This window comes from Drosophila suzukii, chromosome 3, assembly GCF_043229965.1.
Source record: "Drosophila suzukii chromosome 3, CBGP_Dsuzu_IsoJpt1.0, whole genome shotgun sequence".
Lineage (NCBI taxonomy): Eukaryota > Metazoa > Arthropoda > Insecta > Diptera > Drosophilidae > Drosophila > Drosophila suzukii.
The window spans coordinates 25830102-25969817 of NC_092082.1; the positions used below are offsets into that span (position 1 = coordinate 25830102).

Here is a 139716-nt window from a genome sequence, read left to right on the forward strand (position 1 = left end):
TTTTAGTGATTTTATTTAGTTCAATATTTTACCAGCATTTTTTTGTCACAAAAGTGGATGTCAGAACTTTGTGAAGCCCTTACCTTTTTAAGAAGTGTTTTTACATGACACAATGACCACCACTGAAATTCATCGTTATTTTAACGTCGACTGCGACGCCGATCTTTCCTTTTGATATAAACTATCATTCGTTACAAGGAATCTAACAGTTTCCGTGAAAAAAATATCTACAAGAACCGTTTCTAATAAATCTTTGTCGATAAGAGGCCTCGTAAGCTACAGAGTGATGAAACTGCACTACATAAATTCACAATTTTCACATAGGGACTTTCACTATAAATATACGTATTAACTTGTCGCGCTATGACAAATGTAAAAGTAAATAAAAAAAAATAAACATGCACAGTGGTTGTTAAGTTACACTGCTGTCGAGTGAGAAATAATTTTATTCCTGCAGACCTATGCGTTGGAGTTTCTATAATACCTGGTCACAGTCTCAAACCTCTCTTCTGATTTGGAACATTATTCGTTATTTAAGCTGAAGCTCTGTTTAGAAGAAAGAGAACAATTTTCTTTTATAAGTCCAGGTAAGAGCTATCTGTTGTGCATACACATTTACCATGAGTATAATCCCAAATGAAAACGGTCGACACAACAACCAGTCTTTTAAAACGCATATGCTACTGAATAAATGTATTGATCTATTTATTACTATACCGCGGATTATAAGCGAACCAATTGAAAACATTGTATGTATCTTTAGCAACGCGTAATTGAAACCCAATTGTGTGCAGAGATCGCTAGAAAGCGAATGCTTAGAAAAGGATTTTACATATAATTCGACGTCAATTAATAACATTTTCCATTCAGTTAAATGCAGTTGTTATTCAATTCATTTTACATTTAAAGAAATTTGAAATTTGATATACACATCATTTCAACTTGTGCTTTCAAAACTCCTTTACTCCGGAATGCTGTGCAGTTCTAGTTTATTTATTTTACACTGTCTTACTTAATTCCATGATAAACGAAAATCAAATTGAAAATGCGCCTGTTGAAATACAAATTTTAGATCGGCAAAATGCTATAGCTTGTATGCTTAATAGATGTAAACAAAGGAAAACAATATAATCCAAAAAACATGGCGCGAACATGCTCCGCACAGAATCCACACGATTACATCCTTAATCTGAACAGTATATTTATATATATTTAAAAGACACTACGCTTATTGTACAGCTGGCTACACTGCTTGGTTTTTGTTTCGGATTCTTCGGTTATTTTTATACAAGAACGATACGAGGCATGCGAAAAGATTGATCCTCTGATACTAGACTAAGTGGCTATCTGCTTGGAATTCTGTATTACTTTCTGCATACTCGCAAATCGGTTGGTGTGTGACTAATATATAAAAACATTAAAATTAGACTCTCCTCCGCCACCACTGCTGCTGCTGCTTATTCGTGGGTTACTGCTATGGGTGTTTCGCTGATATCAGTAGCCGTACTTGTCTTGCCAGGAGGTCATCACATCATTGGCTAGATTGCTTAGCCGGCCGGCCACTTTGTGTACGCCCTGACGTACGCTCTCTTTTACGCTCTCCACATCCAGGTCGGGTGCACTAAAGTTGACCGACGATGCTGCAAATATTTTAATCCATGACTCACAATCTGTTTTCCAGAGGACAATGCGCTATTTGACTCACCCCGGTTGCCTGCACTGCCGCCAGGAGTGCCGTCGCCGAAGTAGTCCGACGAAGATATGGCTCGCGATCCCTGGAATCGGTTCAAGCTCGCGCTGACATCAGCCGAAGACTGTTCGCTGGCGAAGTACTGGTCGGAGCCAAAGCCCTTGGAGTTCCCAAACTTCTGCTGAGCGATCACAGGATCGTTGCTAGCTGGCCCTTTGCTGTGACTGGAAGTGGACGAGGCGGCTCCACTACTCTTCTTCGCAGGCGCCAACGTCTTGGGTTTGTCATAGTCATTGCTACCGGCAAACATGGAAGTAATGTTGCTGTGGGAGCCACCAATAGGCTCAATTGTCTCGTAGCCCAGCGCATCCAATTCGAACTTATCCAGCTTGCTGGTTCCTCCAGCCGAGCTTTCCCGCTTTTCGCTAGAGCTCCCTCCACCGCTGCTGCTGTTGCCGTACAGGGAATAGTCGGTGAAGAAGCTTTCGCCCTCTAACGAAGAGAGTTTTGCCTTAGGGGCGGCCGATTGCTGGATAGTCTCCATGTCGCCGAGAGCAGAGTGAGCCATGTCGGATCCACGCAGACTAAAGCCCATTCCAAGGCGCTCCATCTGTTTGGCCTTGGCAGGGTCCATGGTCTTGAGCTTGGCCTCCTCGCGGGTCTTCTGTATGGAGAGCTCTTGGTACGCCAGCCGCATGCTGGCTACCGTCTCCAATTCCTCTTCGGCCGTCTGCGGCTTGTCAACAGGTGCTGTAGCGACGGATGTCTTCATTTCATTGGCCGCGTTGGCACGCGCCTCGATGTCAGCGAAGTTAGTCTTCACCTTGGTGGCTCCCAGGCCGCCCACCTTGCGGGCACCCAGCTAGAAGAGAGACAAATCGATTAGGCAATGCCCAATATTGCTGGTCGTCACACCTACTCCACTCTTCTTCGGCTGCACCTTCCGCGCTCCTATGGAGGAGGGCACTGCTGCCGGCACCACCGAGTTGAGCAGGTCTACGCTGGGGGCCCCACCCAGTTGCGGCTCAAGACTGATGACCTGAGCAGCGGCTGTTGGCTTAAGATCCTGCTAGAAGTAAGTCAGTCATCAGTAGAGTAAATATATTATTAGCTAAAAACTCAAAGAAATCTAACAGCGCGTGCGTGTCTCCTGTGTGTGTCTCCATACCTTGCTGACGTTGTTGTTCTGCACATTAAAGTCCGCCTCGTTGTCACACTGGGCGAAGAAGTCCTCCTCCTTGGCGGCTTCGTTGCCCTCGCTCTTATCCGTCTGCTCCAGATGCAGCTGATGAATGTGGTGTGTGGTTCGTGGGGAAGGAGGAGGAGGAATGGAGTCGGGGTGGGGAGCAGGCACAGCAGTGAAGCAAAGCAAATGTCAGTTAGTAGGTTTAGTGTAAGAAAACTGCAGGCAGTAACAAACAAGCCAGGTGCTCGGGACTCACCTTCGTGCCATGCACCTTCATGGCCTGCTGGGCCTGGGCGCTTAGCTTGTCGCGGTAGAGCTGCGCCGCCCGCGAGTTGTACTTGACCTGGGCGTCGGTGCTGCTGCAGTTGTGGGCTCGGAAGAACTGGGCCGCGTTCGCATTGCCGCCCAGCTGCATCTGGCGCAGCTGCAGCCAGGTCCAGTTGGTGTCCAGGTTGGTGCTGCGCACGAAGGTCAGGTGCACGCCCAGGTTGCGGTGCACGGCGGAGCAGTCGATGCAAATGAAGATGCCGTAGGTGACGGAGGACCAAGTGGGCGCCTTGGCCGCGCAGTCGAAGCAGGACTGCGGAGGACGAGGAGGAAGGTGAGCGGGGTGCCTCATTAGTCGGAGCCTCAAGGGCGGGCTGGCGAAAGTAGGGCACTCACTTTGTTCGCTGGTTGGGCGCGCAGGCGACTGAAGACCGACTCGATCTCCTGCTTGGAGGGTCCTGCAGCTGGGTTGGCCATGGCTAAAGGCTCAGACTGGAATTTCTAACTCGGAACACGAAAAATTGTCGACGTTGCTCGACGCTACACCACGCGGCGCTTTCCTGGCACTCGTTGCGTTGCCTCGCTGCGAATTCGATTTACGGTGACCGAGGGAAGCCCTAGATAAAACAAAACCTTTGCCAATTCCTCGACTTTTCAGAACGTACGTGGACGTGTTGCAATTTTAAGCGGATTCTAAAAATATACTAAACCCCCATGAGTGTGAACAGGCTGTAACACTTAACTGGACTGCTGTTGGGGCTCTGTTTGCTATACGGTCTCTCATAGCTGAGACGCCAACCGGGGGTGTCAAAAATCCAGACACTTTCGTGGCTCTTACGTTTCCTGACACTACGTTTGCACTTCATTGCTGTTAGTCCGCTCTGTGCTCTTACCGCACCAGTGTTGGAAAGCGAGCTGCCACGTTTTGACCGAGCCGCCAACCTGCTAGATTTGAAATCATCAAATTAAACGCTTTGTAAGACCTCTGGTAGTTATCCAAATTTTTTGGTTTTGGTGAAATACAACAAATTTGTTGCAGTCTAGATGAAAAATTTCTAGGGCTATGAAGTTGTGGGGACTTTATTCCACCTTTTAAAGAGTCATTAGGACTTCCTTAAGGTAGCTCTCTGGCCATTTTCATATATGACGCATGCACTATGTCGCCTTTTTCTTTTTACATATAGTTTTTTTTATATAATTTTTGTATTCAATTTACCTTAATACATTTGGTTTTATTTTCGCAGTGCCCCTGTCATGACATATTATGATTGTGCGCATGTGCCGAGCCCGATCAGCTGGTTTGGCAAAATTACCGAAAAATACCATACACCCGACAAAGAACCTACATTTGCCCTACTCTAGTTAACTATGCAAAACATATTTAAAAAACATTGGAAAGCCAATAACCCTATAACCCCATAACACCACCCTAGTATAAACAGGCGTTTAGGTTCGTTCAGTCAGTTGCTGAAATTTTTTTTATAAACTTTAAGCCTAGTACTCAGATCGGCTAAGAGTTTCACTAGTCGAAAAATCCTATTCTTTGTAGTGTGGCCGAAGTTTTCAAAGTTCACCCGCAGTGCATATGGCATGGTCTTACTGTTTGTTGCCAAACAGAAAAGAAATCAATTGGAGCAATTTAAAAAAGAAGAGTCTGCTGGTGCACAAAGAAATTAAAATAAAAATAAATAAAATGTTCAACGAATGTTTTTATTTATGTAAATTATAAGTTTAAGGCTTTCTTCTCGTCCCACGGATGCTTCGACATCTTTCCCGCGCCATCTGTAGTCCAGCTCCAAGTCCCAATAGGCTGGCCAATAATGGCTGGTGATGGCTCCTCCAGCTGTCCCTTAGCGGGCGACCTTGTTTTTTCCTCCCTATAGAAGCCGGCGCCTCCTCCATCTTTGCTTTGGCTGCCAAGTAGCTGGTGGAGGTGGAGTCCTCAATGGAGACCTCCCATTGGGATTCTCTAGTGGATCTCCTCCAGCCTTCAACTATTCTGCGGATTTGCCCCGTTGTGGTATTTCTTCCTGTCGGTCAAGTCCCACAATAATGGGCAACACCTTGGATTAGGCGTCCTTTTTCACCTGTTCTGACCTCCTTTAGCCGTTTTTGGTGTTTTGCTTCCATTTTTATACCCGTTACTCGTAGAGTAAAAGGGTATACTAGATTCGTCGGAAAGTATGTAACAGGCAGAAGGAAGCGTTTCCGACCCCATAAAGTATATATATTCTTGATCAGGATCACTAGCCGAGTCGATCTAGCCATGTCCGTCTGTCCGTCTGTCCGTCTGTCCGGATGAACGCTGAGATCTCGGAAACTATGGGAGCTAGGCTATTGAGATTTGGCGTGCAGATTCCTGAGCTTCCTACGCAGCGCAAGTTTGTTTCAGTAGACTGCCACGCCCACTCTAACGCCCACAAACCGCCCAAGACTGTGGCTCCTACAGTTTTGATGCTAGATAGAAAATTTTAACTGAAATGTAATGTTCTCATCAATACCTATCGATTGACCCGAAAAAAAGTTTGCCACGCCCACTTTAACGCCCACAAACCGCAAAACCCTGTGACGCCCACAATTTTCATGCTAGATAAAAAATTTTAACTGAAATGTATTGGTCTCGTCAATACCTATCGATTGATCCAAAAAAAAGTTTGCCACGCCCACTTTAACGCCCACAAACCGCAAAACCCTGTGACGCCCACAATTTTCATGCTAGATCCTTAAGGTAGCTCTCTGGCCATTTTCATATATGACGCATGCACTATGTCGCCTTTTTCTTTTTACATATAGTTTTTTTTTATATAATTTTTGTATTCAATTTACCTTAATACATTTGGTTTTATTTTCGCAGTGCCCCTGTCATGACATATTATGATTGTGCGCATGTGCCGAGCCCGATCAGCTGGTTTGGCAAAATTACCGAAAAATACCATACACCCGACAAAGAACCTACATTTGCCCTACTCTAGTTAACTATGCAAAACATATTTAAAAAACATTGGAAAGCCAATAACCCTATAACCCCATAACACCACCCTAGTATAAACAGGCGTTTAGGTTCGTTCAGTCAGTTGCTGAAATTTTTTTTATAAACTTTAAGCCTAGTACTCAGATCGGCTAAGAGTTTCACTAGTCGAAAAATCCTATTCTTTGTAGTGTGGCCGAAGTTTTCAAAGTTCACCCGCAGTGCATATGGCATGGTCTTACTGTTTGTTGCCAAACAGAAAAGAAATCAATTGGAGCAATTTAAAAAAGAAGAGTCTGCTGGTGCACAAAGAAATTAAAATAAAAATAAATAAAATGTTCAACGAATGTTTTTATTTATGTAAATTATAAGTTTAAGGCTTTCTTCTCGTCCCACGGATGCTTCGACATCTTTCCCGCGCCATCTGTAGTCCAGCTCCAAGTCCCAATAGGCTGGCCAATAATGGCTGGTGATGGCTCCTCCAGCTGTCCCTTAGCGGGCGACCTTGTTTTCTCCTCCCTATAGAAGCCGGCGCCTCCTCCATCTTTGCTTTGGCTGCCAAGTAGCTGGTGGAGGTGGAGTCCTCAATGGAGACCTCCCATTGGGATTCTCTAGTGGATCTCCTCCAGCCTTCAACTATTCTGCGGATTTGCCCCGTTGTGGTATTGCTTCCTGTCGGTCAAGTCCCACAATAATGGGCAACACCTTGGATTAGGCGTCCTTTTTCACCTGTTCTGACCTCCTTTAGCCGTTTTTGGTGTTTTGCTTCCATTTTTATACCCGTTACTCGTAGAGTAAAAGGGTATACTAGATTCGTCGGAAAGTATGTAACAGGCAGAAGGAAGCGTTTCCGACCCCATAAAGTATATATATTCTTGATCAGGATCACTAGCCGAGTCGATCTAGCCATGTCCGTCTGTCCGTCTGTCCGTCTGTCCGTCTGTCCGGATGAACGCTGAGATCTCGGAAACTATGGGAGCTAGGCTATTGAGATTTGGCGTGCAGATTCCTGAGCTTCCTACGCAGCGCAAGTTTGTTTCAGTAGACTGCCACGCCCACTCTAACGCCCACAAACCGCCCAAGACTGTGGCTCCTACAGTTTTGATGCTAGATAGAAAATTTTAACTGAAATGTAATGTTCTCATCAATACCTATCGATTGACCCGAAAAAAAGTTTGCCACGCCCACTTTAACGCCCACAAACCGCAAAACCCTGTGACGCCCACAATTTTCATGCTAGATAAAAAATTTTAACTGAAATGTATTGGTCTCGTCAATACCTATCGATTGATCCAAAAAAAAGTTTGCCACGCCCACTTTAACGCCCACAAACCGCAAAACCCTGTGACGCCCACAATTTTCATGCTAGATAAAAAATTTTAACTGAAATGTATTGGTCTCGTCAATACCTATCGATTGATCCAAAAAAAAATTTGCCACGCCCACTCTAACGCCCATAACGCTTAAATCTGTATACCGCCGGTAGGTGGCGCATTTTAATCTCGCTTTGCTGCTTGCATATCTCCATATAGCTGAGTAACGGGTATCTGATAGTCGAGGTACTCGACTATAGCGTTCTCCCTTGTTAATTTTTAAATTTCCTATCGCTTCTGCACGAACACCGCCAAAGATTAAATTTCTTATTCTTTGGGCCAAACACCGTTGTTCATCGAAAATTCACTCTCGAAATCTGGTATTTTTTTTGGTATTTCCTTAGCTCATCTGAGTACCGCGCTGAAAAACAGAGCGGATAGCTTTAGCCGCCTGTTTGCCTCTCGCTCACTCCTATGGTTAGCTCGCAGTTTTCGTCGATGTGAACTAGGCTTTAAAAAATGTTGCATTAAAATATTAAAATAATATTATTTGCTTAAACTACCTTGTTAGTCAATGCAACAATTTATCTGGAATTACTTATTTCAATAGAATTAAGCTCTTTTAGATATTTTTTCGCCATCTACACCGGCCGTGACCTAAATGTAAGAATATGTTTCTATGGAATTCGGTTATAAGAGACCACTAGAATACCGCCAATAGATTCGATAATTATGTAACTCAATCGAGTATCTGCAGCTATCGAATTCACTAACGCCAATGCACAAACACATTATTTCAAACCGATTTCAAAACAATGAAAACAAGAAGTGGCAAGGCATTTATCTCTTCTGGTCGGGTTTCGGACTCCGGGCTCCGGAATGCGGGCAAGCCTTCGTGCAAGGTGAGTATTTCAAAAGGCATCGGCTTGTTGCTTTCCTCCAGTGAAGTTCACAGTTTTCCAACGAAATCTTTATCCCTATGTGTAGCCACCGCCCCCCGAAAAGAGGAGGCGCATGGAGCCCTGCCAGGATCACGCGGAAACCACGAATCAATGTGTCCAGGGTCTCAGGCCTTTAGAAGGTCACTTTGAAACCGCCGAAACGAGTGAGCAGAATGCGCTTCTGGAGGAAATTCATATCAAGAGCGAGCCTATCTGCGAAGATCTATGGGATGTTCTAGACGAGCTTGGGGACATACTAGATGAGGCTGAGGAGCAGGCCGACATAATGGCCAAGGGGAAGGAGGCCGATTTGTTGGAGGAGGAGCAGGCCGAATCGGATAAAGATGGGGATCCAGTAACCACGCCACCGCCGCCCTCCATCTCATTGACCGATGACTTCTCCTTGTTCACCAGAAGGTCACGGCCCTACAACGATATTTCCCCCGTCAGCTTTATTGAATCCTTGCAGGAGTCTGGAGAAATATCCTCCAGTGATCAAAGCGTATTTCAGGAGAAGCAACCTGCCATAATTATTAACTCGCCTGAAATTCCCCTGGTGGAGTTCAGAATTAGTCCAGAAGAGAATCCCGAACGCTGCAGAAGTAGGGCTGCTGTCAAAGGAAGGTTATCCTTGGAAACATCTCTTTCAAAGGTCAAGCAAATCAGTTCAGGTCAGAAACGTCTCCGCAGCAAATCCAAAGAACGGAAGCGTGCTCGAAAAAAGAGTCCCTCAGTTCAAAAACTAATTGTTAGTCGCAGCCCCAGCCCTCATTTCAGAGGGAGGAGGAGGAGCCCTGCCTTGGAACCCAAAAGAAGGTCAAGCCCGGCCAAACACAGAAGGCGCAGGAGTCAGTCAAGAGACCACAAACACAGGCGGAGGAGGAGCTCCTCAAGGGACCGGAAAGCGCGCTGCCGTAGATCACCTTCCCCAAGGCGAAGATTCAGATCCAGGTCTCGAAGTCCGAATCGTACCAGACGTTCCCGTTCCATACGAAATTGCACTCCAAAAAGAAGATCTCGAGATGCCTCTCCCAGCATTAGGCACCGGCACAGTCCCTCCCGTGGTCGACCTAGATCGCCCGGATTTAAGTCAAGGAATGTCCGAAGATACTCTCCAATACGCCGTCCTCGACATCGTTCAAGAAGCACATCTAGGCCAGCCAAAAGCTTGGTACGACAGCGACTTGGAAGCAAAGTTCCGTTGCGGGATCGTTCAAGGAGTATACCCCGGCTAGCAGGAAACCCCTTCCCAGAGCAGCAGATCCAAATCAGCAAAGATTACGCAGCGAGTGTTTTCAAGGACCGCGTCGAGGTCGCGCTCGAGAAGTAAAAACAGGCCACTAAAGATCGTGGGGCGCCAGCTCTCCTGCAGCAGGTCCAACGACCCAGAGAGTCCCATTCAGGGAAGGGAACGTTCAAGGAGTAGATCTCTGCCTCCCCAGAAACCTACCGTGAAACCACTTGTAGAGAAGTGCTGGTCGGGCGACCGAGGGGCTAATATTGTTGAGGTCAAGCTGCCAGTAGACCGCTTAAAGCCACTTCCGGACAGCGCCTCCACTACGTCCACTATCTCACCGCGGCCTATCTCCCCGATGGTTACGCTCCACGACAATCGAATCAGCCGCCCAAAGGCGCTGCGCCAATATTTGCTGCCCACTCCACCTGCGCCACAAATTTTCTATTCGCAGACGCACTACACCCACTTAGAGTATAGTCCGCATCAATTTCCAGGTCACCTGCCCGGGCCATTCGATCGTTCTCCACAGACGCTCGGTCCCATCGGTCGTCCTCCACCGACGCTCGGTCCCTTCGACTTGCGCCGCCGTTTGGCCACGACGCGCTCCCTGTATTACCTGGGGCCCAGCGATCTGCGCCACCGGATCCAGGACATCTACGCGTCACCACCCGCCTTTAATGCCTACGCCGAGTGGCCCACGGGTTACCCTGAACAGCATCCCCCTAGCGGTTACTACTAAGAACCCACATTTAAACATTTTATGTTTTGTCCAAGTAAAAGGCCTTTATTTGTATTGCCAAAGATACAAGTCATATTTTATTCTAAGCTAGGGTGCGTTCTGGTTACGTCCTTGCACTAGACATCGTCGGCGACGGGTGAATCCTGGTTTGGGATTTCGGCTCGGCTGGAGTGAGAATATCGAACGCGTGAAGTTGCGCCCGCAACACTGCATCCAAGGGTGGGCGTCCTGATCCTTAAGCGCTGCATGCGGTATCTCTACTGCATCGGAGGTTGGAGGCGGGTTAGTGTTAGTTTCTGGACGTAAGAACGCCAGACGGGCGCTTTTCATACTAAAGTAGGTGTCACCCAGCTCTTTTTTGTCTTCGGTCCTGCCCAGATCTATGACGTAGCGGTCGATTAGCATGGACTCTGGCTTTGGCTGCTCCTCACTTTCGTGGTTTGTGGCCATCGTTCTTAGATTTAAATACAATCACCAAGTCTGATTTCAAAAGAATTTGGACGAAGCCATTGTCGTGCTGTGTGCAGACTAAGTGGGTGGATAGGTGGGATTTCCAACAAATAAACTCCGTATTCTTGCTTCGTAAATGGAATTCTACAACCGATCCCGCAATTCGTAGATGATGCAGTGTTGGCTAAGATTTGTTTAATTCTGTACCTACTTGCACAGCTTAACTAAAGATGAACTTTTTATTTTATATTTTGGAAACTTTATGCACTCACTACATATATAAAAAGATAAAAATCATAATGTAATTTATTAAGTATATTGTTGTAAATTAATACGCTAAAAAAATTGTACATAGGATTACGAAGTCGTTGGAGCAGAGAAAATATTATTTCGGCAATCACGTTTTACAAAACGTCGTAAATCCTACAGCTTCGAAAAATGTTCCGATTAAATGAAAAGTTTTTTAATTTGTTAATTCTTAGTTTTTATTTTACTTATTTACATGGAAGTTATTTGTCGACATACAACACAATTAGTTAAACTAACACTACTGCTTTCCTGGGTCTTGAACAAGAGCCGTAATCATTGAAGTCCGATCTATTAGGGTACTAAAGAATGATTTTTGTTTAAAAAAATTAACAGACTTAAAATAATAAATATGTAATATACAATTTAGAACAGTATTTTCGAAACAACGAAATATATAAAGTAAATAAATAGTTTGGTACGATTTTAATTGTGCTGTTACTATCTTCCGTCTCAAAAAAAGAAAGCAAAAAAATATATAAAAAAATAGTTGTGTTACGAATTTAATTGAAAGAACTAAACTACAAAATGTTTGATAATAAAAAACAAAGCCAGGGGTACTAAAACATAAATTTTTCCCTTCGTTCTTCATCGATTGCGGTTTTTATTAACTTTATATCTGAAAATATTAAATTTAACAATCATAGTTAATAAAATAATTTAAACATGCTTTGATGAAAGAAAATAATTAAAGTAAACAATATAAAATATTTTCTGACTCGATGGAAATATTTTTAAATTAAATCAAGCAGTTTGATATGACTCTGATTGAAAATTAAGTTTTTGTGTTCAATTCAAATGTAAAACGAATCTTAGAATACAATATCCAGATTTGCTTTCATTCTTCGCCGTTCTTTCATAGTACCGATATAGTTGAATTGCGTTTTTAAAAAAGATCTATTGAACATTAGTGATATTTTCGCTTCAATATTTAGGGTATTCCCTTAACCTTGATGTAAACTGAAGTTTACACCTTATTGCATTAAAAAGCCATATCTTCGTAACATTCTGGATAACGAGTAATTCAGAAAGTATATTTTAAGCTTTTCTTACCTTGTTAATAATTTTAGGCGTTGTAAAAGTTCTGTTTTTAATAGCATTTACGTTTAATATTTTTGCGGAATCGATTTTTTTAGGTACTTCTCTAGTGTTGCGTAACGGTGGAGGTCATTGTACTGTACCCACTTTACTGTTTCTCTTTCGAGCAGGAATCATATTACAGCAACCGCACACTTAAAGCGTCAGCAAAATAGAAGGCCTCACAACGCAATACAGCTGCCCATGAACTCCTGATTTGTTTAGACTGTGTGTTATTTACCCACCGACCACATTCCGGATATTTATTATTTGAAAAGAAGCCTCGCTTTGTGCCACAGAGCCAGAGTAAACACGCGCAGCACTGCGAGGAACCCATTTCTGCATTGCCATTCATTGGTTGTCTGCCTGCCGCTGTCTCGCTCGCACGCACACGTGCTCGACGGTGTCCGCACATCCCTGCAACTTGCCACGCCCAGCAAAGATGGCTCCTAAGAAGCATAGTGGGTTTATGATGTTCGTAACCGAGTGGCGGAACCGCAACGCCGAGGGCCGCCGAATGACCATCCCGCAGGCTGTTGCGCACTGCGGCGGCATTTGGGAGGTAGGTTTGGTGCCGCCTGATTTCCAGCCTGGTCTAAGTGCAACCAACCCTCGTCCTTCTAGAAAATGACTACCCAGCAGCGGGGCCCTTACAACTCGGGCGCCAAGAACGCCGACGTGTTGGACCGCGCCAAGAGGGAACGCCTCAACTGCCACGGTCAGGGAATCGCCCAGGTGGACCAGGCCCAACAAGAGACCGCCGAGGGTGTTATGCACATGAAACGCACAACCGAGCGCATCATCAGGGAAGCCAAGAAGGCCCACGGTAAGGCACACCAAGAGACTTACAATTCCAACTTACTAATCGCTTTTGGTACAGATCTGGAGAACGCCAAGTTCGTTTTCGCAGCCTTTAACTTCTTCACCAAGGCCCTCACCTCTGACGTCTATGTACCTGCCGAGTTCGCTGCCTGCGAGTACTCGCTAAAGGAGGGAATCCGGTCCATCTACAGCACCATGATCGATCCTGGTCAGATCATCTTCGGGCAGAGCAGCGATGCTCAACACCACTCGGCAACGACACATAGTCTGCCGCTGCCGCCCAATGCCTTGGGCGAACGAAACATGGCTAAGCTGCACCGGAATATCGTTGACTATCTTAAAAAGTGTCAGGGAGACAAGCCGCTAATCGTTTTCACACCCGTCGATGATATTCCCATGGTGAAGTCGTGCTTCCGGTACTTGGCTTGTGAGGACGAGGATGATACTGAAATCGGACGCCAGAAGATTGAGGTGTTCGATATTTTGTACTTGATGTTCATACTGAAGAAGGAGGTCATGGATGTCGCCGATTTGCATGACGAGAATGTTACTCAATATGTGACTGACTCATTTTTCAATAGAGAATTCTTTGAATTTACACCTCAGATCGCTTGTCAGGTAATAATGCGTCGAAAAACACTACCAATGTTATACTAAGCCCACTGTTTGTAGTACCACGAGGAGAACGACCGCAGCAAGTACTGTACCCAGAGTATGGTGACTAGATGGGCCTATACCTTTAGCGATTTGATGTGCGGAGACCTGGCCATCACCGTGCAACCTGGGAAGCACATACCCCCCAAAACAAATCCCAACTACCGCGTCATACACTCGGACGCCTCCTCGCTCGCCCAGGAGTCCTCTTTCGACTCATTTTACTCACTCCCAGGGTCGCGGGTCAAGAAAGAGAACCAATCTCAAGACTCGACCAATTTCTCGATCTCTAGCAGCCGAGCTTCCATCGCATCAAGCTCCTATGTGCCTACTGACCACACCGCTTTTACCGCCGATTTAAATGAAGCAGAAGCATTTCCCAGCCTCGGCCGGCGAAATCCCAGTGGACGGCGCCCTCCCGCAAACAATGCTCCTACCCAACGCGAAAGGAACGGGGCTTGGGATTTACCGACAAACTCGCGCCCTATAAAGAAGTTTACCGACAGCGATTTCAGCATAACCGGCGCTGTTAAGAAGAATAAAAAGTAGGTCATTTCTATATCTAAAAGGAAATTTGTTACAAATAAAAACTAAAATAAAAATAAAATATATCCAAATTAATGTAAAATAAAATGTATTCATTTTAATGGAATTCCGAATTAATTCGGAAACGGGTATGAAAACCCATATTTTGACAGCAGTTCTGGGCGCAAATGTATTCATGTCAAGTATGGTCGATTTCGGTGCCTAAAATTCGTAGGAGGATTAAAGGATTGTAAGCCTTTTTTCGAACAAACGAAAGGTTTAAGACAGTGGTCGGCACACACATACCATCACAAGTTTGCCTTGCATTAGTGTGAGTGTAACAAACACGAAGTTTACGCGCGGCGTGCCGTAGCGAGACGTTTCTCTGCTTTGCACTGAGATCCTCTGCCACAGCAACAAAAAAGCGCGCCGAAGTTGAGAAAAAATGACCCGAAGACCCATGCCGAAGTCACACGAACATGTACGTTATACGTGAGCGAGCAGAGGATGGGCAGAACACTTCCCTGTGCTCACTAGATAGGCCGCTGCCGACCACTGGTTTAAGACCATAAGTTTGTTCAGCAATATTCCTTAAAATCCTTTAAAGATTACGTTCCCCCCATACGATTTTTCACTTTTTTCGGACCCATACAAATCGAACTGGACAGCCTTAAAGAGAGAATGAAAATGAGATTTGTTTAAAATTTCTCCTAACATGTTCCCAAAATCAATTAATAAACAATCTTAAACAACTTTAATCAACCAAGTTCGCCAGTCAGAAAGGTGTATACAACTGGGCGTAGGCTTTCATGTTTTTGGAAATTCTTTATATTTAAAATTGTTTGTTATTGGAGTAATGTATTAATAACTAAAACAAAGTTTCTTATATATACAAAATAGTGAAAAATTGATGCTTGTGTAATAGGGTTTATAAGTTCTTGATAGGCAAGGAGCGCTGCAGTCTTATATTTTTTCTGATTGTGTAACCAATAAAGTACGAAGAAAAAAAATAAAAATTAGATTTGTTAAAACCTCCACAACCGTTACAAATAAATAATTTAAGCAAGTTAAACAATACCTTTAAAAAGCTTAGAACATAAAAATATTAATTGTCGGAATAAGTAAACTAGAACTATTTTTTTTTTTTATTTCAGTCACTATAAAGGAAATGTATTCTTGATTAGAAGATGAATTGATCAAGGCATGTCAGTAATTCGTTTCATAAGTGTGTACACAAAAGTCCATCTCTTTTAAAGGAATCGAGGTGAAACATTCCCGAAAGTTGTTTATCTTTTGCAGGTATAATATAAATCGAAACAGGCAGAAAACAATATCCTATAGCTTCCACAGGAATGATCTAAAAACTAAAGAAACAAGTTATATTTTCGAAGCTTTTGGAGATATTTTTTTTTACCAGAGTTCGTAAAAAAACATGTTTATTGTAAAGAAATTACATAAAAAATGTTTGACATGTGTGTCAAACACAATAATGTTTAAATGTAAAATATAATCGTTTCCACACAACCCACTTGTGCTTTTAACACGAAGTTCTGTTATAAACAACTCCTTTGTTAAAAACAGCTGTGTGGCTAACAATTACTTTTTACATTTTAACACTTTTAAATTTGACACGTCAACAATATTCTGATCACTCTCCGTAATAAAAACAAATTATTTAATAATTTAGAATTACATTTTATAGAAATCGGACGACTGAATCAATAGCTGCTTAGAAACAATCGGAAATGTAACGGAACTGTACTAGGGAAAAAACAAGAAACGCTTAAGATAAGTGCCTTGACTATCATATACCCTTTACAAAGATCAATATTAAATACCAGGGCCACCCAGCGAAGATTTAAGGACGTGGTACTCAGCTAAGTCTTTTAGTCTGATTTGCGATTTTATAAAACGAGTACAACAGTTCAACTTAAAGACAATCCCTAATAGTTATTGCGACGCACTAGCTCCGCAAGCTGTCTCGCTCGAAGCGGAGCTTTTTGCGTTCCGAGTCACCCGAGCGATGCTCTGCGCATCCTGCAAGAGAACGAGGCGAGTAAAGGCCAAGCTAAGTAAAAAGGCCTGGCCCAGAAGCTCGCGCTGGTAGCGCTCCTGCTGCGCGAAAATGAGGCGGAGGTCAGCTGGAAAGTGCACTTGTTGGCGCAGACTCAGCGGAGACTCTGTTCCGGGGAGCTGATGTTCCACGTTGCAATGACTCCGCATCATGGCCAATATTGTGTCTTCAGAAGACACGCGCTCCGTGCCCACCAGGTGATTGAAGAGACGAGCTGAGAGGAACCGGCGCATATAGTAGAGGTTGTTGGCCTTATTTTCATCGGCATCCGACCGGGCCATCAGCGAGTAGCTCATGATGGCGGCAACTTGGGCCTTCTGGATGTTCACGTTCTGTTGATCGGTGCTTCCCGGATTGCTGCTGGCCTGTGCCATCTGCGGACTCTCTAGTACGTAGCAGTCGGCCTGCGGTATCTGGTGGGAGACATAAAGGCAGCGGCGGCAAAGCTCTGACAGGTGCAGCTTCTTGTCGTTGAGCTCATGGTGGTGCCAATGGGTGAGAAGGCAGGGGGCATCGCTGCTGGCGATCTCTAAGCGCGCCCAGCTTACACTGGTCACCCCGATGCGCACGCCCACGGCAGAAGCTATTCGTTGGCGCTGCGCCTCATCCATGGATGGTGTAATGAACGGTGCCACTCGCGCTGCCTTTGACTTCTTTTCCGGTACAATGATCCCACTGTCCACAGGCGCGAGCACGCTCTTAAAGAACTTGGTGGCCGCCTTCAGGCCGAAGCCTTCCACGTACAGGATGTCACTGAGCTCCTGCAGCGGACCGTGGCGGATCTTCCAGTTGTGCAGTTTGGTGGCCCTCGCCTTGGTAATGTCGTAGCTGGAAAGAAAAATGAGCTGAGTCCCATGGAGTACCATGTGTAGTGTCCACCCACCTGATCATCTCATTCGTGCCAGTTTCGTTCATAGTCAGCAGGATCTTCCGACGCTCATTTTCCGAGTAGGCGGGCAAGAGGTTGGTGTCCTGGTCATTTCCCGGCTGTCCAGTTTTGTGCTGCTGCGTGGACGATAGGCGAAGGCATCTGGAGGTCAGGGCTAACGATGAGCGCGTGCACAACATATTTAAACATATTTTAACTCGTAGTTACTCAATACCAATCAGCTGAACGAATAGTGTGACCAATCTTTTGCATTGCAGTACTGCTCGAATTAAAATCATTTAGTTGATTTATTTAAAAAATATGAGTCTTATACACACCAGGGTAGAAAAATCAAATTTTTAAAATTATTTTTAAATCTTTAAAAAGTTGTATGAATGATATTAACATTTTTTCAATTTACACGATCCACGTCGAACCATCGAGCGTAATTTTATCATCAATTTTGGGATTCAGGGATCTAAATACTGATCTACTGAAACCTGCACTAATAAAAGTGAGATAATTTAATTAATTTGTCCCAATTTGTTGCTTCTTTTGCACAGTCTTGCCATAGCCAGGGGCGGCTACATATCCTAACAATTGCCAGCCCTGACTGAAAAATAGCTGAACCTGCAACACCGCTGCTGGCTCTCCCCTGCGCTCTCTATCTCTCTCTCCCGCTGCGTTGCGGGAACTCGGAGTTCCAATTGTCCAATTCCAATCGGAACGTCGGCTGGCAGACGTGCGTCGTTTGCTGAGCGGGTGGTGTATATTAATGTATATAAACAATAAAAGCGTAATTTCAATTGAATCAAGACAATAACAACGGTTTCTGGGACTCGGTTGCCTTGCCATATGTGACACTCAGCACACACATGCGCCCGTAAATTCCGAAAGTTCGACATCTGTTTCGGCGCGGATGCGGTTGCTGGTGCACGAAAGTGAAATTTCGCAGCGGAAAGTGCAAGAGAAAACGGAGAAAGGTGCCTCCAGAGCTAACCGTTAGTCCTGGTCATGTCGTCGCTGGAACTCGAGATCAGCAGCGGCCGCACCAGCAACAATAATAATTCGTATGGATATGCGACCAACAACAACAACAGCATCATGCAGAAGCCAGTACCCGCCCCCTCGACCCCCGCCTGCGCTCAGCTGATCCATGGCAAGGAGGGGGACCCACTGGAGGGCAGTGCAGCAAACACCTCCGACCCCTCCTCGGTCGCCCTGCTCGTCCTGGAGTCCTCGGAGGACAGCGAGTGTGACCCCTTCCTCGCCAGCAGCGCTCCCAGTCGAAGAGGGCCCCGCCCCCCCTCCTCCTCCTCCGTCCTCCGCAGCCGCAAGCGCAGCTCTTGGTGGGGACGGGCCCACGGCTACCTCACCCGCAACTGGTACCTGGGATGCCTGCTGCCCGCCTGCCTCCTGGGCGCACTCGTCTTCATCGGCTGGGCGACGCGGGACTACGCCCGCCAGCTGCTCTTCTGGATTGAGATGCAGAACGCCTGGATAACCTTCGCCGTGTACATGGCGCTCTTCGCCCTGGTCAGCTTCCCCGTGGTGGTGGGCTACTTCGTCCTGCTCATCACCGCCGGCTACCTGTTTGGCTGCCTGCGCGGCTGGCTCACCGTGATCCTGGGCGCCAACCTCGGCATCGCCGTGGCGCATGCCACCATTCGCAGCTGCCGGCACCGCATTCCCGTGCAAAGGTGAGTTGCTAGGCAAAACACTGAGCTACACATCTTAGCTAAAGCTTGATTTGTAGTGGAAATTATAACATCAAGCTTAGAGGAGGTCCTTGCCCTTTTCAAATTGACCAAAGCGGACTGGTTTCAAAACGTTACAATATGCAGAAACATATATTTTAAACAGACTTTAACATACTCCCTATTACTCGATTTTTTCGAAAGAGTGGTGATTAGGGCATTATTGTATGTGTACATTTTTGATTTGTAGTCTTAGTTCTATGAATGAATTCGATTCATTGGTTACGGATAAACATATTTTTACGTTACGCCGATTCGTCAATAATCTTATTTTACAAAACTTGCACAAACTTTCATTTATTAGGCGATATTTCAATATCATTAGTTGCAATAGTAACAGTATATAAGGTCAATACATGAAACAGAAACCCAACCGAACGTAAGTAAGGCAACAGTTATGCGTTTGTTTGTCAGGAGGTGCTAAATACAGGGCACACAGAAACGATTTTACAAGCGGAATATTAAGCAAATTAGGTATGGATTTCTTAAAGCTATGCATGTGCACTCGTAAAAAATGCAAATTAGGTATTTTCCATTTCTAAGCAGAGTATCTATCAGACGACTAAACAGGGAACAACGCTGTGTTCGATTCCCTCGTCTATCATATTCCCTTACTCAGCTAAAGAGAGTGCTTATATCTGGAGATATGCCAGCAGCAAAGCGGCTTTTTCGGATTTTAGGGGGCCACATGCGTTTACAATGTTTGACAAAAGGTTCTTTATGAACTTGAACAATTTGTACTGGGGCTGATAGGTATTTTTTGTGGACATTAGAGTGAGCGTGGCAGAGTTTTGGGCGTAATGGTGGACTTGGCAGGAACCGCGAGAATCCGACTGCTTAATTCCAACTTTGTAGCTTTTGTGGTTTCGGAACACGAAATCGGAATCTATAGGAAAAATCTTTCAGATTTTGTAACGTGTACTCTTGGGCCAAGAAAAAGTCCTGATTTTGGCTTTGGTTTCGAATTGCAAAACTAAAGTTCTTTCGAAGTCAGATTCAATAATTTTGTTTCATAAAAAATTTAACTTTATTATAAATCAACTTGGAAATTATTTCCTTCTGATTTTCCGACAAAACAAGAAACGTGAATCCTTAAAATTATTTTTCAATTTGCTTTGGTGTTCGACTCTTTGACTCGACAAAAATGAGTCAGACCTGTTCATATCAATTCAACCTCACTACTTGAAAATATTTAAGTGAACTTTTTACTTGATGTCATTCCCGTTAGAATAAAGCGAAAAGTATGCAGAATGTAGGAAGAGTTTCTGACCTTATAAAGAAAATCTTTTCTTGATCAGGATTACTAGCCGATCTAGGCATGTCCGTCTGTCCAAATGAACGTCGATATCACGGAAACTACAACAGCCAGAGCGTTCAGATGCTGGATCCAGAGCGGCACAGCGAAAGTAATTCCTATCTGGTGCCTCATTTTTATACCCTTGCAGAGGGTATATTGATTTCAGTCAGAAGTTTGCAACGCAGTGAAGGAGACGTTTCCGACCCCATAAAGTATATATATTCTTGATTAGCATGACTAGACGAGTCGATCTAGCCATGTCCGTCTGTCCGTCCATTTCTACGTAACTTTCCCAAAAGTCTTATATCTTTTGCAGGTAGTATATAAGTCGGAACCAGCCGGATCGGACAACTATATCTTATAGCTCCCATAGGAATAATCGGAAAAAAAAATTATATCTTTGGTGTTTTTTAGCATATAACCTCCTAAGCTTGGAAATAACATTTTTTAATTAGTTTTGAATTTTGAAGTAAATTTTATCGAAATCGGACGACTATATCATATAGCTGCCATAGGAACGATCGGAAAATTGGTGGAAAAATAATATGAAACAAATTTTAGCTTCGGTGTTTTTCAACATATAACCTCCAACGCTTGGAAATAACATTTTTTAATTAGTTCTGAATTTCGAATTTAATTTTATCAAAATCGGACGACTATATTATATAGCTGCCATAGGAACGATCGGAAAATTGGTAGGAAAATAACATGAAACAAATTATAGCTTCGGTGTTTTTTAACATATAACCTCCTACGCTTGGAAATAACATTTTTTAATTAGTTCTGAATTTCGAATTAAATTTTATCAAAATCGGACGACTATATCATATAGCTGCCATAGGATCGGTCGGAAAATTGGTAGGAAAATAATATGAAACAAATTATAGCTTCGGTGTTTTTTGACATATTATCTTATACTATTGGGAATATCATTTTTTGTGTTTTTAAATTTAATAATTATAGCTGCAAGGGTATATAAGCTTCGGCTTGCCGAAGCTAACTTTTTTTCTTGTTTCTTTTTAAATGTGTATAAAAAACCCAAAATGTAACACTTGTTTATAAAAGTGATCTCATTCTAAAAAATTTTAAAACTCCTTAAGAATATGGTGATGAAAGTTAAATCGAGGGCTATGATCTCGGAAACTATAAGAGCTCCAATGTTTGAATTAAGCATGCAGATTCAAGAGCTTCTTGCTCAGCGAAAGTTTATTTCAGTAAAGTGCCACGCTCACTCTACGCCTACAAACCCCCAAGACTGTGGCGCCCACAGTTTTGATGCTAGAATAAAAATTTTAACAGAAATATTGGATTGTTCATTAAACAGCTATAACCCAGTATAGTGTTCTTCCTTGTTAATATTGGGAAATGTTGTAAGTTGTTTTATACACCCTTGCAGAGGGTCAGAAGTTTGTAATGCAGTGAAGGAGACGTTTTCGATTATTATAATATTTATTACTTTATTATTATTTATTATCATCGAATCCCCCGATATGGCCATGCCCGTCTGTTTCTATACCATTTGCGAGCTCAGCTTAAAACCTAGAGATCTGAAATTTTCACGGTCGCCCTAAAATATGTTACGCCCCGATCTTACTGGCAAAAATTAAATACATTTGGCGCAGTGCAAAACCTGTTGACATGAATCCTTTCAAATCCTTTTTTTAATCGTACCTGCATCAGGGTAAAAGCGAGTGCCGATCGGACGCGGTTCCCTTAGGAATATTCAGAAACAATTCCAAAGTTATTTGTAAAGATATTTCACGTAATGTAAAAGCTATTGACATGGCATTCTTCTCGCTACTTTGGGCATCCAATTTCGGTAAAGTCTGCAAGGGTTTTAAAATTTCCGTTTGCCGAAGATAGCTTTTGTTCTCGATTTTGTTTGCAAATTTTACGCATTACGAACTTTCGTTCTTGGTTATATTGACAAGTGTCACAACCCGGCTTACCATTTTAGCGACCTTTCGAATCTTCGGTCCACTGTAGTGATGGAAATCAGGGCACCCTTTTGTCCAACTGTCTTCCATTAAGCCAACATAGTTTTTTGTCTGCCTCTGTCCTGTGTGCTTCCTTTGATTCTCAAATGCTGCGATCCCTTAAAAATTTGAAGTTTTCTGCCTGGCGTGACGTGCGTCGTGGATGCTCTGTAGTGGTCACATCGGATCGAAGTGATGTCCATCTGGTGCTGCCAACAGTCATTTCATCCGAATTCGCCAAGAGAATTCGGCCGCTCTCAGTGCCTGACCTTATCGATAAGTTCTCCCGCGATGCCCCAGGGGGCCAGTTCGCCACAATGGCCGAGTATCTGCACAGCGATCCGAGGCCCGAAGCAGTCCTGGTGCCCGAGGAGATCGATCTCCATCGAATAATGGCATTGGATGATCTTAATGCCTATATGCACGCGAAGGACGCGTTCAAGGAACCACAGAGAAAGAACCGGGTATTTGCGCATGTCCTCGTGGTGGCCGGTGCCGACTCAATCCGGAGATGCCCCTTTCGGCAAAGATCTGAATTTCTCTACCTCTGCGATTGCTTGAGGCCAGGAGCGGCCTTGGTACTCCATCGCAACCGAAAGCGAAAGGCTGGTGCGTTGCTCTTCCTTCCCGAAGAGGTGGACTCGCAGCTTTGCTCGATTTATAGTTATATGCATCACGTGGAAGACGTTCTGCCCCTAGCCATGTTAAAGAAAAGTTTGCTCTGGCTGCTAAGGGATCAGTCTCCTGAGCTATGGCACTCCTTCCAGACCTCGAGTCCAGTCAGCCGGATAGTGCAAGAGGCGGCCGACGAGGCGAAGACGCCTCTGTGTAACCCCCGGTACATCCTCCAGTACACACGCACCGTTAAGACGTCCAGGGAGCTGTGTGCTCTGCGTCGGGCCAACGCTATTGCCGCCGGCTCCATGGCGGAGGTGATCGCGCAGCACCAGAGCAATCCTCAGGAGTTGGCCACATCCTTTGACTACAAGTGCCGTTTGAGTCACGCCCAACCGGACGCATGCAAAGTATCATGTGGTCTAGATGGCAATGGGCTGTGGCAGATGGATGCTGGCTGCCAGTACGGAGGCTACGAGGGTGGATTGGCCAGGTGCTGGCCCAGCTCCGGCCGGTTTACGCCGCCCCAGAAAATGCTTTACGGTGCTCTTTTGGACATACATCGCGATCTGTGCTCGTTAATACAGTCGGCTGGAAGTGAAGGAGCTGTACGCACCCCCCTGGAACTGCATGCCGCTTACCTAATCCTTCTGGCCCGGCACTTGAAAGAGCTCCGGGTGTTACCCAAGGTTGACATGAGTCCAGCTGAGACTGTCGAGGTGGCCCGCAAGTACAACTGCTCTCCAGTCGTCATCTCCCACGTGGGCCTTGGTAAACGAGACACCAGTCGAAGACTCCTTGACTACCCCTTCGCACCCGGGAACGTCGTTTCGCTGCGCCTGTCCATCTCTATTCCCGATGACTGCTGCCAGGCCTACCCTGAGTTCCGAGGCATTATCTGCCAGCTCGGCGACACCCTGCACATCCGAAACGACTATTCCGTCGAGGTACTCACTGCAGTCTGTCCCAGCGAGCCCCAGGAGATCGAGGTATGCTTACCTGCCGTCCGAGCCAGATCCCCACGATTGTGGGCTGACAGGGACCAGGTGCTAGGCGCCACCAGCATGACCTCACTGGCGGCGACTAAGGAAAGCACAGAAAATTGCTGAAGATATGGGCAGTAATTCCGCGGATTTAAATTCGTGTTTCCACAATCACCGCCATTTATTCAGGTGTTTTATAGGTATATATTAAAGCCCGATTTTTCATACTACTTTGTTTGGTTTCTGTAAGCACGTCACACAGCTGAATACCTTCTTAGGAAGTTGCTCGGCTGGTTTGCAGTTCCTTATCAGGCATTTATAAATATATGTGGCTCGCCTGTGAGAAGTAATTGCAAAGGCAAAAGCTGATAACAGCAGGTTTTTACATTTCCGCCAATTACCGTCAAAACGTATCTAATTTTCAATTATAGCTGCAAATCAAATTTCCTCAAAGAAAAGTATATTTTCTTACATAATATTTACCAAGCGTCGTAAAGGCCAACATAATGTATTAACTGTAATTATATGATAACATGAAATCCTCGCCCACCATTCTTTATGGGGCTAACTGCCGAACGGTGGAACTCGCTTATGGCCCCCATAACCATTTCCTGATTGTGGGTTAGATAAACGCAAGTGTAAAGTTAGGTTAGTGAATAAAAGCATATATTTTATCTCTGATAAGTATTGTTCGATCGATTCTATTTGCAGGTTGATCAAGAACGATACGGGACGAGCTATTCTTCGCGTGATATCTGGACCAAAGGCATTTCGGGTGGTGCTCTTTACGCGACTTACCCCCATTCCCTTCGGAGTTCAGAATGTGATATTCGGAGTAAGTGGCCCAGAGGCAGGTCTGACCAGATTGCAATTGCTAAAGGTTTTAATGGAGGTGATACTGTATTTGACCACCTCCCTTATAAGTTTAAACATAGGAATAAGATATCACAGCATGTCACTCAAATTTTTTTCAAATGCAAAAATACCCTGAGTGAATGTAATTACACGGGTGATTTAATCATTTTTAAATAGAGGGGAGAAACCCTCGTTAAAGCAAACAACATTTTTACTTGAAATGAAAACCGGTTTACTCTAAATGTTTTCTCACTGATACCCCTTTTTGCCTATAACTTAGTTCAAGTAAGGCATGACACGCTGTTTCAGACCGAGTTTTATATCAGATTATTATTTACGCAGATCAGTTCCATCAATACGAGAGACTACCATGTGGCCACAATGATTGGGCTGCTGCCAGCCCAAACTATCAATGTTTACTTGGGCTCAACGCTAAGATCGATGCACGAAGTTCTTAATGATAATGATACCAAGCTGACAGGCTACATTAGCTTCGTATTTGAGGTGAGTTCGCTCCGGGTCGTATTGACTCCTTAATGTTAGTACCTATTGTGACTTGACTTAGTATTATTATTTGTTACGTATTACCAATACAAACAACTTTTGTATAATATTATTAAATTATCGGAAAAGTTTGCTTAAATCAATTTAACTAAAACAATTATTATAATATAGGTATTCAAGAACAGTATTTGAAATTATTAATATAGTCTTCATTGGTTCCACAAATTTACAAAATAAAATCCGAAAAATGCTCTTGTTCGCTTGGATGTCAACTTCAAGTTTCAGCTACCTTACAGTCTACTAATTTTAATATTTCTCGAGCTCGTGCCGTGAGTACGTACATATGCATGCAAACCATTTTCAAATGGTAGGCATAATGGCTGTTTTAATGTAAAGCTATTAATGCCTTTGGGTGTCCGTTTTTATATCCCTTCAGAGGGTATTACGATTTCAGTCAGAACTTTGCAACGCAGTGAAAAAGACCTCTCGAATTATCTACGCATATTCTTGATCAGCATCAATAGATTATGCGATCTAAATATGTCTATCTGTCCGCTTCAATGCAAATTAGTCTGCTAGATTTTAAGTTATCTGGGTGAAAATTTTCAAGAAGTCTTCGTTCTATTGCAGGTAGTATGTAAGTCGAACCAACCGGATCGGACAACTATATCCCTTAGCTCCCATCCATTTTTCTATAAAATTAAATTAGCTTGCTGTGTTTTTTTTCAAATGAAATATGATTTTAGAAAAGTGTCTAATTTAATTTTAAAGAAAAATAGTTGGTTAGCTTGCTGTTTGAATATTATATAACATTTCATATTTGTGTCTCATGATGAAGTACCGTAATTTTTCGTTCACTTTTCGATTTTTTAATGACAGGGTGTTTTGGCTTTTTAGTTCCTTATTTTTTATATCTACATAATCGTCTTAAAAGATATGGCGATTATAAATAAAATTGGTGTTTAAAACTTTAACTCGCTATAATAGGTGAGCGCGAGCTAAGCCAGAGAAATTTAATTCGGTTTTAGCTAGTTTCGATTAGTACATTCCGCACGTGAAGTCCACATTGCGTTTAGACTCTCATAATAAGATTCTCAGCAATTAGATGGGAATTGATCAAATAAAAACACCTCTCCCCGAGTAGAAACAATAAGAGCTGGAGAGCTTGGATTTCAGATATAGATTCATTAGCTTCGTAAGCAGCGCAAGTGATACTTCCACTCCAACGCCCGCAAAACGCCCAAAAATTGTGGCGTCTATGCTAGAATACAAACTTTAGCTGATAGTTATGTATTTATAGGATGGAAAAGACTTTAAAAAACTCGATCTGGTTATGTCCGTTTGTCTGTCAGTCTGTCCGTCCGTTTGTCTGTCCGTCCGTATGAATGCTGAGATCTCGGAAACTACAAATGCTAGAAAGTTGAGACTTGGTATGTAGCCTCTTAAGCTTCTTCCGGAAGTTTATTTCAGGATGGTTCCAAGAATTTTCTAACGCCCACAAACGCATATAACGCTATAACCTGTCTAGCGACTACATTTTTAAAGATTTTGTAAAAAAGTAAATTAAATTTTAAATCGGACCATTTATTAAAAAGTTATGACCAATTAAAGTGTGCAATCTTGGTTACAGTCTCTTTGCTGTTTGCGTATCTCCGTCTCCCGCGCACTGCCCTTAGCTGAGTAACGGATATTTAATAGTCGATGGTATCGACTACAACGTTCTCTTTTGTTTCATGTGGGCAGTTGACAAAATCTTACCCAATGATTTTATGCATTTATCTAGCAAGAACATCGCCAATGACGTCACAGCCAGTAGATACAAAGTTAGAATGTAAAGTATATAAAGATTAAGTAGCGTATTTATTTTTATTTATTATTATTATTTTCTTGTTTAAAACGTTATTTTTATTCAGTTTTGGACTATAACCATAAGTTATTCAATCAATTGAAGCTTTTAATGTTCACTTACCAAGTAATTTTAAACTAAGAAGTGACAATAGTAGTGCTTCTATTGTAATTTTCGTGATCAAGACTATTTCTTATCCATTTTGTTTATTTAAAGGTAATTTGTGGAGTGGCTCTGATGTTCTGGGTTCTGCAGAAGGCGAGGAAAGAGCTGTCAGAGACGCTCCTCATTGCTGATTACAATAACGAGGGCAAACACTCTGACATCCAAGTCTAGCAGAAGCCACGTGGGGAGCAGATTTCCCACAGGAGACCCACCCCAAGAGAACCTCCTGGAATACTGGACAAGACTGCATTTTTGCATTAACTAGATTAAGCGAAGGTGATTTTTGAGTTATATTATTTATTTATGCTCAAAGCAATGCCATGAATACCAAACATTATGCTAGTTAACCATATATTCGTCAATGGATTCAAATCCCACGAATCCCATAAGAAAACGCTCTACATCACAATCTATTTCTTAAAAATAAGAATGTTTACAATTAAGTCAAAGCCTCGCTCAGAAAATGCTAATCTTAGGATTCGACTAAAACATTGTTCAATTACTAGTTTGTAAGTGAAGCGAATAAATGTGCTCTATAGTTCAATCAGCTTTTTAAGTTCTTTGGCTGTTTCTCCAGCTCCGAGGGCTTTTGCTCATATGGAACTTGAAGGCTGCCTCTAATGTCTCCAGGGTGAATTCCACATCCTCGGTGCATAGGCACAGGGGAGGTCTCAAACTCAGCACCTGAAGAAGGAAGGAAGAACAATATAGGACCTTTTAAGGCGACGAGTATTTTTTACTTGACTAACAAAATTTTTGGTGGTTTCTTACATGCAAAGTAGTAGTGCTACATATATAACTTATTGACAGTAAAAGCAGAATACAAATAAAATATGAAGAAAACCTGTCTACCTACGCCTACTTTTTACGATTTAAAAAATAAATATTCCTTTAATACAAAAAAAATTTACCCAATTTTAAAATTTATTTTTTGTATTAGTATTATAACTACAGATGTGATTGTTTTTATGAATAAAGGATACTTACTTATAAAGCAGTCCTAGAATTGAAAATGAGTACTTTTTATACCCTTACATTTTCATTTGTAACCCTAAAAAGTGTGTATGTTTTTGATTAGCAACAGTAGATTCTGAGCGAACTAAGTTCAAAATTAGATTTAATCTTAAACCGATTATATTTAATTGGAAAATTAATTTTATCTCACCAAAGTTCTAACAGCAAAAATACTTTTTTACATTTAATCCGATAGGACAACTATATCCTATAGCTCCTATGGGAAGGATATAAAAAGACTGGAAACTATTTCAGTTTCATTGTTTTTGATCATATTTTTGTTTACCATAGGGTGTACCTTAATATTTCAGGATAACAAATTAAAATGTTTTTAAATCGGACGAATATTTTCTCATTTGGGATGTATAATTTTTAAGCCCGTTACTCGGCAGCGTGCCACGTCCACTCTAACGCCCACAAGCGCCCATAACGCCAAAAACGTATAGTACCCACATTTCTTATATTCGGTAGAAAATGTGAATAAGGTTTGGTTTTGACTATCAATATCGCTCTACAGGACAAAAAGTGTTCAGATCAGGCCATTCATTAAAAAGGAAGAGCCCAGAAAGTGTGTATAAATCCATCTCCCTCGCACTCCACTTATCTGAGTAACGGGTATCTGATAGTCGATAGCATTGACTATAGCGTTCTTCTTTTGTTTTTAATAGCTAATTCTATGGGGACGACTTTAGACCATGGAATTTCTTTTTTTAATTCTTCGGACTGCTTCAGCAAATTGGTTAGCTACTTGCCTACGCAGCATGGCAAAGTCTAAAAAATATTCGTCACAAAAGTTGATATTAAAAATGTATGTTAATGGTGCGAACGTTACTAGTTAAAAGGTTTGTTTGTTTGATTACTTTTTACCGTACTAAAAAACATAAGGAACAAGACTTCAAGTTGTCTTGCGTTAAGGACTTCCTGTGTCTTTGTGTCTCCCTTGGCACAATTTGAAAATCAAATGTACCTGATTAACATACGATTCACTATAAGGTTTCGTAAAACATTTAATGTACCTATTAAAATAAATTTTTAAAATATTAAACAACCGAAAGCTCAGGGACTTAAAATTGTCCAGAGGTTCCAATTAGTTAAATAGATTAATAAATGCAACTGAGACCACCCTGCAACCGCTCTACTGGGTATGAATGTATCTTATCGTCGTCTTCACTCGAATCTTTGTTAATTATGCTCGGATCGGGACTCCGTGATAGCCCGGGCCAGCACGTCCAAAGCGAACTTAGCGTCAGCCCTAGTGATGCACATGGGAGGCTTGATTCGCAGAACCTGTAAAAATGAACGAAAGGATGTACAGATAGAGACAGGAGGAGTGATAATGCACCCGAAGAAGAACCCCCTAAGAGTCCACCTCGCCTGGGGAATCTTCAACGGAGGCCAATTTCTTGTTAGTTTGACGTGCAACGAGGACGGAGGAGCCCAGATGAGGATGCACCTAGCTTAAGGAGGAGCTCCTACTTACGTTTCCATGGAGACCACCCCGTCCAAAGAGCACGCCTAGGTCCTTGCACTTCTCCCAGATGTCAAGGACGTGCGGCGTGGCTAGAGGAGTACGCTTTTCGCGATTGCCCACCAGTTCCACCCCGATCATCAGACCTTTGCCCCGCACATCGCCAACAATGTCGAAGCACTGCTGCAGTTCGGCCAGACCTTTAAGAAGATAGGTGCCCACGTCCAGCGAGTTGCGCTGCAGCTGCTCCTCCTCGATCACGTCCAAGACGGCAATGCCCACGGCACTGGCCATGGGATTGCCCCCGTAGGTGTTGAAGTGCAGGGCTTGCCCCAGTGAGGCGGCGATCTCCGGCGTAGTGACCACGGCGGCCAGCGGAAAGCCGTTGCCAATGCCCTTGGCCATAGTGACTATGTCGGGCACGTAGTCGTGGCCTTCGAAGCCCCAGAAGTGCTCTCCGGTGCGCCCAAAGCCAGTCTGCACCTCGTCGGCCACAAAGAGTCCTCCGTTAGCCCTTACCAGGGCGGCCGCCCGCTTTAGATAGCCTTTGGGGAACTGCACCGTGCCACCGACCCCCTGGATGGACTCTGCGAACATGGCCGCCACCTTGCCGCGCGGCAGGGAATACTTGAAGGTCTCCTCCAGCTCTTTGTAGTAGGCGTCACCGGCTTGACAGCCCTCCCGACACTGGCATTCGCGCGTCGTCTGCACAGGCGAGTCCCTGCAGTTTGAGCCGCCCCAAATGCCCTGGTAGGGATCGGGGTTCATCACGTGCACCAGTCCGTTGTTCACGCCCGGCAGCGGGAAGCGCCAGGTGGAGTGAGCGGTCAGACCCATGGTGTAAGGCGACATTCCGTGGTAGCAGTTGCGCAGGGAGAGGATGTCCTGGTTTCCCGTGTGCATGCGCGCCATCAGCATGGCGAGATCGTTGGCCTCAGAGCCTGAATTAACAAAGCAAACGCTTTTTAGGTTCCCTGGGAACTTGGCCACCATACGCTCGGCATATTCATGGATTTTGGGGTGCATGTAGATGTTCGTCGTGTGCCATAGCTTGGCGGTCTGTTCGCTTAGTGCCTGGTTCACCTTCCTATTGGTAAATGCAAATGATTTTATCATCTTTAGAGCTAGATTTTGCCGAAAGTTATGAAATATTCAGTATGATAGGCTAATAGGCCAAAAGGCACGTGTAATTTTTTTGGGCGGTAAGAAAATATGTTGTTAAAAAAAAATATGTTGTTGCTTGGCTATTGGGATTTGGCACGCAGATTCTTGGGCTTCCTGCGCAGCGCAAGTTTGTTTCAGCAGGGTACCACGCCCACGAACCGCCCAAAACTGTGGCTTCTACAGAGGCTAGAATAAAAATTTTAACTGAAATGTATTGTTCTCATCAATACCTATCTATTGACCCAACAAAAGCTTGCCACGCCCACTCTAACGCCCATAACTATGTATAGGATCGCGGGTAGGTGGTGCATTTCAATCTCGCTTTGCTGCTTTCATATCTCCGTTTCCCATTGGACCTTTAGATGAGTAACGGGTATCTGATAGTCGAGGTACTCGGCTATAACGTTCTTTCTTGTTTTTAAGTTTGTTAGCTGAGTAACGGGTATCTGATAGTCGCGGCAATCGACTATAGCGTTCTATTTTGTTATACCTTTTATTTCTGGAATCTTAAAAAGACAAAGAAGAACACTATAGTCGACGGCCAGTTACAGCTAATGGTAGTGAGATGGAGATATACATGCAGCAAATCGGCTGTTTCCGAGATGGCACACTTTGTTTGCTTATAACTTGTTAATGATAGTCTGTTAAACAATTGTTGGGAATAGTTTGCAAACAAACGGACAGGTGGACATAGATTTATATGAATGCTCTCTGCAAGCTTATAAAATGCCCTCGCTTACGGGTGACAGTGCCCGACGGAGACAGTAACGATTCCGCCAAACATGTCCAGGTAGCGCCGTCCCTCGTGATCATAGAGCCACTGCATGTGGCCGGTGTGGATGACGAGAGGCTTTTTGAAGTGCGCCTGGAGGTTGGGAGTCAGGTGATTGCGCCGCGTCTTGAGGATCTGTTCGTAACTGGAGCCTTCGTAGGCCACCGGGCGATGGTTGCACTCTGGCATCTCACTTAACAATTCGTTTATCACGGCGGGCCCTACCTTTGAATGCACCTTGCGCACCGTCGACTTCGTTAGAACCCGACTAGTCTGAGCTGGAAAATTTAAAGTACATGAAGGTTAGTCAACTAATACAAAAAAGATAAATATTCGTAATTTGTATACCCTTGCAGAGGGTATATTGATTTCAGTCAGAAGTTTGTAACGTAGTGAAGGAGACGTTTCCGACCCCATAAAGTATATATATTCTTGATCAGCATGACTAGACGAGTCGATAAGCCATGTCCGTCTGTCTGTCTGTCCGTCCGTTTCTACGCAAACTAGTCTCTCAGTTTTAAAGCAATCGTGCTGAAACTTTCCCAAAAGTCTTATATCTTTTGCAGGTAGTATATAAGTCGGAACCAGACGGATCGGACAACTATATCTTATAGCTCCCATACGAATAATCGGAAAAAAACATTTTTTTTAAATTATATATTTGGTGTTTTTTAACATATAACTTAAAAATAACATTTTTTAATTAGTTCTGAATTTCGAATTTAATTTTATCAAAATCGGACGACTATATCATATAGCTGCCATAGGAACGATCGGATAATTGGTGGGAAAATAAAATGAAACAATTTATAGCTTCGGTGTTTTCTGACATATGTATATACTATTGGGAATACCATTTTTTGTATTTTTAAATTTAATAAATATAACTTCAAGGGTATACAAGCTTCGGCTTGCCGAACTTCCTTTCCTGTTTTTTATTTATTCGATTTGTTGCAGTACATTTTGTTTTCCAAAGTTATTGTAATTAAAAAAAGCGTCGGGATTAGACTAAAAGACCAAAAAGCTCACTCACAGAAAAATACGTTCTCAATATCAGTATTTTCAATCTTTAAAGTGAGCCAAGATCGACTCATACAAAAATTCTCGAAATCGAGATCGAAGTCTTCGTGTGCTCTCGATATGGAGATAAAGTCTTCTTGGTTTCAACATCCAGTCAATCTAGAGCTCGAGATGAATAGTTCTCGAATTCAAGCATAAGTTATTTCTATATTGCGATTACACTCTTCTCGATTTCGAGCATACATAAATCGAACTCGCTTCCAGGTTCCATTGTTAAATAAAAATGTTACATTTTTTACAGCTAAGGGAGTGTAGGGTAAGGCGGCGAACTCGCCAAATCTCATATGTGACGTCACGTCAAAAATAGGAAGTGACTGTAGTCAATTTACTAATCGTGCCGACAATGTATTACATTATTTAGAGCTCGCGTAATTTGTTCGTGAGATAATTTTGACTTCAAAGGTTGAGCAAAAATTTAAAATCCTATTCAATTTATATGTGTTTCAGCAGTGCGAGAGCAAATATTTGTGGAAAAGTCAGATAAATATTTATGTACAAGTATGAATAAAATCTTTAGCAACTGTTCTCGGTACTTTGTGTTTTTTGTGCGCATTATGTAAGTGACACCATCACATTTCAAATAGTACCTTTTAGGGTATCGTCACAAACATTAGGGTATAAAGATTTCATTTGTTTTGTATTTCTTGACATTATATAATTATTTTTTTCGTTTCTACAGCCAATAACTAAAAAAACAATTATTTTGTGTTGGTTTTTAGGAACTAGAAAATAAACAACTTAATTTGTTCATTTTTAACCCAGAACTGAGGTACATGTTCAACTTTTCTTGAAGAAAAAATAAATAATTTTTACATCTGCATATGTAGATGTCTTTTACCATCGATCTTTTACGAGAACATGCTTAATAGATGTCAGCAACTTTCTGCTCTTAAACTTTTAAAAAATATTAATATTTGTCACTTTACCTTACCCTATATATATTTTCTCATCTAACGGCTTTCATTTTAATATAGGGTGTAAAGTGTTATAAATTTGGATAACTTAATAATGAAGTTTCTTGATGAGTCCCAATCACTGGAATAGCCTCTTTTATATCGTCATCCCTTATGTACCTAAGGCACTCGTAAGAAACTCTGGCTCCTACCTCTACTGGAAGATAGAAACACGATAGAACACATTTCACAAAAACCAAATATACATCTATCGCGAAGAAGTCTCATCTAAACTATAAAAAACATTTTATAAAAACAAAATTTTTGCGAATATATGTCATTCAAATGACTTCTAGAAGTTGAAGAGATGATAGAAAAGAAAACAAACAAACAACGCGCCAACAAAAGGAAGAAACGAAGGCGATTATTCGCCGTTACCCCTTTATTTTAGACAATTCCTCGGGTCACCGATTTGATCCATGCTATTATTTTTCGACCAAGCCTTTTTTTGTTTCGCGGTTTGTCTGTTGTTAGTGCGGTTTTGTGTTTGTCCTGTTTTTTATATCGTGTTCTGATTAACCGGTCATCAAAAAGAATATTTATATAAACATATATATAAATAAGAACCTTCAACTTTTCAATTTGTATGGAACAAGGATTAATTTGTTGATATATGTAAAATTCTTTGGTTCGATTTTATGGGCCATAAAATTAATTCAACAGGTAGAAGGAGGGCGTATCTGGATCAGGATCACTAGCCAAGTCGATATACTCACCTGCGTCTGAACCTATGATGAATTTTGGCTATTTCACTGAGTTCGCCGTATCTCTACAATTTCCCTCGATTTGAAAACGTATGGGCTTAACTTCTTTGGGACAAAATGTATATGTATTTTTATGTATATGTTTTCATTTGTATTTTTTAAACAACCAAAATAATACGACTTTTTGTACTTTCAGCGGATATATCTACATTAATTTCGGTCCGATCACAATTCGCCATATGTATTCTGAAAGGTTAATCTATTTCCTTTCGGAAAATGTCATTTGCAAATTTGGTGGACTAACAATTTTCGAGATTTTTTATTTTGAGTAAGAAAACAACTAGACTAATAAACTTGAGAATTTATCCCCAACGGCCCCGAGATATCACCGCTCATTCACACAAGCCATTTGATATTCTTTTAGCGTTACCTTCGATTGGTTGCGATCGTACCATCACAGTAGATTTTAATTTTTTCGTGTATATATAGTAGTCGCCTTCGCACACTCCCGATGACGTTCCTATGGCAAATGTATGGTACAATCGTCCGATTTTATAAAAATTTAATCACAAATTCATGAAACATTAAAAAAATAAAAGAGTAGAAGATAATAAGTCAAAAAACACCGAAGCTATAATTAAAAGAACATTTTTTTTTGTTAATATGCCTATGGAAGCTATAGGATATTGTTGTCCGATCTGTCTACCTGCAACAGAAACTAGACTTATAAGATTTCATCCCGATTGCTTTAAACCTGGAAGACTAGTTTGCGTAGAAACGGACAGACGATCATGGCTAGATCGACTCGCCTAGTGATGCTGATCAAGAATATATATAACTTATGGGATCGGGAACGTCTCCTTCACTGCGTTGCAAACTTCTAACTGAAATCATTATACCCTCCGCAAGTTTAAAAAGTTTTGAAACTGGTAGCTTTAGAATAGTTTCATAAAAAACGCAAGTGAATATGTCGGTGCTATTATGTTGACCACAGCTGTTTATATTTTTACAACTGGCGAGGCAGTAATGTTGATATTCTTAATAATGGAACTGCAACGCAATTTCCTAGTAAACATGCGATTGCTGGGAGTATAAATTTTAAAGAGAAACTTTTGTTGCACTTGCCCACGTGTTGTTAAGTTCAGACCTGAATTGTAAACAAATGGAAGGTCATTGACCGTGAATTATCCAATTCTCCGTACTCAACTTCAAATACGCAATAGGAAGAAAAATGAAGTCTTCCATTAATACTGAGGCGTTGTCCCCATTCCAACCGATAAGAACTGGCCCCCCGCCGGCAGCCTAGGCCACTTGAATTCTCAGTGCGCTTGGGACGAGCTCTGGATTATCAGCCACCTGTCAAATTATCAACTCTCACCTTATCTCATTAACTGCGAGCACACAAAATTTGACCCAACGTGGACAAAACGTGATAAGCGGCTACCTAAAATGTTCTCGGTAGAGCCAGCACACGGAGAAAAACGGTCTATAATTTTTCTAAGTGCACAACAAAACATTTTGGTTCAATCACTCCCTAATAAAATTCTAGTGCATTACAAATAAAAATATTACAAATTATTTCTCGACACCTAGATGAATACATTTTACGGTTCCACAGATAATTCTTTCCGTGAAATATGCAAACACTTGATTTATAGCGCCAGGAGCCAGGGGCCAAGAACAAAGTCGTAAATTGCATCAAAAGAAGTTAATCCTCGGCGGGTTCCGCAATAAACTTACCCAGCCATCTCTTATACATCATTTCTGATTTCAGTTGTGTTCCAATTAGCGAGGCAGGTCGTCCGCGCGTATCGGCGTCGGTGAAGCAACTGATCGTTGATTCCAGTGCCGGTGCTTAGACCTCGGTTGGCGGAGAGCGCTATCAGATGGAGAGCAACGTCAAGGCTGCAGGAAAGCGTTCTCTTTCTGCTAAGGGGCCTGTTTAGAAAGCTCTGGGAGGTTTATCACACAGTGGGTAAACAGCTGATTGTCTCATAATAATTTATTTCAATTCTTGTATGCTATGTACTGAAGCACAAACTACTGAAGTGCACAGGTAACCCTTTGTTTTTAACAAAAAATATATCGCATTTATCGCTCCTTGTTTGTCGCTGCCTTATCCCGGATCCAATGCGCAGCTTCTTTTGGATAGCAGACAATTAACGTTGTAGAGTACTTTACATTAGCCGTCGATATTAGGTAGGTCTTTGAATATGCTATATCGATTTATCAAGTATGAATTATATATTTTGTTTTATCAACCAACATCACGAGTTTGCGCTTTGATTCTCACATTGCCCCTCCCCATTCCTCCCGGACATTTCCGACCAGGCTTAGCCCAATGCAACAGATAATACGGAAACATAAAACATTCGTGGGGTCATCTAAAAACAAGCTCTAGGCGGCGGCGTGGGCTTCAATGTTTACACAAACAACAATAACCAATCTGAGCTAGAGTCGATCCCTGGCAGTTCAGTTAAAATCGGTGTAAAGGTCGGGACTTCGGGGCGTTGTTGTTGGCTGGCCCGGCTGTTCCAGGTTAGCCGCCATCTGGCGTAGATTCTCCACGCCAGTCAGCAGTTGCCTGCAAGGAGTGGTGGATGCACGGTCAGGTAGGTTTTCTTTAACTGGTTCTTACTGGTTTCTTACCTCAGGTTCTGTTCCGCAGTGTCGGCGGCTCGCAGTAGATCCCTCGACAAATGATGCGTTCTGGACGGTCGTGGGGTGCTGATACCACTGCTGGCGGCGCTCTCAGTGCCTCTGCCAGGAGTCGCCACTGGGACTCCACCTGCGGCACAATCAGGAACGCCGCTGCCTCTTAGGGTGCTTAGCTCCGCCTGAAAACAGTTTTAAGAATTAAAATATTTGCGGCTACTTATACAAGGTCACCAAGATGTTATTTAGTTAAGTATTTTGACAAATTAAAATATTATTTTTTGGCTTTCGCCATTATGTAAATTTTGATCGACAATATGTACATTTTAATGTACACTGCGTGACATTTTAGGGGTTTGAAGTGAAGCCCAAAATTGGAATTCAAAGTATTTAAGTTAGTTTAAGGAACTTAAATAGGTTTTGACCGATTCCGGTTATGTTAAAACCTATTTAAGTTCCTTCCCTTTTGATCGATTCCGGTTATGTTAAAACCTATTTAAGTTCCTTCAGCTTACAAAGCGTTTGGGTTTTACAGCAAAGTAAAAATTTGATAAAAGTACACATCTTAAAATAAAATTTGTTTTTAAAAATATAGCGCAGTTATCGAAAAATGGCTTCAAAATGTCATTTTATAAAAAATTGTCTTTGTTGTGTTTTTAACACTTCTTTTTACAATTTAAAGCAGTTTCGGTAGAGCTTTAATTAACAATGGTTTAAGTAAATTAATCGTCATTAAGCATTTCCGGAAAGGGCACTCACCTCCAATTGGGCCAACTGTCGCCTTAGGTGCTGCGTGGCTTGTGTGTTGGTCGTCGTGGCCAGCGCTTCCCGTCTTCGAGAGGCCTCTGAAAGCTGTAGCAGCTGCTGCTCAAAGTCACTGGCCCTTCTGGCTTGCACATTAAGTTCCGCGCGAGCCTCCTGTAGCTCCTGTTGCAAACGCTCGTTCTCCTGCCGAAGTGTCGACAGTTGCAACGTGCTTACCGCATCTTGGGGAGGCGAATCAATGGAATTCGAGGGCAGCCCGATAGCCACGTCGGCTAATCGCTGAGACGAGTGAATTATGGGGCCATCAGACAGGAAGTCCGGCAGCATTTTAACGGTAGAGCCAGTGGCTGGTTCTCCGGAAGGACCGGGGACGGAGGCAGCACTGGGGAGACCCCTGGGTGCAAGCGCAGACGGTAGCAGCCCCACAGCTCCGCTCGTTGCCTCAGCTGCTCCGAGAGGCGAGTTTGGGGGCGAACTCAAGGCATCCTGACCGCCGCACCAAGCGTCCGGCAAGTGATCTTGCACAAAGTCTGGCAGGGCGGATGCAGCAGCCGCCCCACCGCCGCTGGCGCCACCCGCTCCGTTGCACGTGTCCAAGGGCAGGTCCAGTTTCATTTTGGGACCGGCGGACAGCACTAGTCGAGTGGGACGCTGATCGCGGTTTCCAGACGGCCGACGACGCGGCGAGGACGAGGGGCACGGCAAGTGTGGTGGCATCTCGTAATTGGAGTAGGATCGAGGCACATAGCGCGTTCCAATGGCGGGTTGCTGGTTGGATGCTGCCGATGGGAAAATATCTGACGGAGTGGGGAGAGCGAGTTAGAGAAATCGCGAAAAAGCCCTATCATGAACTCACCGTCATCTATTCGCTCGTCGTAAAGCCTGCTGGTGTTGCGCACCTGTGCCAGCGCCACGTGGTCATCGTCGTCGTTGTCCAGTGCGTCCTGCACGGCGTCGTGGCCCAGCCGAAGATCCGGTCTTAAGCGGTGCTGGGACTGGGATCCGCCGCTGCTGCTGGAGGGACCTCCCCCACAGGCTGCGTACTCCGCCAGACTCGCCTGCGAGTCAAAAGAGCTGAAGCGCGGGGATCGCTTCATCCTGGACGATGCACTGCTGCCGTTCACGTCTGGCGGTTGCATGTGGGAGGCAGAGGCTGACTGGGGCACCTTTGGCCGGGCGCCAGTAGACGTCTGCACGGCTGCCGAGGTCACCGTGCTGGTCGGAGCCGTCACAGTGCCTGTGCTGCTGAGAAAGTGCTTAAAGGAGAAGGAGGACGAAGACGAGGAGGCAGCTCCTGATCCGGCGCCCGTAGACGTGGAGGCCCGCATGCTGGAGTAGTCCGTGCCACGACCATTCAGACACACGTCCGCCACGAGATCGTTCACCCCTTGGGAGGTGGGCGCCGACTCCTTGGAGGCCACCGCCGCCTCTGTCAGGAGCGCCTGCTGCGCGGTTTGGGGAATCCGCTGTTGAGGGGTGGCCGTCGCCGACGCTTCGGTCGTACTCCCATTTGCCATTTAATTGCAAACGCGGTCGATGGTTGCCGGGAGGTCCTGCTTGAGTGTCGGCCGTGCTGGGAGATGCGTCTGAGTCCTGCTGCCTGTGGCGTCTGCTGTTTCCCTGCCTCCTGTGGTATCGTTCTCTCCTGCAACTCAGTTATTTTCGCATCCCATTTTCCCCTGCGACTTTTCACTCGGTGTTACCAGATATTGAAACGGCTGTCCCCAGTGTGGCAGCTCCGATAACAATACAAATTCCTACATTTTAAATAATACCCAAAATTTAATTTTGTTGGCTCATTTTAAACATTATACACCAACACTTTAGGGTTGTTTCAAACTGAAATCTAGAAACTGTCCTTGCGTTTGAAATCCCTTTCACACAGGCGCTTAAAACGCCGTTCCCGTTTTTACCTTTGGTTTCTGGAATTGTTTCGTTCAGACGCGGGTATTTCAATCATGTGTAAGCAGAAGGTATAAATGATGGAGCTCTATTAAAATTCTGAACTCCAAGTTTCATCCACAGTTGGTGCTTAAAAACGCCAGATTTGGCGGGAAAAAGGTCGAGGTGCCAGCTCTGGTTCTGTGAATCGTCTCGCGGGCAGTGTTGGGAAGCGCGTGCAGTTCAGCCATAGTAAACAAAACGCGACGTTCGGTTCGCAGCGCATTTTTAATGCAATAAAAGCGAAAGGCGAGCCGTGATCACGCAATTGCCGTTGCATTGCCTGTGGTGGTATTAAATCCGCGGTTTCGCGTTGTCTTTCGCAGCCCGGATCCTTTTTCCGAGCGCTTTTTTGTCACGCAGTTGTGGAAGGAAAACTCTGCGTAGCAAACAAACCGGTCGGTGCTCTCGTACATACATTGTATATACACAATACACACAGACAAGTTCAGACGCGTACATGGCCGCGGAAAAAGCGTCGCAGTGCATTTTGTGTCGCAAATTAATTGCGCCGAGGGCCTCGAAAAACAGTGTTTGTCCGCCGAACTCATAATTTCTGGCGTCCATATGCAACCGCTGCCCGGCCTCTGCCGTGCCTCTGCAGCGGGGGTGAGGGTGCGTCCATGTGAGCCTGCATCTGCGTGCGCGAGAGTGTGAGTGCGAGTGTAAAGGTGGTGGGGTGAGCCGAAACTTCGCGTATTGTGAATTGCCGTGCAAGCACACACAAACAAAGCCGCCCGCCCACAGAAACACCCCCTCTCCAGCGCCAGCGAGTGTTCCACTTTCGACTGTCCTGATTTTCCGGCAGCGCAGCTTCTTTGCGGGCGTGTTCCTCGTCCTACTCCCATTCCTGCGGGGCAGAGCCGCCGATCGAAGGACCTCGGGCCAGGACACTTGCAGCATGCCCGGGGGCAGGAGCTGCGACAGGTAAGCTCCTCGAAGCAAATTCCAATTAGACCTCGCCCGCGCCCCTTGCCGCACTTGGATTGGGGAGAACCGCTCTGCCCCGGCCACGGCCCCATTTATCGACTCTCTCGTCCTCTCTCTCCACGATTTGCCCCGGCTGGGTTGACTTCTTGCTGGCCTCTCGGCTTTCCTGCATTTCCACACGCGTCGGCCTTTGCCTTCCTTTCACCTTGCACAGTGGAGCAGCCCACACTGAAATCCGAAAAGTAGAAGGATAAATAAGAAAAACCTCTTGATCTGTGCTTAAACATCTTATCAGTCCTCAACGATTCCGCCCTAGCTAGTGAAAAATTAGGTAAAATTCAAATACTTTCTAGGGAACTAAAACTTATGTATTTCTTCAAAGAAATTCGGATTTATAAAGATGTTTTACTTTTTAACACGCCACGGTTTTCATTTAATTAACAATTGTTCGGATGAATTAACCCCACTGTGCGGCGGCTTTAGCGTTTTCTCGTCTGTCATTGCTGCCTCTGCTTTTTCTTCTTCTACCCTCGTTTTGTATACAAATTATGGTGTTGTTGTTGTTGCGTTTGCAGTTGTTGTTTTAAGCTTTTATGGGCAGTGCATTCCACTTGTTTGTTGTTAATGTAGTTGTAGTTGTTGCTGCTGCTGCTGTTCTGTTGGCCATGTATTCTGTGAAACGTTATAAATATAGACTTTAATTTGCCTTTGGCTGAGTTCGGTTGTTGTTGGTGATTATTTGAAAATTGATTTTGTTTGCTCTGCAGTTAATAATTTATCCCCTGGTCCCCCCTGTTTCTGCCCACTTGACTGTGAAGCGTGCAATATGGGAGGAAAAGTGAAAATGCGGCCCTTCCCTTTTTGTTGTGGTGAGCTGGTGGATGGTCTTGGTTGGACTCCTTCTTCTTGTGCGTCTTGGTAATTCAATTAACGTGTTCGGACCACCCGTTGCGCACACCCACTGCCTCCCTCCCAACACCCCAAGCTGAGCATATTGTTGACCCATATTCGGGTATTTTTGTTTTTCTGTTAATAAATATTTCTAATTCTTCGTTGTGAACTCGGGACTGTGGGCTGTTCATTGGTCTGTGATAAGCCACAATTGGTCTGATTTCTTATCAAATTAACAGTTTAGTCGCTCTCCAGTTGTCAGTAGTTCTTCATCTGATCCCCTACTAATCTTCTTCACGGCACATTGGTTAAAATATTATTTAAACATAAGATTTCAAAACTATAAAAAAAAGGTTCATTACTCAATTCTTACATTAGATTGTCCACAATTAGTGGAACTGGAAATACATTTTATTAGATGTCCCAAAAGTAATGCTACTAAAAATACGTTTCGAGAATAATTATACTGAAAATATATTTTATTTAATTTATCTTTATCTTCCTGAACACCATGTTAGATATTTATGACCAATAACTATACACCAAACAGAGTCTATTTATTATTCAAATGCGTTGGTCTATAAAAGGAGAATATTTAGTGGGTTTTATCTGACAGTTAGGAAACAATAGCCTGACATGCCTTTTCACGACTAGACTAATATCCTCCATCTTTTGACCTTCCCCCACAGAAGCTTATCGCTCGACTCTCCGATGCGTCCCGGGCATTCATCGCTGGCTTAGGTGCGTTATCCCAGGATTGGACAGCGCTCAGATGTCGTCGAGCAACGGTGGCTTTAGTAGTGCCACCAACGGGCGTAGCGGCAGCACCGGCAGCGCTAACATCAACCTTAATCTCAAGGGGCAGGAAAGGTCTGTGGGAGCGACACTTGGGGCTGGTGCATCAGGTGCCACGACTACGTCAATTACACACAAAACACTGCCGGATCTGAAGACACAGAGGAGTAATAGCGCCTGCCACGCCCACGAGTCGCTATCCACTCTTCGTCGCATCGCGCTGCCTGAAAAACCGCCCGAAAAGCCGCTCAGCTATGGGGCGGCCCAAAGCCGGGTTTTGAATAAAGAGGCTAAGGAGGAACACCTGGTCTACTGTGAGGGCCGCCTACACTCGGGTCCGCTGCAAACGCTCATTTCCCACATGGTCCCCACCCACGAATACTACCCGGACGACGGCTTTGTTTTCGCGTTTCTTCTCAGCGCAAGGCTCTTTGTGCGCCCCCACGAGCTACTGGCGCAGATTTCGCAGACTTGGGAACAGCAGCAGAAGGATGTGGGCGCCGGTGGTGATGTGGTGGACGATGCCGGACAAGCGCCTGGCCGCCCCATTCAACTCAGCATCAACTCCGCCTCGCCGCTGACGCAGCGGAAGGGGTCTGCGGTGGCGGCCGCTCCCACGTCGGAGCTAGAGCCGCGTCCCCAGCAGCGGACGAGCACACAGCGCTCTGCCCAACACTGCATCAGACTCCTGTCGGAATGGATCGAGATCTTCCCTTACGACTTTAGAGATGAGCGTTTGATGCAGCAGGTGCGCATTCTAGCAAGGAAGTGCGTCTACATTGACAATTCGCTGGGTAAACAAGTGTCGCGAATCCTGCAGTTGCTTGTTTCCCGGCTGACCACACTAGAGCAGTATGAGGAGTTTCTGCAGACACTTAGCTCTGAGGAGGCGCAGAGTCAGCAGCAGCAGCAGCACCATCACCACGGACACCATCATCATTTGCACAATGCCTTCCAGACTTTTCTGGGTACCTCTTCGCATGCCAACGGGGCCAGTGGCGGCGGTTCGGCCAGCGGCACCTCCAATTCCTCCTCCAGCGGCCACACATCCTCTGCCTCCACATCCAACTCGATCTCCACAACTCCCCAGCCGGACGAAGTGTTTGGCATCATGGACATGTGCCCGAGCTGTGCACACTTGGCCCACCAGCTGACGGCCATCGAGCTGGAGCGCTTGTCACACATCGGGCCGGAGGAGTTTGTCCAGGCCTTTGCAAAGGATTACCAGCAGCAAGCCAAGGATGGGAGCAAGGAGGGCATCAAAGGCAAGTGTAGCGGTAGCGGTTCGTTGAACGATATGAAGAAAACACGTAACCTGGAGTCTTATGTGCAATGGTTCAATCGGCTCAGCTACTTGACGGCCAGCGAGATTGTCAAGGTGGGTAAATAGTAAAAAATCGATCTAGGAAAGAGCAGCTTTTAGCGTAACATATTAAATATGTTTTTCAATGTTTCCCTGACAGTACCCTAAGAAAAAGCAGCGTGTGCGCATCATAGAGTATTGGATTGAGACAGCCCGCGAGTGCTTCAATATTGGCAACTTTAATAGTCTGATGGCCATAATAGCTGGTCTAAATCTGGCGCCCATTGGCAGACTCAAAAAGACGGTAAGCTGTTTGAAGGGTTCACTATATTTCCTCTGTGACTTATTTCTATGTTATTTTAATACTCAGTGGGCTAAGGTGCAATCGGCCAAGTTCTCTGTGCTGGAACATCAAATGGATCCAACATCGAACTTTAACAGCTATCGCTCTACGCTCAAAGCTGCGATGTGGCGTTCAGAGGGCGCTACTGAGGAACGCGAACGCATAATCATTCCATTCTTTAGTTTATTTGTTAAGGATTTGTACTTTTTAAACGAGGGATGCTCCAACCGGTAAGTAGATTTGGTAGTGCCACCCGTAAGTCCACTTATCGCGTATCTTTACTATAATAGGCTGCCGAACAATCATATCAATTTTGAAAAGTGCTCCCAGCTGGCCAAACAAGTAATGGAGTTCAACGAGTGGAAGAAAGTGAAATGTCCCTTCGAGCAGCTGCCCAACGTCATAGCCTATCTTCAACACAGCGCCGTGCTTAATGAGAACACTCTTTCCATGGCATCTTTCGAGTGTGAGCCACCGGAGAACACGGAGGAGAAGGACCGCTACAAGACCGTAAAAGCGGAAACGAAGCAACAACTGCTACAGCAGCTGCAAGAGCAGCAACATTAGTCGCAGTAACCACTATGTAGAGAGTAGACTAAGCTACGCTTAAGCGCTTGCCATGATTATTTTTCTAATAGAGCCGTAAGACCGGGGATATTAAGTTGATGCGAACGATAAGTACAGAGGGTGACCAAGCCTCAAGCCCCGTCTAGACCCTTTATGGAAAAAAAGCTTCTGAAGCTAAAGTCTCACTGTAGTATCTTGTCAATCATTTGTATATTCACTTATTCCCCTTCTCTTTGTGTTCCTGTCCCAAAAATTGAATGACGGGCTGCAGCCTGTCTTTTAGAGGGAAAACTCCGAAACGTTGCCAGTAATTTTATTTATTTAACTAGACGATTAGGAGGATGGAAACAACGAACCAATGTACTTAAAGCCTTATATGGCTAACAGCTAACGCAACTAATTTAGTTATTACCGTGGAATATTTGGTAAAGCACGAAACATTTATGATATCATAGTTATGATCAAAACCATCTGACAAAGCTGCAAAAGTACGCGATATTCGTACGTGACCAGTATTTATATTTATGTATACAATTTTATAGCTAAATGAAATCTTTTTGATATTTCGTAAAGATTACATCCGGGTATAATCCAACGGATTACACGATTATTCTGTCTCGAGGCTTTTCTGCATCAGCAACATGTATCGGCAATTATCAGTCGCTGCGCATTAACACTTTTGTATAATTAAGGAAACCAACAAAACAAGATGTAAGAAAAGCAACAAAGAAAAGGACTCTTTGTGGTAAAACGATGCTTTTTCTCTATAAGAATTAGGTTTTTAACAATGCAATTGCAAGATTAAGTAATATTGTGGATGAAATCATAAATGATATTAACTATAAAGGGACTAAACACACCATTAATAATTAATGCAGCTTTCGAATAAAGGATATGAACAAAACCAGTTCGCATAACAAAATTGTGTAATTTCTTTATCTTATCATAGAAATGATTAATTTTGTACAAGTGGTTGCACGGATTACATTTAAAAGGAACTCAACTCTTAACACAGAAATAAGTTTGAAATATCGTAACTAATTCAATTAATTTTCTGCTGAGCAGAGTTGCAAAATTTAGTCAAGAGAGTATTCTATTGTCAAGTGCCTCGACTAATATATTCCCGTTAGTCAAATAGCTATTTAAAGGGGGATTTCCCATGTCTCGATTTCAAAAAATCTATCATACCCTTGCACAGGGTACAATGATTGCAGTCGGAAGTTTGCAAGGCAGTGAAGGAGACGTTTCTGACCTCGTAAAGTATATATACTTTTTAATAGGCATTACTAGACTAGTCGATCTAGCCATGTCCGTCTGTCCGTTTCTACGCAAACTAGTCTATCTGTTTTAAAGCTATCGGTTTGAAACCTTCCCAAAAGTCTTATTTCTATTGCAGGTAGTCTATAAGTCGAAATGAGCCGGATCGGACAAAAAAATATTTTTTTATATGTATAAAAATTATAACTTGGGTGTTTTTAGAGATATTAACTTTTACTCTTGGGATTATCATTATTTAACTATTTCAGAATTTTGAATTAAATTTAAAAAAATCGGACGACAATTATATATAGCTGCCATAGGAACGATCGGATAATTAAAGTCAAAATAATACAAAGACCGTTATATTTCGCTTATGTACGGTAGCAAATTAAAATGGAACATTATTCTTATTCTAAAGCCGTACGAGCCACAGTCTTAACTTTAGCTTTAACTTTAACTTTTAACTTGAAATGGAGATCGGTGTAAGAGATTTGACAACTCTAAATCAAGCTTGTCTGCTAACTTTAAGTCGCTATAATAAGACCCAAACTTTTCTTGTTTCGATGTGTACTTTACGCACGTTAAGACCAAATTGTGGTTACATATTAATTACTTCAATACTGTGTTCTCTTGTACTAAAAAAATTATTATCTTGCACAAATCGGAGTTGTATAGTTTTCGGCGGATTCGAATAAGCCTGAAGAGTTATTAGATCTGAACTGAGCTCTAGTTTTTGACGTCCAATTACTCGTACTTTTGATCGCTAATTTTTCTGATAATTGGTAATACGGCAAAAGTTGAGGAGTCTTAAATTCTTACAAGTTCTGATAATGTTTCCAAATTCGACTTCCCAGTATTTGATGGAATTTTACTAAGAACAATTACGTCAAAGTAATATTTAATTGATTCTTTCACGTGTATTTAGTATAAATGGTTTAGGAACTGTGACCATTTGAAAATTTTTCAAAATTTATCTTTAAACATGTATTTAGCATAAAGAGTTTAGGAACTGGGACCATTTGAATGTGAGCAATTTATTGATATTTTCCGCTAAATTAGCGGGTTTATAAAAAAGTTGTAGAGCAAATGTTTTTCAGCTCAATACTAAAGTGCGTCATAAAATAAGGCAAGATACAAAAAATGATGCACACCGACAAATTTACTTTCAGGTTTCAATTAGAAAATGGTACAAAATGCAATTAAATTGAATAACTTTGCATTGGGCTAAAATTAAAAGATTGGTAAATTTTGCTTCGCCGGTATCTCTACCTTAAATCTTTTAAATCTAACAATTATATGCGCTAATGAAAGTTAATTTTGTCGTATTCCTTTTTCTTTTACTTTTTAGTTTTAAGAGTAATAAATCACACTGCTTCGGACAGCGAGAACCGAAGATATATGTAGCATTTTATAGGTAGATTCCTCCTGTTACCGAAGCAGGAAACTTGAAACTTCAACAGCGATTACCTCGAAATAAGGTTTTACAGAAAATGCTTTTTCGGTGGTCCTGGTTGCTGGAAAACTATAAGTCGGATCGCTTTCGTTTTTTTTGTCGTTGAATGGGTACAATTTAAATTAAAAAAAAAACACTTTCCTTGTTCAGACGGCCGCCATTTCCGAGGTTATAGAAATATTGCGATTCCTTCGTTCAGCGACAAGATATTAGATTAAACTGTTATTATACCTGTTACTCGTAGAGTAAAAGGGTATACTAGATTCGTCGAAAAGTATGTAACAGGTAAAGGTATATATGTATATCCTTGATCAGGATCACTAGCCGAGTCGATCTAGCCATGTCCGTCTGTCTCTCCTTCCGGATGAACGCTGAGATCTCGGAAACTATAAGAGCTAGGCTATTGCGACTTGGCCTGCAGATTCCTGAGCTTCTTACGCAGCTCAAGTTTGTTTGTGTCAGCAGAGTGCCACGCCCACGTCACTTCGTTTGCTTGCGGGAGTAGAGTTTTGTTTAACGTGAGCGGCGGTCAGCTTTTTTATTTATTTATTTATTTATATCCTAGCGCTACAAGTGCACACTTATAATTATTATTATATTATTATTTTATCTTATTATTATTTTTAAATTATTAAAACAATTTCTCTCGCTCTCTTAATTATTATTAATGACTAACATAAAATTTTCGTAGTTTCTTAGTTACTATTGTTATTGTTATACCCGTTACTCGTAGAGTAAAAGGGTATACTAGATTCGTCGGAAAGTATGTAACAGGCAGAAGGAAGCGTTTCCGACCCCATAAAGTATATATATTCTTGATCAGGATCACTAGCCGAGTCGATCTAGCCATGTCCGTCTGTCCGTCTGTCCGTCTGACCGTCTGTCCGTCTGTCCGTCTGTCCGTCTGTCTGTCCGTCCGGATGAACGCTGAGATCTCGGAAACTATGAGAGCTAGGCTATTGAGATTTGGCGTACAGATTCCTGAGCTTCCTACGCAGCGCAAGTTTGTTTCAGTAGACTGCCACGCCCACTCTAACGCCCACAAACCGCCCAAAACTGTAACTTCTACAGTTTTGATGCTAGATAGAAAATTTTAACTGAAATGTATTGTTCTCATCAATACCTATCGATTGACCTAAAAAAAAGTTTGCCACGCCCACTTAAACGCCCACAAACCGCGAAAACCTGTGACGCCCACAATTTGCATGCTAGATAAAAAATTTTAACTGAAATGTATTGGTGTCGTCAATACCTATCGATTGATCCAAAAATAATTTTGCCTCGCCCACTCTAACGCCCATAACGCTTAAATCTGTCTACCGCCGGTAGGTGGCGCATTTTAATTTCGCTTTGCTGCTTGCATATCTCCATTTCCCTTTGAGTAACGGGTATCTGATAGTCGAGGTACTCGACTATAGCGTTCTTCCTTGTTATACCCGTTACTCGTAGAGTAAAAGGGTATACTAGATTCGTCGGAAAGTATGTAACAGGCAGAAGGAAGCGTTTCCGACCCCATAAAGTATATATATTCTTGATCAGGATCACTAGCCGAGTCGATCTAGCCATGTCCGTCTGTCCGTCTGTCCGTCTGTCCGTCTGTCCGTCTGTCCGTCTGTCCGTCTGTCCGTCTGTCCGTCTGTCCGTCTGTCTGTCCGTCCGGATGAACGCTGAGATCTCGGAAACTATGGGAGCTAGGCTATTGAGATTTGGCGTGCAGATTCCTGAGCTTCTTACGCAGCGCAAGTTTGTTTCAGCACAGTGCCACGCCCACTCTAACGCCCACAAACCGCCCAAAACTGTGGCTCCTACAGTTTTGATGCTAGAATAAAAATTTTAACTGAAATGTATTGTTCTCATCAATACCTATCGATTGACTCAAAAAAAAGTTTGCCACGCCCACTCTAACGCCCACAAACCGCCCAAAACTGTGGCTCCTACAATTTTGATGCTAGAATAAAAATTTTAACTCAAATGTATTGTTCTCATCAATACCTATCGATTGACCCAAAAAAAAGTTTGCCACGCCCACTTTAACGCCCACAAACCGCGAAAACCTGTGACGCCCACAATTTTCATGCTAGATAAAAAAATTTTAACTGAAATGTATTGATCTCGTCAATACCTATCGATTGGTTTAAAAAAAAAATTTACCACGCCCACTCTAACGCCCATAACGCTTAAATCTGTATACCGCCGGTAGGTGGCGCATTTTAATCTCGCTTTGCTGCTTGCATATCTCTATTTAGCTGAGTAACGGGTATCTGATAGTCGAGGTACTCGACTATAGCGTTCTTCCTTGTTTTTAATATATTTTTATACCCGTTACTCGTAGAGTAAAAGGGTATACTAGATTCGTCGGAAAGTATGTAACAGGCAGAAGGAAGCGTTTCCGACCCCACAAAGTATATATATTCTTGATCAGGATCACTAGCCGAGTCGATCTAGCCATGTCCGTCTGTCCGTCTGTCCGTCTGTCCGTCTGTCCGTCTGTCCGTCTGTCTGTCCGTCCGGATGAACGCTGAGATCTCGGAAACTATGGAAGCTAGGCTATTGAGATTTGGCGTGCAGATTCCTGAGCTTTTTACGCAGCGCAAGTTTGTTTCGGCACAGTGCCACGCCCACTCTAACGCCCACAAACCGCCCAAAACTGTGGCTCCTACAGTTTTGATGCTAGAATAAAAATTTTAACTGAAATGTATTGTTCTCATCAATACCTATCGATTGACCCAAAAAAAAGTTTGCCACGCCCACTTTAACGCCCACAAACCGCGAAAACCTGTGACGCCCACAATTTTCATGCTAGATAAAAAATTTTAACTGAAATGTATTGGTCTCGTCGATACCTATCGATTGATCCAAAAAAAAATTTGCCACGCCCACTCTAACGCCCATAACGCTTAAATCTGTATACCGCCGGTAGGTGGCGCATTTTAATCTCGCTTTGCTGCTTGCATATCTCCATATAGCTGAGTAACGGGTATCTGATAGTCGAGGTACTCGACTATAGCGTTCTTCCTTGTTTTATTTTTATTTTATTTCATTTCATTTCATTTTTATACTTATGTGTACTGGTATTTTAAAAGATCTTTAACTTTATTGTAAAATTGAGTTGCGCTCCTAATTGTTTTGTATTGGTGCGGTAGATTGCTCCATAACCGGATACCATTTATGAAAAATTGCCTTCTCAAACACAGTGTTTGTACTCGAGGGCATATGTAATTTTTGCTTACAGATGTGGCTGGGGTAAGTTTATTGAAAATATATTTTGGTTCTCCACTCGTCACTATTTTGTGAAAGAAGATTAAAATTCTGAGATCAATCCAGGAGGTCAAGTTAAGGTCAAGTGTTTTATATGTCAGTTCTGATACATGCTCAAAACGTCTTAAGTTAAACACATAACGGACAATTGAATTAAAAGCTACAGTTAATGTGCGCAAATCCCGCGCATCACAATTTCCAAAAATTTCTATGCCGTAAAAGAGAGTGGGCAGGACACAGGCATGTATCTCAGTTACGGGTCTACTAACATATATTTGGACATCATCAGCATATAAATGAACTTCACACTCAGACAGGATACTAGGGAGATCATTGACATTTATAGAAAACAATAAAGGGCCTAGCACAGATCCCTGTGGCACTCCCCTGGATAAGTTCCGGAGAGAAGAAACTTGCCTCCCAGAGACGACTGCTTGATACCTATTCGTTAAGTACGACCTAATAAGCTTCGTCGCATTAGTTGAGAAATTAAACATATTCCTAAGCTTGGTACAGAGAATGTTATGATTCACAAAATCAAAAGCCTCACTGTGGTCAAGGAGCGTCAAAAACGTTACGCAGTTACTGTCCAGTTCTTGCCTTATATCCTCAACAATATTAGTGATTGCAGTAATACAACTCCTTTTCTTACGGAATCTAGATTGTTTTTCATCAAGTAGAGAATTATTAGCTAAGTATAGTTGAATCTGTGAGGACATAAGGTTTTCAAAGACTTTTAATAGAAAAGGTAATATTGAAATAGGTCTATAGTCATTGTTTAGCTTAGGAATTGGGAAAATTTTGGCGTTTTTCCATATTGTCGGAAATGAAGACGTTGTAATAGCCGAATATATGTAACATGGGGCAACGCTAACGGGAGCAAAAGCCTAACAAATTTTGGACTCATATTATCGAGACCACCAGCATCGGACTTGACATGCAGAATACTAGCTAGGACATCACTTTGGCTTATACATATAAAGCTAAAACTATTATCACAGAGGGGTTGAGTATTCAGGTACGGATTGCATGTTGCTTCAGGTACATCTGTTTCCAAAAACTTTTTGTTTATTAATTCGACATCCACCTCAGACTCTGCCTGTTGCTTACATTTCCAATACCTAACCGTTTTAGTTTGTTCCATCTGTTTTTTGAGTTAACACAGTTATTAAATTGTATGTTATAATGATCTTTCTTTGCTGATTTTATCTTTTTGTTTTCTTTTACCCTAGCCTCTTTGTATAGTTTTCGAAATTCAGCAGTTTTGTATCGCTTCCACCGGAGGTAAGCTACATCTCGCTGACGGGTTAGGTTTTTAATTTCACCACTGAACCATGGATTTTGCATTGGCTTAATTACCTTGGTCCTTAGGGGCACAAACTTGTTGAACAAATACTGGACATTGTTGGTTAAAACCTCTAATTGACAATCTACATGACGAAGAAGGTAAATACATAACCAGTCACAACACAAAAATTCCGTTTTTAATTCATTATAGTTTATATTTTTGTAATCTTATACGTAAAATAATTGATTTTGCTATCAAAGGTCAAGTCGTATGTTAAAAATATTAAGTCATGTCTGGAGAAGGCTGGTACAGAAACCTGGTTATAATGTATGATTTTGCTAAGGTCATTGATAAGAAATAAGTCAAGTAATGTATCACAGTGGCTGCTGTAGTGCGTGGGAATCGTATCGTTTACGGAAAACAAACCTAGGGATTTAAAGTTATCATTTATATTTAAATCACCTGCCAATATGATGTCAGTGTACTCCAACGAAATGTCTGAAACAACATTAAGTAATGACCCGTAGTCAATTGTCCGATTCGGTCTATATATGCAACCTAGAAGGGTTCTTCCATGGGATTTATTGAGAAGTTCTAATAGAATGTATTCGATAGTACTGTCACTTGGCTGTTTAAGTACCACTTTACATTTCAGCTTCACATTCACGTATATAGCAACACCTCCTGCATGACCAGTACGGTCGGATCGATAAACATTAAAGCCTTCACAAATAATAGACGAATCACATAGATCATTTACAAACCACGTCTCAGACACACATATCACATCGACATTAGACTGAGTGAAAAGGAATCTAAACTCATCAATCTTCTTTAGCAAACTTTGTGCGTTTAAGTGAACAATTTTTAGACCAATTTTATAACTACTTATAGTTTTTATCATGGCACTAGCTATGGAACAAAACCCTGCATTGTTGTTATCAATGATTATTAGGGGCGCAATCTTAATATTCAATGCGTATCTTATACTTTTCTTAAAGTAAACTAGTTTTAAACCTATCTTAATTAAGAGGATACGATTTATACGCTTAAGAACGAAAGCTATAAGCTTCAGGTCCAGCCGAAGCGTTAGTGAGAGATGTAGAAAGTGGATCAGGCGAATGATCAATGGACGAAAGTTCCTCCATACTGTTAATGCAACAGACACCCTCTCCTCGAGTGCAGTGTACGTGCACAAGGCTTTGCCCGTTCAGGATGAACGTAACGTGCTTGGATTTTTGTTCGTTCACTTTAATTCGCCAATCTGAAATTCGCCAAAAATGGCTATTTTCGACATCGATCAGATGAAGAGCTAGCTGCGCAGTTGCTTGCATCGGGCATTTTGAGCGGCTAAGAATAGCTGTGTCATCAGCAAACGTGGATGTTGTTAGTAACCTGCGTAAATTGACGAATTCTTTATCTAAACGAAGTGTAAAAATATGTAGCATGTAGAAACCTTTTTTAGTGAGTTCCGTATTTTACTGTAAAACACCTCCTCGAGCTATGATTGAACAGGGTGGTATTTTAAAGGATTCAAATTTAGTACCTTTTCGGGGATGGTATGTTTCTTCGACCCTGTCGTGGCCACACTGGAAACTGCAAGTGACTTGGACACGACCATACGTGCACTCCGATTTCAAAAGCCCGACGATGTGTTACCCTCCGGGCCGTTGTTGACGCGATTTATCGAGGCGGAAAAATCGATTGTGCTCGTGTGATTATTTTTGTTTTGGTTTGCGGCCTCTCGCCCCCGTAATCCCCGCGCGGCCTCGGCCACATGACTCATGCCAGGCAGCAACAATGAAAAACCACAATAAGTACGCCAAGTTGCCCCAAGACCTCGATCTGAGTTTCCACAGCGATTTGGACCTGCTGCCGGACACGGCGGCCGACATCGACGTTGGCCTGGACGCGGATGTGGCCGCTCTCGGTGTGAACGTGCCCGCGTCTCTGGGCCTCGACGAGGACTACGACGAGGAGGTAATCGTCGCCTCAGGCGGAGGAGGCCTTCGACTAGCCCCCACGGCGGCGGAGGCAGTGGCGGATCGCCGGCAGCCGCAGCAGCGCAGGCAGCGGAAGAACCAGCCGCAGCAGGAGCAGGAGCAGATCCAGGCCAAAAGCAAGATCTGCGGCCTGGGCAGCGACAGCGTCATCGAGGTGAGTTCTGTTGATGGTACAAATACGAAGGGTGGTTGCTCTAGTTAAATGATTTGAATCAACACTTATGGAGGGACTCCGGTTCCTTCGGCGCCTGCAACTTGTGGCTGGTGGGGATTGCAGAGCCCAAAACCTTCTGCGAGACCCGAAGCACAACAAAGCAAAACAAAGAGCGGAAAAATCGATAAGCGACAAAGAAATATTCTGCCGTTTGTGGCAACCCCTGAGAACCGCTTGCGCGGGTTTTCCCCATCGAATCCCTGTTGACTTTTAATCGCCGAGTGAAAATGGGCACGTAAAAGGGCTTCGCAGGTGGGAGGTAGGGAGGTAGGAGCGGTAGCAAGCGGATTTGTTCAGCGGAAGTGGTCTTTAATGCTAATGCGCTCTGATATTAATGGAGTTTGTGTGACACAGTGGTGCTCGCTCTTAGGAGATACGCCGAAGTGTTGAGGGCAGGCCCTGTCATCAATTTTCCGCATTCTAGATTACGTCCAAGTAGGACGGTGTCCCAGAAAGCCTCGAAAGGCCAGGGAAAATCAATTGGAAAATCTATAATTCCGCCTCCGCAACTAGTTAATAATTCAACTTGGCTTGGGGGCTGACTGTAGTGCCCACTCTCTTTGCAATCAATAATGCGTCAGACCCGTGTCAATCATAGCCCTACCTGCCCCTCCTATCGACGATAAAAAATAGTTAATTGTGTCACGATGTACTGTGACTTGGTAGTCAGGTACATTTTTCGCAATCACCTCACATTGGAGTGAGCGACCAAAACATTTTCGATTAATACAAACGTAACATTTTTGGTTGACCCCATAAAGTCAAATACTCTAAAAGCCAGGGAACTAGGATTAAACTTGCAGATTGTAGTGCAGCTTACGCGTACTATAACTTACAAGGTATTGATTTATGACGCTTTAAAGGTATTGTATAACATGGCCTGGAAGTGGTGGTACTTCTGTCCCGACAGGAATTTATACTTGGGACTTAGTTCAGATAACTTGAGCAACTGCGGCACATTTGAGGCTTTTATTTCTGGGGGCGGTTCGTCCTCCATTCACGTTCCGCACCCAATTAAAGCTTACTCTTACTGTTACGCCTCATGCTTCTCATTATGGTTTGCTTGAAGGGGCTCAAGTCACTGCAATCTAACCTAGATTCATTCACTTGCAGTTGCTTTTTTAGCTACACGTATACGCCTTGTGGGTTGTGATAAGTTCCATTTTGAGGCCAAGTTGTAAGCCTCGTTTTACTTTTTTGTTGTGTTTGGGTTCAGTAAACACCACCTGCACGAGAACTTAAAAGGGTATCGGGAACTTTTGAAGTACTCCATTGAAAAAGAGTAGTAAGCCACCCTTTTACAGTACTTTAATGATCGCAGAATCTACATCGTGTTTCCTTCACCTACTCATTAATGAAAGAACGGGATATTCTCACCGTAAAATTATTTCAATACATAAAATTTAAAAATGATAATCCAGCTTATATTAGCAAGGGTGAGACTTAGATACTTTACTAAATCGCAAATTTGCCCTACTATGTAGGAAAAAGTAAAGTAAAGAGTTTTAAGGGTTCGTGAACAATGTTTTGGATGGCAGTCCACCTAGTGTCGAAGCTCATTGTAAGAATGTGCAATATATACACACTATATATACACAAAGAAATTAAAACCTGCTCTCGAAAGGAATTGCAAAAACTAAAGAAATTGCATAAACCAGGATTAACATGGATTAGCGGGAAACAGTTATAAATAGCTCAATTTCGTACGCTCGCATCTTGTGAATTAAAAAAGCTGAAGACTTGTTCGTAGAAAATATATTTTGCAATACGACGAAAGCCCTTTTAAGGTAATTGGTCTAAATGTGAAAATTATGGCCAACATTTTTTTTTATCTTAGGGTTTTTATTGCTTTATAACGCTTTTAAATAATTATTTTTAAACTTTAAACTGTTAGCCCTTGAGGTTTCCCATTTTTTGACATGTTATACTTTGCAATTTAAATTTTATTTACAAGAGAGAACGCTATAGTGGAATGCCTCGACTATCAGATACCTGTTCCTCAGCTAATCATCTTTAATATCAATACAAGTTCCAGTAGAGGCAAAGAAGCATCGATGTATAGATTTTTATCAACATTACATATGTATTTACATTTTAAGCTTTTATCTACTGACTGTAACGTCATTGACGATGTTTTTGCGAGATACATACGTGCTTAAGGCCATTACTTATCACTGTGGACGACAGTCCACGTAGTGGTGAAGCGTACCCAGGAGAGTGTGCAAAGGTTACTGCTATATATAGCCGCAGAATTGAAAATCTGCAGTGTTGGTTCGATCGAGTGATAACCAATTGAACGGTAAAACAAAAAGCATTGCATACCAAAAATTTTAAAATTTCAGTTGTGAAAGTGTAAAAGAGAAAATGTTCAAAATTGAAGCTGTTGGGGCCGAAGGGGATAAATGCCTAGTTTTATTTTTACTGAGACTATGCGTCAAATGACACCTCACTTGGTAAAATCCTACACAGAGAAAACTATCTAAGAACATTGTTCTTGAATTGAGCACATTGTTCTTGAATTGAGAACATTGTTCTTGAATTGAGAACATTCGTTCTTAAAAACCGTGTAAGTACATTTTGGTATCAATATAAGAACGAAATGGTGAGAAGAGAAAAGTTAAATTGAGTTTATTTAACAACTTTTTGATAAGTATACACTAAGGACTGAACTAATAGTTTATTTGTACATACAATTTACTTAAATACCGCCAATTCAACTTGATTATAGCAAAATAAAAACATTTTCAACTTAAAAATGTCGTTCTATTTTTAAGAACATTTTCAACTCAGTTAGAACGTCAGAATTTTCTCTGTGTATGCTCCGTTCAAGAGTTATTTCAAAAATAGGATTTCTAAAATGAAAATGTTTGTCCCTTTGTTTGGAAACTTTATTGGTATATTAAGAAGATTGAGGCAGAACACTTTTGTTCTGCGGTTTTTCGAAGTTATAGTTTTTTTGTAACACCCTTTTGCTACTTTTTTCAAAATTGGTTTTAACGATTTCTTATTAAATTTCAAATTATTTTGCCCTTTTTCAACCTTTGTTGTATTACACTTTTTGTCGTAAAAACTACCGGCTTGAAAGATATTGAGCGATAAAATGTGCATCCCGTTTCAGTCAGTATGTAAAACATTTCATGCTTACTTGAATAGCCGAAGACTATGCACGATTAATTTGATGATAAACTATTCATATTAGATATTTTTTAGGTAAAAGGAAAATATTTAGAAGTTAGTCATTGAAAAATAAAAACTGAAGAATCGCATTCGGCACGCTACAATAGAATATGCCTTTGTATGCGAGAAGCTCAAATATTTTCATATATATACTTGATCAGGATCACTAGTCGAGTGGATCTATCTATGCCCGTCTGTCTGTATGAACGCAGAGATTTTGGAAACTTTAAGAACTAGAATGTTGGAATTAAGCATGTAGATTCTTGGGCTTCCTGCGCTGAGTGCCTGCTTCAGCAGGGTGCCACGCCCACTGTTCACGCCAAAAGGGCGTTTAATTTCAGGAGGCAGTGTCGAGCGGCAGTTTTATCCAGATGTCTACATCTCGCGCGCTCGCACTGCCGACCGCTCTCCCTCTCCATCTCTCCCCTAAGTCTCCGCTCTGCTCTGGAGCGCTTAAGTTAAGTTAGGCTTAAGCAGTTCATGTTTCAAAGTGTACTAATAAACACCTACGCACGTCGCGTACAAACCCAAAAGTACCCGCGTATTTTTATGCGTACCATGCGATCTTGGGGCTTCAACTATTTCAGCGATCAAGCCGCACCGCCCCAACATTTTGGTCCAGTCGAAACCGGATTTCAAAATCTTTGGACTTTCCTCTCCTGGAGTTTCCTTTGATTTTGTCCCAGCAGGCTTGAACCGCTCCATATAAGTTCCACTTACTATAATTGCCGGTCATACGCCAGTTTTTCGAACCCTATTTCGACTAACTTTCTGTATGATATATTGTCTAAATCCAAAAGTGATTAATCCGACGCAACGGCATTTAATATATGTATTTCGATTCCGTTACTTGTGCCCGAAAATATTCCAGTTTACAATTGTGTGTAAAATATAACTCAGCCACAGTAAAAAATTCCCGATCATAAAGATTGTCCTTAAGATTTGCACTCTTTATTTTTTACTGTGTTCCAGCTGCATGTGTATATTTACAAAAACAATCTAATACAGTCCACTCGAACTACTTTTTTTCCAATACAATCCACTCCAACTACTTTTCTCGACCTACAAATACGGCTAAACTATTTCTAAAATTAAAAACAAAGTGACAATATCCACAAATTCACTCCAGCAAATCGTTTGCAATTTAGTTGTGCAGGTGACAAACAAACGCACCGACATACAAACATAAGCGAAGTCTTTCCAATTCCCGCAACCCACATATGTACATATTTACAGTGTACATACATACGTATATCGCCAGTGCACAGTGGGTCAAGAGCTCACAAAAAGTGTTCCTTTCAAACAAACAATATTAAAGTCCGTAATTCTATACATAAGTCCGACCATCCGATATAATAAATATTTATTGCCTATCCGACAGTGTGACCGTATATATTTACAATCTTAATTGGTTCCTAAATTCCAATTTGATTCCAATCCGTTTCCTTACATCTGAATTAAAATTCTAAATTATTTAACGTCATGGCAACATCAGTAAAATCCGCTTTAACCCGATTTATGGCCACAGCTGACTGTCTGATCCACTTTGAGGCCACTGTGAACGCTCCAGGTGCTCCTACCCCAACGTTATCCGCCTGTAACATCCGTCGCGATCACCTCAATTCCTTGTGGCAATCGGTAAAGGCAGCATACGACATATGCTCCGACTGCATTATAGCTGCAGGCGAGAGCGCCGCAGACACAAAATCCATACTAAAGTCCAAGTATTACCAAACGTACTCCACTTACGAAATATTTGCCGCGCAGCTGATGGAACAAATCCAAAAGGGCTCCTCCCAAATACCTCAAGCTCCAGTAACTCCGTCCCAAAATTTCACGTCTTATGGCTGTCGGCTCCCTCCTACCGACTTTCCGGGACCTTTTCACGGCAATATACATAGACAATCCGAGTCTAACGCCCGTTGAAAAATTATTCCACTTAAATTCAAAAACAAGTGGCGAAGCTCATTCCATAGTTTCAAGATCCCCACTCACCAATGATGGCTTTCGCTCAGCCTGGAATAACCTAACTGAGCGTTTCGAAAATAAGAGATTGCAGGTAAACAGTCACCTGAAAACACTTTTCAATGTGCAATCCATAGCACAGGAGTCGGGAGCAGCCTTAAAGGAACTTCAACGCACTTTTCAAGGTTGCTTAACTTCCCTAAAATTTTCCGGTGTTAATATTGAGAATTGGGACCCTATCCTGGTTTATATGTGCTCGACAAAACTACAAAAGCTCACTCTCTCATTATGGGCGCAATCCATCCAAAATAAAGCCGAAATTCCTACGTGGCTTGAGCTTGATTCATATTTGACGGAGCGCCATCTAACTCTTGAGGCCGTCGATAGCTTCCGATCTGCCAATTTCCATCACGTCCAGTCCAAAGACACAAATCGAGAGGCAGAATTTCCAAAAATAAATTCCTTCAACACAAGGTTAGTTCCGATAACCAACGGCTGCGATCTGTGTTCGAAGAAGAACCACCCCGTGCGTATATGTCCACGCTTCCTACAGATGACGGTAGAAGATCGCTTAGCCTATATCCAAAGGAAGCAGTTGTGCTCCAATTGCTTTGCAAGTAGCCATCAATTCCGGGATTGCACAAGCGCTCACAACTGTCTCACTTGCCAAGATCGGCATCACACATTGCTGCATCGAAACAGCGGTCCTACTACTCCGACGATTCCATCCGACCCTCCAAGGCCAGTATCCGCCTCAGTTCCACACATCATTTCGTCCTATTCAACGCAAGTTTCCGTACAAAAAGTTCCTCCTAAGAATGCTCCATCCGAATATTGGGTTCCATACCCCGGTTTGGATGGCAGACGTACTCGAGGTATTAAATCCTACCAATGCCGAGTCTGCCAAGAGATCCATCCTCTACGGAAGTGCCACCACTTTCTACGGCTAAGCCCCCAGAATCGGCTTCGGGAAGTACATATCCGGAAGTACTGCTCCAATTGCTTGGCTCACAATCATTCAAAGGACTCCTGCCGCAGTGGTCATCACTGCCACAAGTGTGGAAAGGCCCACCACACTCTCCTACATACGGACGACCGATCAATACTTCCAACATATTCCTGAGCCTACTATCCTGAGGTTCTTGCTACGGGTGTCCTCGCAAGGGGGGGGGGGAGAATGTTCACGCCAAAAGGGCGTTTAATTTCAGGAGGCAGTGTCGAGCGGCAGTTTTATCCAGATGTCTACATCTCGCGCGCTCGCACTGCCGACCGCTCTCCCTCTCCATCTCTCCCCTAAGTCTCCGCTCTGCTCTGGAGCGCTTAAGTTAAGTTAGGCTTAAGCAGTTCATGTTTCAAAGTGTACAAATAAACACCTACGCACGTCGCGTAAAAACCCAAAAGTACCCGCGTATTTTTATGCGTACCACTCGATCTTGGGGCTTCAATTATTTCTTCGATCAAGCCGCACCGCCCCAACACCCACTCTAAAGCTCATATCTGAACAACACTAATTTTGTTATTATTAATACCAACATACTTGCTAAACATTGTTCAAATCAAACCAATAAATATTGTTATTTTTCTTGTTATTTAGTCGAATGTACAAGCATTTTTTGTCACAAAATTTGATTTCAGAACTTTGTTTGTTCAAGGTGCAATCGTCACAACCCCCTACCCTACCTACAAAAATAGCATTAAAATTAATATTTGCTTTGCCGGTTTTCCAGAGTACGCCCCATATATATTCATATGTGTACTTTAATGTGATAATGGTCGCGTTCAGTGTATTTAATCGAGGCAGTGGCGTAAAATATCTACGACTGCAGATCTTTGAAAAGAAGATTGGCATAGGTGGAGGTGTGCCTGGTCCTTTGTACAACATAGGCGTTTCCTCTGACCTAGCAGGAGTGTGGTAGCATCTCTCTGTTGCATGTCTGCTTTTGTGACATGCAAATTTATGCATACAGTGCTGTGGTACAAATGAATTTTTAGCACGCCCAAGGAAATTTATCATCCACCCCGGTTACAGGGTTCCGAACCCGATTCCGCTTTCCCCAAAGTTTCAGCACAAATGGAAGCTGGCAAAATGACGGGCAGCATTTAAGAGCATTTATTATAATCATAAAACACAAACTACATTATTATGCATTGTCGTTCCTCCGAGCGTGCCATGTTGGAAGGATATAGAAAGGGTGAGGACGGAAGCCCGGAAGTGAGCGAAGCCCTAGAATAGTTTGTTGCATTTTCATGGAACGACAATGTGCAAAGTTTCGAGCTACAACCCAACCCAAATTCGAACTATCGACGCAAAGTTGCTGTAGGTCCAATCCTGCGACTCAGGGACTCTCGACAATTTTTATGTTTTGATAAGAAAACCGTAGACTTTAAAAACGACATAGATATACATGAATCAAATTAGATATCAATTTTATTCTGTTATTGGCAGAAAATCTTTAACAAGATGACCAATATTAACTGTACAATGGGTTCGCGATTTTAAGACCTAAATATTTTGTGCCCATTTGGCATTATATATAATTTCTCTATGAGTAAGGGGGTTTCAAAAGTTGAAACTTGTTTTTAGCTGCACTCTGGACCTGCGCAAATATAATTTGCACTTTTAATTGCCGTACAGAGAAAGGGGAAAGCTCATTCCCTTCATCCTAGCGTCGGCTCAAAATTTCCCTTCAATTAGTATGTCTGTGTGTTGCTGTAAATGCTGGCGCTACAATGCAAATTTTATTCGTAGCCAACGTTAATGTAGACTCCTAATAAGCTGCCCTGGTCGCTTAGTTCACAAAGCTGACATCGAAATGCTTTTAGGGGCTTGGTTTTTCCGAGTATCTCGAACTTTGAGCATATTTATTATGACCCACGCCCCGGGCCATGCATCTAAATCGATATGCTTATCAGTGTGTGCAAAAACCTGTTAATTTATGTTTGATAATTGCATTTGCCTAGCTGCACCCTACTCTGCCCAATTTATCAGCTTCCAAATGTTATGACTCGTTTTCTAGGGGAGCTGAGCTTCTCGTTCTACATTTTTGGGTAACCAAAACCTGAAACATTCAGAGTTTTTTATTTACCCACAAAAATGTTGTGAGCCCCACAAAGTTTACAAATTGAATTAATTGCGTGCAAAATTCCAAAAAGCGTAAAGAGTACAAAGCCACTAAATGTTGGTTGGCTTCCTTTCCGGAGCCCCTCCTTCGTGCTCAGCTTTTTGTTGTCGTCGCTCCTTTCAAAGCTGGTAGAAAAATGGCTGCGAGGGTCCTTGGTTGGAGCGGCATCCGGCTAAAAGGCGTTCTCAGGAAAATTATATTGAATCAAGGCTACCAAGCGGAGCATTGAGATGAAAGGTTGGGGAACGGCCCGCAGAATGCGTTGGCTTCGATGAGGGAACATTACCATGACAAAAGAAGCGGAAACGGCTCCAAAACTGACTCAAAATCTGACTTGAAAATATTTCAAATCCACATATACATATACATATGCGTTTCAGACTCCCCACAATCCTCCCTTGGCCCCACCTGAAGCAATCTACAGGAACTGAGTTGAAGCTATGAGAAAGTGCTCGTCTTCCGCCCAAACATCTCAGCATGTGATAAACAGCTGGCAACTGTGTTTGCTGCTGCTTCCCAGCCTGGCGCGCTGACTTCAAACATGCAAACAGTGTCAATTTAAGGGCTAGAGCCTGGAGCAGAAGTCAAATCGAGGGGATGAAGGTGGGTCGCAATCTTTGAGAAAAAGCCCGAGGGGGAGATTCCTTGAACTCAGTTGGAATATGCAGCATTTTATTCCTGGGTAATATTCCTGCCAAGGCTTGTTTTTTTTTTACAAGAACTTTGTATAAACCGCCAGGATTTAAATGTATGTATTTCCTTTTACTCACATATACTCCACGGCTAGAAAAACCGAAATCCGATTTGCAAAACATTTCGACTAGCAGCAAAAATTGGAAAAACTATAAAATAAACATGCCCGTACACTTTTTCAATCACTTAATGGATATTTATGTTTGGGTAAACTCAGGTGTTTGTGATTTTGGTAAAACATTAATAAAAATTAAGATAAAATAGATTTGTGTTTTTTTACTGTCCGAATAATCTTATAACGTAAATTTAACGAAACTTTTTACAATACTTTTACTAAATCAGAAAAATGTTTAACTTTAAACTTGTTGGCCTAAAGCGTATACAAAAACAACGGTTTTCCATTTGTGTTTATAAGTGTTGCCATTTATATTATAATTCGTATTCATCCCTGCGTCTTGGTTATTTGATTCTGATGATGGGTAAGTTAAAATTATTTTTCATTTATTTTTCGTCACGCAGGACAGTTTCTTCAGGGACTACAAGCAGCAAATGACAGCTGAACTTATCCTAAGGAGGGCGGTAGACGGGGCGTGGCAAGAGGCAGCTGCAAATGTCATTTGGAACGAGACATTTTCAGTAAACATTTTTCCGTTGACAGCTTTATTATTCTTAAAACGCGCAAGAGTGAGGACGCTCGCTACGGCAAAATTAAATTTTGACTGAGATGCTTAGAAAACCCTTGATATGCTTGTTGTTAATACTTAGTCGTTTCATCGACTATAGTCGATGGCCTCGACTATCAGATACCCGTTACTCAGCTAAAGGGTGTGCGTCAGGAAGTGCGTCAGGAATGCATGCAGCAAATCGGCTGTTTTTATTGTTCTTTCTATAAACAGCCGATTCGATGCACGTGGTGTGCCATCTCGGAAACAGCCGATTTGCTGCAAGCATAAATATTTCAGCAATAGCCATCTAATTAATAATGTGAACAAAATCTCATTTACAATTTTACAACATTTTTAAAAACGTAGGTGATTTACAGGTTTTAGAGTTAAGGTCGATTTTGGGCGTTAAAGTGGGCGTGGCACTTCGATGAATCAAACTTGCGCTGCGCATATTATTATAACGTCTGTTAGATATTGTAGTCGGTTCAGAGTATTATGCAAAATGATTTTCTTTTTTTCGGTAATTCTTAGGACTATCCACCAAATAATGGATAAAGGAAATAATCAAAAAACATTAATTCCTGATAAAACTAGAGAAAACTACTATCAACTATCGACTATCATGTACGCGTTACTTAGCTAACCAATTAAGCTTATATACTAATTAATAAAATAAAATGTACACTAAAACAAAACTTAAAAAACCGAGGTGCAACAACCTTTTGCTATTTCCGATTTCGATGTTAAAAATCTTTATGGGCGTTTGTAATAGTTAAAATGGGCGTGGCTCTGCTTGCTTAATTCCAACTTTAACAAGGAAGTACGCTATAGTCGAGTACCTCGACTATCAGATACCCGTTACTCAAAGGGAAATGGAGATATGCAAGCAGCAAAGCGAAATTAAAATGCGCCACCTACCGGCGGTAGACAGATTTAAGCGTTATGAGCGTTAGAGTGGGCGTGGCAAATTTATTTTTGGGTCAATCGATAGGTATTGACGACACCAATACATTTCAGTTAAAATTTTTCATCTAGCATCCAAATTGTGGGCGTCACAAGTTTTCGCGGTTTGTGGGCGTTTAAGTGGGCGTGGCAAACTTTTTTTTAGGTCAATCGATAGGTATTGATGAGAACAATACATTTCAGTTAAAATTTTCTATCTAGCATCAAAACTGTAGGAGTTTCAGTTTTGGGCGGTTTGCGGGCGTTAGAGTGGGCGTGGCAGTCTACTGAAACAAACTTGCGCTGCGTAAGAAGCTCAGGAATCTGTACGCCAAATCTCAATAGCCTAACTCTCATAGTTTCCGAGATCTCAGCGTTCATCCGGACAGACAGACGGACAGACGGACAGACGGTCAGACGGACAGACGGACAGACGGACATGGCTAGATCGACTCGGCTAGTGATCCTGATCAAGAATATATATACTTTATGGGGTCGGAAACGCTTCCTTCTGCCTGTTACATACTTTCCGACGAATCTAGTATACCCTTTTACTCTACGAGTAACGGGTATAAAAATGTATAGTTTCCGTGAAATTTTCCATTATATGCCGATATAAGAACTAACGCCGTTGGCGGCTCATCCCGGGTTATTTTTACGGTATGAGCTCGTGTCTGAGACAGGTGACAGCTGTCGCTTTAGTTACATCTCATATTGACAAGTTGAGCATTGGCAGGCATACCCACTCTTGCTTACGCAAGTGTCATTTTCACACGAGTGACGCATATGGAAAGTATGGAAAAGGAATGAGAATCATGTTGGCATATTAACAGTTGGACGGACTCACAGCTGGGCCACTTCCATTTCAAGGACCACCTCCCAACGCTTGCACAATTGGACTCTGCTGGGGATTCAAGAGCCATAAACTTTTCAATGGAAACTAACTTACTCCTAATCAATGTAGAGAAGTGAACGGAATTTCAAAGCCATTTCTGATTATCCATTGTGTGATTGTCCGATTACATTTAAAGATTCATCCTGCTCGTCAAAAAGTTCTCGTTTATTATCCACACAACTAGCAAATGATAGCAAACCGTTTTGAGATTGTTGAAATCTTTTGCATATTTTATTCAGGGACAAAGCGGTGGAAAGGAATGGGACTGACTTCGCGTTTGAAGCAACGGATACCACTGGCCTGACTCGCAAGTCTGGGAGTCAAGAAGATGAACTCAGAGTTGCACCGAAAAAACATCGCCCAACTATCGCGTGAAAGAGTCCGTCATATTTGGATTTGGAACCAACTGGGAATTTTTCAGAACGGAATTTTTTTCAAATGTGAAACTCCGATTCATACAGAGCACATCCACAATCTACCATCCCATAACAGCTGATTTGGCTAATCTAACCGAACCTGTTGCTTATCCGCCTTCCATTTTCGATTGTTCCCTGTAATCATTGTTTACGTTTTCGTAGTGAATGTTTCAATTTGAACTGCCAAGAAGAAGAACTCAGAGTTGCACCGAAAAAACATCGCCAATCTATCGCAGTCCGTCATATTTTGATGGGGAACTAACTGGGTAATTTTCGGGACGCAAAACCTTATGGACCATCCGTTGAACGGATGGATCTCTGAGGAAAGATACTACTACATTTCATTAAATTTGTGTGGACACCACTGGTCTAAAGTAATCTAAACAAATGTATAGAAAATGGTATATCCTTGATTTATATGACGGAGTTACGAAAAGCTGTTTTAGGATTTTTCCACCTGCTGTTCCTCCTATCAACCTTAAAAATATCTTTAGGCGTAGTTTTGCCAAAAAAAGATACAAGTTTCCGAAAATGAAAGAATGGAAGGTTGTCCTCATGTTTTCCCTAATGTCGCTTTATGAATTGAAATATTCTATCTTATCTTCGTTAGGTTACTCAAATGACTAACGCATATCCTTTTATTTCTTTGTGTGACTGTCAATGATTGTACATTTCGTATGTCATGGAATCCTCTGCTGGGCATACCACTTTATATCCCGACAAAAGCTTAAGCACACACACAGGGCCAAACTATTGAATTATTTTATTGACTAATACTCAGTAGTACCCTGTTTCCCATTAGTGATGAATAACATTGTGTTACAAAATTGAACCTTTATTTATTGTATGGTCAGTGGTACCCCTACCATCCTCTATTTTTCGAGCCAATACAAATCCCATGGAATTGTATTTTTAAAGTGATCAACATACTACGAGCTATTTTTTTTCGTTTAAAGATGCTTAGCTAGTAACAAGTATATGAAAGTCGGTGCTATTGAATATAGTATTCTCTCTTATCACCGAAGAGTAAAAGGGTATATTGTATTCGCCGGAAAGTATGTAACAGGTAAAGATTTCCGATTTTATAAAGTATATATTATAAATGGATATATATATATTATACATAAATATTAGGCTGAGTCGACTTGGAGGTCTTCAAATCGAAGGGGAAAACGTAATCTATGGAAAATTCCCAGCAATATTGTCAAGAAACGATGTCTTGGAAATCACGTTTGACCGTTTATCAAAAGAAAATGTTTTATTATACCCGTTACTCGTAAAGTGAAAGGGTATACTAGATACGTCGGAAAGTACATATGTAACAGGCAGAAGGAAGCGTTTCCGACCCCATAAAGTGAATATATTCTTGATCAGGATCACTAGCCGAGTCGATCTAGCCATGTCCGTCTGTCCGTATGAACGCTGAGATCTCGGAAACTATACAAGCTAAGTATTAGACATGCAGATTCCTGAGATTCCTTCGCAGCGCAAGTTTATTTCAGCAGAGTGCCACGCCCACTCTAACGCCCACAAACCGACCAAAACTGCGGCTCCTACAGTTTTAGTGCTAGAACTGATATGTATTGTTCTCGTCAATACCTATCGATTGACCCAAAAAAAGTTTGCCACGCCCACTCTAACGCCCGCAAACCGCCCAAACCTGTGGCGCCCACAATTTTCAAGCTAGATAACAAATTTTAACTGAAATGTATTGGTCTCGTCAATACCGATCGTTTGATCAAAAAAAAAAATTTGCCACGCCCACTCTAACGCCCATAACGCTCAAATCTGTCTACCGCCGCTTTGCTCGCTTGCAAATCTCCAGTTCCCTTTAGTCCCATTAGCTGAGTAACGGGTATACCTTAATCTAAATACCTGGATCGACCGATATCAGACGGAAAAGCAAACAAAAATGCTGTTTAAATATTTAATTGTTTTTCTAAAATTTCAAGTGAAAACACTTTCCAATCGTGTTAGTTGCATTCCGGTTTCAATAAGAACTCCACTAACAGCGTCCCGATTTATTTTAAAAAGTATACCGGAAACGATGGTTAGCAATTGAACTCCTATTTCAGTTGCCTGAATGTGGCATGGAATTAACGGATCCGGAAAGGGCGGTTCATCGCTATAAATATATTTCTTAATATGATCATACAGCATACAATAATTTGAACAAAGTGGATAAATTATATTTATTTATATATATAACGGCTACTATTATATTTTTATCGAAAGTTAAAAGAAAAACACGTTCTTTTTTGGGAAATATTGCTTAGAATTTCCCCTAGTTTGTGTCCATACCAATGTTTGAAATTCCAGGCTAGTGAGATAATTTTCATTAAAAAAAAACAGTATTTTCCTCTTGCAAATTCGGAAGGTCAAATGTGATTTTTTAGACATAGTTTCTTTGGCAACATTTTGACATAGATTACGTTCCCCCGTTTATTATTTAAAGACCTCCAAATCGACCCACCCTAACAATATATGTCCTTGCGACCTATCCTTGCGATGGTTCCACCATTAAAAGTGATACACCAAGGTATTGCAAAAACTAAAAAGATTGCTTCCCAAGTCCTTAATAATTTCATTTGGCTTGGGAGAAAAAGCGGTAAAAGTGAAAATAAAGAAAATTCGAATAACACCTCATTTGTTAAAATCCGTTAAAAAATTATTTAAAAAACCGATTTTGGGAGACTTTTTAAAATAAAAACGTTTTTACCTTTGTTTGTGGGTTTGTATGAACCCCTATTTGGTTTTAGAATCCTTAGAACCTTATAGGAGCTCGAGATGGAACACTTTTGATCCACGACTTTTGGAAAAACCCGCTAGTTTAGCGGGAAATTTTAAAAATTGTTAGATTCGGCACGGTGAAATAAAAAGTTCAAAGATTCGTTAATTTTAAAGCGTATTCATTTTTATTTTGCTTTACAAAAGTCAACGCATTTCTTTCAACATTCAGATAAATAAAGAATAAAGAGCCTGACTCTAAGAATAATGGTTAAAAAGGTATTTTAGCATATGAAAACATGTTGATACACCCACGACTACCTTATTTAAGGTTTATAGACATCTTTTCAAAAAAAAGACAGATTTCCGGACATGGGATGTTTGATTTTGTTTCCGGAAAACGCCGGTCAAATGGGAACAGATCTTCCGAAAAAGGACAATATAGCAGCACTGGTCGCAAATGTCTCCATGCACAGAGAAAACTATCTAAGAACATTGTTCTTGAATTGAGCACATTGTTCTTGAATTGAGAACATTGTTCTTGAATTGAGAACATTCGTTCTTAAAAACCGTGTAAGTACATTTTGGTATCAATATAAGAACGAAATGGCGAGAAGAGAAAAGTTAAATTGAGTTTATTTAACAACTTTTTGATAAGTATACACTAAGGATTGAACTAATAGTTTGTTTGTACATACAATTTACTTAAATACCGCCAATTCAACTTGATTGGAACAAAATAAAAACATTTTCAACTTAAAAATGTCGTTCTATTTTTAAGAACATTTTCAACACAGATTAGAACGTCAGAATTTTCTCTGTGTGGTTATAACAATTTTCAACACTATGCAATACGGAAAATGTAACCTCAATTTGAAGTTAAATATCTGAAAGTTCTAATTGAAACCAGTTCCAAAATACGATTCCCTCCAAAACCAAAATCTAACAAAGCAAAACATCTATTTATAATTCGTTAACAGGCTCTTTATTACCTTAGCTTAAAGCAGTGTACCAAACTAACCCTTCCGTTAAAAAAGGTTTAAGTCGTCCGTGACTTTAAAAGGTTGCCTTTATCCCGGTAAAAGAAGCGTTAGGATCCAGAGAAAAAAGCGTGGAAACGGCATGGGAATGGTACGGAAAACACATTTGCAAAAGTCGGCCTATCAAGCGGTGAGCTTCGATTCGCCTGGATGCTTTTGGAGTATATTGTTCGTTTGGGTTATCCGCACACAGAGAGGTATATTCAAGTACATTGTTCTTAAATTGAGAACATTTGTTCTTGAAAATCGTGTAAGTACATTTTGGTATCAATGTTCTCAATATTAGACCGAAATGGTAAGAAAAAAGTTAAATTGAGTTTCTTTAAAAACTTTTAATAAGACTTCACTACTGACTGGGCTAATAGTTTAGTTTAGTTGTTGAGATGATATACAATGCCGATTCAACTTGATTCAAGCACATCAACAACGTTTTCAACTTCAAAAATTTGGTTCTATTTTTAAGATCATTTTCACTCAGATGAGAACGTCAGAATTCTCTCTGTGCACCCTTTCCAAATCCTTTCATGTTGTATCGCCTATACCCCGCCCAGCTATACATACAATCTGGAACACAAGCACGCTCAAAAAGTCAAACATCCTGCACTTCCACTGATAATTTTCAGGGATTGCAGACTTTTTTCGATGCTATGGGGGTCCCAATCGAAATTGTCTCCTTCAATGATTTTCATTCTAATAACGAAAGTTGGATATTTGGATCACTTTGCTTTTTGAAAATTTTAATCAGCTATCAATTTTCATTACTCCAATTGCATTAGGGCAAATTTTGTGCTTGCCACAGTCATTAGTGTTGGTGCGACAACTTTAATCTGCGCATTAAATGGTTTGGCTTTTGGCACTCAAACTTTTTGGCCCTTCACGAGTAATTCCCCCTCTTTTGACGAGTGCATGTACAAAGAAATTGAGATAATGGAAACGAGTTTTGGACAAATAGAGCCCAAAACACATGTAGAACGAACATGACCACAAAGTCCAGGAATTTACGAGTATGATGATGAGCCGGCAGAAAGAGGCGGAGGTTAATGGGATGGGATGACAATGATTGAGGCTTGTGCGATGTGAAGTTATGACCACGACTACCATCAACACATTCATCCACAAAAGCAACAAGACCTTGCAACAGCGTCAGCACACATTCCACATCCTCCCTTTCATCAGAAACGTTTAGGAAAAAAATTGTCTACACTCAGAGTTAAATAGCTCTAGAGTCTAGACTGTAAATGACAATAAAATAAATTAAAGGCAGTGGTATTCTAGCAACCACCATAACATATTTCGTATAGCAGAATTTTTAGAATCTATGGCGAAGAGTGTAGTGGTAAAAAATGTAGTTTTGATTAGCTAACTGGTGGCCAAGAAAATTCTCATCTATACTAAGATTCTATAAAAAAATTCTGTATTCGGCCGTTTTTAAACGCCAATATGATAGAGCGAACACAGACAATGGAGCCAGAAAGGCCAAGAACCTTCGTTGAAAAATCTGTAAGAATAAATAAATGGGGAATTTATACAATTTTCCAAAGAAAACATATTTTCAAAAATATAAAAATGTCTTTAAGGAAACCTAAAAATGTGTTCTAACAACTTTAAAAATATCATTCAACAAATGTATGGAGGTCTTTTAAATTTGAGTGCAAACCGAGTTGCGATTAAAGGGAGAAGGGCGAGGAACTAAAAGCTGTAAAAACAATTAAAATGGCCACCGATAAGGCGACAAGAGGAGAATAGATTCTGGGACATATTTGCTTGGAGCCCTGCCCCTGCATCCATCCCATCCTACATCATATTTCGTGTGACGCACCAGCTACCAGGCCCCGCTGCTGGATTGTTGATACGGATGTGTCGTCTGGACTGGTGCTGTCTGTGTCAATAGCATGGGGCTTATGTGGCAGGCAGTGGCAACCGTCCTCCCGGACATGTTTGGTAAGCTTATCAAGAGCTGCCAAGCACACGAATGCTTGAGACACTAACAGCTATTCGATTTAGCGACCGATCCTGATGCGCATTTTGATGAGGATGCATGACTTCTGTCCACACTGTCTGGGATCCAAAACAATAAAGCCACTATAGTCGCGTTTTTCAATGTTGTATTAAATGTGTGTGGTGATCGTTAAGCCGAATTTAATTTGACTAACCAAATCTGCCTGGTCTGCCCCTGGTCCACAGCTAGAAATCGGTCGTCAGGCGGGGCAGAAGCGAGAAGTTTATAAAAATAACTGTGGCTCGTATCTGCCAGATACAGATATGCACAGCGCACCCTCCCTTAGTCCATCGAGGGAGGGAATCCCACTTCGAGCTTGCAGTTCTCACAATTTTTGCATGCATTAGACGCAGAGGTTGGAGGCGGTGTGAGCTCGAGCGCCGGATGCATAAGCTGTGCTAATGTCTGTCAGCGGCCAACCGCACGCAGTCTGGAAACTGATACAAATTCGGTTAGTCCTGTGTGGAAGGAGCGGTGGACGTCCAACTGAGAACTTGGCAACATTTTTGCAGGAGTTTAGTGTTTGGGAGTTGGTTATGAACACTTGCATTGCCCTCAGTGCATTTGGCAGCAGCTGTTCCATAGCGCAAAAGCGAAAATTAGATGCGGTGCAATTTGGTTGGATTTCTGGGTTCTTAGGCACGGAAAGCACTTTCCATCCAAGGGCCCGACCCTGGGCAACGTTAACGGCTCGGCCCCTCTCCCCACGCTTTTATTTAAACATCAGGCAGCTTTGAGCGGCAATTGCCAACGTTTTTTAGGTTTATAAATCTAAATTGAAAAACTTTTCATTTGCCAGTCACTGAAGAGAGTGGCCTGTTTATGATTGCGCTTTGTCCTGCTCCACCAACTCAAGCTTAAAACTTTTCCTGCAAAGCTTACAGAGTGTGTGCAACTCAAATTTCTGGGTTTGAAAGCGAGATTTATTGGAAGAGGGCCAACTCGTACGGAGGGCTTTTACCCAGTCAGCTTCAAAATACAAATCTGGAATGAAATTTATACCCGTTACTCGTAAAGTAAAAGGGTATATTGCATTCGGCGAAAAGTATTTTTCAGACAGACGGATATGGTTAGATCGACTCGGTTAGTGCTCCTAATAAATAATACATATACATTATGGGGTCGGAAAGGGGGAATCTAATTTATAGTAAAGGGTATAAAATCGGAGAATATATTGTTTCTTCCAAACCATTATTTACCTTTTTTCGTGATTTTAAAAGATTTTGGAATGTATATAAGGAGTTTCGTATGTTTAGTAAGAAATGTTTAGGGAACACGGTAAAACCCAGATGGTGTTTTTTCCTTGTTGCAATTCGTCTCTACGTGAACTGTCATTTTGGAGCCCTTTCCAGCACTGAGTTCTGGAAAGTTTTTCCAACTAACGGGGGTGTTAAACGAACCCATACACAGTGCTGAAACCAGCTTCAATATGGTTTGTCAATTAGAAGCCTGGCGATGTTTTATTACCTTCCTCCCTACCTTTGCTGAAACCTCAATTCGCTGTGGTTTTAAAGCCAACGACCGCAGTTCCCTCCCAGCCCAGTCCATCTGTGACGACACTCAAACTAAAATAAATAACTTATCCTGTGCATATCGAACGGTTGGTCTGCGGCTAACACAACCCACCTTGATTTCGATAAATCGCCCACACTCTACCTAAATGGGTTCCATCCTTAAATTAATACTTTCGAACTGAAGGTGCCTATATATTTCGCTGCGACGCACTCGGAATTTCAATAAAGTGTTTAATAGGGTAAGGATACCGGGTCGTTGCACTGGTTACTTACTGGCAGGTGTTTTTTGTAACGGGAAGGAGGCTTATTTGTTCATATGGCTACACTTAAATGTCATCACTGCGCCTACCCTTTCTCCTGCGTGTCTGTTAATCAGATTACTTAAGGCCACGAGTTGGGTGGTTTTATGGACATTATCAGCAGGGCAGCATGCGTGGACATTGATGGAATTGAAGTGGTTGGAGTTCAGAGCTCTTGACGAGGCGGCGGGCCTCTGCTTCATTGAGTCTTACTTCAGTATAAATTCGCCCAAATGTCCCAGGACCCAAGGCCTTTGACGACAAAGCGCCGGGTCTCGCCTGCAATTCCCGGCTCCACGGTCCAGGTTGAAAGTCCAACGTCTTCGAGTGGACTTCGGTATCGCCATCCGAAAACCAAGGCACCTGACAGTAAGCCCAGCCCACGGAGGAACATTAGCAAGGTCAATGAGCAGCGGGACGTTTCACAGGATGTCAGACCGGGAAGTGCAGCAGTCCAAAAGGATAGTGAAGAGTCGGTTGAGGGTTCTGCCAGCCAGGTGAGTGGCGATGAAAATCCAGTTGGGCTCGGCCGAAATTAGTTTATGGTGATGTGAAGTGGCGTGTCTACTTTGTTAGGGATGCGGTTGTTTGGCGAATCCATCTCATTCAACGAGTTCCTCCTTTTCCTGAGCCGTGGCTGTGCATAATTTGGGTATTTAACGACACACGTGTCGTTTTTCACAATGCTGGCGTGGTCATTAAAAACGTTTTGGGTAAATCGGCTGTCAGGATAAAAACAAGTTTTTCAGTTTTTTGAGAAAACAACCTTTATTATTATACCCGTTACTCGTAGAGTAAAAGGGTATACTATATTTGTCGGAAAGTATGTTACAGGTAGAAAGAAGCGTTTTCGATCCCAAAAACTGTATATGTTGTCTATCAGGATCACTAGCCGAGTCGATATAGCCATGACCGTCTGTCCGTATGAACGCAAAAATCTCGGAAACTATAAGAGCTAGAGTGTTGCAGATTCTTGCGGTTCCTGAGCAGCTCTAGCCTGTTTTCAGCAGGGTGCCACGCCCACTCTAAATCCCACACACGACTATAACACTAAACGTCCAGCGCCCACATTTTTTAACGAAATAATAACCAATATTCTGCAATTCAATAGAGATGGCCCACCACATGCAGCAATTCAGTTGTCTTCACTAACACGCCACCAAGCCGCTAGGTGCGCTATAGACTAGGTGGCGATATAGTCTGCTAAAGGGAGTGCGAGAGGGATGGAAATTTGACAATTATTGACTTTTATTTGGTTATGACAAGGAAGGACGCTATAGTCGAGTACCTCGACTATCAGACTAGCATAGCGAAATTAAAATGCGCCACCTACCGACGGTAAACAGATTTAAGCGTTAGGGGCGTTAGAGTGGGCGTGGCAAATTTTTTTTTGGATCATTCGTTAGGTGCCTACGAGACCAATACATTTCAGTTAAAATTTAGTACCTAGCATGAACATTGTGGGCGCCACAGGCTTGGGCGGTTTGTGGGCGTTGGAGTGGGCGTGGCATGTTTGCGTAACAAACTTGCGCTCCGTGAAAGGCTACGGAATCTAAATCTGAGATCCCATTTCTCCATCTTTGATAGTTTTCCAGATATCCGCGTTCATATTTACGATTTTTTAAAGTTTGTGGGCAGGAATCTGCACGCCAAATCTCAATAGCCTAGCTCCTGTAGTTTCCGAGATCTTAGCGTTCATCCGGACGGACAGTCAGACGGACAGACGGACATGGCTAGATCGACTCAAGAGAAGGGGAGTTAAAGTTCAAATTTTTTAATGTTTTGCTTTGATGTTTTTTAAGGTAAAGAACAAAAATACGGTCCCAATTAGCGTTAGCAATGGAACATAACAAGAAAATTATAAAGAACCCTGTAAGGGAAGGGGAAATGTTTTAAAGTAATTTATTACTTTACTACGGAAACATAATAGCAATAACACTTTTACTGAACTCTAAAAACGTGAGCGCAAAACGAATTTAGAGGGTCTGGCAAACTTTTTAAGGCCAATCGAAAGGAATTGACCAAACACATACATACCAGATAAGTTGTTGCTCCAAAATAAAATTTACCAAATCGTATTACAGCAGCAGCCTTCCTTTCCCCCATATTACACATTTTTGCGGTTTTGAACCGCATGATCCTGATCATGAAAAGCAACTTTGTTTTAAATTCATAAAATCTACAGGCATAATAAAACTACGGCTTCCAGTAAGCTTGTGAGTGTGAGTCCAAAAGTTGACTATTTCATATAGCGAAGCTCAAAAGTTTTCCAAAAAAGGAGAAAGGTAGATCCGGATTCAAGGTGATTTGTTTTGTACGTTTCTTAATTGTGCACTCATTTTGCCTAGATTTGCTCCCTCGCTGATTCAATGGCGTATTAATGAAGCACGCAAATGAAAGGACGCTATTCTGGGGATGGAATCGATATAAAATCCACCTGATAGTGGTTGACGGAGTTAGGAGCCCTGTAAACACTGATGAGAATTTGCTTCGTTAGCTGATATCTTCCTTCCCGAGTTACCATCCAGACTCTCAATCCCACCTCTCTCAGATTGCCACAATCGAACGAACATCAATATTGATTTCGGTTCAGCCGGGCAAGCCTTTTGTTTAACTACGCCCTTTCGGTGCTTGGCTTTAAGTCAACACTTTTCCCAAGTCGATGGGAGTCCCGAAATCGCTCTCCTTTCTGGTATATTACTTTTTGCGGCTTTTCCGCCGTGCTTGCCTAATGGAGGACTTGTGGACTCCTTACACTTCGAGCGGGTAGGATGCGAGGAGGGCACTTAACGGCTTTCGTTGCCTTGGATGAATGGCCTGGCTGAGACGTGGGAACGAACTTTATAGAGTTGCAAACTTGTTCCAGATGATGTAAGTGGCTAGAAATTACAACTTACAGGGGCAGTCCCCCAGCTTGTGTCGTTCTTTTCTTGTGCAGCCGGGTGCATTGTGGGGCCTCTATCTCCTGTTGTATGTGTCCAATAGAGAAAAATTGATTTTTCAACTTTGTTTCTGCGGGCGATTCGTTGACCTGGATTTAGCATTGGCTGCTTCGTTCCCCTTCTATAAGGTTCCACTCATTAAAAAAAGTAATTATAATATTGAATTTATTCAGTATGTTTCGGCCTGGATTAATTTAATTATGAATGGATGCTACCAGTTCATTTTAAATTCTACTCGTAGCGGTCAATAAATAGTTTTCCAGAGTAAGAGGAACGCCTAAAAGAATGCAAAGCTTTTTGTTGTTTTTATAACTATATTCACTCTTTAATTTGGGGATTATTTTTCCTAACTAATTATGCGGACTCTGGCTGAAAAAATGGTGATAAATTTAATGTGGACTCTTTCAATTATGTTTAAGTTAATTTGGATTTTTCTGGTGCGGATTATTTATTGACCATCAGACACGTTTTGCGCATTAAACGTGTCCGCTTGCGGCGCTTGATGCAATTAAAAGTAAATAATGTGGATCTGTGGTGGGAAAAGCGCACGTAATTATTATTTAATAAATTATTCAGTTTAACTATTGCCAATCAAAGCCGGAAATAAACACACTGTACTTAGCTAAATCTTTAGTTTGAAATAAGATCTTGTTTTCCACAGGCTTCAATTGCAAGGCCTAAACCTTATTTTGTCCATGTTTGTTGTGTTTTAAGTTGATTATCATTTCATTGCTGTAAATACAAACAATACAAAATTTTATATCAGAGCATGCAGCTGCTTCACGGCATTTTACCTTATTGATGTTTGTTTGTGTGTTTTTGTTTGTTGTAGTAGCTATGTAAGTACGCAATACTCAACTCACTACCTTTTAATTTATTTTTTCCCTGCTTTTTTATATCTAAGTGCTTACAACAAGTCCAGAACTCGACCTACAAATTAAGAATTGTAACCAAATATGTCAGCACCATTAGAAAAAATGAGCTAAAAATGAACTCAAAGCAAACTGTTTTAAATTTTAGTTTTAGTTTTTTAAATATAGTTGTTTGGTGTACTCTTAGTTTTTGTAGGACCACTTGTTTTACACCTTAATTAGCAGCAAAAGTTCAGAACGGAAGAGGGAAAAAGTCAAACTTAATTTTTTTGGAAAGGGAAGAAGTGTTTTTAGAGTGCCCAGTCGGTTGTCGGTCGAATGTTGTAAGAAAAGTGGCTATAAGAGTGCATGAATTTTCATTTTCATACCCGCACGCAGAAGGGATATATACTCCGCATCCTAGATAATTCCAGATGCAGGACAAAGGGTCGTCGGCCACACAATGCCAGTAAATTATATGTAAATTATCAGCGCCTGCCACCCGAGAGCTGTTGAATAGCGAACGGTAATTTACAATTTAATTGTTATTTATGGTTCTGAGTCGCCCCATATGCACAGTGTACACAACTTTAATTTTAAGTTGTTCCCTGTAATTAATTATTTTTGTTTTATTCCTTTACGGGTTTAAAAATTTTACATTTTCAGTATTTATTATAAAATTTTTTTGGAATTTGTTCGTTCTGTACTTAAGTTTCTTAGTTAACAAAGTTTTCATTCGGTAGGGCACTTCTCCTATTGCACAATCCCTTGTTTATGGGGCGTAAACCCTTTGTACACACGGATGCAACTGAGGTACCGTTTAGCCACACTCAGAAAAAAAATCAAGTATTTCGTGCTTGAACCTAGTATTTTCGGTGTCAAAACTTCGCCAAGCATGGAAAATACAGAACCAAAGAACAAAATACTTATTTCAAGCACGAATTTTCAAGTCCGCAAATTCTTGGTTTCAGTACGACTTAAGAACGCTGAGGATTAAAATCAAGTATGGAGCTTTCTCAAAACAATAATAAAGTATTCTTAAGTCTAGACATATATATACTTGAAATAAGTGCGATTTATTAATAAATTAAGAACATTTTAGGCTTGATTTAAGAACAAACCATTACTAAACCCAGTAAATTATACTCTTGAAGCTAGAGTAAAAATACTAAGTTCAAGAATATTTCATTTTTAAATTAAGACAATATACATTTTAAGTTAAGCAGGAATAATTATTATATTAAGATCACATCATGCCAGATCTAAGAACTGTTAGATCTTAAAACCGGATCCCCCATTCTTAAAAGAAGGTATGGTAAAACTCAATTTCAGAAACTTTATTTTTTTATACGCTTAGGAAGTTATTGTTTTGTCTTACATTTTATTGTACATGTTTATTTTACAGTTGTTACATACGCTTAGGAAGCTATTGTTTTGATATTCATTTTATTTTTCATTTTTATTTTACATTTTCTATATACGCTTAAGAAGCTATTGTTTTGGCTTAAATTTTATTTCACAGGTTTATAGTTTCTATATATATTTAAATTTAAGATACGATTTTCTATTGTTTATTGTATATAAGTGCAAAGGAAGAGTAGTTATTTCATTAATGTTTAAAATGCAAAATGTATCGGATGGATAACCGATTTCATAAGAATAAAAATGTTTGTCAAATCGAATTAAACCTACTTCATTACATAGTACAAAAATATTTTCCTTATAACTAAAACAACTTATAATCTTTTATATATGTACATTTGGGCCACTTATTAAATTTCCATCAAAATATAAAAATAATTCGTTGATCTCACAATCGAAAGGACCAACTACAATAATAATAGGATGTAATTTAAGACCCGAACTGTAATACATGTTTATGACTCGGTCCAATTGAATATCTAAGTCATTAATAGTTACTAGTCTCAGCACGAAACTCTCCTGCGCGTCCAGTATTGTAGCTTTCCTTGTAAATTTTCCATCTTCATTCTTGAAGCGGGCTGATGAGGGCAAAACAGCATTCAGCAATGTGGCGATTATGAAGTCCTGGGCATCTGTTATATTAGAATAGTTTAATATTATATATTTATAATACAAATAAAAGGTATAGTATTCGCTTTGTCAAAAAAGCGGGTATAAATATGATTAATATTAGTATAAAAACAGTGAATCACAAAATAAATACAAACTTTTCTATGCTTAGATTAAATAACAAGAAATGTTAAGCTTACCTATGTTGGTGCAGTTTTTAACAAGCAAGAGTTGGGCTTTGCAATGTTCATTAATGATGTTGTCTTCGTAATAACACATTATTTTTTGCCGAAATTCTTGCCACTTTGAAAGCAAATGAAAACCTTTTCCAGGATACATAAGGTCGAAATCAATATCAATCTTGAAAAACAAAAATATTTATAAAATGTTAAACACAAGAAAAAAAGTTAACTTCGGCAAGCCGAAGTTTGTATACCCTTGCAGTTATAAGAAATAATCAATGTTAGTAACACCATGTTACATTTTTAAGGATTGTTGCTAGAAACGGACGGACAGGCGGACATGGCTAGATCGACTCGTCTAGTGATGCTAATCAAGAATATATATACTTTATGGGGTCGGAAACCACTATTATACCCTCTGCAAGGGTATAAAAATAAATATATATTTTTTCTTACCAGCTCGTACGCCTTTGCACGGGAAAATTTATTCCAAGCTTTAAAAAAATCAGAGTTGTTCAGAGCCGTGACGTCTTCCTGTCGTATTTTGTATGTCTTTTTCCACATATCACGTACACTCTCTCAATCGTCACATGTACGGCTAAGCGTGAGCTTGTATGCCTTGCAGATGTCTGCATCATCTTCTTCGGAGATCACAAGTTCTACAGACCTTTTCTTCTGTTTTAATATGCGGCTGCGGCGGTTCATATATTTTGAATATAGTTTTCCTGCAGGATTGCCTCTACCCATTCGAGGTATAAAATAGTAATCCTATACAAACATAAATTAGAAAAGCAAATCAAATTATTTATAGCATTATGTTTTTACCTTAACGTTTATCTGGCTTGGGAGAACAAAACATATTTCCTCTAGCAAGGCTTGGAAATCTGGAACGCTAATCGTAATGTGTTCGAGCATGGCCTCTTCTATTATAATAGAAATAAGTTCGTCCCGAAGCACTTGGGGAAGACAAAGATGAGTCTCTTCGTGTTCCAAAATCTTCATGCCCTTTCGAGACTCATTAAGTAAGGAGTGCAAACTTTTATTCAAAATGAACTTTAGGGGAGCCTTGACGTCTGGCTTGACAAAAGAGGGTAGTGGCGCAATTCGGTCTTCATCTCCACCCTGCAAATTAAAAATACTTTAAACCCTATTCATGTACTATTTGGCTAATAACGTACCTCAGACTCCTTCCATCTGAAGAGTTTTTGTCTAAACCCTATGCGCAGACCTAATGGAGGCACTGCCTCCATTAATGTCATCGGCGTTCATGTATTTTAGCTGCTCGATGTTTACTTTAGCAGCTAAGTTGATGCGAATAAATATTTAAATTTATGTAAATATGTAAGTAAAAATATAGGTTTAATTTATGATATTGACAAGGGAGTTAAAATTTATGAACATACAGTGGCTCGCAGCTTATTTCGTGCAGCAACCTAAAAAAAGTTATAGCCGTTATTTCTGCTAAACTAAGAAAGATATCAGAAAAATTTAAATGCAGTATATTAATAGGGAGTATTAACATGTTTATTGAACGAAAGCGATTTTCTTCATCATAAAAACAAAAAAGTAATTTAATAAAAACAAAATGTACAGGCTTTTTCCATGCCGCAGCTTATTTCGTGCAGTATGTTTGAAGTAAAAAAATTAAACATTTAGTCCTAAAAATCGCAGATTTTATTATTATTTGATCGTTTAAAATACTAACAAATAAATATTTTATGAGTTTCCGAGCTGGGTTATACTTATATAAAGAGATACAGGGGAGTTACCGAAATGGCACCACGCCCAACTATTGAGCAGCGAGAACTTGTGCTTAAACATTTTAAAAGTGGAAAAGGTCAGCGGATCATTGCAGAAATGGTATCCCTAAGCCCTAGTACAGTACAGTACATCATCCAACGGTTTGTCCGAGAGAACCGCATTGCAGATGAAGGCCGAAAAGCTCCAAATAAAATTTTCAACGATCATGAAGAGCGCCGTAATGTCCGGAAAATTAAGGAAAACCCCAAGCTATCGGCTCCAAAAATAGCTGCAGAGGTCGAGGACGAAATGGGCAATAAGTGTAGTCCTGATACGGTGCGTCGTGTACTTCACGATAATAACTTCAATGGTCGAGTAGCACGAAAGAATCCATTTATTTGTAAGACAAATATTGCTGCTCGGCTAAAGTTTACAAAGGAGCACATACTTTTACCAAATTCGTTCTGGGATGACGGTATCTTTGCTGACGAGTCAAAATTTAACATTTTTGGTTCAGAAGGACGACAATTTGTGTGGCGGCGACCAAATACAGAGTTGGAGAATAAGCACCTGAAATCTACGGGCAAACATGGCGGGGGTCACGTCATGGTTTCGACCTGTATGGCAGCCTGTCGCGTGAACAACCTCATTTTCATTGATGGCATCATGGACACCAACATGTACCTCATCATTTTAAAGGAGATCTTACTGTAATCTGCTGAAAAACTGGGCATACGCGATCGTTTTCGATTTTACCAGGATAATGATCCGAGGCATTCAGCAGGAAATGTGAAGTTTTCGCTTATCTGGAACTGCCCTCGTGTCTTCATAACGCCAGCACAGTCTCCAGATTTGATTGTAATCGAAAATTTATGGGAAATATTGGACATCGCTATAAGGAAGAGGAAAATTTCGAACAAAAACGATCTGAAAACTGCTCCTATGGAAGATTGGCCAAAAATTCCAGTGGAAACCACTCAAAAGTTAGTTTCCTCCATGGGAAATCGTCTCAAAGCTGTCCTGAACCAGAAAGGAGGACATACAAAATATTACCTCTTAAATTAAAATTATTAAGTTAAGTAGAATCGACTGCACGAAATAAGCTGCGGCATGGAAAAAGCCTGTACATTTGGTTTTTATTAAATAACTTTTTTGTTTTTATGATTAAGAAAATCGCTTTGGTTCAATAAACATGTTAATATTCCCTATTAATATACTGCATTTAAATTTTTCTGATATCTGTCTTAGTTTAGCAGAAATAACGACTATAACTTTTTTTAGGTAGCTGCACGAAATAAGCTGCGAGCCACTGTACATATTATTAGCTGGCGTCTCAACTAAGCTAAAAGAGACGGAATGGCGGTAAAACATTGTGTGTATGTATATATGTGTGTACGTGTGTACTTTTTACGAGTCAGAAACGCACATTCAATACCTGTCCTTTTTGTTTTATAAATTATAAAATATGTCTTAACTTTAAATGTGTACAATGTACATAAATACGTTTGTAATAAGCGGTAATAACATTTCTAGAATCTTAGAAATTCTGTTCTGAGTTCTTTCACAAATAACTGTAAGCACGTGTTTCACGCGTAAAAAGTTCATACGTACAAACAAGTGTACATACATATATAATTTTACCGTCATTCGGCGACTTTTCGTTTACATAAAAAAGAGGAATACAAACACCCCCGGAAGAATTCCACGAAATTTGATAACTGTGTTGACCAGTAAGCCACTAGTCGGCGTTTGTATTCCTCTTTTTTATGTAAACGAAAAGTCGCCGAATAACGGTAAAATTATATACATATGTATATACACTTGTTTGTACGTATGCACTTTTTACACGAGAAACACGTGCTTACAGTTATTTGTGAAAGAACCCAGTACAGAATTTCTAAGAAATGTTATTACCGCTTATTACAAACTTATTTATGTACATTGCACACATTTGAAGTTAAGGCATATTTTATAATTTATAAAACAAAACGGATGCGTTTCTGAATTGCAAAAATAACACATGTACACACATATAAACATACATACAATGTTTTACCGCTATGTATAAAAATTACAACTGCACCAAAAAACGCGTGCTTTTCTTACCTGTTAGAAATGTATGCACTTCCTCAATTTCTATCTTTTTTAAAAGTTGATATAGTGGATCCTCTTCACATTCTTTTTCACTCATTTTTATAACTTTTTGTTTCACTTATGTATGTGCCGCGAAAACGCTTGGGTCAATTGAGACGCTTATAAGCCAAGTGTGACCGTTCTAGGATTTTTAAAAGAACGGCGAGGACGTCAAGAAATCCAAAAGCTACGGTCAGCCGATTAAAATTTAACATTTATTAAAATGAAAAAATATCTTTTTAAATTTGCATTTAAAAATGCTAGCCATAAATGTATATAACTTTGTTTAAATCAAACAATTTGATAGTCTGACCTTCCCCCTTATCGAAGAAGAAGATTTTGACACCCTTTGAGAAATAAAATAATTTTAGTACTTAATTAAATTAATTGCAAGTATATAAGGATGTTTCCAGTTATTATCTGTTCCAAATCTTTACCCAGATCTTTATTTTTATTTAAAAAAAAAATAGTGGCAAACAATGTTTGTGCTATTATTAAGTTGTATTCGGTCTTGAACGAAATATTTTTAATCTTGATTTGAAAACTTCCGTAATTCATTTAAGAATTTTTTCTGCTTGATCTTATTTGGAACCAAATTGTACTCAATTTAAGAATTTTTCAGTACCAACGTTCTCAAAAAGTTCAGCATTAAATCGTTCTTAAGTCAAGGCTGTTTGTACTTCTTTTTCGCACGGCGTTTTTCCCTGAGTGCAAGCATATCTAAAATTAAGTTCTCGCAAACTTTTTCTCTGCCTTCCATTGTCTATGGCTAAACTTGAAAATGTATTTTAATTAATTAGACCCATTCTGCATCTTGTTGCACAATTTAGAATTGGACACATAACTTTACTCAGATGTCTAATTAAGGCCCACGTAACTGTAATTACTGGCAGTACTGCAGTTCACATCTTGATGCTGATCATCACGCAGGGCGGCAAAGAGTTGTAGATATGCGGTGCAGATGTGCCAGCAGTTGTCACCAAGAAGTGCCACACATTCTACACTAGAACCTACACTCTAAAAGGGAACGCTTGCTGCTCGAAACCGCGCAGCCGATGAAGCTTGCAACAGACAACACCAAGCCACGCAAAACAATCTTTCCATTCGCGTCTCCCGTTTTATTACTCATCTCGGCTTTGTTTTCTGCGCTGCGCTACTGAAATGACAATTTGCATGTTTCCTTTCCCCAGAGTCACATTCTACCAAAAGCACGAAGAGTTGAGGCTGGGCGTGGTCTCCATCCAATGGCAGTGGTTTCCAATCATAGTTATGAACTTTACTTCGCTTAGCCCCGCAGGAACCGGGAAACTGATCAATAGGTTTCCATAGAACTGAGATCAATTAAGTTGGCAGGAACCGAAATAGTTTTATAGCGCCGAAGATAAAAGATACCATGCAGAACTACAATAACGACTTCTTAAAGCGCTCTTGTTTATGTTATACAAACGATAGTGCGGGTGTCAAGACCGTCTGAAGGTGGCTGTCCTGTGGGAAGGGTAGGAGCCTCCTCCTATTTGTATGCGACCCCTCACCTTGTCGTCTGTGCATTTCGAGAATGCGACTCCAGCAAAAGATGCGACCTCGTTTCTCCTCCCTCCCAACTCATCCTGCTCGTCTGCGTTTTTTATCTCGTTGTGGCTCTCGAGTGTCAAAGTGGAGAATGCTCCCTAAGCTGGCATCCTGCTGCAGGCGTTGCAAACTATTATAATGGTCCCGCCACCCCATCCACCTCCTCCGGGGAGCTTCTGTAGAAGTTTCTTGCTTTGTTATTTTTTCAGCGAGTACACATATTCGCGCGAGGAAAACAACGCGTGAAGCAAATATTTGAGTCTTCTAGATTTATTCGTTTCTATTACGTTTAATCGAATCTCCACTCGCATTATTCAGGACGCTCAACTGAAAGACATGCAAACGCCCAGATCGAGTCCAATCTATTGCTGTCTGTCACACCGTATTTTCACCAACAGATGCCGGAGCTTAAGTGCTCGCCGAACCTCCTGCAGATGTGGTTATGATTACGTAATCGAGACTGATGAGAACTAACAAACGCAAGGGGTTTCAAAAGCTCACTGTGAAATCTAAAAGGTGCAAGACTCCCCGATTTTACTTCATTTCGATTCGCTCTCCTTCCGACGCTTTTAATAGGATTTTTGTTTCGGGGCCAAATTTGGGAAGAGAATCTAGTGAGGTGGCCAGGGAAATTGGCAAACGACGATACCCAGATTGGATTGCATATCAAAATCGCAGCATTTGTTTGGCTTGGCTCGGCCCGCGCGGTTTAGATTGATTGGGTCCAAAGTAGCAGTCCCAAAGGTCCAAGTTAAAGCTGGCTGGCTTTAACCTCTTGCTGTCGAACTGCACTTAATGGTGCATAAAATGTCGGGTCGCCACCGAAGGACCTACGACCTAAGCAATGTGCCCGGACAAAGCCATTAGGCTAAGCAGCTTACAAGCGATAAACTATGCGAGTAAGAAGGCAGAGACGGTCCACTCCCATTGGGGTCCTACGGCCGGTCATTATATGCATTAAAGCGAATCGCAACTTGGACCAACTTTTAATGGCTGCACCAAGTCACTTGCATTTGCCATAAATTCGCGAATGGAATCGATTCGTTGCGTAACTTTAACTCATTAAACGAAACTCAACCTCTCCGTTCAGTTGGTTTGCTGGAGTTCTCATATCTTAGCTGCCATCAAAATTTATGGCATTTGGCATTTGCATAGTCATCGGTTCACATCTTTAACGAGACTATTTGCTCATCATTAGCGCCTGTGTTGGCACCGCCCGTTCGAATATTGAATGCCGAATAAAAGTTCAGAGCCCTCGCCATTTTGATCATCTCTATAGGAACTCCCTCCCATGCTGCCACTTAGCTTGTCATTTTTGAGCATTCCGCAGTTCTCCGTGCACATCCGGCGAGCTCGTTAGAATTCTCCTCCTCTGCGGGAGCTCGTTTTCCATGAGACATTTGCTATGCAAACTAACCAGTGGACCAACCCCTCGAGCACGGAGGCCAAGAATAATGGGTCCACTTGGTAGCCATTTTTTACGCCCGAGGAGCCCTGCTCCTGACCGTTAAGTAACGCACAGTTTCGGGCCACAGTTTCATGTTACGTGGCTCGGAAACGCCCTCAACTTCATCTACCGCTTTTCTTCGACGTCGTCTGGCCAGCTGAGCTATTGCGTGGGATGATAAATGTGTCTCGTCTAGCGGTCAGTTTTTTAGTCAATCTGAAGGAATCGTTCAAGGAAATATACTGAATAGGTGTAGTATTTTTTTAGGATGGGATGGCGCGCTTAGTACCTAGCAGCAATTTATTGCTGATATAAGTAACCAGAGCCATCTAAAAATTAAGTGCCCGCCAGAAAGGACATATACGAAAAACCCCTGGGGAGCTTCTTAACGCAATACTTTGTCTATTGCGTTCATCTTAAAATGAAAATACTGATAACTATACGTTTTGTTCTTATCTTTCCCCGCATACTTTTGGGATACCTTTTCAAAAAATTGCTGCAATCATACATTTTGTTTTATTTTTCTGAGTGCTGCGTCTATAACGGTACACTGGTAAAAAATAGTAAGTCCAAGGATTTCATATTTAATTTAAATAATTGTTTTTATCCATTGCGGTTTTTATTTTTCTCAAATATGAAAAAATGTATTAAAACAGTTATAACTAACAAAAAACTTAAATTTGATTTCAAATATTTCAAGCTAATATGACTAACGTCAAAACTAATACTTTTTACCTTGACATATATATTTTTAAATTAATTCGGGTGCCTGAATTGCATTCAACTGTCTAACTACTCAGCTGGCCAACAGTTTACATTGATTGGCCATCTTCCGTTCAAGTGACTACGGAAGTGTGATTTCCGGATTGGTCATAGAATTTCGTCACACAAAAAATTTGTTGATTTCATTTATTTTTTAAGGGGAATTTCTTAAATTATTTAACAGAACTAATAATTTTAAACTGTAATCAACAGTTGACAATGCACAATGTATTTCTTAATGATTTACTTTTTAAAGTGAGTTCAGAAACTTAAATACGCCCCACAGTAAAATTATTTGTATTTTTTAAAGCTATCATTGAATTAAATAAACTGCACATGGAGACTTTGGTGCTCTTGCTTCCAGCTAGTTTCGGAAGTGCATATTTGAGGACTGTAATAAATGCTCCTGTGACCGGATCTTTAATATTTGTTTTATAAACGCACAAAAGCGTTTAAAATATGCAGTTTGCTTTCATTTTTGCAGTTGCTCTATTCTTAGTTGCATTACAGCACTTAACTTCTGAATACTTAAACCATACCAGATTTTGTGGGATTAATAAACCCGTTAAAACAGTAGAAGAAAACAAACCACGTTTTCCTGTGTAGACACAAATCGGGGTAAATCTCAAACCGATGTAGTGGGAAAAATAAACAATTTCAATTTGAGGGCGCTTGATTGAAATTACTGAGCTAGAAATTGCATGACAATTCCCAAATATCGCTGGAAGAAGCACGTGGAACAGGTCTATAATTTTACCAACTTTTTTAATTTGGTATTATAAAAGGAATCGTTATAATTTGTATAAAAAATTTTACGTTTCATCACTGGGCCAATAGATTATTGGAAAATATACAAATAAAACAAAAAAGGAAGCTAACTTCGACAAGCCTAAGTTTGTTCACCCTTGCAGTTATAATTATAAAATTTAATTCGAAATTCTTAAAAATACAAAAAATTATATTCCCAACAGTATAAGATATATGTCAAAAAACACCGAAGCTATAATTTGTTTCATATTATTTTCCCACACATTTTCCGATCGTTCCTATGGCAGCTATATGATATAGTTGTCCGACTTTGATAAAATTAAATTCGAATATCAGACGGAGACGGCTATATACTTCCTTCAAAAGAAAGAAGATTTTTTGGAAAGTTTCGGCCCGATTGCTTTAAAACTGAGAGACTAGTTTGCGTAGAAACGGACGGACAGACGGACATAACTAGATCTCTAGAGTGTTTTATCTATCGTTTTTTATCGTTTCATGTCCCAAACTCAGAAAGTAGTGCGAGGGACTTTAAAGGTTATATCGATTAAGTTTCATGAGTCATGCTGGTTAGTTTTTATTCTTTGTACAAGCCGCTTACGCAATGTTTGCATTATTTAATGCACAGTGCCCAACCCTCTGCCTCTCCGATCACCAGGTTATTGATGCCGGAAATTGTGGCAAGCATCACCGTGGCGAAAACTTCTCCCTAACTAAGCCGCACCCCGAACAATCATACCTCCTGTTCTCCGTGCGTTTGTGTCCTTTCAAGGGGCGTAAATTAATATACATCTCGAATGATTGCGAACTGCCCTAGAAACCGCAGTGTGTACCCAAGAGGCTTCTTGTGGCCGTCTTTGTTGTCGGCTGTCAAGGCACCATCATTAGTCAACCTAGCACCAAAGGAAGTTGAAAGGGCCCCCCAGGTTTCCCTCTAAGTACACGAGTAACCAGAAAGGTAGTTAGCTTCGGCGAACCAAAGCTTATTTACCCTTGCATTTAATGCCATGTTGTGAAATTAAACGTACACTCATGGACTATATAATAGGTGTGTTTTTTTTTTCATTTTTAACTTTTTATTTCTAATTCTTATCATCTCTAATCTCAACAAAACAAACTTTTTTCAAAACTTATATTAATTGTCTTTAAACAAAAAGTAACAAAGGTTTCACAAACCCTTTCATAAACAACTAAATTAAATATTTCCTTAAATCCTCCAATTTTGGCTGGACACAATAATAGGTGTACAAAGATAAATGTTTAAATTAAATCAATATTTCACTATGTTTGGCCTTTTTTTTATATTAAACTAAGAATCTGGCAGCTAATAGCCGGTATATCCGCCATTATTTTGCAGGACTTTCTCCATTCGTCTTGGCATGGAGGATATTAGCTTGCGACATGTGCCAATTGGAATATTGTACCATGCTCTTTGGACAATATTCCAAAGTTTACTTTTATTTTGACATAAAGTCTTTCCCACCTCTCTTTTGAGTTCACCCCAGAGATTTTTGATGGGATTAAGGTCCGGGGATTGACTTGGCCACTCAAGAACATCCAAGCCCAAATTGCAAACTCGCGTTTGGAAGTTTTAACTCGTTTCAGTTCAGAGCAAATACCGTATTTTGTTTCAACGCGCCGAAAACTATGCAATACTTCAAAACTCGATTTAGTTTAGTTTATCTCTCATATGCACTGTTGCAATTGATCAATAATAATATTTTTCTATGGGTGGCCTCGAATTCAAATTAATTACGGATTGCCTTTACATAGACACATGTACTCAGTTATTGAAAATGGCTTGGGTACCCCGCATTATTTCTGGAATCAGCTAATTGTCCTCGCTTACAACTGCTTATGCAAGTCTAAGTAAGTCACGCGGAGTGGAGGTCTCTGAAAGTGCGATGCGATTGTTTATGGTCGATAGTGCGGTGGCAGGTTCCCAAACATTGTAAAGCGTGCTAATAGGCCAGCGATCAGGAAATCTCACGCGCTGCCTAGAACATTTGCATATGGAGATTGTAAGGGCAGCGGCGACACAATGAACAGGCTTTCCCAAAAATAGCGATTGCTGCAGATAGCGGATCCATGTAATTGAGTAATTAGCAGTGGCGAAACAATTGTAAGCGAAACCGCTAATAGCCGCATATCACCCCGCTGAAAACATCCGATGGTCTGGGATCCCATTACTATACTAAAGATACTGTACTAAAGATTTCAAACAATTAAACCAGCTTACTGACAAAGCTTTCTTAGATATTGACTGATTATGGGTTTGTTTTGGTATTTGAAATGTTCTTGTTTACTGTACACTGTTTCTATCTTAAAACATCAAATCGTTCTGCATTTTGGTTTATGTATTTTGTATACTAAACCTTTCGACCCCAATTTTATCTCTGTGATAGGAGCTTTTTGCTTATATTTTTCTTTTTCGATATTAATTACATATAATTTTGCAAACAAAAAAGTTGGCACTCCCACTTGCTTGCTTAAGCATGGCTTAACTCTATTTTAATATTTTTACTACACTTTCTTTTTAGCTATCAACGATTTTACACAAATTGTACACACTATCAAACATTTTTGACATCCATTACAAGTATATTATACATACATGAACTTTTTGAACATATCAGTTTTAATATTCTATGACCTGAAAGATGATCCACAAAAATGGCATTTCTTTCCTACACATATATCAAAACAAAAGAAAGGATATCAAAGCAAAAGGACCAACGAGTTTTTTACATGTTATCTACGTTAGTATGTAGTTTTTAATATATTTCACATGCTTGCTCTGGCAATGTTCATAATAGGAGTAAGCAATAAGTCTGTAAATATACTAAAATCTTACAAGAAGATTCATTAAGTTAAATCGTATCTATGTTACTTTCAAAAAATGTTACGATACATACATATATTTATGAATAAGCAGTTCGTGCAAAACCAGCTAAGGGAAACAGGAAATATGAGACAGGAATTAAAAACTCAAACATACTCAACACTGAACATTTCTGCACCACCTTGTGGGCAGTATTTAATTTTCGTGCTCATAATGCGTGCGTATGTTTTAATTCAAAAAACACGACACGTTCCCAACTCCAATCTAAACTTGACCGACACAAACATTATCGTATGGATTCAGCGATAACAGAGCATAGTCTGCAGTCTGATTGGAGTCGCTCTCTTGAAACTTATGGCTTGCGCCCCAACAGCACCGCCCGTGCTGTTAGTGGTGCCCTTCGCTCTCGCGACTGCGCGCTCTCTCTGAGTCTGTACACGTCGCTCGATCACATTCGTCACTTTTCTTGCGTTGCGCGTGTCTGGTCTGCCGACGAAAACATCGGGGAACAAATAGTGAAACAAAGCAATACGATTTTGTGAATCGAAACAGTCTGTGTTCCATGTGACACACTTAATTAACCCTCCCCCGCCCCTGCCCACCTGTCGCGTGAGTTGAAAGCAAACGGCGACTGCCCGCGCCCGCTGTTAGTGTCTGCGTCCCTCTCCCACACTCTCGGGAATTGTTTGTGCCGCTGCTTTTGTTGTTGTTGTGCCGTGATTGTCGCCTGTTTTTCACATTATCTGCCGCCTTGTTTCACCTGTCCACATCTCTGTTGTTGTTGCTGTCGCTGCGGCTGCTGCTCCCACCCACCACCGCACTCCCACGCCACCCCCACCACCCAGCTGCCGCCCCGCAATTCAATCAATTTACCTTCCTAACAACCTCCCCGATAAACGCTCGTTCAGTCGAGTTCCGAGCTCCCGACGCAGCGATCAGAAAGTATCTCCGTGCCAGTGCGGTCCCAGACCTCGGCTTCCGGTGAAAGTGTCCAGTGCGAAAGCTCGAGTCTTCGCCTCTGCCCGTAGTAAATTAAGCCAAAATCAAGAAGCATGTCTCGGCCACGTTTTCGAATTTCTAACAAGCTGGGGAAACTAGCCCCCGATTCTCCAGAATTCTTCGTCAGACGGCGTCACACATACCAATCGTCTGCTCCCCGCTTCCACTGAAAGAATTGCCTCTTACTGTGGACACTGGTTAACACGAGAGATGTTCAATGTTGATACGTTATATTTTTCATAACCATCAGTAGTTAAATGTTAAATATCCTTGTGTAATTTTGACTTGGAAGTTTAATTTCAATCATTCAGAAATAACTTTTTGCAAGCGCGGTCTCAAGAATAATTAATTCAGTCAGAGCAAAACTTGGTTACTCACGGACTCTATCTTTTTAATAGTGTTTGCATCTAAGTTAAATCTACAATTTTTTTAAAAACAGTGATGGCAATCTAAACGTAGGCTTGAAAGACCTTAAAACCTACCTTTAGTTTAACATGACAGCACACTCATGAGCCCCATTATGTTTCGACGCAAAGCGTTAAAAAAAATAAAAATAAGAAAGTCGCTGCTAACCAATGTCCACTGTACGTCGCGGAATTCCCTTTGTAGCCAAAGTGTGGTGGCTTGACGTCTTTGGTTTTCAAATTTCTTTGTCAAACCCCAATCAAAACGGAGTGGGACATCGAGTGCTGTCGATGACCCACGTCGGCTGACTGCGATTTTCGATTTGATGTTTCCTTATCAGATTCGCGCGATATCTTTTCTACTGCCGAGAGTGCTACAAACAGTGATTGCTCCATATTCCCGACAATGAGAACTACTGGGTGACGCGGAACTGGGCGATCTATCCAGCTGTAACCCCGGAACCACTCGCCTCGTAAAGCTCCATTGCCGATCTAAGCGCACGTACCATGTGCGGAGGGACATTTGGGGCTGGCAGACTTTAGTAAACTTTAGTATTCATGCTCGCATCTCGTTCGTGACGGAACAAATAAAACAAGCTCCAGAATCGATTGGCGTGCGTCCCCGAATGTCGAGTGGCGAGAGGGTCGGAAGGTATCAACTCTCGCTCTAATGATAAGAATTCGTCCCATCGTCGTCGTTTTTTCTGATCCAACAAAATGATAGTCATCAATGCCTCCGACGTAAGTGGCCCTCACTAACTCATATACTTTGCCAACTCACTCATACCTTTATGTGTACATATGTTTGGGATTGGGTTGGAGGTTGTGGTTTGTTTATAAGTAAATTTTTACCGATCTTCGTTTGGCCGTCCAAAAGAAGTATGCTAATTCTTACGAGTTTCTCTCCTTCCAGAAGTCCTGAAAGATGCTTAGAGCTAGGCGCACCATTAGTATTTTTATTGAGGATCAGGTACAGAGTATTAAACACACGGATCATGGGTCTCCGATTCAGGTGCAGACGTAGCTTCGCGCCTAAGCTGGGGAATTCCAGGTGTTGGTGGTTAAATTTCTCGTTAAACCTTTGCATTGCTAATCCAGCCGACCTGTTGAAATTTATTGCCCAAGACTTGGTTGCAAATTAGCAAACTCTGGCTTATGTAACGCTTAGTACCCCTTCCAACAGGTGAAGTCTATCCGGTTTACCGGGAAGGGACTGACTGGTACTGAGCGATTAACTCGCTTGGAGATAATGTGGGAGAATCGCAAGGCAATGTTTTGGGAAGGTACCAGCTTCATACCATTTCCCACCGGCATTTAGGGCACGAATCTCTAGATCATCGAAGCCCGCACACTAATATGCCAATCACGTTTCGCAGCTATTTTTTAGAATGTTTGTCCAAAAGCCATTGGCTTTCAAGTGCACAGTTCCATTTTACAAAGCCCATTTTATTTGCCTTTCGAAAAGCGACAACTGTGAGCCAGTTTTTGTATGCAGCATTTGAATACACAGATCCACAAAGAGAATATTACCGACTGAGGTGTGGTGGCGATGGGCCGAGAGACAGAAAACCCACCAAAGTTTGATGTCTTGCAATAAAACCAAAAAGTCTACACGTGTGAATTCGGGACTTGTTATTCGATAGTTCAATACAAATTTAGGTAGCCGTTTATTTTGACTATATATCTGTGGAATAAAACTGATGACTTATGATAATGTGCTAATGTACGCTGCCAGCTCTCCATTTTATTTGGTTCCAACTCACCAAGTACTAAGTAAAGAACCCAAAAAAAACATTTTAAATGGTGTGTGCATTATACTTTTAGTATATTCCACAATGGCAGTTTTTTGTTTAAATGATGCATGAAGCTTCGTGAAGTTACCTAAAACCAATTTCCCCGCCCATCCTCGTGATATATTTGCATTGCATTATCTGAAGTCGGGCAATTTAAATTTTGTGTTCACAAATCGTCCCTGACTAATGCTTCAACGCTGTGAAAAAAAACCCTAATTTATCTAATTAATGTAACCAATGCTAGGGATTTGCTAAATGGATGATTCCTTTGGTCCCTTAACTCTTCAATAAGTTTAATATAGTTGTTTAAATTTTAGTTTAAATTTATTTATTAAGATTCTAGTGATGCCTACGCAGCTCAAGCCACCCACAATTTTAATGCTATAACGAATATTTCAGCTAAAATGCATTATTTGTTGTATACACATTGAAGCTAGCCACGCCGACTTACGTCCAAATTTTGACCCTCGTCCAATGGTTGAACGCAGGGACATTAATTCGCAGTAATAATAATTCTTCAAACTGAAAATCCTTCCGTCCTTCAGATGGTTGGAAACTTTTCTTTCTCCTCTTACATACATTTGCAAAAGGACAACGTAAGCAGTTATTTTGAAAGTAGGTAACTAACACAGAGAAGAGACTTCGTAGGGGGCTCGGCGGTCTCAACGGGTAGTATGCCAACTATGTGCGACTCCAAGAACAATTTGTTGATGACTGCAAATTAGCAATGCTTGAGGGGGAGAAGACATGCTGTTGGCCATTAAGTTTGCTGTCAGGACTAACTGGGAACTGGGAAGTTGTATTTAAAACGGGGTGGTTTGGCTACCGAGAACGGTGGTCAATGCATGTGCACTCACCCTGATTACTAAAAGCTTTTAAAATAAAATCAACTATTGATCCATTCAAAAGATTTTAAAGAATTTAACCGTTCCGTTTTTTCTCCCCAGACGGGTCTAACCCTCACACCCGAAATGTTGCTATCCACCTCGGAATCATCGACTCACAGCGCCTCCGAGGTCGCCGGACGACTGCAGGTCGACGTGCGGACCGGCCTCAAATGGACGGAAGCTAAGTACCGTGCCAAGATTATCGGGCATAACGAGCTGCTGCTCGTCGCAGAGGACCCCACCTGGAAGAAGTATATTGAGCAGTTCAAGAACCCGCTCATTCTGCTGCTCCTCGGCTCGGCCCTGGTGTCCGTGATCATGAAGCAATTTGACGACGCCGTGAGCATAACCATCGCCATCCTGATCGTCGTCACGGTGGCCTTTATTCAGGAGTACCGCTCCGAGAAGAGCCTGGAGGAGCTAAAGAAACTGGTGCCACCCGAGTGTCACTGTCTGAGGGAAGGTCGTCTGGACACTTTCCTGGCACGCGAACTGGTTCCCGGCGACATCGTGCACCTTAACGTGGGCGACAGGGTGCCCGCCGACGTGCGCCTTTTCGAGGCCGTGGACCTGTCTATCGACGAGAGCAGCTTTACCGGCGAAACGGAGCCTGCGCGCAAGATTACTGACGTCCTGCTCAACAACACGAACGTAAAGGACCACAGCAACATGAAGAACATAGCTTTCATGGGCACACTGGTGAGGTGTGGCAATGGTAAGGGCATCGTTGTCAGCACTGGGGAGCGCAGCGAGTTCGGTGAGGTCTTCAAGATGATGCAGGCAGAGGAGGCTCCGAAGACGCCGCTGCAGAAGTCGATGGACATCCTGGGCGCCCAGTTGAGCTTCTACTCCTTTCTGATTATCGGCGTCATAATGCTGCTGGGCTGGCTGCAGGGCAAGCCGCTCTCGGAGATGTTCAACATCAGCGTCTCGCTGGCCGTGGCGGCCATTCCCGAGGGCCTACCAATCGTAGTGACAGTCACCTTAGCGCTTGGCGTGATGCGGATGGCTAAGCGGAACTCTATCGTAAAGAAGCTGCCCACTGTTGAGACCCTGGGCTGCGTGAATGTCATCTGCTCTGACAAGACGGGCACCTTGACCAAGAACGAGATGACGGCCACGATCATCATCACTTCGGACGGATACATGGCGGACGTGACCGGCGCCGGCTACAACGACCAGGGAGAGATCCACATTCGGCACTGCAACAACGTGGAGATGGCCAAGACCAATATTAACAACCTCCTGGAAATCGGGGCGGTCTGCAACAACGCTTACATACAGAATGGAACGCTGCTGGGACAGCCCACAGAGGGAGCTCTCGTGGCGGTGGCCATGAAGAACGGCATGTACGCCACAGCAGAGAACTACGTTCGCATCCAGGAGTACCCTTTCAGCTCGGAACAGAAAATGATGGCTGTCAAGTGCATCCACAAATACAACAACAACAAGGAGGAGATTTTCTTCGCCAAGGGGGCACTAGAGACGCTCCTGCCGCAGTGCACCAAGTACCAGTTCGGCACCCAAACGGTACCACTAACCAAGCAGAACGAGGCAGAGTTCCTAGCCGAGGCGTACGAGATCGGGCGCAAGGGCCTCCGGGTGCTGGCACTGGCCAAAGGCCGGTCCATGCAGGACCTGATCTACTGCGGCCTGGTCGGCATCACTGACCCACCGAGGCCCCTTGTGCGGGAGTCTATCGAGATGCTGATGCAGAGCGGAGTGCGGGTTAAGATGGTAACTGGAGATGCCCAGGAAACGGCCTTGGCTATCGGTGAGTAACTGGGATTCTTGGTGGGTTGATGTAGGCACATCCTGGGCAAACATTGCGCCTTTATTAATCATATTTGTTTCCCCGCCAATCCGAAAATTTCCCTATCATGTCGACTTGGTTGAGTGAAACCCCAATTATAAAGTCTTTATGCAGCTTCGTTGTGGAAGCTTAACCCACCCGAAACTATGTAAATAGATTTGTCCAGGCCGCATAATTAAAAGTGGCAAGGATCGTCCCTCACTTCCACCGAGCTCCCTTGACAGGCCACAATTCATGTCTGAGGAGAAGACATAGAACTCCAAGCTCCATACATCGACAAGGACATGTGGGCGAGTGAAGGGTTGTGCTCAAGGGATTGGGTCGTGCAATGAGTCTGTGCCAACTAGGCAACAGAATTAATTAACCATGGGCCAGTGGCTAGAGTTTCAAGATTTTCAGCTCGAGAAGCTTTTCTTTTGGGCAGTTCTTATTAGGAGCGTTTGCGTGTGCGAGGCTAAATCTGTAGTTTTCCACTCAAGGGTAGAGTTAAAGTTACATGAAGTGGTTGCTAGTGTCGACTCGGGACAATCTTACCTACTAATAAAGAGTTTTGTATGCCCGGAAGTACAGACTTCAATGTTCGACTCGTCGGGTATTGGGGAACATGAAAAAATGCACTTGCTGTACGAGAAGCGGGCAAATACAAAGCTAGCTCACCAAATTGGAAAAGATAGCGTGTGCACAGCACAAAGGAGTCGGTCGAGAGTAAAGAGCAGAAAAGGGAAGCCAATCTCAGGTAGCTGGCTCCTTTGGGGTTCCACCGCCAAGCAGGAGCCCCACATCAAATATCCTGAAAAGTAGAAAAATAAAAGAACTGAACAGAGCATCGACATCGTCGTCAGCAGTCAGAAATAATTAACTGAGACCCTTATCTCTCCGCACCCGAATATATGTATCACAGAATCAGCATCGTCTCCACCCTTCTCGTCATTCGCGCATCTGCGGCGGACAGGAATCCGTCATCTGCATGGGCTATGGACTGGGTTTGGGTGCTTGCCCCGCAGAAAAACAGCTCAATATAGTTTTCCCAATCCCTCAAATTTGATTTTAATTATTTCATTTTCTGTTTGGCCTAACACACAGACGGAAGCACTTCAACATACCCTGCTTTGCAATTTTACTGGCTTTGTCCTTTGCTACTTTTGTCTGCATCCCGCTCAAAAGCTATTTAATTGAGCGGCTTACCGTAAAATTCTGCTTGCGGTCGGCCGAAAACCTGCATGCTTTGCCTATTACCGTGTTTATAAGTTTAGCAGCTTGAGGCGAATTGCATCGACTAATCAACAAAATGCATGTATATAGTTTCTAGTAGAGCATTGTATGAAACAATAGCGTGCTTCAGACACAGCTGTGATCTCACTAAGAAATGTGAATCAAGAGGAAGAGTTTTATTTTTCAGTCAGAGAATAGCAGTTACTTCATTACAGTTACTAAATAAAAGGTAATTAACAACGATTATAGAATGATTTTTAAAGTAAAAGTTATAACTGTTACGGTCCTTAGTCTCAACTCGTTATTGTAGGTATAAAAATTACAGCCAAGTTTCAAACCCTTATCTATGAGTAATCTATGTATTACACGCGTCCCCTTATGCACTGGAAATTGCAAAACTAACTAGGCTTATGTAAATATGCTGTATGTATGCCTACAATAAGCGAAGTGCATTCTGAAATGCCTGGAATCGTCAGAATAATCCAGCATGTTGATTGCGTATGGGGTCCTTCCGGAGGTCGTAGAATACAAAAAGGAGCGGGAACTCAGCAACCTGTCGAATGAAATTGTCACGTACATGAACTGCTTAACAATACTCTACTGCAAATGCAAATGACACTCGGGGAGAATATTTTCTTCACTCGTTCGTGACCCATGCGAAGCTTTCAATTACCAAATGAAAGACTTTACTTTTTCAGTCGTTGGTGCTTGGGTTTAAAAAACTCATTCTACTAAGGACCCAATTTCCTGTGTAGGGTTCGTCGGCATTCAAAGTGCCTGTTCAAATGGCAAGCGAAATGCTGATGCTCAGTTTTAGGCGCATTACATTTTCCTAAACTTTGCCGCAACAAGATGCAACTTTTGCTTTCGGGTGCACTAGATTATGCCTAATCCGCTTTCGGGTTGCGGTTATGCTGCGCTTTGTGACAATTTTATAAGCTCACATTTTTCGTTTATTTTCCTTTCCTCAGCTGAACTTTCTTTGCCTCACATGCCTCACAATGACAAGAACATATTCTGTATAGCGGACCGAAAAAAGTTTTCCTGGGAGTGTTATTTTTGCCTGGTGTAGTCATTTTTAGGTTACTCTTGGAGTGAAAGAGTGGCGTTGTTTTAGGGCTAGAGTAGGACAATGCAGTACCAATGAGTGCCAATTGGCATTTTCACAGTCCATTGGATCTAACAATATAACAAATAAAGGATATTCTTTTATACCCGTTTATCGTTTAGTATTCGAAAAGTCTACATAGTATATATATATTCCTGATCAGGATCACTAGCCGACTCGACCTAACCATGTCCGTCTATCCATCTGTCTGTAATGTCTAGATTCTTAAGCTTCTGATTCCGCGCAACACTATCCGAATATCTCACGCCCACAAACCGTCCACAGCTGTGGCTCCACAGTTTTGATGCTACAATAATATTAACTATATTTCAACTGAAATTTATGGTTTCGTCAATAGCTATCGCCCACTTAGCGCTGATTGTGTATCTCCACTTCCCTCACAGCTAACGGGTATCTGATAGTCGAGCCACTCGACTAAAGCTCTCTGCCTTGTTTGTTTTTCCATGGTTTTGCGAAAAAATTGGAGTTTTATGCAGGGCTTATGAATGTTTCCGGCGTGGCAGACGCACTACTGTCATCAGCAGAAATTGAAAACCGAAATAGATTCGGAATTGCAGTTTTCCACAACGTAGACGGCAGGTAAACAATGGCAACATTCGTTAAAGCCCGTGTGCCCCACCTCCAGCCCATTGACCCTGCTGTGTAGCGTGAAAATTGAAAACAGACGACTCGCTTTTGCGGTCAATGTCGCAGCTTCGATGTGTTGGCACAGATACGGCATGATAAATTGAATTTTAAATCAATTTTAATATTGCATTGGCAATTGTTTTCCGAAAAGTTTGGTTGACATAGTCAAGGTGCCGAATGAAATTCTACCAAGCTAACTTCAGCCAACAATTTAAATTCTTCGGAGTTTTTCTAAACATTAGTTATCGCTCTCAAGTAAAGTTGTGCATGTTGGCACATTAAAGATTATATAACGTTGAAAAATCATTCGTTAATTTTATTGGACTCCTGGTACTGTGCCAATCCAACAAAAAACTGTGTATCTATATTGATTTGTAAACGATGACAAAGAAAATACACGCAAAGCAACATATGTATCCTGTACCATACTTTTGTAGAAATAGTTTTCACCCTGCGGCTTTTCGAGTCTAATATGCTAAAAGACTTTCTCCGCATCCTTTGAAGCAAACTACAACATGGCCGAGATAATAACGGGCACTGGAGTTTGTTTGCTTCAAATTGGCACCAAGGCGACCGCCGTCTGCAGGCTACCGGCTCCTCAATGGTTTGGTATTAAGCCAGGAGACTGCGGGCAGACCAGGCGAACTGAAACAGACCCGAATGGGAGGAAAGTAGTGCACAGATAGGAGCTGGCCACCTCTGTAATTTCCTGCAGCAGCCCGGTGGCTGCTTTTAATTGTCTGGGAACCCAGCGAGTAGGGATTCAAGTCGCTGAACGCGTTTTAATTACGTCTTATTTTGCTCATTTCGCCGCGCATCTCTCCATTGGGCCCACCCTGTTGCTTTTGTTGCAGACTGTTATTATTTACTTCAGTGCTCTGGCTAAAATTTTGCACAAACAGGACGAGCACGGGGATAGGACCGGCGTAGTGCTCGGTGCTCGGCAGGACAAATACGCGGGCGCCATAATGAAAAATGGCGACGCGACTTTGCAAAAGTTCTCTTGGCGCTATTGTTGTCGTTCCTGTCTCCCACAGCTGCTGCCACCCATCGTGCGCACTCCATAAACGCGCTCGAGTGCAAAGCGAAGGAGGCAGGGGGTGTTATCGGGAGACGGGCGGGGAACCGGGTCGATCCTTCTAAAGTTTTTGAACTTTACTGCTGGGTTTCAATTGAATTTTCGAGGACAAACAACTCTTTGCAAGCACACCCCAGAAATTAACAATTGTTTTTCCATTTTCTTCGGGGATTAAGATCCAAGTCGGCGGTTTCAAGCTGTGCCGGCACACACGCCGCTCCCATCCTGACTCTTCCCGTCTTTCCAGCACTTCAGCCACCTCCACTTGCCTGTTGCTCGCTGTAGTTCAGCGCCAATTGCTTGGAAAATGCAATGAAAGACGATTTGCTTGAGTGCGTTGGCACAACAAAGGGGCTTTGGTGCCAGGTGAGAGCGGATTACAAGGCATTAGAAGTAAGCTCGAGGACGGAAGGGACTTCTCTCCTAATTTGATTGCCACCACCCCCTTCAGCCCTACTCCTTTGACATTGTTTGGATTGAATAATGCGGGGCATTCTGTATTCATCTTCCTCTTTTTACGAGACTTTTTCACCCTCTTCCAGCGAATCTCATCGGCATCGATACCATTCACCACCAGACTCTGTCCGGTCAGGAGATCGATCAAATGAACGAGCACCAACTGGACAAGGTGGCCAACAACGTGAGTGTCTTCTACCGCGTATCGCCGCGCCACAAGCTGGAGATAGTGAAGTCCCTGCAGCGCACCGGCAACATAGTCGGCATGACTGGCGACGGTGTGAACGACGGAGTGGCTCTGAAGAAGGCGGACATCGGCATTGCCATGGGCAAAAACGGGACTGATGTATGCAAGGAGGCGGCAGACATGATTTTGGTCAATGATGATTTCCACACCATCATGTGAGTAGACTCAAGGCGACTTAATGGTCCAGCTGTACTTAACTTTCTTCCCCCGCAGCGCCGCCATCGAGGAGGGCAAGGGCATCTTCTACAACATCCGGAATTTCGTGCGCTTTCAGCTGAGCACATCAATTGCCGCCCTGGCGCTCATAGCTTTGGCCACTCTGATGGACATTGCCAATCCCCTGAACGCCATGCAGATTCTATGGATCAACATCATAATGGATGGTCCGCCCGCCCAGTCCTTGGGCGTAGAGCCCGTGGACCACGATGTCCTCAAGCAGAAACCGCGAAACGTTAAGCAGCCGATGATTACCAAGTCAGTGGTGGCAAACGTTCTGCTCAGTGCCAGCATAATAGTGCTGGGCACGCTTTGGGTGTTTCAGCGCGAGATGGCCGACGGCACGCTAGGGAAGACCAAGCGGGACACGACCATGACCTTCACTTGCTTCGTGTTCTTCGACATGTTCAATGCGCTTTCCTGCCGCTCGCAGACAAAAAGCGTATTCACCATCGGACTGACCACCAACCGCATGTTCCTGCTGGCCGTCGCCTTCTCTATCATTGGACAAATGCTGGTCGTCTACTTTCCGCCGCTGCAGATGGTTTTCCAGACGGAAGCCCTTACGCCATACGACATCTTCTTTCTGGTCTCCCTCACCTCCTCGGTTTTGGTTGTCTCCGAGATAAAGAAATGGTTCGAACGCACCATGGAGCGCAAGATGTACAGCACCCGCTCCGAGCTGGACTTTGTATGACAAAAAGCAAGCGCTAGAGAAGACATGCACCCCAAAGCCGAGTAAATTAAATAACTAAACAAAAAACCCATAAAAAGCAAAACTATGCCAAAACAAGCGAGAAGCGCGGCGAAGTACAGCCACAGAGAAGCAAAAGCCGGAACAGGAGCAAGGGAGCAGCGATGTGTGTGTTTACTTTTATATTTGACTCGACCAATTAGGAAACATTTAGTCGGCAATGCGGCTTTCGACCAGACTGGGCGAAACAGGGAATTTCATAGATTTGACGTAAGCTTCCAGGTTTGTCCTTTGCTCTCTGTAATTTTTGCATTGTTTTATAAATTGCGAAGAGTTCTGTTTTAATTTAACATACTGTATTGTGTTTATTATCTAAGTAGACAATTTGTGAGTAGAACGTTTCTTTTTGTTCGCTTTGTACAACATATTTAAAAATGTTTCAAAAACCATTGATATCTCAGCGTCTATCGCATAAAGTGTATTAAGTTCTCCAATTGGCTGGAATGGCTATCTTTCATTTACTTTCCATTTCCATTTTATGTCTAAGTGCTGCTCTAGTTTTTAATGCTCATCACGCAAATTAAGTCAATTCAAAGTGTTTAATATTCTTTAAAAATGTCTGCGAAAACAGTTTAATGTGATATTATTTTAAGCACATAATCCTGATCATCTCACAAGTGGGCGGAATGCAATTTTGAATTTATGTTGATTTGCATATCAGCTTGTGAAGCCCATTATTTTAATTTTGAAAAATAAAACTTAAACTGTAAAGAAATTGAAAAACACAATTTCGATGCTTTAATTTCTGATTTACTTTTTTCCCCGCAGCGAAGCAACTGGAAACCTATCGTTTGATTCGGTTTCGTGAATCCGATAAAGTTCTACAGGCAAATGCAGATTAAACTGAGTATCCGTCAACACAAAGGAATGTAATGGATATAAGTAAAAGAGGGCAAGAAAAGGACAAGGCAAGGCGTAGTTAAATAAAACATGGTTTTTTTGGTAACATTGTTAAATAATTTATTCGGTATTTGAAAAGCAAACAATCAATTTGTGTACCTTACATGAACGCAAATTGAAACTCTAGCGCGTTAGCAATTTAAAAAAACATTTTTACAAAAGCATCTCCAGCGGAAAATCAAATGGAGTGTCAAGTTTTTACTATGGAGAACTTTACATTTAAAAAAATTCGATTATAGTTTTTCGTGTTTTGGATAGGGTTTCCCACAAAAAAAAAAAACAAAAGCACTAAACCCATTGAAAAATTTCATAGGGCAAACAGCACCACATTCAAATGTAACGCAATTTCTGAAATTACATTCGTATTTTAAATTCAAGTGTTTATTCTTAGAATACGTATTCTTGAAGCTGCGTACTTACAAAAATTTAGTTTCTGTGTTAAATTGAATACAGATGCAATACGCTCATTAAACGACAAAAGAAATATACTAATGCAACGTATCTTGCGAATTGTAATCAAAAGTATGCATCTTATTAGTCAATTAATGCATTTTTAATACATTTAAAGGAATATTTATTAAACTCAATAGAATACCAAGATTTATACAAACTATATAACTAAACTCTTAAATATCATTGACATTCGATTCATATCATAACTCAGAAAAGTAATAACCCATGAAAGGCATTTTCACATGTAGAACTAGAGTTCACTTATGCACTGGGAGCATATCACATTTTCCGATGGTGTTTGTTTTCGATCAAAAAACTAAAAGCATTCGTCATATTTCACAGTTTCGTTGAGTGGAATTTGTTTTCGCTTCACTATTGCAATTAATGGACCAATCAAGAAATTATTTATTTGATCACACACATTAAGGTCACGCTTAGCTCGTCAGAGACACGCTCTCATATATCAAGGCAAGGAAAAAAACAGAAAAATGTAGAAAAAAGGAACATTGCATATCAACCTAACCTCCCCATTTTTTTAATTTATAAAAATCACAATACCACTGTTATTGCAATGAACTTTGCATTCCATTATTATCCTCATACGTATTTGACAATATTACCTCTCTTAATAATATCTTTCGAACGTAAGGCGAGATGAAACAGTCTCACTTGACATTATATTTTATGAACTTTTTTCAGACCGACTCTTTCTCTGATTTAAAAATTGCTATCTATGGAATCCCCAATTTTTCTCGTATTGAGCCATGGAAAGTTTGAACCAACTGATTCATGCAACTCGCGCCTTCCGTTCGCGAGATATATTACTTTTAGTTTTAACATTTGACGCAAATATACTGCAAAAGATTCGAAATATTGTCAAAAATAAGTACAAGGATTAAAATTGGAAGAGAAGTGCGTTGCAACAAAGGTGGCACTGTGCACTTTAAAAAATGGTTGGTGGGGTGGATATAAAACGTCCCAAAAAAAAAAAAAAAAAAAATGATATGGAAGAAGCTCGTTCAACAGATCAAGCAATCAACGGCTCATTAAAATTACCCACGCATAGAGATAAACTAAAAGTACACAATACATAAAAACACACATTTACACCCACTCTCATTCACTCACATCTCATCCACAATGGTAACAATAATTAGGAAATTAAGCGTATTAAAAAGTAAATTAATGTCTGAAGGAATATAAAAATTGCACCAAATAATATGCATACACATATTAGTCAAAACAGGTATACATAAATGTATGGAAATTAAACTTAACTACTCAAAGTAATTTATTGCAGTGCCCAACTTCGGTATTTGCAATATTCAATAATTTGTAATGATTGATTAAATTAAACGAGCTATAAACCACAGGATATTCATTACAGTCTATGAATAGTACACGTAAATGTAAATGTCTAACAATACCGGCTAATTCTATAGCTCCAAGAAGTATGTTGCCTGATTTCGTTATCTACTATATTATATTTTCAATAGAGTTCGGTTAAATGAAATGTACAAACCAATGGCAAACTTACAAGTTCGTAAAATACTTCTTAGAAAAAAGCTTAACCTAAAAATAACTATAACTATCTGTGCTATTAAATGTAAGCTTTAAGAGTATATACATACAAATATATAAATGCCACTATTAAAAACACTTTCATATTTCCGAAACTTTTAAAACATTCCCCCTCACACTAGACATAATTTGAATTGCACTGTCATCGTTGTTTTATTCAAGCCCTCTCTTAGCAATGTTGAATTAAACAAAACCATTTAATTTATGATTTAGTAAATCTAATAATATTGGAAAAATCGTAAATGTAAAATGAATTAAGCAACGGTAATAATACTAATATATTAAATATTTATCTGTGGAATATCGCGAAACAAATATTTACTAAATATAATAAACTTTATGTAGTAAATACTTTTGGTTGTGAATTTACTTTATCTCTTAATTATGGACGTTCGGCAGAAGGGGAATCGTGTGACGTTTGTGGCTACACAGTTCCGAACCTTGCGGCCATACAGGGCGTAAGCATTCCGGAACTCCTATGTTTCCTAAAGAGAACAAACTGGTTCGAGAAACCCAATAACCCATGAGCTTAGGAAAAGGATCTGCACAGAGATTACATGGTATCACAAGGGGTCCAGTGTGGTCAGTGAGTCAGTGAGTCAGTTGTCTAATCTCCAACCATACCTACCTAACCTAACCTAACCTATCGTCGAGAATAACTTGGTTTTGTCATAAACATTTAATGGACTTGTTATGGAACTTTAATCACTTTTTTGGAGAAAGCAAGGGTCTGTTTGACACGATTATCGAATGATAGCGTCGGATCGGACGAAGTTAAAATGTGGAATGAAGACATATCACAATACTGTCTTAGAAAATAACATCCCTGCAAGCATTTTCTATCGCGAAGGGCACTATTAAGTGACATCTAGAAGTTGAAAACGATCGTCAACGATATCGCATTCGGATCGCGGAAGTGACTTCAGTCGGGAAGAAATGTGCCTCTTCGGCGACACTTCTTGAAGTCACTTCTGCCGTTACTTCTGGAAGTTTCGCCGAAGTCACTCCTGGAAGTGTCGCTGAAGTAACTTCTGGAAGTATCGCCGATCCGTATACGATATCGCCGAACTCACTTACATGTGACTACACATGCTTGAAGAAGATACCTGGAAGAGTCTCTTAAATAAAAAATCTTAAGTAAAAACATATTTTTTAACTTATTTTGCAATATTTTGCATTTATTTTTCGTATAAAGGCTTTGTCCCCTTTTAGACTTAGTCCCTGGCGTGTAGGAAATGCTGCTGAACAATGTTATTTACGTCCAGCTCCGTCGACTTAAGAAACTAACTAATACATAGCCATTTTGAAAGGAAACTAACCAAAATGGGTTTTTGTTCAGTCAAAATAAAAATAAACTAGAGGGCATTACCATTTACAATGAAATATGTATAGAATCTTTGGACGCTGGGTTTCTCCGCGGCCAAGTAATGTCCACAGATAGCTTGTCTTGTACAGCTTCACGATAAGAACGTAATCTCGCACCCTTTGTTGAGAGGGACACTAACATCCTCATGAAATCGCTTGAACCCAAATTAAGGCAAAGTCGCCAATAGATTTTTTAGAGGTGGTTTTCCATCAGAGAAATTGTGAAAGTTTGGTGAGTTCGACATTGACGTTAAATTCAAAGACATGGACAATGGAAATGCCGTCAAGTATTGAGAGAGTATTTCAGCGAAAATATTTAAGATATGTTCAATTATGTGGGCCATATTTTTTTTTGTGTTCTTAGCTATACCGCGGAACCTGTAGGTGAAGGAAATAAAGTTTTTATGCGACTTTTACTCCCCAAATATCTTGAAAAACTAGAAATGGTTCCTGGAAATTTCACAAAGTTCAATTTTGTGTTCCTGTGTTACACTTAAACTAAGAAATGACTAAAAATATAGACTATTTTTATGTCACAGCTTATTTCGTCCGAGGAACTTCATGTTTAATATATTGACTTTAAATCAACTTACTACTTTGTGTGGCTTCCATTATGATTCCATCGAAAAAATCGACTTTCTGTGGTCTCCTTTGGAATCTTGGCCCATTCTTCCAAGATTGCTGTTTTGAGATCATTTTAATTAGATATTGACCTCTTACGAATGGCCAGATCTACATACATATGTATGTTTGTCCATATTTCCTTCGATGAAGACCAGGTTTCCAATACAACCTCCACCGAACCTGACTGTAATTATACCCGTTACTCGTACAGTAAAAGGGTATACTAGATTCGTCCGAAAGTATGTAACAGGCAGAAGGAAGCGTTTCCGACATAATAAAGTATATATATTCTTGATCAGGATCACTAGCCGAGTCGATCCAGCCATGTCCGTCTGTCCGTCTGACCGTCTGTCCGTCTGTCCGTATGAATGCTGAGATCTCGGAAACTAACGGACAGACGGACAGACGGACATGGCTAGATCGACTCGGCTAGTGATCCTGATCAAGAATATGTATACTTTATGGGGTCGGAAACGCTTCCTTCTGCCTGTTACATACTTTCCGACGAATCTAGTATACCCTTTTACTCTACGAGTAACGGGGTATATAAATATAAATAAAGGGTAAATTATATAAATGTTCACAAAGTAATTGCACGATATAAGCTGTGACCTAAAAAAGTCAATACTTTTAGTTCTTTTTAGTTTTAAATTTTAGATAACATTTTACTGGAAGTTAAAAATAATGAAGTGCCTTAAGAAAAGCCAAAGTAATACCTAACATAGCTGCATTTAAATCTTTTTTATATTTCGTGTAGTTTACCTATTTTACCTCTGCACGAAGTAAGCTGTGAGCCGCTGTAGGTAACAAATTAGAGTTAAATAAATGTCGAAGAATATTATAACTCAGTCATGCTTACAGCGTATCACCACTACAAAATCTGGTAAAAGTCTAGTCCAGATTTTGTGGCCCAAAAGTTTCGAAAAAATTAGCTTCGATGATTGACCGCAATTTTTTAAGAATTTAGGAACAAATGTTTTTCCCCGGAAATGCGTTGTTCTCTTTTAATTGAATTTGACAAAGTAGCCCTTTCTACCTTTGTGCTGCAAATTCTTAAGATATCGCGGTCCATTAAGTGTAATTTTTTCAAAACTTTCTTAAACAAAATTGTTTGAGGTATAAAAAATCACCGATGACTATACCCAAAATCAAGAAAGAACGCTATATTCGAGTACCCCGACTATTAGATACCCGTTACTCAGCTAAAGGGACCAAAGGGAAATGGAGATATGCAAGCAGCAAAGCGAGATTGGAATGCGCCACCTACCCGCTATCTCAATATATTTAATTTAAGGTATTGACGAGACCAATACATTTCAGTTAAAAGGTTTGGGCGATTTGTGGGCGTTAGAGTGAGCGTGGCATACGGCTAAGGCTACGGAATCTAATTCTGAGATCCAAATGCTCTATCTTTGCTAGTTTCCGAGGTATCCGCGATCATGTTTACGATTTTTTGAAGTTTGTGGGCGGTTTGTAGGCGTTGCAAACTATTTTTCGGTCAATCGATAGGTATTGATGAGAAGAATAAATTTAAATAAAAATTTGTATCGCATCGCTCAATTAGTTCGCGGCCCGACATATAAGGAGCAGTAGTAAGCAAATATAGATATTTTTTATCGAAAGTGTCGATTATCATAAGCTCTGTGTAAAAATTATACAACTCTGTGACCACGTGCTTTTAAGTTACAAATTTTTAAGTAATACAACCTTTGGGTTTTTCTACAATATGGAAAAAAAGGAGTTTCGTGTCCTGATTAAGCACTGTTTTTTGATAGGAAAAAAAACAGTAGAAGCAAAAGCTTGGCTTGATAAACATTACCCAGATTCTTCTCCGGGAAAATCAACCATCAAAGATTGGTACAATGAATTTAAACGTGGTCGTGTGGACACCAAAGACGCTGAACGCAGTGGTCGCCCAGAAACAGCAGTTACGCCAGAAAATGTGGCAAAAATCCGAAAAATGGTATTGGCCGGTCGCAAATTGAAATTAAAGGAGATAGCTGATGCCTCAAAGATATCGGAAGGTAGTGTGTTTACGATATTACATGAACATTTGGACATGAAAAAGCTCTGCTCGAAGTGGGTGCCGCGATTGCTAACACCGGACCAAAAGCAACCACGCATCGATGCTTCCGAGACGTGTTTAAGCATGTTGAAGCGTAATAGGACCGATTTTGTTCGCCGTTACGTAACCATGGATGAAACCTGGATACACCACTATACTCCAGAATCCAGTCGTCAGTCTTCTGAGTGGGTGGTAGCCGGTGAAGGCCGTCCGAAGCGTCCCAAAACACAAATATCGGCGGGTAAGGCTATGGCTTCTGTATTTTGGGATGCACATGGGATTTTATTTATAGACTACCTGGAAAAAGGTAAAACAATAAACAGCGAATATTATATAAAACTGCTGGATCGATTGGATCGCGTTATCAAGGAAAAACGTCCACATATGGCCAAGAAGAAACCACTGTTTCACCAGGATAATGCACCATGCCACAAGTCTATGGCAACAATGGTGAAATTGAGTGAATTGAGGTTCGAACTTCTGTCGCACCCACCTTATTCTCCAGATATGGCCCCCAGTGACTACTGGCTTTTTTCAGATCTCAAAAAGCACCTCCAAGGCAAGAGATATCGATCAAATGAAGAGGTGATTGTCGATACTGAGACCTATTTTGAGGGTACATCATCTTTCTACAAAAATGGCATAGAAAGGTTGGAGAAGCGCTGGACTGAGTGTATAGCCGTAGATGGAAACTATATTGATGAATAAAACAAAATTTTCAAAAAAAAAAGTGTTTTTCCTTGTTAGGCCGGGAACTTATTGAGCGGTGTGATATTCTAGCATCAAAACTGCAGGAGCCACAGTCTTGGGCGGTTTGTGGGCGTTAGAGTGGGCGTGGTGCCCTGCTGAAACAAAAGTGCGCTGCGCAGAAATCTTAGGAATCTGCATGCCTAATCCCAGTATAGTAGCTCTTATAGTTTCCGAGATTCCAGCGTTCATACGGACAGACGGACATGGCTAGATCGACTCGGCTAGTGATCCTGATCAATAATATATATATTTTATGGGGTCGGAAACGCTTCCTTCTGCCTGTTACATAATTTCCGACGAATCTAGTATACCCTTTTACTCTAAGAGTAACGGGTATACAAATTTTTAAAACCCCCATTATTTTGGACAGATCCTTAAAACAAAACTTTAAATTTAAAATCAACTTTTTTTAAGTCAATGTATGTAAGTATTTAAAAAGATTTCTTATATGTTTAACGTTATTGAGTAGCATTTTAGTGCAGAAGGTCCAAGAGAGCGGTCGCAAAGAGAGCGAGAGGAAGAACAAAATAACACGAGATGGATTTGCCCATGGTACAACTATACAAGGTAGTCCCGTCGGCAAAATTTAGTCCGGTAACGATACTCGCAATACGTGCAGGTGAAAAGGATAGCAATATCGCTGAAGCACGTTAACGAACTGAAAGCCGAACGATTAGGCAGCCGACGGGACTACCTTGTATAATTCTACCATAGATTTGCCTTTGTCTTTCGCCGAAGTGATGACACGAGGGGTAAGGTTTCAAGGGAAGGGGAGAGGCAGTTAAAGTTTAAAACATTGTATGTTTTGTTTTTACGTTTTTTTAAAGATGAATAACAAATTAGGGCTTCAATAAACGTACGCAGTGGAACAGAACAAGGAAAACAAGGAAGACGCTATAGTTGAGTGCCTCGACTATCAGATACCCGCTACTCAGCTAGATTCACCAAAGCGATATGGAGATAAACAAGAAGCAAAGCGAGATTGTAATGCGCAACCTACTCGTGATCTCAGTACTATATAGTTATGTGGGCGGCAAACAGATTTAAGCGTTACGGTCGTTTGCGGGCGTTATAGTGAGCGTGGCAAACTTTTTTTTAGGCCAATCGATACGTATCACTGTGGACGGCAGTCCACTTAGTGACGAAGCGCACCAGGAGGGTGTGCGGAGGCGACTTCTATATATATAGAAATAAAAATCTACAGTAATCGTTCGATTGTTTCGAGTGATACGTCAATCGAAAGGTATTGCAAAAACTAAAAGAATTGCATACCAAGACTTTAAAAAAATCAATTGGTGTGGGAGATAAAGTGGTGAAAGTGTAAAAGTTAAAATTTGGAAAATTTGATCTGTTGGGGCCGGTAAAGATAATTACCCCCCGCTATCAACCTACTTAATTTAATTTCAATTAAAACACGCGTCGAATGGCACCTCAACTGTCAAAATCGGATGCTCCGCTCAAAAGTAATACGCAAAACAAGAGACGCAAAGCTATCGGGCTTCAACTTTCCCAAAAGTCTTATATCTTTTGCAGGTAGTAGTCATATCATATCATATATCATATCATATAGCTGCCATAGGAACGATCGGAAAATTGGTAGGAAAATAACATGAAACAAATTATAGCTTCGGTGTTTTTTAACATATAACCTCCTACGCTTGGAAATAACATTATTAAATTAGTTCTGAATTTCGAATTTAATTTTATCAAAATCGGACGACTATATAAAATAGCTGCCATAGGAACGATCGGAAAATTGGTGGGAAAATAATATGAAACAAATTATAGCTTCGGTATCTTCTGACATATTATTTATACTATTTGAAATACAATTTTTTGTATTTTTAAATTTAATAATTATAACTGCAAGGGTATACAAGCTTCGCCTTGCCGAAGTTAACTTCCTTTCTTGTTTTGGAATCTATTTTCTACTGTATGTTTTCTTTTCGGTTGAAACCGAATTTTTTATTGGATCGGTATATTATTGGATTGGTTATAGCAATAAACCCGATTTTATACTCAGTACTCGTAGAGTAAAAAGGCATATTGTATTGGGGGAAAGAGAATTTCAGATTTAGATTCCTTATCTTTGAACGCAGCGCAAGTTTGTTAAGCGAATATGCCACGCCCACAAAGCGCCCGAAACAGTGGCTCCTACAATTTTAATGCTGAAAGAAAAAATGTAACTGCAATTTATTGGTACCGCCAATACCTATCGATTGACCTAGTAAAAGTTTGTCACGCCCATAACGCTTAAATCTGTCTGCCACCCACATAGCCATATATTGAAATCGAAGGTAGGTGGCGCTTTACAATCTTTGCTTTGTTGCTTGTCTATTTCCATCTCCCTTTTGCTCTCTTTAGCTGAGTATCGGGTATCTGATAGTCGAGGCATTCGACTGTAGCGTTGTTCCTTGTTATACCCGTTACTTGTAGAGTAAAAGGGTATACTAGATTCGTCGGAAAGTATGTAACAGGCAGAAGGAAGCGTTTCCGACCCCATAAAGTATATATATTCTTGATCAGGATCACTAGTCGAGTCGATTTAGCCATGTCCGTCTGACTGTCCGTCCGGATGAACGCTGAGATCTGGCTCCTACAGTTTTGATGCTAAAATAAAAATTTTAACTGAAATGTATTGTTCTCATTGCCACGCCCACTTTAACGCCCACAAGTCACCCACTAACCTCAAAAAATCGTAAATATGAACGCTGATATCTCGGAATCTATCAAAGATAGAGAATTGGGATCTCAGATTTAGATTCCATAGCCTTATACGCAGCGCAAGTTTGTTATGCGAATATGTCACGCCCACTCTAACGCCCACAAACCTCCCAAACCTGGGAGGCCCACAATTTTCATTCTAGATACAAAATTTTAGCTGAAATGTATTGGTCTCGTCAATACCTATTGATTGATCCAAACGCCCATAACGTTTAAATCTGTCTACCGCCGGTAGGTGGCGCGTTTCAATATTCTTTGCTGCTTGCATATCTCCATTTCCCTTTGGTCCCCTTAGCTGAGTAACTAGTATCTGATAGTCGAGGTACTCGACTATAGCGTTCTTCCTTGTTTTTCATATCAGATTGTTATGTTTCTAGTATACAAATGTTTAAATTATTTACTTTAAATATTTTTCGTGTTCATTACAATCATGTTTCAAGGACTTTGCAACAAATGGCCGATTCCTCTGAACTCGGACCCTGCATGTAGCTTTGCACCAGTGCCAAGGAGTCCTTTTACTGTGCTCGACAGATGACTCCCTGCGAAGTGGTGGAAGCCAACTTGCCAGCTCGGCATCCTGTCCAGCAATAGTCCGGCTTAGATAAATTGATAGTGGATTACTAGACGAGCACGTTACAGTGTACAAGAAGGAAATAAATGCGAATCAGACAAACATTAAGTAAATACATTTGAGTTTAAGATCTAACCATTTGCAAAACAAACTAAACAGCTCAAAATTGTTTCACTTTTATACCCTCTTCACACAGAGGGGGTTTCCGCTTTAGTTTTATTTGTGTGTGTTTTTTGAAACTTAATTTATTTTCACCCCTGGTAAAATTAACGTGCAGTGTTTAAAGTGTGGCAGTCTATGCGTCTAAGGCTAGAATGAGTGTACCACTTGCGGGCCGTCCAAGTATCCAATTGTCTTATGGGTGCAATCTTTTTAGTCTTCTTTTGTTCATAGGTCTGGAAAGTGTGATAGCAAGTCTGTTATTGTAAGAGACGAGTCCTGATCTGTAGCGAGTCGCACTCTTAGTGATAGATGTCCAAACAGCATTAATTTTGAGATCTGGAAAAATGTTAGTGTTTCTTGTATAGTATGGGGCGCTTACTTATCATATGTCATACAATTTTGGCTTGGCAGGATTCAATTCTTTTTGTAGACGTGTTACAGGCAGTGCCCCAGAAGTATACACCCCGGACTAGGCATTAAGATAGAGAAGAGATTTTGCTGTGAGTGACAGTCCACTGCCCGGTTGAAGGAGCCAACTCATTTTCTTCGCCTTTCGCCTTGTCCAAAGTAAGCCCAAGGTACTTAAGTGCTTTAATGGAGTCCCGTCCCGGGTGAGGAAAAAAGCCATCCACCTCCTAATATTGTTGCTAAAAAATTAAATATAAAAAAAGAACAGCATTCTAGGATGTTGATATAAATGCTATTAGGTTCCAAATGGTTTTAACTTGTCAAAGTTCTCGTGGCGTCACTATTTGCTCAAAAAAGTCCCTATTCTATTTTCACTACGATTTCCTGAACGGAAATCTCATCATTGATTAATTTGCCAATAGCAATTAAATAATAATTTGTTGCTGAAAACATTCCATATGCTAGTGCTCAAAATATAATTGAGTTTGCCGTTGTTTTTCATTTTTTTCAGAGCAACTTAATTCACACGTCCCCTCCCTAAGGATACGACTTTCTTATGCCTATCAACGGTTGGCTTTAGCGATTCTCTATGTGAACAATCAATCACAGTAGCTTAAAATGATTGAATTAATTGAATAGGGGCTGTTGTGGGCCAACATTGACGCCACGTGAATTACCACAAGTTAGAATTGTTAGAACCCTTTGAAGTATTTATCACACCTTCTTCGCATTCGGTTCTATGACCTTATTCATTTTTTTAAGCAACAATTTTTGCCAATTTTGGGTTGTGGATGTGCCTTCACATGGCTTCTTCTATAAAAAAATAATCTATGTTTTGGTTCAACAGTTGCCAAGTCTTGTCAAAAAGCAATATTCTTTTTACGATGTGATCATTTGCAGTGTTTCGAGCCGTTGGCAGATTTCTTGGTCCTCCCAAAAACAGTTTAGTGGGCGGTTTGTGGGCGTTTGAGTTGTCAATCGATAGGTATTGACGATAACATACATTTCAGTTAACATTTTTTGTCTAGCCTTAAAATTATAGAACCCACAGTATTTGGCGGTTGTGGGCGTTAGAATGGAAGTGGCACATTCGCGTAACAAACTTGCGCTGCGTGCGAAAGTAAGAAATCTAGATACATCCTGATACACGTGCTTACTTATTTACCGAATAGTATACGTAAAACAAGTTTCAGTAAGTCAAAAATGGGACCCAGAATGGGGTTCGGCTTGTAAAAGAACGGGCCATATCCATCTAGTTGTTACATCGGACCATTTGTTAAAAAGTTATAAGCAAATAAAGAGTGTAGCTGAGTGAGTAGCTGAGTAGCGGATATTTATGGTCGATGGCATCGACTACAGCGTTCCCTCTTGTTTAATATTCAAATGCGAAGGAGGCTAGGACTTGCTGTCAATCTATTGATGTAAGCCACTAGCATTTTACACTCCTATTTTTTATTGCTCTTCGGCATTCACGTTACTGGAAATTTAATTTGTCTGCTGCAAATCGGCGAAGGAATGAATGGTAAAATCCAGAAGTCCCTGGCCGACGACATGGCCTCGTCCACGTTCGGCGCGGAGGTGCTAATTGGCAACTGGGCCGAGCGCCGCTACGCAGTGGTGGAGCAGAGCAACGCCATCCTGCCAGGACTCCGGGTGAGTGGCTGCGAGCACCACCGGTCGCTCTGCCAGGATACGTACACCCGTGCACCCTTCGATCGGGCCGAAACCGTTCCGTTCTTCGTACAGCATCGTAAATTGGCCTACCAGAACTTTGTGAGGAACAGGCGGTCGGGCTTGAACCTTGTGGACCACGAACTACTAAAGCGAAACTTCACTACAACCAACACCCTTGAGTTCCAGGAGCTACCGCGGTTGCGTCTCTTGCACGCGAATAGGGATACTGAAAAGAGTGGTCCTCCCAAGCAACCGGCGGACGTGGACAGACTGCAGGCCTTTGGAAATCTTACGAAGACACATAACTATCTCAAGCGGTTCAAGTGCGCTCAACTGCTAGAAGAGATCAGCAACATGCAGACTACCTATTCCGCCAGCTTCAACCGCCCGTGGATGAGTAAGCCAATCTTTGAGTACGGAGCAGACTACGACGGTGTCGTCAAATTCGATTTGGCGTGCTAGGATAAGATACTCTTTAGACTATGTTAGCAAAAATTGGGCGAAAAAGTTGCATCTAATATCTAAAATAAAGAAAACTCAATCCTCTATATTACAAGATTCAATTTATTTCAAATCATTTTCTTGTATAATAATATGGATTCGTATTTTAAGTAGTTCTATATTTTGGATGCCAGAAATTCATTTTTTTGTTGCACATGCCACAGCATGGCTTTTCCATTAATCTTTTTGGTGAGCTATTTTAAGTTGGTGACTGTTTTTTTGGAAATTAGTAGGTCGATAGATGTTTACAATACTTTTGCGTTTACCTTTGTTTTTGCTTTGTTACAGAATATATATTTAAATATTAATTAATTATTACAAAAAGTAAAATTTTACGACATTAAACTAGACGACGCAAGATTTTGCATAATTTTACTTTCTTAAATATTTTATTTTTGACTCGGTAATATTTGCTTGCCTTAAAATGTTATTTATTCATTTCTTTGGGTTCGATTAATTTTGGACTGCCATGATAGGTTTCTTTTTTTTATTTTCGTATATTTTTTACTTTTTTGGCTGACGATTACGTTTAAAATGATGCTTAAAATCTAAACCAATGGAAAATGTGTAGGTCTGAGTGTGTGGTGGAGAATGTTGGTGTTTAGTTTGGTGGATGCATGTTTCATGGGTTTTGTGTGGGATTTTTTTGTGATTTTAGGGGATTATTTAAGTTTGGCTGGGGTAATGAATTTTCTGGATATATGTCTGCATATAGTGCATTATTTTTGCTTATAACAATTACAATTTTGAATTTTTGTTTTTTTTTGGTTTAGTAATTTTGTCTTTTGACGATGAATTTAGTTTATTCACCTCGCCTTTTTCTTCTAGACTTTCACTTTTAGTTCATATTCAAAGTTGGATTCTTTCTTGTTCCATTTAATTTTCTCTTACTTTAAATACCTAAAGTATTTACTTGTATCATTACTTAATTTGTATGTAAAAAATGATGCTTACACATTTGGCTTAAACTAAAATTTGGTTTTGGTTGCTCCGAAAAATGTAATTAAACGTGAATTGTCTTTTAATAGTTGCCATGACTCAACGTTGTATTGTGCAATCAATTTTGGAATGACCGAGATTAGTTGTTTTTTCCGAGAATTTTACTTTGGAATTCGCCGAGAAGGTATTTATATAATTTGTTCAAGACTTCTATCTTGTATTCAATGCCAGTAGTTAAGTCATCATTTCTTTTTCAGATTTTGATACCTAAAGTTTTTTGTTTTCGCTTAAGTGCGAGTTTTTGTCACCAAACATTTACTTCGAAACGTTTGAAATGTTCTTTTGAAAGTTTTCCTTTTAGACTTTAATGTTAATATGATTTCTGAATAGTTTAGAGAACCATTTATTACATGCAAATTATTAAATGGTATTTTATAATCCTCGTTTTCGATTCAGCCGAAACAAAAATGGGTGGTAGTTTCAAACATTTTTTACTTGCCAGTGCTGTCTGTATTTTTCATAAATTGTTAATGGTTGTTTTGGTAATTGTAGTTGTTAGTGTAAAAAATTCGAAATGTTCATTATTAACTTAGGATTGGTTTAGATTGGAAATTAACTGTGAAGATCGAACAAATAAGAACAATGTGTTGTTGAAAGTGGTAAGCCAGTTTTATTGTTTAGTTGCAATCTGTTTTTATTCATTTTTGTACCAATTAATTAAATTTTTACCAGAAAAGTGAGATTTTTGTCATTCTTGTTTGTTTCTTGTAATATAAAAAAGTTTTACATTATTTTGCTTTGATTTTCACTGCTTGTTTTTTTTATTTATATATGTATAACTTGCTTTTTACATACAATCGATTAAAAATGATACAAATTCAAATGTAAAAATGCTTAACAATTTTTAGCTATTGTTACTTTTGCTCTTGTTTTTGCATTGCCTCTTTAAAAAATATATTTATATAGGTAGTTAGCTTGTTCTTGCATTACGTTTGCTGTATACTTAAAATCACCTTTGTCGGGTTTTCGGTATTCGTTTTTGATTTAATGTAATCTGCTTTGTATCCTTCTCATCGTCATCTACTGCTGCTTTTTCTATTAGTTGCTCAATTAGGTTTTGCTGTTGCTGTCTGTTGTATAAAAGTCGGTCAATAAGAAAAATGTAATATTATTGTACTATGGTTGCGGCTGCTGCGGTATCCGTTGCATTTGTTGTATATGTTGTAAATTAAAAGATTTGTTCGGTTTATTGTTATTTAATTGTATCAGGCTATTGGCTATTGGCTGGCCCAGGGCAGGTACTTGTCCTGATCCTGGCAGTATAGTATCACTATTGCTTTGTTTGATTTTATTTTGGTTTTGATTGGGTTTGATGGTTTTGATTAATACGTCTGCTTAACAAACCAAAAATCTGTTAATCCTTAATCAAATTCTCACTTTCTGATAAAAATAAATTAAGCTTTCTGTGTAAGTCACAAAAATGTAATCGACTTGGTCGCAGTGGTCGAACATCTGCATGGATATGTTGCGTTCAGCTGATTAACTCATAGCGAAATTCATTAAACTCATACCTCTTTCACCCAGCTAAAACAGTTTTTGTTTACTTGATGTTTTTGCTTTCCAATTTTTTGGTGCATTAGCTATTTGCTAGCAAAATTAGTGAAATAATTGATTTACTTACGTTGGTACTATTGCATTTGCAGTTGCAGTTTGTGATTGCTTATGTACAGTTAGAGTTGAGTTACAATTAATAATAAGTTCATTCCTTCCCACTTTCGGGGTCGACGCTGATATTTGCATAAATAAAATTTGTTTCTATTGACTCTGATCAGTTATTATTTCTATGGTAGTTATTAAATTGTAGTCCCTGTCAATTGTTCATAATTATTACAAACGTATATATCAAAGTAATTTCAACATAACAAATTGTGTTCGGTTCATCTCTAAGCTGATCTAGTATGATCCTTCGGGTTATTGAACTTATCGTAAATCATCGCATTTGATGTGCTCATCCTTTAAGTATCTCGGCTTCACTCACAGGCAAGCGCAAGTTTTAAAATTATATTTCTTTCGCATTCTTCACTTAACACTTAATGGAATATTTTGTTATATCTGTTAAGTAAATGTTACTATATGTTCTCATTTTCAGTTTATTTTTTCGGCGTTTTCGTCGATCCTCGTCGACTTTTACTATTTTTTTGCTGTTTTTCTCAGTTGTAAGCTGTCTGATTGATTTATTTTAGTACTGTTGCTATTGTTTACTGATATTCTGATTTTCTGTTTATTTGGGAGCTGTTTGTCGGTTTGGTGTAAAATTTCTGTAAAATATTTACGGTACTATTTCATTTGGTTTGTGGTTTGTTCCTGTTGCAAAAACAACAATTCGTATATAATATAAATAAATTAATTGATTTCTTTCTGTTAGAAATTACTTGTTCTATGGGCACATTGTGTCTATTGCAAATTGTGAACGGTAGCATAATATGACACTGGGACCATAGACTGAATTTGAACTTGAAAATCCTGGAGCTTAAAACATACGTATATCAATTTTTGCACGCATCCGTACTGAACTCAAACATATTGTAATGAATTCGATTTTAAAAATTATACGTAGGCTTACGGTTTAAATTACTTCTGGTGGATTGTCCTAATCTGTAAAGAACTGATATTATAACCACTTACAAGGAACGGTTTGCTTTTGAAGCAGAACAAAGAAACTGTAAAATATTGGTCCCAATGCTGTATCTATGCAATACTCGTCCAGATTTTTGCAATAATTTGAATATAGAGTTTTATCAATATCGCCATATTGGCTTAATTAACAACTAACGAGGCTATTGTTGTTTTGGATTTCTTCATTTCACTTCACATTTTCGACTCCTTTAAAGTAAAAACAGGCTATGGTCTAATTTTTGCAATCTCGGAACAGTTTTAAACCAGCGTTCAATACAATTAAAAGTCTGTAATTCCTCCTATTCACGCAGCTGGCTGCTGTCACAAACTTGTTAAGGTTACGTCAAATATAAGTAGATATATCGTATATATAGAGAGTATGCCTTAAATAGGTTAAAAAATATAATACACCATACATATAATATAAGAGTTTAGGGTTTTTCATATGCTATATGCTATTTTTCTTTGTTTTTGCAATTGTTTTACTTTCATTTCATCATTTGCTTTTGAATTTCTTTTACTTTATTTTATTTTAAGTGACTTTAATCCATTTCATTCTTTGATAATCGCTTCCCTTTCGGATACTTGGTAATTAAACAAAAATATCTTTGGAGCTCGAATTAAATCCATCAAACTGTGTGTACCCACAATTTCTAATCAAATCAAACAGCTGTTCAATTGGCTTCTGTTTTTTTATAGGTATGACTTTCCATTTGTGTTACGAAAAATTATTCCTCAGTTTTTTTTTTTAAATTAATGCTTACCGTTGCTATTTCAATGTGTATTTATCTATTTCTTTAAATATTCTCTTTTCTTTGCTGATTCTCTTGAGTTATATTTGGTTTGCTGGTTGCTTTAATGCTTGGTGGTTGACTTAAAAACTATTATCACTATTGCAGAAAGCGGCTGTACTCAATTATAATGCATTCGCTTCTGGAAATTATGAGATGGAGAGTTGGGTTTTCCACAGTGTAGTGCCTCCATCCCTAATCTTTTCTTTTTCGAGTTTGCTTCATTGTTGTTTGTTTGTTTGTTGTAGGCATTTTCTATTAATTTTGCTTTTCTTTGGGTGAACTTTATTCTGAGTCTGAAATTATAGCCGGAAATGTAGTCATTTTTGAAATATTCTCAAAAATTATTATGATATTTTAACTCTTTCTATTTATTATCAGTTGTATTTATTTGTATTATAATTTTAGTTTAGTCGATTTTAAGAAGAAAGGATTTTGCTTTATTTCTTTATTTCTTTTTTTCCATTTTGATTTTCAGGGTGTCATGATTTCTCGTCGAAACGCAGATTCCAGATTTGTTCACTTTTCTCATGTTTGATTTTTTGTCGATTTTGATGTGTCAAGTTAAAATATGTCCATGCCTCTGCTTACGTTGTGTTTGTGTTTCTTGGGTTTGCTTTATGGTTACATGTTACTTATGTTTACTTATTATGGCTCTTTGATACTGCAATTAAAATTTCTGCTATAAAAATTACTTGTATTTGTACTCTTGGTTATTTAAATTGGGCTATTGTTTTTGTTAGGTATGCTTGTAACTTTGTTTGTGTTCTTCTATTTCTTCCTCAGCAGTTTTTGTCTCTGCGGTATGTATCTGCAGCTATTTATCCCCTTCGACTGTTTGTCAAGGTTTCATATTGATTCGTTTCGGTTTCTGTCTGGTCTGTTCGGTCTGTCATGTTGCAGCCTCTTTACAACTCAATGTTGGCTATCATCTCGATGTCCCATGTTCATCGAACGATTATTTCATCGACTACATTCATGAGTATGAATGCAGTTTCTATATTTGTCACGGCTGGTATGTTTTTGGTCTTCACCTACTGATGCACCTTAGAAGAATTCCAAGAGCAAGATTTCGCTGAAGCAGCTGTTCTACTCCATTTTGCAGCTTTCATTAAACTAATCTTTCCTATGACATTTGGTTAGCAACTATGAAATCAATGAAATAATAAGGTAAGGAACTTAAAATAGAAATAAAATTTAAATCTGAAAACAAAAAATTTAATCGGAAATATATAGTATTTTACAGAACATCAAAGGATCATTTATAGTCTCCCATGTTGTTCTGCAAAATGGTTTTGGAGCATTTTAAAATTTTGTTCTTAGTCTCTGTCTTTATGCTAGATTTTGTTGCGCCTAAATTTATGTTTTTGTTTTTGAGTAAGTGTATGCTTTAAATTTTGTGTTACTGCCTAAAATGTACAAAAGTTTTACGTTTAGGTTGTTTTGTTTTTAATTTGCATTTATCACAGCGACATTCAGTCTAAATTTTGCTTTTATTGGAATTATAGCATAATTTGCCATAATTTACTTTGATATAATCGTTTTCATAAACATTTTCATTTATCTTTTAACTAAAACTAAACATAATTTTGATTTAAAGCCAAAAGGTTCATGTGTGTGTTCGTCGTTTGTTTATCGATTTTGTATATTCGATTTTTTAAAGCCGAAAGGATTAATAAAATTTTGTCTAAAAGGCCTAAAGGTTGGCTACAGCTTAGTGTTAAACTGTGTGTTTTATAGCAAATCATGCTGATCATTCAAGTCCCGATCAAGTCCCTTTGGTCTAATTCCAATAAAAGCCACCATATTGGGTACCATATACATTTTTGGATGTTGGTTGCCTTTGTGCCAGAGCATGCAATATTTTTGTAATAAACGTTTTGTTCCGCTATCAATTTTGATTTAGATGTGAAATTTTCAGTGCCTAAAAAGTGATTTTAAAATTTTGACTAAATTTACCGTAACCGTAGGTGTTATTAAATATTTTACAAAGAAAACAATTTTCAAACTATTTATAAAACTTTTGCTGATAGATTTACATTAAATTTAAGCCGAAACATGCTATGTACAATTTTGAATAAGCCATTGTTACCGAAATGTTTGCCAGCGACACTCATATCACAAAAACCAGACGCCTGCCCAAGCCGAAATAGTCGTAGTTTTGTGTAATGCCAAAATTGTCTGAGTTACCCCCTGTATTGGGGAGTCAAAAGAAACGGACTTTATAAATAAGGTAACCTATATCGAAATATAACAACTTAAAATCAGATAAATCATATAATTTTTTTATTGAAATAATTAAATAATATATGCAAACATAATTGATAATCTTTAAGTTTAAAACAGTGAAAACAAATCGTATTCGGAGCACTTGCTTTGATTCCAATAGAAACTTAATTGACTAATTACTAAATTTATGAAATAATGAGTAGATACTTTTTAAGGTGAACCGACTAAACTAAAGTTAATTTATGCTCTTTCGCGATTTTTCTTTACATACCTATACATAAAATAAGTGTACTTTATATATAAATATGAAGGAAACGTATACTAAACGATTAATAACAATCATAAATGCTTTGACGGTACATTGGAAAATTTGATAAAAAACTAAATTGGTCGATTATATCCACACAGTTGGCAGGGTAAGAAAGTGGTTGGTGAAGAGTCGGGTGGTTCTTAAAATGGTGGATCAGATTGAGTATGGGTTGGAAGGTTGGTTCTTTTTCAACTATTATCTTTTGACTATTGTTCATTTGTATGGCACCTGAAGAGTCACATTTTAATTGCCTGCTACGTAACCTTGATGTTCCTGCTCATTTGTTTGCCTGCCTTATGTGTGTGTGCAATTGTGTGGACATAATTGGGTTAAACGTATGCCTAATAACTAAATAAAAACTCAACATAAGTTACACATAATTAGTAGGGGAAGACAACAAATGAATCCTAGTTCAAAGTACCTATGGTTTTATAACTTATTATTCATTTTTCGTATCAATAAATTGCATTTCAGTATTCTTTTATACACTTTAAAAATCACATATCAATTGAAATGAAAAAGAAATTCTAATAAGAGTTTGGTGGCCCCGGCCAATCCTCTTGGCTAAGCCAAGACATTACCCAGCGTAATCAGATCAACCATAACATTAAAGAAAAACTCCAATGTATCAACATATCTGACGAACAGAACTAAAACTTAGATGCTGCTTAAAAATCAAATTGCTCAGCGCCAACTTCTGCGTTCCGCCTCCACTACATTTTTCCTCTTCCTTCCGCGCCCTTCGTCCTTCGCCCCAAAAAGGTCTAGCTGCCCTATCTATCACGTCACATGTCCATACTCACTATATCGGAGCTATCCTAACTTTACGCCTAGGTCGTATATCTTCGGTCGATTGTGTCAAAATCAAGGATGACGAACTTAGCACGTTCTTGAGTGTTCGTGTGTTTGTGTGTATATAAATATTTGATGTATTTTTAGTCTTTAAAATTGTTGGGGTGCTTAAACAAAATTATCAAAAAAGGAATCGTATAACGTTGTGTTTGGCTCTCGCTTCTCCTTCTTTCTGCAGTTGCTTCTCTGAAACATTGACCATTGCATTTCATGTTTATGGTTCGTATTAAAGGAGTTTAGAGTCCTTTTCAAAAAGACTAGTACTCGTCCTGTTTGCGTGCCTGCGTCTCGCTGTTCAGCTGCTCTCGGTTCGTTCGTTTTCCATCACCAAAACTGTGTTTTGTGGCTTTAAGATTAGTTTTAAAAACTAGGAGAATTTGTATGCGTCTAATACTAGGGAACTAAGCGAACCTATGAAATATCGTGAATAGTGTGTGTTCCTCAAGCTTGCATTCTCGCCTTCTGCTCCTGTCTCTCCTACTGATGACATCATAGAGATCCGAATATCGAGTGTATGTGGGGGTGAATGGGAATCGCGTGTGAGAGGGTTGGTGGCGGCGGAGGCGCGGCTCCGTTGGCCACCGCCGGATGACCCGGGTGCCCAGGGTGACCCGGATGAACCGCGTGGGAGGCCGGAGGCGGCGGCAGCGTTATCGAGAGCGTCACAGTCTGCGGCGCCGCCACCGGAGAGGCGTGGGCGGATGAGGGCGTGGCCGCGGTGACAGCGGCCGCCGCTGCTGCGATGTGATGGGCAGAGGACGTGGGCGGCGGAGGCGGCGGCGCGTGGTGTTGCTGCTGCGTCGCCGGAGGCTGCTGCTGCTGCGGTTGTTGGGCCCCGGGTGCTCCAGTGGTGGGATGTCACTGGGCCACCACGGAGGCGGAAGCGTTCTGCTGCACCACCACGCCGGAGGACACCGAGTTGGCCACCGTCACGGTTACGGGCGGCGTGGGTCCTCCGTTGGCGTGGGCCACGCTGGGCTGCTGGGCCTGCTGCTGCTGCGTCTGGAAGGGATGCTGGAAGGGCGGTCCGTAGCACTGCGGGAAGTAGAGCTCGTTCTTCACCACCGACTGCTGCACGACTGCGGCGGCCGCCGCGTTGGACGCTATGCTGCGCACCGGGAGGATGTTGGCCTTGTTGTCCACCGTCGAGGGATTGTTGTTGTTGAGGAACTGCTGGGCCGCCAGGCTCTTGGCGTCGTTCATCAGGTGATTGGCCACCGAGGCCACCTGGGCGACGGCGTTGTTGCTCTGTTGCTGCTGCTGCTGCTGCTGTTGTTGCTGTTGCTGCTGCTGCTGTTGGTGTTGCTGCTGTTGCTGGCGGCGCACCTTGGTGGTGTTGGGATTCATGTGGTTGTCGATATGCTTCGTCACCTCGTTTTCCGTGGCAAAGCGCCGACGGCAATTGGGCATCGGACAGCAGAACGGACGATCTCCCTGCGTGGTGAGAGAAAAATTCATGGATTAGAACTCGAAGAAGCTATGTTACTAGAGGCGATTTCTCAGTGACATCAACATCAGTTAGGATGACCATTAGAGACCTGCCGAATTGCACACAGAGAACCCGTTACAAAAGGATGACTGGATCGACTCGGCTAGGAATCCTGATCTGGGATATAAATACTTTATCGCTAATAGAAATCAACTTTTTCTGATGGCTCATTAAAAACACACTTTCTTATAAGGGGCTATTGTTCGACGACAACATGACTCCACATTTTCAGACAAGAAGATACAATAGTCTTACGGAACTTGTTAGACTCACTTCGGGCTGAGTGTTCTAAATCTATAGAGAAAAAAGAGATTTTGGCCTCTGGTCAATTCACTTCTGTTTAACTTTCTCGTGCGGTTGACAAACAGACTTCTAGGATGGGACTGAGAAATCAGGCCCTCGCGGGTTGAGGCCAGGCTACAACTACCTGGTGGGTGCGCGTGTGCTGGTCCAAGATGGCCTTCTGGCGGAAGTCCTTGCCGCACTGGCCGCACTTGTAGGGCTTCTCGCCGGTGTGGATGCGCAAGTGCTGGTTGAGAATGGTCCGCTGGCGGAAGAAGCGCGGACAGTACATGCACCCGAAGGGCTTCTCGTTGGTGTGGATGCGCAGGTGCTGCGTGAGGTGCGACTGCTGGCGGAAGCGCTTGCCGCACTCCGGGCAGGGATACGGCCGCGACTCGATGTGGATGCAGCCGTGCTGCAGCAGCGTCGTCTTCTGCTTGAACTCCTTGTCGCAGATAGGGCACCGCACGTAGAGCGGCATGTTGGCCGGCCGCACGCCGATGTGCTGCAGCACCTCGGGCAGTATCTTTTGGCCTGTGTGAGGATCTGATTAGAAGGTAGCCGCCTCCAACCGCAACGCCTGCTAGTACTCACCTTTGCCGTCCTTGAAGTACGACGGGTAGTGCATGCCGCCGCTGCCGTCCGGCGTTCCCTGCGAGTCCTCGTCGTGGTAGCCGCCGCCCGTGCCGGCGATGTCGCCCTTGGTGTCGTTCTCCTCGCCGGGGAAGGGCACGTCCGAGGGCCACAGGGTGGGGTGCGGCCCGTTCTTAAAGATGAGGTGGGGCGAGACGTCTGTGGGAGGGGACGTGTTGATCCGCAGTGTCACATGGAAGTAGTCAAGCGAGAGAAGGCCACTGTTAGCAGCGCTTAAACTTGGCGCGCAGCCGAGATACAAATCTTCGAAAGAGCTGCCTAGCTTTCTGCTTATCTAGAGACGTAATGCTTTTCTACGACTGCCGACCTGCTGGGACGCTTGGAAGGTTGAGAACCCGGCTCTCCTGGGTTAAGTCACATACAACGATTCTTGGAGAGCTCACTTTCGGTTCGCCTTCCGTCTGCGTACTCAGCAAGCCCGCGAGCCAGTAGTTATGACAGTGGGACAATTTCGATATTCGGCCAAAAGATTGCTCAATCGCAGACATAATGTAATTTTGCAGGGAAATCAGTTGCCAAAAGGGATGAGTCGAGCCGAGCTTGTCGATCAGCTGGCTGCACCTAACACGGGTCTGAACTAGCACTAGCACTACTCCTATCTGATCCCCTGTTCGAATCTGTATCTGTATCTGCATCTGCATCGGTAAGTTAGTTATCTGTATCTGTCGCTCGCCTTGGTGGGTGCGCACATGCTGATTGAGGATGGCTTTCTGGCGAAAGTGCTTGCCGCACTCGGGGCAGGCGAAGGGCTTCTCACCCGAATGGATGCGTATGTGCTGGTTGAGAATGGCGCGTTGCCGGAAGCTGCGCGAGCAGTACGGGCAGGTGAAGGGCTTTTCGTTGGCGTGGATGCGCAGGTGCTGGGTGAGGTGCGACTGCTGGCGGAACCGCTTGCCGCACTCGGAGCACGGAAAGGGGCGCGCGTCCGTGTGGATGCGGTCGTGCTGCAGCAGCGTGCTCTTCTGCTTGAAGTCCTTGCCGCAGGTGAGGCACTTGAACAGCCGCAGGTCGCTGTGCGGCTTGTTCTTGTGCGGGCGTCCCGGGCCGTTGCCCGTCCTCCCGCCGCTCGTCACGCCCACCGAACACACGCCTGCTCCCGCTCCCGCACCGCCCACTCCGCCACCGTTGGCGCCCGCACCGCCTTCATTGGCATTGGCGTTCGCCGCTCCGGCGTTCTGCTGGCCATTCTGTTGGGCGGGCAGCAGCTCGGGCAGCGCGTAAGCCTCACCGCCCCCGCCTCCGCCGCCGCCTCCGCCGGACTGCTCCATGGGCAGTACGCCCTTGTTCAGATAGTGGAGCGGCGGGAAGCCGGGCGGCGCCAGCATTCCGCCCTGGGGCGCCGCGTGCCGTGGGGCGTAGTAGTCAGGGGTCTGGAAACCGTTGCCGGGATCGGTTTGGGGTCCGCCGTTCTGCTGCACGTGCGGGTTTCCCGGCTCGCCCGCATTGGAGCCCGTGTGCTGGGGGTCGGCGCTGCTTTGGTTTTGGTTGGGCGCGGAGTTCTGCTGGTTGGCGAGCTGAAACAAAGGGCATGAGTTAGTCGACGGCTTGGTCAAGGGTCAAGAGTGCCTCCTGCATACCTGGTTCATGGGGTCCTCGTCGCCTGCCCCGTTTGCCCGCTGCTGCTGCTGCTGCTGCTGCTGTTGCTGCTGGACCGAGGGATACGGACTCGAGGAGGGCGACACCTGCTGCTGGCGGCCGTCGCCGCTGCCGTTGTCCCGCGCCTCCTGCCCTCCGCCCGGAGGACTCTGCGGCTGTCCCGCCGCCGCCGCCACAGCTGCCGCCTGAGCGGCCGCCTGCGCCGCGTTCTGCTGCTGCTGTTGCTGCTGCTGGGCGGTCAGGTGCTGCTGCGCCTGCTGCTGGATGTTGGGGTACATGTCGCTGCCCCACTGGGCGGGACTGGCGCCTAGGGCGCCGGGGTTGCGGTCCGCGTCCTGCGAGTCCTTGTAGAGCACGTACGGCTGGCCGGTGTCCTGCGTGATGCAGTACATAATCTGGCGCGGCACCTTCAGTCCGGCTGCTATGCAGGCCGCAAAGGAGGCCGAAAAATTGATGGCCATTGCTGCTGGTCCTCGGCTTAGTTGGTTGCTTTAGGTAGGGGCTGTTGTTTTCTTGGAGATACAGTTGACTTTGCCTGTGGCTCTCACGTCGCTGTCGTTTATTTCGAAGTCTCCTCTTTATTGACTTCTGACGCACATTTTTGCGGGTTTTCTTGGCTTTCTTAGCTGTGCTGGGCTTATCGCCGCTGTGGTTTCTGCCGGTTATTTGTTTCTCTTCATGTTGATCAAATTTTAAATTCCTTTCTTCTTAAGTGTCTCATTTATTTATTTTGGTTTATAAACTTGTTTTTGTAGTTGGACCTTCCGTTTTTCGGAAGTCGTTACTCTAGTTTTTTTATTTGAAATGATACTTTATCTTTTGCCTCTGTTTGTTTAAAATGGGTTTCCAAGTTGTAATTGATGCGATATTCCTTTGGTTCAACTGAAAAGCAAGGAGACAATTATTGGAGGGGAAACCGAGAAGATTTATTCAATAAAGCGTATATTCCCTCCTCACTACCATTAGAAATCGACTACAGCACCACCTATGCTATGTGGTTGGCATGCAAAAACGCATCCAACTCCCAACTGCCAGCCCACAAAAAGTGGAAAGGCAGGAGACATTAGCAGAAAGGCCTGGCAAATTAAAAACAATGAAGATCATCAGCGGCTGATTGGGAGGAGTGGCGCATAAATGGACACCGCATGCCAGCCAGGCGAGTCCCTCCCCCCGAACAAACTCCCCCAGTTACTGGGTATACCGCCTGGCGACCGCCGGTCGTCCACATGTTCCCTCCTTTGTTGTCATGCCTGGCCGGTCTGTCTCGAACCGCCTGTCCCCCTGTCTCCCTGGCTCTCCTGCCTTTCGTTTTTGCCTTCGGTTTGGTTTTATCTTTGTGCTGTGTTATTTTTGCTGTTTAACGACGATGACGACGACGTGCCAACTTTTTAATGCGGGATCAAGGTCTCGAAGAGCGTACGCCTCGCACAGCACAAGCACTTTGCAGACCCAGGCGGGGTATCACATCTACACTAGCCCAGAAATACACATATACCCGGCTGCCCGCATAGTACCGAGTGTTAACTGTCGGCTGATCCACAAGTAAAGTTCCAATGTTTCCCCAATATGTCCCAGCATCAGTCGGTTTTTTGTAAATATATCGAGGGTGCCACACAAATCACATTTAAATGTAATTTTAGATGTCTGAGAGCAAGCAACCCTATATTTTAACCTAGGAAGTAAAATAAATTAATTCAGAAAGACGACTAGCCCTTACACGCTGCATTACTTTAAGAAACCTAAATTGACATTTAAAAGTGATTTCAATAAACCTAGTTAATTGCGTGGGAACAGCTATAAGTTCTTACAAGTGACGTTATAACACCCAATCATCAGTCAGCATCAATCATTTCTGTAGTGCTTCATTCTATAGATTCGTTTTACAGCTACCCAATTTCATTTATTCACTAAACTTTCGATTAAGTTAGCACACGGCGATACATAAACAAAAGAGAACAATGTAATCGAGTGCCTCGACTATCAGTTATCCGTTACTTAGCTAACCAACTTCAAAATAATTTTACCTTCGACTAAAAATGAAGTAACATCGATGTTTACATTTTTATCTACTTTACAATTTCGCATTTTACCCCTTTCACTTTCACCTTCTGGCTGTGACGTCATTATCGATGTTCTCGGTAGATATGGGCGGGAACTCATAAGATATTAACTAATAGTCCGACATTAACAATTGACAAGCCGAATAAAATAAAATTTGTTTTGTCTTTATATCCTTGCAAAAAGTATAACGATTTCAGTTTGCAACGCAGTAAAGGAGACGTTTCCGACCGAATAAAGTGTATATATTCTTGATCAGCATCGCTAGACGAGGCGATCTAGCCATGTCTGTCTGCCCGTCCGTTTCTACGCAAACAAGTTTCTCAGTTTTTAGGCTTCCCAAAAGTCGTATTTGTATTGCAGGTAGTATATAAGTCGGAACGAGCCAGATCGGACAACTATATCTTATATCTCCCATAAGAATAACTAAAAAACAATTTTTTAAAAATTTTATCAAATTCTAGCTTAGGAGTTTTTGACATATTCACTTCAACTCTTCGGAATATCACTCTTTTAATATTTCAGATTATCAAAATAAATTTAAAAAAAATATATAGTATAGAAATTTTTAACATTTCTGAATTAAGAATAAAAGTTAATACAAATCGGACTACTATGTCATACAGCTGCCATAGAAAGAAACGAACAATTATTTAAATTATTTTCTGGTTTTCTAAAAAAGGGAAAGCTTTGTACATATGTTATATTGCTTTCATAGGAACGACCTACAAGGGTATGTTAAAAAATATGTTAAATTTTTATTTTGCGCGCCTAAATTCAACTTTCCAACTTTAATAGTTTCCAAAATATATCACCGTTTATACGGACGATGTTGGGCGCTTAGTGGGCGTTAGCGATATAGATTTCAGCATTTTAGATGCTAGTGCACGTTTAAGTGGGCTTCGAGATATCTGCGTTCATACGGACAGACAAACTCGGCTAGTAATACAGATAAAGAATATATATACTTTATAGGGAAAGCCTTCTTCTAACTGTTACATACTTTATTTACAACTTTGTATTGTTACTCTACAAAGAAAAACAATATTGTATAAAATAGAGTTGATGAAATAAGAAACAGGTAAGAAATATGTTCATCGAAACATCATTCTGTGTCTTTTGAAAACCGTTCGATATTCTGATTTGGTTATTCTCGAAAGATCGCAGTTTGATCACACATTAAGGGAATAAAAAGATCTAAGCCGCTATTTCTCAGACAAGCCTCAGGAAGAAAACTTCTTGCAGAGAATCGAAAATCGACCATCGATCGGCTATCAAGTGGCGGCAAGTCGAAAAGATCCAAAACTACCTTGAACCCGCGAATGAACGAAAGCTGCGAAAAACTCAACTGCACTCAGGGTCGGAGACGCAGACGCAGTGGTCTGCGTTCTCCAGCGATTGCACTTCGTGTCAAATGCAGTCGAAGTATCTACAATGTACATACATACGAGTACGGCACTGCCGCCGTTGCGTTGCGTTGCTATTTGTGAATTATTGCGCTTCATTGGCCGAGCAACAGCATTTGCAATTTATGCGTTCGCTGTCGTTGCAGGTCGCCTTTATTTCGATTCCGCGTCACACTATCTGTGAGCTCGCCGTGCTTTGTTTTGTTGGCTCTTCCCTCTGCCGATCTTCTAGAACGTCTTTGTCGAATGGTTATTCACCCACCCCAATTCTCGAAAACGGGTTGAAACTTGGAACAAAAACAAAATCGGGGTAACAAGAACTCGAAACATGGAATTTTTACCACAAAGTTTTTATTTAGCAAATTAAATTTATAAATTATTTAAAGCGAAGAAAATATGACTTCATTGCGCAGCTCTTCAAAGAACCAAAAAATAAAAAGATACTCCAATGGTAGCGACTTTCCGGCCAAACAAGTTATCGGAATTCAAAAAGAAAAATCTAAATGGTTCTAGTTCTCATAAAATTTCAAAAAACAGAAAAATTGAGCTTTTCTACGACAACATAAATCAAATTAAAAAAAAAAATTTTCAGTGTATACTGAAATGTAATTTATTTTTTAATACTTGCAAAGCATCGTTAAATAGCACTATTTTTTAAAGTTATGAATAAATTACTTTTAAATGCCTTTCATAGTCCGTGGTTTAACTGTCCGCCGCTAGGTGGCGCTTGTGTCGCTATTATGAGCAGCGCAAAAAAGTACCTCAGAACTTTATTATAAAATTGGTAAACAGAGTAAGGGGTATGTGATAATTGAGGCACTCGAATAGTTCGATTTTCCTTATTTTATAGATGTAGTCACGTTCGACATGTCACGATCATCATCGCGTTTTATATAAACATGAAAAAATTAAAATTCAGGTGAATCTACTTTTATGAATAATGTAACTGAGTCGCTAAAAAATAAATTGATAGACTGTAATAGCTCATTAAAAATTTCAGCTCTTGCTAGAAAACTAAATATATTTTTCAAAAATGGTTTTAAGATTTGTTAATTACTTTCGATCCTCGCTTCTAAACGATATATTTAAAAAAATACATATTATTTCAAGTCAAACTTTTTTGAGAATATAGCCATAAATCCTGACGGCATTCGTGTGAAGTTTTTCGCTAATTTAATTTCACATCCGAGTAAAGGAAGTTGGAAGCAACCTCCTTTTCTTTTCATATTTATATTTTAATTACTTTAAAAAAATGGCCTATCTATGAAAGTATTTTTTTATCGAAATAAAACTGATCTGATTTTACATCCTTGTATGGCATGCTACCAGTTCTTCAAAGCTACCACCATGATCGTTTATATATTTATTCAACCACTTTTAATTTCATTTCCATCAAAATAAAACTTAAGAGAGCCTCAGGCCCTCGTTTTCTGATTTCAAATCCTTGTAAAGGATGTTCTCACTCGGAGTTAGAAAAGTTGAAGGTATGGAAGTTTTACTGTGTGTATTTATACACTCCATTTTTCGACCGCTTATCGTCAGCGAAATTGAGTCGCCAATTTCTGGCTCACGCTTCGCTGGCAGTGAAAGTTGTCAACGCGACCGTCCCCAACTTCAACCGCCGCAGCGCGCGGCCCCACCCACAAGTCGTGGTCCACTTAAAGGGGAGAATGATATTTCAGTTTCTATTTCTATTTGAATGGCGTCCAACAGCGAGGCAGCCAATGACGCCGTAGCTCGTTGCCAAAAGCGGGCTTGCAGTTTTGCGCTCGTGTCTCCAGCATGTGCACATGTATCTGGTGTGCATTGCGAGTACCCCCATCTAATGCCGTGTAACCTGTATCTTCTGGTAGAGCGTGTGTCTTGCCGTGTGCCAGGCTGTCAGGTGTGAAGTAGGTGGAGTCTGTCCGCATTCGCCCGCCCAGCTATGCTCCCATTACACGCTGAGCCCTCATCTCGTTTGGCTTGGCTACACACTCATTGATGACTTTTCCACGTTTCAGCTAGAACAAGATAGTCCTTCCAATGCTTCAAACCCTTACAATGTTTTATCTGTGGGAAAGGTTTCCGGATTTTAACTGAAATTATTAAAATTATCGATTCTTGAAGTGTTTCGACTTCATGAATCAAGATAACTTCGGTTCTGTGATATTCCAGCGCTCAAGTTTATAAATCCTGTCTACGGTTTGCCACATTTGGCTTTCGTTTTCGTGCCTTCAACTAAGTTTAAAATTATAAAATTCAATTGTTTATATAATATGAATAAAAGCTACTTATTTTTTCGTAAGCCAAAAACAAAAACACCTACATATGTACATTTTTACACTTAGAACTAATTCCTATCTCGCCCCTAAAGGGACCATCTTTTACAGAACCCACATCAAGGTTAAGGCAATAAACAAAAATATACAAATCGCCAAAAAAGATTTGGCGCTTGTTGCTGCAGCAGCAGACGCAAAAAATGAGCGGCAAAACATTTTTGCTTAATTTGTGCAGCTATCTAATTCAATGTGCAAAAGCTCTGCCAACCACACACCAACACATACACCCGGCGAAGAGAGCTCTAGTGTCAAGGGATAGGGGGTGGGAGGAGGAGGGGGAGGAGAAAGGTGGGGGAAGAGAGCGCACTTCGGGAAAAGAGCGAGAGAAGGAGCGCACAAACTACAACGACAGGTATAGGTATGTGAGAGTGAATAAAATCAAAAAGAAAAATACGGCAAAAATGACTCACAAAAACAGACGAATGGGCATTTTTTCATCTATTTATTTGTTTTTGGAGAGCGTTTCGCAAAAAACGTTTCTGCCTTAGGTTATCTGCGTGTTTCTATTTTTTGGCCCACCGAAATAATTGAACACAGGAATTCAGATAAGAGCTTCACGTACATACATAGATCTCCAAGGTGTACCATTATCCCCGTTGGATGTTTAACTGTTGGGGCCTTCGGGATTCGCAGGGCTTTATCTTGTTTTGGCAAACACCCGTACATTTAATTGGCGCCCAGCAGAGGGGCTCCGATGGGTGACACCAACATTTCCACCGGCAACGAACCCGCTCGGCAGCAGATGGACGTCCGCAGCACGCTACACATGCATTAGGAGTTGGAGATGCACACACATCTGTATCTGTTAGATACACAAGCCGAAAAACGAAAAGACAACTACGACAGATACACACGCACACACAATTAAGTGATTTTGCTTGTTTTATTGCTGAACATTTTGTGGATTTTAGTTTTTTGTGCGAAAAGCGTTTTGGCTTATAATTCATCATATTCCTTTATGGCCTGACATTCGCACACACTCGTGGCTACGCACACACACAAGTGTCCCACTCTTTCGGCTCCCCGCTCTCGCTCCCTTCACCCCCGCCTCCCCCACCAAAGACTCAACCCAGACACCAAAAATATAAATGAATTCAGCCCCAGGGAGAATTTCGCAAAAAATCGGAGAGCAAAAAGCAAATAAAAATTGCAAATGATTTGTGGCAATTTTTGTTGTTGCTCTTGCTTTTAGTTTTGCGCCTCTGCTTTGAGCTCCTCCGCTCATTAGTGCCGTTTTGTGTGTGCCCCCTCCGCCCCCGGCGAACCTCCTTTGCATTTGTCAACTTGATTTACGCGCAAACATTTTTAGTTGTGTATCTTTACCCCTCAGTTTGCAATCAATTTCGCAACCTCGGCCCCTCTTTAGGACGATTTTCTAATGCAGCCCTGCCGGAAAGTCTTGACCTCCGCTCGGGGAGTCCGCTCCAGCTGGAACTTCAATGTACACACAGTTGTTTGTACCTAGCACCTCCATTAGCGGTGGCCTTCACTGTGCAGATACATGCTGATTTTGGGGTCTCGAAACCTCCGGGATCGCAGTCAATCCAATAAATCCAGATCCCAATTTCGAAGCTAGGAGCGCCCGAAAACTATCCAGTTCCTCTGCTTGGGGGTTTGACATACTGAGGCGGCGAGTGAGCGAGTGTGAGGGCCCCCGGCTGTATCTGTATGTATACAGGGTATAAAGACACTAACCTCAAAATGCTGATTGCGGCAGGCAATGGCACGACTCGGCGAGGCACGGAGCGAGGGAGCGAGGAGCTGGAGGAAGTAGGGGCGAAAAATTGCAATTGCAACGGGCCGCGAACACAGGCGCAGTTCGCGGCGCACACAGATGCACGTGCTCACACAGACACCCCCGAAACGAGCCGAAATTCGCACAGATAGGTACTTCTACCAGTGCAGCGGCCTGGCAGATACACACAGATACGCAGATGCAGATGCAGTTGCAGTTGCAGTTGCAATGTTGCAAAAAGCAAACTGCAGACGATCGCGAAATTGCTTCTGAAGGGCCTGTCCACTTCTGATTTGGCGCTTCTTCATCACATTGCCACTCCTCCCACTGCTGCCTCCTCCCTTCCTGTGGGGCGATGTTGCGTATACGCAGCGTTTGCAGCACTCAGGTAAATTATGCGTTGTTTACCCAACACTCTGCCGCCTGGCGATTGTTTTCGGTGCACTTTTGCGTTTTATTTCGGGTTGTGTCGCTGGCCGACTACATTTTTAGTTATTTTTGATGGCTGCCTCGCAGGTTCTCGACGGGAGCGCTCTCCGCACATGTACGTACGCTGTGTACAGCTTTTTTATTAGATGGCGGCACGAAAAATCGAACAAAATGCCAAAAAATAACAAACCGAACGCGAAGCCAACGCGAATCTGAGTCCGAACCCAAAACGAGACTCAGCGCGACTTAACTTGGCTGCCTCTCAGCGATGCCTCGTCGTCTGAACGCTCAACGGTTGTTTCTCCGCCGCTCGTGTCCGTGTCCGTGTCTTTCCTCTTTCTCTTTCTCTTCCGTGCCTCTGTGGGGCTCGGTGCATGGGTGTGCGGGAGCGCGCCAATATTTGGTTTAGGAGGCCCCAGCCGAGAGAGAGACGCCACCTCGGAGAGCCTCTCTAAGCTTTTTTAGCCAAAACATTCACATTCGCGAATTTTTTCAACTTTTTGCCGGCGAGGCTAGAGAGCCTGCGAGAGTGTGGGTGTGGGTGCCCCGTGCGTCTTACACAATCGCCTTGGTGTTAGTGCAGTCTCTCGGAAAGCTCGCTCTTCAGCTCTGTTGTCGATTTTCAAATATTGGGTCCGCACTCTATTTGGGGTACAATCTATTTCTTATTTCCTCTACGCGCTCACTCAAAGTACCCCAGAACTAAGGGACCCAGGAAGTACAATTTAAGATAGAAGTTACGTTTTCAGTTATAATCGAAAAATAGACAATAGTTAAATACCCTGGCATGGAGCAGAAGTAGTAATAGTAAGAATCGAGTGGCTCGACTGTCAGATACCCGTAACACCTTCCGACCATACCATGGTTACTAGCCGGTCGATCTGTCTCCTTCCGCATGTACGCTGATATCTCGGAGGCTGTAAAAGCTATGAAGTTGGGATTCATCATACAGATTCTTGAGGCTCTTACGCAGCGTAAGTTTGTTTCAACGGAGTTTCACAGAATTCCACCAGTCGCTTTATTATTTTAAAAGTCCCTGACAAAGTCCCCTGATAGCTATCTGTTCGAAAGAGTTAAGGACCAGACAAACTTGTCGTAAAAGCAACAACACGGGGCCTACTTTTGCTTGTTCTAGATTATATCATTTTAACTTAGTAAGCTTTGTGAAAATTGCTTCAATTTTATTTAGCCGAAAAAGACTTAACAGGGATCGGAGTCCCTGTAGGAGTTAGCTCTGACATAGACACTCGAGAAAACCAATGTGTCTTGGCAGGCACTTTATGTGTCCGATAAATTTTAAGTGGCACTCCTGAAACCGGACCTAGGTTAAACAGGTTTGGCATGGTCAGTGTACCGCTAACCTGCAATTTTATTTTGATTCAAATTTGAAATAGAGTAAAGGGTAGCTGGAAGTCGAGGCATTCCACTATATCGTTGTTTATAAATGGGATTTACTTGATTATATCAATATAATTACAACAATTTAGACATATATTCATTTTTACTAATTGTAAAAGTATGAAAACGCAAAAATATTAGTCGATATTCTTTTTTCGTAAAATCTTCACCAAACATTGAAATTTATTTTTTTTTCCAATTCGTTCGATTACCAGTAAATTTTGAGATACAACATTTACATTTACGTCCTCCAGACGTGTAGATTGTCTTGGAGTTTTCGAGAAACGGTCTCAGTAGCAGATTTATTAATATATTTGAAATGTTGTTTTTATAATACCAAGCAAATATGTATCTAAAATGTACCAAGTCATGTAAGCTTAAAATATCATTCGAGTTATAAAAAAAAATTAAAAATTGCTTGTTTTTTTTGGCAAAAACCCTATGTAATTCCTTAAGGTAAGGCAATAAGGTAATTAATAAAATTGCTTCAATAAGGTCATCAGCAGATTCGTGTTCGGGTTCGGGCAGATGGCTTCTTAAGAAAGCATCGGATTTCTGATAGTCGAGGCATTTAGCTACAGCGTTGCTAAGGTGTTTATTTATGAATTGATCGCACATGATCAATAGTAAAATTTACAAATGTATTTATGTTAAAATGTTGAATTATTTCATGAAGTACAAAATAATCTTACACTATCGCTTTTACTTCCACAGTAGGGATGCAAAAACATCGATGTCACTATCGATACTATCGATGTTTTTTAAAACAGCGATGTATCGATGCTTTTTTTCGAACATCGATGTTATCACTAAGAGATACACACGCAAAGCAAGTGGTACGTAAATTGGGAAAAAGTGCACATTTTTCCATTTTATTAAGTATTGTTACAGTTTGATACAGGTAAAACATATTAGGGCGGTTCCTCTCGGCACAATGGACAGGTTTCTGCACATAACAAGTAAGTTCCAGTCGCAGCAGTTGTTATTTCATAATTTTAACACTGTATTGCGTTTTAGACCACGTGTCTGCTGCTTCGTCGTCTGCTCCAACGTCTGCTGCTTCGTCGTCTGCTCCAACGTCTGCTCCAACGTCTGCTGCTTCGTCGTCTGCTCCAACGTCTGCTGCTTCGTCGTCTGCTCCAACATGTTTTATGGTATATATTCATAAATTGAAGAAAATTTCGATGTTTTTAGCGAAATTTCGAGGTTTTAGCAAAATTTCGATGTTTTCGCGAAATTTCGATGTTTTAGCGATATATCGATGCTTACAAACATCGATGTTGAAAACATCGATGTACTCACTATCGATGTTTTTGCATCCCTATTCCACAGCCTCATCGCTTAAATAGTTCAACCGGTGGACCTGTTGACCAAATACTAAAACCGATAAGGCAATTACGATTTGGCCTCAAGTGTCGCTTCCGTGGCAGCGACCCCGCAGATTCGAATTGGCCCTTTTATCGTGCCAGAAATTAAGCAATTGTTCATTTGATTTCGCTGCTTTCCGGGTTGGAAGCGGTTTTCCAGCGACTGCGGGTGACAGGTGCGGCACGGGATGCAGAATGGGGCGGCAGCTTGTACAAATATAAAGTAAATTATTGTATGATGTGTATGCATTATTGTATAAATAAACAGCGTTCTTTTATTTTCTCTATAAACAACAGAAACAAATCGAGCAGATATACTAGCACCCCCTCGACACACATGTACATTTTATGTATACGCTGCTGACATCGTGTCTTTTGTGCCGTTTTTGCAAGCTGTTTACTTTTGATTGGTTTTTGCTTTATTTTAAGGTTTCTGCTTTGCTGCAGAATTGGAAAAACACGAGAAATTACAAGCTATTTTTTATACTGCTCCAAAAAAATTAATTAAAATGCCATTTCGAAAGAGAGCAAGAACGAGCTCAATGAGACAACCAAGCTGGCATCTTCCCTTGAGATGTCCAAGAATAAACGACATTTGGTGCTTTCAGAGATACATTTCCATCTCTCAGATGCCTGTTCCTCGTGCTCTCTCTCTATTTGTGCATCTGGTGTGCACTTTGTAGTTTAAATTTAGCACTTTTTATTGTATTGTTGCCAAGATTCCTGCTGCTCTTGCTCTTCTCGTGATTCCTGTGGGTTGTTTACCAATGCATTCAGCTGTTTTGCTTTGCGAACTGTGGGTCTGTGCTTGCACCCCTTCTTGGTGTCTCTGCGCCGTGCCTTTTGGTTCAGTAACCTATCGATTTTATTTTGTTTACCTTTCCGACTTGATAAAACGAAATTGAGAAGAGAGCGCTGGGGAATTCGGAACCATTTTGACATGCATATAAATAAAATTAGGAAAAGGCGAATTGCCCACACAGACGCAAACTGCTCTATTGATTAGAAGCAAGTTTTGACATTTCGATTCGTTTGCTTTTTATGAATTCGATTCAAAACAAACCTATTTGTTTACAGGCTTCCCGATAGGAGAATGTACTGGCGATAAGGTCCGAAAAGTTGATGATTTTACCCGAG

General features: G+C 41.4%; 13 protein-coding genes and 2 long non-coding RNA genes across 34 annotated transcripts; 8 read left to right on the plus strand and 7 right to left on the minus strand.

Moving 5' to 3' along the window:
- Positions 1–972: 972 nt before the first annotated feature.
- Positions 973–3848, minus strand: ArfGAP3 (ADP-ribosylation factor GTPase activating protein 3). Of its 2 annotated transcripts, none has more exons than XM_017071459.4 (6): positions 3540–3848; positions 3133–3456; positions 2859–2975; positions 2610–2759; positions 1706–2552; positions 973–1640 (listed from the first exon to the last, which is right to left on the minus strand). In XM_017071459.4, the coding sequence occupies exons 1-6, from the start codon at positions 3618–3620 to the stop codon at positions 1495–1497; spliced, it is 1665 nt and encodes a 554-aa protein (XP_016926948.3). In that variant the 5' UTR covers positions 3621–3848; the 3' UTR covers positions 973–1494. The 2 variants fall into 2 exon arrangements, with proteins under 2 accessions (XP_016926948.3, XP_016926949.3); XM_017071460.4 differs by having other exon boundaries at positions 2610–2756; positions 3540–3847.
- A 4318-nt stretch (positions 3849–8166) lies between these two features.
- Positions 8167–10410, plus strand: LOC108012061 (protein SON). Its single transcript, XM_017077341.4, is given in 3 exon segments — positions 8167–8326; positions 8412–9684; positions 9686–10410. Coding segments are annotated over 3 exon segments (2016 nt in total). The 5' UTR covers positions 8167–8239; the 3' UTR covers positions 10342–10410.
- Positions 10411–12290: 1880 nt separating this feature from the next.
- mael (germ-plasm component protein maelstrom) lies at positions 12291–14297 on the plus strand. The gene is made up of 4 exons (XM_017071392.4): positions 12291–12736; positions 12799–13000; positions 13055–13614; positions 13669–14297. Exons 1-4 carry the CDS (start codon positions 12617–12619, stop codon positions 14197–14199), a joined length of 1413 nt encoding a protein of 470 aa, XP_016926881.4. The 5' UTR covers positions 12291–12616; the 3' UTR covers positions 14200–14297.
- Positions 14298–16057: 1760 nt separating this feature from the next.
- On the minus strand, positions 16058–17376 carry LOC108007670 (transcription elongation factor, mitochondrial). Its single transcript, XM_017071391.4, has 2 exons — positions 17133–17376; positions 16058–17077 (listed from the first exon to the last, which is right to left on the minus strand). The coding sequence occupies exons 1-2, from the start codon at positions 17315–17317 to the stop codon at positions 16126–16128; spliced, it is 1137 nt and encodes a 378-aa protein (XP_016926880.4). The 5' UTR covers positions 17318–17376; the 3' UTR covers positions 16058–16125.
- A 432-nt stretch (positions 17377–17808) lies between these two features.
- On the plus strand, positions 17809–27659 carry LOC108007698 (transmembrane protein 64). 2 transcript variants are annotated; one of them, XM_036816027.3, is made up of 4 exons: positions 17817–18817; positions 24457–24580; positions 24943–25104; positions 27167–27659. In XM_036816027.3, exons 1-4 carry the CDS (start codon positions 18132–18134, stop codon positions 27284–27286), a joined length of 1092 nt encoding a protein of 363 aa, XP_036671922.3. In that variant the 5' UTR covers positions 17817–18131; the 3' UTR covers positions 27287–27659. The 2 variants fall into 2 exon arrangements, 1 of the variants encoding a protein (XP_036671922.3); XR_011604263.1 differs by lacking the exon at positions 24457–24580 and having other exon boundaries at positions 17809–18817.
- Positions 21930–23975, plus strand: LOC108007696 (xaa-Pro aminopeptidase 3). Its single transcript, XM_017071431.4, has one exon. It carries the CDS (start codon positions 22255–22257, stop codon positions 23869–23871), a length of 1617 nt encoding a protein of 538 aa, XP_016926920.4. The 5' UTR covers positions 21930–22254; the 3' UTR covers positions 23872–23975.
- On the minus strand, positions 27393–36167 carry LOC108007697 (alanine--glyoxylate aminotransferase 2, mitochondrial). 3 transcript variants are annotated; one of them, XM_065864967.2, is made up of 4 exons: positions 36011–36167; positions 31502–31811; positions 29610–30684; positions 27393–27799 (listed from the first exon to the last, which is right to left on the minus strand). In XM_065864967.2, exons 1-4 carry the CDS (start codon positions 36030–36032, stop codon positions 27668–27670), a joined length of 1539 nt encoding a protein of 512 aa, XP_065721039.1. In that variant the 5' UTR covers positions 36033–36167; the 3' UTR covers positions 27393–27667. The 3 variants fall into 3 exon arrangements, with proteins under 3 accessions (XP_065721039.1, XP_065721040.1, XP_016926923.3); XM_017071434.4 differs by lacking the exon at positions 27393–27799 and adding an exon at positions 29119–29416 and having other exon boundaries at positions 36011–36166; XM_065864968.2 differs by lacking the exon at positions 31502–31811 and having other exon boundaries at positions 36011–36102.
- Positions 36168–36257: 90 nt separating this feature from the next.
- On the minus strand, positions 36258–39414 carry l(3)04053 (lethal (3) 04053). The gene is made up of 4 exons (XM_017071430.4): positions 38547–39414; positions 37685–38487; positions 36920–37107; positions 36258–36854 (listed from the first exon to the last, which is right to left on the minus strand). The coding sequence occupies exons 1-4, from the start codon at positions 39205–39207 to the stop codon at positions 36743–36745; spliced, it is 1764 nt and encodes a 587-aa protein (XP_016926919.2). The 5' UTR covers positions 39208–39414; the 3' UTR covers positions 36258–36742.
- Positions 39415–39803: 389 nt separating this feature from the next.
- Positions 39804–45382, plus strand: LOC108007694 (ras-GEF domain-containing family member 1B). Its single transcript, XM_017071429.4, has 5 exons — positions 39804–40558; positions 42142–43625; positions 43711–43854; positions 43921–44123; positions 44184–45382. The coding sequence occupies exons 2-5, from the start codon at positions 42225–42227 to the stop codon at positions 44458–44460; spliced, it is 2025 nt and encodes a 674-aa protein (XP_016926918.1). The 5' UTR covers positions 39804–40558; positions 42142–42224; the 3' UTR covers positions 44461–45382.
- Positions 45383–53358: 7976 nt separating this feature from the next.
- SPoCk (secretory pathway calcium atpase) lies at positions 53359–105554 on the plus strand. 9 transcript variants are annotated; one of them, XR_005014313.3, is made up of 5 exons: positions 53359–53876; positions 94798–96511; positions 101139–101454; positions 101513–102491; positions 103038–105554. XR_005014313.3 is itself a non-coding variant. In XM_036816390.3 (5 exons), exons 2-5 carry the CDS (start codon positions 92775–92777, stop codon positions 102210–102212), a joined length of 2754 nt encoding a protein of 917 aa, XP_036672285.1. In that variant the 5' UTR covers positions 91098–91263; positions 92399–92774; the 3' UTR covers positions 102213–102997. The 9 variants fall into 9 exon arrangements, 7 of the variants coding, with proteins under 7 accessions (XP_036672281.1, XP_036672282.2, XP_036672285.1 ...); XR_005014314.3 differs by having other exon boundaries at positions 101513–102479; XM_036816390.3 differs by lacking the exons at positions 53359–53876; positions 103038–105554 and adding exons at positions 91098–91263; positions 92399–92798 and having other exon boundaries at positions 101513–102997.
- Positions 78552–83582, minus strand: LOC118877415 (uncharacterized). Of its 3 annotated transcripts, none has more exons than XR_011604198.1 (5): positions 83243–83578; positions 80575–80697; positions 80222–80518; positions 79415–79537; positions 78552–79237 (listed from the first exon to the last, which is right to left on the minus strand). XR_011604198.1 is itself a non-coding variant. In XM_065864738.2 (5 exons), exons 2-5 carry the CDS (start codon positions 80653–80655, stop codon positions 78930–78932), a joined length of 846 nt encoding a protein of 281 aa, XP_065720810.1. In that variant the 5' UTR covers positions 80656–80697; positions 83243–83582; the 3' UTR covers positions 78558–78929. The 3 variants fall into 3 exon arrangements, 1 of the variants encoding a protein (XP_065720810.1); XM_065864738.2 differs by having other exon boundaries at positions 78558–79237; positions 79415–79574; positions 83243–83582; XR_011604197.1 differs by lacking the exon at positions 78552–79237 and adding an exon at positions 79853–80164 and having other exon boundaries at positions 79493–79574; positions 83243–83577.
- Positions 105555–113114: 7560 nt separating the features above from the next.
- LOC139353101 (uncharacterized) lies at positions 113115–113969 on the minus strand. The gene is made up of 2 exons (XR_011604247.1): positions 113844–113969; positions 113115–113351 (listed from the first exon to the last, which is right to left on the minus strand). It is a non-coding gene; the product is annotated as an uncharacterized lncRNA (long non-coding RNA).
- A 1276-nt stretch (positions 113970–115245) lies between these two features.
- LOC108007705 (uncharacterized) lies at positions 115246–116071 on the plus strand. Of its 2 annotated transcripts, XM_065864954.2 has the most exons (2): positions 115246–115525; positions 115733–116071. In XM_065864954.2, the coding sequence occupies exons 1-2, from the start codon at positions 115388–115390 to the stop codon at positions 116006–116008; spliced, it is 414 nt and encodes a 137-aa protein (XP_065721026.1). In that variant the 5' UTR covers positions 115246–115387; the 3' UTR covers positions 116009–116071. The 2 variants fall into 2 exon arrangements, with proteins under 2 accessions (XP_065721026.1, XP_016926937.2); XM_017071448.4 differs by having other exon boundaries at positions 115256–116071.
- Positions 116072–124566: 8495 nt separating this feature from the next.
- Positions 124567–136040, minus strand: jim (zinc finger protein jim). 5 transcript variants are annotated; one of them, XM_065864953.2, is made up of 6 exons: positions 135346–136040; positions 127847–128747; positions 127027–127783; positions 126210–126407; positions 125761–126149; positions 124567–125278 (listed from the first exon to the last, which is right to left on the minus strand). In XM_065864953.2, the coding sequence occupies exons 2-6, from the start codon at positions 128324–128326 to the stop codon at positions 124703–124705; spliced, it is 2400 nt and encodes a 799-aa protein (XP_065721025.2). In that variant the 5' UTR covers positions 128327–128747; positions 135346–136040; the 3' UTR covers positions 124567–124702. The 5 variants fall into 5 exon arrangements, with proteins under 5 accessions (XP_065721025.2, XP_065721022.2, XP_065721023.2 ...); XM_065864950.2 differs by having other exon boundaries at positions 126943–127783; positions 135346–136038; XM_065864951.2 differs by having other exon boundaries at positions 125758–126161; positions 135346–136037.
- A 1915-nt stretch (positions 136041–137955) lies between these two features.
- On the plus strand, positions 137956–138292 carry LOC118878337 (uncharacterized). Its single transcript, XR_011604246.1, has 3 exons — positions 137956–138048; positions 138104–138171; positions 138230–138292. It is a non-coding gene; the product is annotated as an uncharacterized lncRNA (long non-coding RNA).
- Positions 138293–139716: the final 1424 nt, after the last annotated feature.

Coding starts and splice junctions, on each gene's coding strand:
- LOC118877415 (XM_065864738.2), bottom strand. CDS start 80,655: ATGACATTAATGGAGGCAGTGCCTCCATTAGGTCTGCGCATAGGGTTT. Junction 80,519..80,574: donor TCAGATGGAAGGAGTCTGAG/GTACGTTATTAG, acceptor TTTAATTTGCAG/GGTGGAGATGAAGACCGAAT. Junction 79,238..79,414: donor TAAAAACTGCACCAACATAG/GTAAGCTTAACA, acceptor CTAATATAACAG/ATGCCCAGGACTTCATAATC.
- LOC108007670 (XM_017071391.4), bottom strand. CDS start 17,317: ATGTTGTGCACGCGCTCATCGTTAGCCCTGACCTCCAGATGCCTTCGC. Junction 17,078..17,132: donor GGCACGAATGAGATGATCAG/GTGGGTGGACAC, acceptor TTTTCTTTCCAG/CTACGACATTACCAAGGCGA.
- mael (XM_017071392.4), top strand. CDS start 12,617: ATGGCTCCTAAGAAGCATAGTGGGTTTATGATGTTCGTAACCGAGTGG. Junction 12,737..12,798: donor ACTGCGGCGGCATTTGGGAG/GTAGGTTTGGTG, acceptor TCGTCCTTCTAG/AAAATGACTACCCAGCAGCG. Junction 13,615..13,668: donor CACCTCAGATCGCTTGTCAG/GTAATAATGCGT, acceptor CACTGTTTGTAG/TACCACGAGGAGAACGACCG.
- LOC108007697 (XM_065864967.2), bottom strand. CDS start 36,032: ATGATGTATAAGAGATGGCTGG. Junction 31,812..36,010: donor GATGTATAAGAGATGGCTGG/GTAAGTTTATTG, acceptor TAAATTTTCCAG/CTCAGACTAGTCGGGTTCTA. Junction 27,800..29,609: donor GGGGTGGTCTCCATGGAAAC/GTAAGTAGGAGC, acceptor TTCCTTCTTCAG/GTGCTGAGTTTGAGACCTCC.
- SPoCk (XM_036816386.3), top strand. CDS start 53,520: ATGAAAAACCACAATAAGTACGCCAAGTTGCCCCAAGACCTCGATCTG. Junction 53,877..94,797: donor GCAGCGACAGCGTCATCGAG/GTGAGTTCTGTT, acceptor TTTTCTCCCCAG/ACGGGTCTAACCCTCACACC. Junction 96,512..101,138: donor GGAAACGGCCTTGGCTATCG/GTGAGTAACTGG, acceptor ACCCTCTTCCAG/CGAATCTCATCGGCATCGAT.
- LOC108007705 (XM_017071448.4), top strand. CDS start 115,388: ATGAATGGTAAAATCCAGAAGTCCCTGGCCGACGACATGGCCTCGTCC.
- jim (XM_065864949.2), bottom strand. CDS start 128,326: ATGGCCATCAATTTTTCGGCCTCCTTTGCGGCCTGCATAGCAGCCGGA. Junction 127,784..127,846: donor ACGAGGACCCCATGAACCAG/GTATGCAGGAGG, acceptor CCTTTGTTTCAG/CTCGCCAACCAGCAGAACTC. Junction 126,408..126,942: donor GCATGTGCGCACCCACCAAG/GCGAGCGACAGA, acceptor CCCCTCCCACAG/ACGTCTCGCCCCACCTCATC.
- ArfGAP3 (XM_017071459.4), bottom strand. CDS start 3,620: ATGGCCAACCCAGCTGCAGGACCCTCCAAGCAGGAGATCGAGTCGGTC. Junction 3,457..3,539: donor GCGCCCAACCAGCGAACAAA/GTGAGTGCCCTA, acceptor CGTCCTCCGCAG/TCCTGCTTCGACTGCGCGGC. Junction 2,976..3,132: donor TGAAGGTGCATGGCACGAAG/GTGAGTCCCGAG, acceptor CACATTCATCAG/CTGCATCTGGAGCAGACGGA.
- LOC108007694 (XM_017071429.4), top strand. CDS start 42,225: ATGTCGTCGAGCAACGGTGGCTTTAGTAGTGCCACCAACGGGCGTAGC. Junction 43,626..43,710: donor CGGCCAGCGAGATTGTCAAG/GTGGGTAAATAG, acceptor TTTCCCTGACAG/TACCCTAAGAAAAAGCAGCG. Junction 43,855..43,920: donor TTGGCAGACTCAAAAAGACG/GTAAGCTGTTTG, acceptor TTTAATACTCAG/TGGGCTAAGGTGCAATCGGC.
- LOC108007696 (XM_017071431.4), top strand. CDS start 22,255: ATGCTGCGATCCCTTAAAAATTTGAAGTTTTCTGCCTGGCGTGACGTG.
- LOC108007698 (XM_036816027.3), top strand. CDS start 18,132: ATGTCGTCGCTGGAACTCGAGATCAGCAGCGGCCGCACCAGCAACAAT. Junction 18,818..24,456: donor CACCGCATTCCCGTGCAAAG/GTGAGTTGCTAG, acceptor TTCTATTTGCAG/GTTGATCAAGAACGATACGG. Junction 24,581..24,942: donor TTCAGAATGTGATATTCGGA/GTAAGTGGCCCA, acceptor TTATTTACGCAG/ATCAGTTCCATCAATACGAG.